General features: G+C 41.4%; 2 protein-coding genes across 4 annotated transcripts; one reads left to right on the top strand and one right to left on the bottom strand.

The window, feature by feature from the left end:
• Nucleotides 1-12,594: 12,594 nt before the first annotated feature.
• CASR (calcium sensing receptor) lies at nucleotides 12,595-101,194 on the bottom strand. Of its 3 annotated transcripts, XM_044942518.2 has the most exons (8): nucleotides 50,504-50,573; nucleotides 44,352-44,775; nucleotides 41,600-41,906; nucleotides 36,546-37,430; nucleotides 23,166-23,396; nucleotides 17,536-17,659; nucleotides 14,193-15,587; nucleotides 12,595-13,632 (listed from the first exon to the last, which is right to left on the bottom strand). In XM_044942518.2, the coding sequence occupies exons 2-8, from the start codon at nucleotides 44,537-44,539 to the stop codon at nucleotides 13,577-13,579; spliced, it is 3,186 nt and encodes a 1,061-aa protein (XP_044798453.1). In that variant the 5' UTR covers nucleotides 44,540-44,775; nucleotides 50,504-50,573; the 3' UTR covers nucleotides 12,595-13,576. The 3 variants fall into 3 exon arrangements, with proteins under 3 accessions (XP_044798453.1, XP_025140837.1, XP_006073496.1); XM_025285052.3 differs by lacking the exon at nucleotides 50,504-50,573 and adding an exon at nucleotides 101,176-101,194 and having other exon boundaries at nucleotides 12,595-15,587; XM_006073434.4 differs by lacking the exon at nucleotides 50,504-50,573 and adding an exon at nucleotides 100,531-100,677 and having other exon boundaries at nucleotides 12,595-15,587.
• Nucleotides 50,564-53,791, top strand: LOC102411022 (interferon-induced, double-stranded RNA-activated protein kinase-like). Its single transcript, XM_044940450.2, has 2 exons — nucleotides 50,564-50,661; nucleotides 53,011-53,791. The coding sequence occupies exons 1-2, from the start codon at nucleotides 50,564-50,566 to the stop codon at nucleotides 53,648-53,650; spliced, it is 738 nt and encodes a 245-aa protein (XP_044796385.1). The 3' UTR covers nucleotides 53,651-53,791.
• Nucleotides 101,195-125,774: the final 24,580 nt, after the last annotated feature.

Below are 125,774 nucleotides of genomic sequence, written 5' to 3'. Positions count from 1 at the left end.
CTTCTTTCCTTCTAATGCCCTTTTAAAGGATATTAAGGATTTTGCTAACCTTTCTAACTGAAGCATCTTGTGACCTGCATGAAATGTCTTTATCAGTTAGTTTCCAAATCCACCCTTTAAGGACTTTAAGACCATTGGAATCTATTGCCACCAAGTGACTAGTAGCACTTTGGTTATGCTTACCCAGCTGAGCTATCAGAGAATTATAGTATAACAGGTTTTCATGGTTGGAGCCAATATTAAATTTCAACCACTTAACATTGAACATTGGCTATAGAGATCATAATGTTGTCTAGTCAACTGTTAGAAATAAAAATAGAGGGTTTTTCCCCCCACCCCCGTCTTGCTTCGTTTCTTAGATAAGCATAGTCCTTAGTGCTTCCTTTGTCACTTTTAAAGCCAGACGTAAAGAAATGCAAAATTAAAAATACAAGTGGGTGCTATTTTCAAGACTTCAATTGTCATTATCATGACCCTGTTATTAGACTATATCACAGTTTTCTAACTCATTATTTTGTTGTCAATTAAGTATCACTCAAAGGTGTTTGTATAGTAAAAGCCCTTGCAGCTTGCTGGTATTCACTGTTTTATTAAAAGAGAAGTTGGTGACTTCTAACTCTGCTTATAAATCATCAGGATAAGAGTCTGCTCATCTTTACAGCTTTTTCTTTCTCTCACATTTGGGTGAATTGTGTGTTCATATTTTGCTTATTTTTATACTGGGTTTTTGGTCTTTGTTTTCCATGATTTCTAAAAATAATTTATATATTAGAGATACTGCCCATTATCTGTGATAAATGTTGCAAATATTTTCCCCTCAGTTAGTGATTTGTCATTTGATTTTACTTTTGGCGTTCTTTTTTGTGATGTGACAGTTCTGTTTTTCCATAGTCAACTTCATTAGTTTTTTACTGAATCTAGATTTCAAATCATATATGGAAAGCCTTTCCCACATTTGGGTTATAAAGGATTTCACCATATATTTCTTCCAGCATTTTTATGATTTTATTTTTTACACTTAGAACTTCTGATCCATTTGGAGATTCTTAGTCTGTATAATCTGAGGTATGATCCAATTTGATCTTTTTAAAAATGGTTACCTAGTTGTCCTCAGATCATATATTTGCCCCAGTCATTTTGAGATGCCACCTTATCACATTCTAAATTTCCATATGTACATAGGCTTAATTCTGGAGTCTATATTCTATTGCACAGTTCTGTCTACTCATGTTCCAGTATGAAACTTTAATTATAGAAGTTTCATATTTTAATATCTGGTACAGTATAAGCTACTTTTACCTTATAGTTTTTCTCTTTCAAGTTTTTTTAAAAAGATATTCTTGCACATTTATTTTTCCACATGAAGTTTAGAGTCTTATTCAATTTATAAATTGAGAAGAGCAGACATCTTTTTAATGAGAGTTGTTATATTTAAGGGCATGAACTATCTTTCCATTTGTTCAAGTCTATTTTGGGGTGTTTCAGTAGTGTTTTCAAGTTTTTCTCATATTAATCTTGCACAGTTTTGTTAAGTTTATTTCTTAGAGTTTATTTTTTGTTGTTGTTGCTATTGGAAATAGGACTTTTTCCTCTATTATATTTTTGAGCTGTATATTGTTAGTGTACCTAATGACTATTGATTTTTATATGTTAGCTTTATATTCTGCTAACTTTAGAATTCTTTTATTGCATGGTTACTTTTGCCATGATTCTCTTAAGATTTTGTGACTATAATATTATGTTATGTGGAAGCTCTTGCTTTAGAACTGAGGTTATGTATTTTATTACATTAAGGAAATATCCATTAATTCCTATATTCTGAGTGCTTTTTTTATGTCAGGAATAGGTGTTGATTTTTGTCAAATATGTTTTTGGCTTTTATGGTGATAATCATAGGATTTTTCTACTTAGATCTATTAATATAGTGAATTATAGTAATGTATTTTCTAATAACAAAACACCCTTGTATTCCTGAGCTAAATTCATTGGGCATGGTGTATTGTTTTCTTAATGTGGTACTGTATCCTGTTCAATAACATTTTAAGATTTTTACTTCAGTGTACATAAGTGATATTGCTCTGTCATTTTTCCGGGGTTGCTTTTGTTGGGCTTAGAAATCAACTTGATGCTTAATTCTTGAAAAGAATTTGAACTTTTTCTTGTTTCTAGAATAATGTATTGGGACTATCTGTATTGGAAGATGTGATGGCATTTCCATTTGAAACTGAACCTGGTGCATTTTTGTGGATCGCTCTTTGATAAATTTCTCTACTTTTTAATATGGACATCAGTCTGTTTAAACTTTTTACCTCAACTACAGTCAATTTTTTTTTTTTTTTTGGTCATAGCACACAGGTTGTACAATCTTAGTTTCTTGGCCCTTCCCAGGGATTGAACCAGGGCCCTTGGTAATGAAAGCACAGAATCCTAACTACTGGACCATGGAACTCTGATGGAATCAATTTTGATAGACTGTATTTCATCAGACTTTTCAAATGTATTTGCATAATGATGTACAAAGAAGTTGCTTAAATTTTTAAAAAATATTTTGTATGTTTCCATGGTTATTTATCTTCTGTCATCTATCATTTTGTTTGAGTTTTATTAGTTTTTCAGAGAATCAGATTTTTTTTTTTTAATGAAGTGAAGTTGCTCAGTCGTGCTGGACTCTTTGCTACCCTGTGGAGTATAGCCCACCAGGCTCCTCTGTCCATGCGGTTTTCCAGGCAAGAATACTGGAATGGATTGCTATTTCCTTCACTAGGGGATCTTCCCAACCCAGGGATCGAACCCAGGTTTCCCGCATTGCAGGCAAGATGCTTTAACCTCTGAGCCACTGGGGAAGGAGCACACCTAGGGCTTTTCCTGTAATTCAGTTATTGTCCACTAGGTGGTAGCAGATGCCTTGGCTCTACAATTCACAAGCTCAAATCAATTTTCTGCTTAAATTCATTGTATTAATAGATTTAAACTATTTTTCAAATAAAAATTAACATTAATTAACCATTTAAATAAAAACTTTATTAAGTATTTCTTTTGGGATTGGAAAGTAAATGGATCTTTTCCAGTGCTGTGGCTACTGCTGAGTTTTCCAAATTTGCTGGCATATTGAGTGAGCACTTTCACAGCACCATTCTTTAGGATTTGAAACAGCTCAACTGGAATTCCATCACCTCCACTAGCTTTGTATCTAGTGATGCTTCCTAAGGCCCACTTGACTTCACATTCCAGCATGTCTGGCTTTAGGTGAGTGGTCACACCATCATAATTATCTGGGTCATGAAGATCTTTTTGTACAGTTCTGTGTATTCTTGCCACCTCTTCTTAATATCTTCTGCTTCTGTTAGTTCCATACCATTTCTGTCCTTTTTGAGCCCATCTTTGCATGAAATGTTCCTTTGGTATCTCTAATTTTCTTGAAGAGATCTCTAGTCTTTCCCATTCTATTATTTTCCTCTATTTCTTTGCGCTCATCACTGAGGAAGGCTTTCTTATCTCTCCTTGCTATTCTTTGGAACTCTGCATTAAAATGGGTATATCTTTCCTTTTCTCCTTTGCTTTTTGCTTCTCTTCTTTTCACAGTTATTTGTAAGGCCTCCTCAGACAACCATTTTGCTTTTTTGCATTTCTTTTTCTTGGGGATAGTCTTGCAATGCCAAAGAATGCTCAAACTACTGCACAATTGCATCATCTCGCACATTAGCCAAGTAATGCTCAAAATTCTCCAAGCCAGGCTTCAGCAGTACGTGAACCGTGAACTTCCAGATGTTTAAGCTGGTTTTAGAAAAGGCAGAGGAACCAGAGGTCAAATTGCCAACATCCACTGGATCATCGAAAAAGCAAGAAAGTTCCAAAAACATCTCTTTCTGCTTTATTGACTATGCCAAAGCCTTTGATTGTGTGGATCACAATAAACTGGAAAATTCTGAAAGAGATGGGAATACCAGACCACCTGATGTGCCTCTTGAGAAACCTATATGCAGGTCAGGAAGCAACAGTTAGAACTGGACATGGAAAAAACAGACTGTTTCCAAAGAGGAAAAGGAGTACGTCAAGGCTGTATATTGTCACTCTGCCTATTTAACTTATATGCAGAGTGCATCATGAGAAATGCTGAGCTGGATGAAGCACAAGCTGGAATCAAGATTGCCGGGAGAAATATCAATAACCTCAGATATGCAGATGACACCACTCTTATGGCAGAAAGCGAAGAAGAACTAAAAAGCCTCTTGATGAAAGTGAAAGAGGAGAGTGAAAAAGTTGGCTTAAAGATCAACACTCAGAAAACGAAGATCATGGCATCTGGTCCCATCGCTTCATGGGAAATAGATGGGGAAACAGTGGAAACAGTGTCAGACTTTATTTTGACAAATAAAAATCCAAATTCACTGCAGATGGTGATTGCAGTCATGAAATTAAAAGACGCTTACTCCTTGGAAGGAAAGTTATGACCAACCCAGACAGCATATTAAAAAGCAGAGACATTACTTTGTCAGCAAAGGTCTGTCTAGTCAAGGCTATGGTTTTTCCAGTGGTCATGTATGGATGTGAGAGTTGGACTATAAAGAAAGCTGAGCACCGAAGAATTGATGTTTTGAACTGTGGTGTTGGAGAAGACTCTTGAGAGTCCCTTGGACTGCAAGCAGATCCAACCAGTCCACCCTAAAGGAGATCAGTCCTGGGTGTTCATTGGAAGGACTGATGTTGAAGCTGAAACTCCAATACTTTGGCCACCTGATGCAAAGAGCTGACTCATTTGAAAAGACCCTGATGCTGGGAAAGATTGAGGGTGGGAGGAGAAGGGGACGGTAGAGGATGAGATGGTTGGATGGCATCACGGAGTCAATGGATATGAGTTTGGGTGAACTCCTGGAGTTGGTGATTGACAGGGAGGCCTGGTGTGCTACAGTCCATGGGGTTGCAAAGAGTCAGACACAACTGAACTGAAATGAACTAAGTATTTCTTTATTAGAAATCATATTGACTGTTCACACACATATATATTTTAAAGTCTAAAAGGCAAGCTATACAAGAGTGTTTTTCATTCTACTGTTAGCTAATTCTATTCTTATCTATGGACAGGCTAGAATGCTATTTTTACATTCCTTCTGGTGTTATTTTGTTTTTCCTCTCTATCCGTAGAAAACTGGGTAACACACGTTTCTTGCAATTTCCTTCTGCTACTGGTTCCAGAGTGGTTCTGGTTCTGGATGTGGGGCCTCCAGGAACAATTTTCGTGCCCACTTTCTTGTCCATAATTTCAATTTCTTATTTTCAGAGTTTCACTTTTATTCCTTCTATTGACAAAATCAAGAAATGAAAATCTCTGACCTGCAGAGACCAAAATCCCCATTCCACCAGGTTACTTTCTTCAATTAGACAGCAGCAGTAACTTTCCACTGATTCATAGGATGACATCAGCTTTTTTTCCCATCAGCTTTCTAACTGGAAACTCATTTAAACTATTTTACATATGATGATACTTATCTTGCCACATTCTAACCACAAATCTGAATTGCTACAATTAATTTTTGAAAGAAAGTTCTGTGCATAGAGAGCATTTTCAGCTAAAATGTAAAGTTTCTGTGCAATAGCTCAACAAACATTTATAAAGTTTTAAAAAATAAATTATTGGGCTTTCCTGGTGGTCCAGTGATAAAGAATCCGCCTGCCAATGCAGGGGACATGGGTTAGATCCCTGGTCTAGGAAGAGGCCACATACTGAGGAACAACTAAGCCTGTGGGTTGCAATTACTAAGCTCACATGCCCAGAGCCTCTGCTCTGCAACAAGAGAAGCCACCACAATGAGAAACCCTGCACTGAAACAATGAGAGTGTAGCCCCCGCTCCCTGAAGCTAGAGAAAGCCTGCGTGTAGCAATGAAAACCCAGTCCAGCCAAAAATAAATAAATTCATTAAAAAAATTCCGTAATTTTATTGGAAAATTTCTACACAGTCAGAAAAATAGCGCAATAAACACCCCACATCACCACTCAGATCAAGCAATTATTATTATTTTGGTGAGCATTTTAGTATATATCTGTATTTTTCAGTTCAGTTCAGTTCAGTCACTCAGTCATGTCTGACTCTTTGTGACCCCATGAATCGCAGCACGCCAGGCCTCCCTGTCCATCACCAGACTCCTAGAGTTCACTCAGACTCACGTCCATCGAGTCAGGGATGCCATCCAGCCATCTCATCCTCTGTCGTCCCCTTCTCCTCCTGCCCCCAATCCCTCCCAGCATCAGGGTCTTTTCCAATGAGTCAACTCTTCGCATGAGGTGGCCAAAGTACTGGAGTTTCAGCTTTAGCATCATTCCTTCCAAAGAACTCCCAGGGCTGATCTCCTTCAGAATGGACTGGTTGGATCTCCTTGCAGTCCAAGGGACTCTCAAGAGTCTTCTCCAACACCACAGTTCAAAAGCATCGATTCTTTGGCGCTCAGCCTTCTTCACAGTCCAACTCTCACATCCATACATGACCACTGGAAAAACCATAGCCTTGACTAGCCGGACCTTTGTTGGCAAAGTAACGTCTCTGCTTTTGAATATGCTATCTAGGTTGGTCATAACTTTCCTTCCAAGGAGTAAGCGTCTTTTAATTTCATGGCTGCAGTCACCATCTGCAGTGATTTTGGAGCCCCAAAAAATAAAGTCTGACACTGTTTCCACTGTTTCCCCATCTATTTCCCATGAAGTGATGGGACCAGATGCCACGATCTTCGTTTGCTGAATGTTGAGCTTTAAGCCAACTTTTTCACTCTCCTCTTTCACTTTCATCAAGAGACTTTTTAGTTCCTCTTCACTTTCTGCCATAAGGGTGGTGTCATCTGCATATCTGAGGTTATTGATATTTCTCCCAGCAATCTTGATTCTAGCTTGTGCTTCTTCCAGCCCAGCGTTTCTCATGATGTAATATCTGTATTTTTAAGAAACATTTAAAATTAGTTGCAAACACTGTGCTTATTTACCCTTAAACAGTTCAGCCAGCATCCCCTAAAAATAAGGACATTTTCCTACCTATATTATCACCCCTAAGAAAATTAACAATACTTCCTTACTTTCATCTAATAACCAGTTCATATTCTCATTTTCAAATTTCATTCAAATTTGAATTTCACACACTTACTTTTGGTTTCTTTTTAGAAATTTATAATCTAGAAAGCCCTTTACAAATGATACTGACTTTTCAAAAGGACAAGAAAATTTGTCTTACTTTTCCTTGTCTTACTTTTCATTTAATTCTAAAAGCAGATTGTCAGTTTTATGATAACAAATTCCTATTACCATGCAAACGTTTTCAGAAGTTGCAGTGGTTTGAAGCCACAAAATCTTTTTAGTCTGCTGATTCTTTCATGGCTCCTGAAGGTTTGCAGCTGTAGAGTGTTGGAGCCAGAAAGCCCACTCGCCACTGACACGGTAGTAAAGGTAAGTGGAACAGTTTCCTTCTGCTGCTGCAGTAAGTTACGCCAAGTGCAGTGGCTTCAAACATCACAAATTTGTTTTCTAATTCTGGATGTCAGGAGTCCAGAAAGGTGTCGACAGGGCTGTATCCCTTTTCTGGAGACCCTAGGGGAAAACCTGTTCCTGCTGCTTCTGGCTTACTAGCAGCCACCTACATTCATTGACTTGTGGTCTCTTCCTCTACCTTCAAAACCAGCAGCAGAACATCTTCAAATCTTTCTTTAAATAAATTATATATAGTTTTAAAAAATTGGAGCATATAGTTGATTTACAATATTATATTAGTTTTAGGTGTACAACATAGTGATTCAATACCTTTAAAGTTTATACTCCATTTAAAGTTATTATAAAATAATGTTTTTATTCCCTGTACTGAACAATGAATCCTTATAGCTTACTTATTTTATATATAGTAGCATTTTCAAGAGCTTCCCAGGTGGTGTTGGTGGTAAAGAACCCGCCTGCCAATTCAGGAGACATAGGAGATGTGGTTCCAACCCTGGGTCAGGAAGATCCCCTGGAGAAGGAAATGGCAACCCACTCCAGTATTCTTCCCTGGATTATCTCATGGACAGAGGAGCCTGACAGGCTATGGTTCATGGGGTCACAAAGAGTTGGATACAACTGAAGCAACTTAAGCACAGCACAGCATTTTCAAATTTCTGCCTCTGACCCTAACTTTCTTGCTTCTCTCTTCCATTTATAAGCACTCTTGTGATTACATTGGGCCCACCTGAATAATCCAGAACTCTCCCTATATCAAGATCAGCTGATTAACAATTTTAATTGCACATGCAACTGAATTCTCCCTTGCCATGTAACATAAACATTCACAGGTTCCGAGGGTTAGGTCCCAGATAAAACTGGGGGCCGTTATTCTGCCTGTGACAAGAAGTGGCTAGACAAAGATTCATCAGTTACTCACATGAGTCCCACTGCAACCTTAAATATCTGTTTGTTCTGCATTGGAAGTTTTGGGGCTTCCCAGGTGGTGCTAAAGAATTCACTTGCCAAGGCAGAAGACATAAGAGATGCGGGTTCAATCCCTGGGTTGGGAAGATCCCCTGGAGGAGGAAATGACAACCCACTCCAGTATTCTTGCTTGGAGAATCCCATGGACAGAGGAGCCTGGCAGGCTACAGTGCGTAGGGTCGTGAAGAGTCGGACACGACTGAAGTGACATTTAAGCACACACTCCATTGTACCTTGGCTTTACTAGTGCTTAAATCATAGCTAAAGTACTTCAGGTAAGGGTGTGTTTGTTCCTGTTTTCTCTCCCTGCCTCTCTCATTTCAATGAAGTTGTGTAACTTTACAAAAGAAACAAGCAAACAATAAATTATTTTCCTTCCCTGTATTCCCTTCTCTCCAGTGAAACTTAATCCATGTTATTCTGTGTGGACATATGATTCCATGTCCTGCTCTCTTCCTTACTGTTATTTCTAAGTTTGATTACTGCTTTGACCTCATGCACATGCTGTCATATCTGATGTGTGTGGGTGGGCTCCTCTGCAATGGGATCATAGTGTAATTTCCTCTGCCATCCCCCAGGTGATGGGTGTCTGGACGCTTTCCTGTCTGCATCTGCAGTGCGTCTGTGCTCCCCTGGTTGCAGGCCTCCCTGCACACGACCAGGGGCATGGAGGTCATGTATCCAGAACACATAGGTACTAATTAATTTTGCTGCCTGTTGGCTTATTTCCCTGGGAGTATATTCATAAAAGAAAATTTACTGGCACAAAAGTTAAGAGAGATCTGTTAAACGAATTGCCTGAGGATAATTCAGAAAACTTGAACAGCCCACAGTTGGTTCAACTAAGGATAAGATCATAATAGATCACATCAAGATCCAGGAAGACTTGTGTTTCATCAAGCTCCAAGAAGGCCTTTTTGATATGCTCCAAAGAGTTGCTTTTTGAAGCTCATTGTAAAGGTCTTACATTAAATTTTTCTTGGTTTGGTTTTCAACTAGAATTTTAGTTGCTTGGCAGACTTTCAGGTTCTTTTTGTGTGTTTGATGTACTAGCTTCTCTTGTGATAAAAAGCAGCCCAAGGATAGAAAAGAATCCACCAGTCAAAAAATGGTGATGAATAGGGCCACTCAAGTTGTTGAAATCTTTAGTGTGATTTTTTTTTGACTGGTGGATTCTTTTTTTATACTTTCGCTGTTTTTTAAATTTAATTTTTTATTATGGAAATTTAGAAACACACAAAAAAATAGGAGTAGAAAACTGAAGCTTCAACAGCCATTGACTTTCTGGTGTTCTTTCTTATCTTTCTCCCTACATACTTGTTTTCTCCCCCATTGTGGTTTTTAAAGCAAACTCCAGGCATCCTATGATCTCACCCATAAATACTTCAGAGTGCATCATGTTTTGTTAAATGACCACAATGCTGACAACAAATGAGGTAAAATGTTAATAATAAATGAATCTAGGTAGAAGGGGTACAGATGTCTTTTGGACTGCTTATTTTTGCAAAATTTATATAAGCTTGAAATGATTTATAAATAAAAAGTAAAAAAAAAGTGCAAACAAAAAATATGACTGTAATATGATCACACTTGATAATCTAAGAAGCAGATTTTTTTCTTTTACTGTAAGTCATGTTCCTAGAAAAAATCCAGAAAAATATTAAGAAGGAAATAAGTCATTCGTAATTCTAACACCCAGACGTAATCACTGTTAAACAATTGTGTATTATGTATCCAGGCTATTAAACGAACCCAGACACACAAACTTTTGCATATCATTTAAAAAGTCCAACAGTGCTAATGAGTTTATAATCAAATTCCCACCCTCCCACCCCTCTGCAGTGCCACCCCGAGTGCTTGCCCCTGCTTGCTCTCTCTTTTATCTGTTAGCAGCCTCTCTTTCATGGCAAAATGCCATCTGCAGTTCTGTCTTCACAGTATCTTTCTGATTTACCACAGCTGTTAAGATGAAAGGGAATCAAATTTTGCTTATTTTTTCTCAGCAGGGTGTGTTTTTCATTTTGTGTTTGATCTTAAAAAATGCTTTGTTTGTGGGCAGTGGATACTGCAGACTGGCTCATGCATCACCCACCTTCCTCTAGCATGCCGTCCTGTACTCCAGAGGCTGGAGAGCAAAGGCCACTTTGCCAAACTTCCTGTGGAAGAGTTCTGCATGTGACTGATGGGAATCTTGGAAAGGTGATATGAATGGGGCCAAGCACAGTGGCAGAGAACTTTGGTTCCTCCAGCTGCAATGAAGGTTCCAGTGTCTGGATCCCTGTGTCGTGAGTGCTGAGTGCACGGCAGGTAGTAAGTTTTTTTTTTGCCAAACAACCCTGTGGAGGAATTAGGAATTTCTTTGGCAGTGGAGGGCAAGGAGAGAAGAGCCTGAGACCTGCCTGGTAATTCCCAGGCCCCAGGGCTTTCTCATGAGAGATCTGGCAGGCCTGGGAGGGGCCTCGTGGTTGGGACAAGGTGATGCAGCCACGAAAATCACTGTGGATTCTATGCCCTGGGGACACAGAAGCCTCAGAGGATGTCAGAATGGATTCATAACAATTACTGAGGGCTAGATAAGAATGTTCTCAGAGGGACTTCCCTGGTGGTCCAGTGGTTAAGACTTCACGTTCCAATGCAACGGGTACAGACGAAGTCCCTGGTCAGAGAGCTAAGATCCCACATGCCTCGAGAACAAAAACTCAGAACATAACACAGAAGCACTGTTGTAACAAATTCAATAAAGACTTTAAAAATGGTCCACATCTAAAAAAGATAAAAGAAAAAAATGTTCTCAGAGATGTCAACAGGAGCTGTGGATGTTTGGGGAACCCTACCTCCTCACACTATAGAAACCTTCCTGGAAGGGGGAAGGGAGAAACCTCTGAACAGACCCCTAAAAATCTAAATTGATTCAGAAAATTCTGAAATTCGAGAGAAAACCCCAGTTTGACTAAAATGAAGTTTCTGTCATTAGGCTGAACGGGAATTTGAGAAGGAACCTGGGATGTGACAGAAACATAATGCAGATTCATAACTGAGACCCTGACTGTGTGTGAGAGTCGTGCCTGCTACGAAGGACAGAGGACAGTGACAGTCAGCCTCCCTTTCTGACAAGAACCTGGAGGGCAAGCACTCGGTGACGTGGAGCTCACGGTGAATGGTGTGTTTTCCCTGGGAAACCTCTTCCTCCAGCTCAGCCGTGAGGGTGAGCCACTTGTCAAAGCAAACTTGGGAAGGATGAGTGTGTGGCATTTTGCATTGCAAAGTAGCTGTTTCCACTTGGCTGCTTTGACCAGCAAAATAAAAATAAGATAAAAGCTTGTATTTAAAACAACCAAATATAAAAATTAAAACCAAGGCCATCAAATGTTCAGCCTTTTTTAAAAAAAAGTCCAAGTAAAATGTTAAATGTAAGTCTTCATTCTGCTCTGGGCCTTGCTCAGAGGTGTGACCAGGGTGGGAGTGGCAGGCTGGGTCTGGTTTGGGGAAGCAGATGCCGCAGGTCCTCCTGTGTGAGACCTTCTCTGTGTCTTCTACATGACGCCCTCTAGTGTCTTTTCATCCAGATTGACAATTGTAATTTCCACAAGTCATTTTTTTTTTTAACTTTCAACTTTAATTTTTTTAATCTTTTGGCCTCGTTGTGTGGCATGTGGGATCTTAGTACCCTGACCAGGGATCGAACCTGTGTCTGTTGCATTGGCAGCATGGAATGTTTACCATTGGCCTACCAGGGAAGTCCCTTCCACAATTCATTTTCATTTTAAAAATCAAGGAAAGCTGGCCCTTTTGGAAGAAAATGGTCAGAAAGTCATCAAGAACTGTAGACTTTGTGGTGTCACACAGGTTTGACTGGCTTAAAAGCAGCATTTAGAGAGATCTGAGAGTCGGCTGCCAGACTGGGATGGTCTTCCCTTGGTGTTGGACATCTTGGTTCTGACACCACAGAGGTAGGGGGAGCATGGGTCCCTTAGGGGACTGATGTTCGGCTTCACCATGAGCTATGGTGTTCAGGACCCCTTGGACTGGGCCGCAGAGTTCTTGGGCTTATTATGGAGAAAGTTAGTGTGATCAGTGGGTTTGTTGTTAAAGTGTGAATGGTTAAATAAATGTGTTGTTTTCTATTTTAAACAAGTGAAAGAAATTACAATATCAGTAATAATATTAACTAATATTTATTGCGTGCTTACTATGGGCTAGGCACCATGCTAAAATACTTTACATACATTTATCTCATTTAACCCACATAAGAGCTCTGCGGGAAAAGGATGATTATTACCTCCATTTTAGACACAAAGAAGCTGGGGCTGAGTGAGGTCAAGGTTCCCTGCCTGTGGTCACCCAACCTGTGAGTGACAAACCCAGCACTTGACCCCAGGCCTCTCTAGCTCCGGAACCTGACTGTTCAGCAGTATGCCGTTCAACATTCAATCTTGTAACTACCCATGGGCAGATCCCACTGCTGGAGGGAACCTAAGTATGGCACTGGGGGGTGCCAAGAGTAATATCCCATGAGAGCTCTCTTGGAACCATGTGTTCTTACCCCAGAAACTGGTAGGAGGTCAGAGACTGGGAGCTTATTCTTCACAGGGGAAGGCATGACTTCAGGAAGCATTTGGGGTGGAGAAAGAGGGAGCTTCTGGATCCCTGGGCCCTGAAAGGGCTCATTTAGGGCTTAGCTCATTGGGGTGTGGGTGGTGGGGCAGGCAAAGAAAATGGGACTCAATAATACTGCCTTATATCAACCAGACTGGGACATTTTTTTCCAGTTTATATTGTCCATAGACTATTAAAACAAACGCATTTTCTTAAGGATAAAGCTACATATGACAATGTTAATTACAGATACAGCTCATTGGATTCATGCAGTCCCTTCCCAGCAGGCTGAGGTGATTCCTGAGATCTTGGAATCTAAACGTGGCATCACCATCCCACTCTGGACAAGATCAGACGTACTGCTGGAGGATGGATGCTAACCTTCTCCACGTCACGTGACAGCAGCAGCAAGTAGGAAACCACATATTTAACAGTTTCATAAATAGGAGGGGACACATTCATCTTACAGCTCTGGACATTTCAAGTTCTTCCCACTGTCAAGGTGTTGGGCAGCACTGGCAATATTCTGTCTTTCACACTCAACTCTAGTGGTGCCCAGAGGAGGTCCTGTCACTCTGCACAGGTTTCTGGACCAGGCTGTCTGCAAAGTTCAGGGCAGACGTTTCAACATTAAAAACAAAAATCAAACAAAAACAACAGCAACAAAAACAACAAATAAGACCCTAGGGGGAATAGGTGGGTATCTTAAAGCCATGGTTTTATCTCTGGACTGTTGGATGGGATAGAACAGGAGAATGGAAGCAGGGAAAGGCGAACCTGACTATAGGGATCTCAGCACTCTGATAAACCTAACCATAGAAGCACACTGCTCCCCTCTTTTTAATTTTAAGGGGGACATTATTTCATTCATTGTCGTTTATAGCAGTGCAACTAAGTTCCAAGCATTTGGTGGGTCTTATCCCTCCTTCCTGGAGGAAGGGGGGTGGGGGTGGGGCAGTTCCTCATCCCTGTGGAGAAGGTCATCCCGGGAAAACTTCCTGGATTCCCCCTGAACTGGCTTTCTCCTTCCCCTTTAAGAACGCAGCATGTTTTCCGTAACAGTGCTGCCTCCGCCACTGATGACAAAGCTCCGGGAATTAGACACTACAAGTGCCGGGGACATCTCTTCGGGGTCCTCCATCTCTAGCTGGTGGTCCTCACCCACAGGGCCCTGCAGGCCTGTCTCCTGGGCGGTCAATTCCGAGTCCGTCTCCCCGCACTGCAGCGGGAGCAACGCCTGGTGTTTGGTCAGGGCGTCATTGTTTTTCTGGGCCTCCAGGGAGGTCTGGTGCGTGGAATTCCTGTGAGCCACGGCGCTCTTCTGAGGCTCGTCAAAGCTCAGCGAGAAGGTGACGGTGCCGCTGCCAAAGATGACCTTCTGCTTGCATCTGGGCGGCTGCTGCGACTGTGGCTGCGGCTGTGGGGTCGAGGGTGGCCGCGGCTGTGGCTGCTGCGCGTTCTGCCGTTTCAGGGCCAGCGGCTGCGGCTGCTTCTGCCTCTCCGGCTGCTGCTGCGGGAACGGGTCCTCGCTGTTGCTCTTGCTGCTGATGGAGGAGGAGGGGGTGGATCCCGTGGAGCCCCCTAGGCTGCTGGACCGCTGGCGGGAGACGTTGCTGCGGCGCAGCGTGGCTCGGGCGGCCACCTTGAAGGCGTGTGCCGCGGTGCTGCAGCGCACCTCCTCGATGGTGTTCCGGGAAGGCTTGAAGAGGATGATGTAGACCTTGTTGAAGAAGATGCAGGCCAGCAAGCCAAAGCTGGCCGCCAGGATGGCGATCACCTCCACGGCAGAGACGAACTTGCCGTAAGTGCTGGCGTAGGCAGGGATGAAAGAGATCCAGACGATGAAGAAGATGAGCATGCTGAAGGTGATGAACTTGGCTTCGTTGAAGTTCTCTGGCAGCTTCCGGGACTTGAAGGCGAAGAAGAAGCAGATGGCGGCCAGTAAGCAGGTGTAGCCGATCAGGAAGCCCAGCGCCATGAGCGAGCCCTCGTGGCAGGTGATGAAGATGATCTCGTCCTCCAGCTCGTGGTTGCGGTAGCTCGAGGGGGGCGCCGTATTGAGCCAAATGGCACAGATGACAATCTGCATGAAGGTGCAGAGGAAGACCAGCAGGAACTGCAGGTTGAGCCCCCACCACTTCCGGTGGAAGCTGGTGGGAATCTTGGCCTCAAACACCAGGAGGACCCGATTGGTTTTCACCAGGATGCACGAGATGCAGAGCACGAAGCTGATGCCAAAGGCCGGCTGGCGCAGGCGGCAGGTCCAGTCCTGGGGCTCCCCGATGAAGAACAGGGAGCTGGAGAAGCAGCAGAGCAGGGAGAAGAGGAGGAGGTAGGAGAGCTCCCGGTTGGTGGCCTTGACGATGGGCGTGTTGCGGAACTTGATGAAGACGCCCAGCACAAAGGCTGTGAGGAAAATGCCCAGCACAGCAAAGAGTGTGAGTGCGATCCCGAAGGGCTCGGTCCAGGACAGAAACTCGATCTCCTTGGCGATGCAGGAAGTGTGGTTCTCGTTGGACCAGAAGTCATCAGGGCACTTATCACAGGCACTTGCATCTGTAAAATGTCGCAATGGAGGGGTTAGTACTGCGTGGCAGAGACTGAAATTTGTGAGTGTGAATGTGGTGATGAGGGAACTTTAAATTTGCTTTATTGATGAAATAATTGTGATTTTTACATTATCAGATAATGTACTGAACCCTGACTTATGCTTAATAATATACTTAATTTCATGTTTCTTTGATGGTTCTATTAGTTTTTTCTTTTGTGCTGTACTCAGTCACGTGTGCCGTGGTCAGTCATATGTGCTGTGTGTTCAGTCATATGTGTGTTCAGTCATATGTACTGTGCTCAGGTCCCTTCAGTTGTGTCCAACTCTTTTCCACCCTATGGACTGTAGCCCACCAGGCTCATCTATCCATGGGATTCTCCAGGCAAGAAAACTGGAGTAGGTTGCCATGCCCTCCTCCAGTTTGTATATATGGGGGATACTTTTTGAAAAATTTTTTAATTTTATGTTGTAATATAGTCGATTAACAAGGTTGTGATAGTTTCAGGTGTATAGCGAAGTGATTCAGTTTATATACATATGTGTATCTATTCTTTTTTCAAATTCTTTTCCCATTTATGTTGTGACATAATATTAAACTGACTTCCCTGTGTTATACAGTAGATTGTTGTTGGTCATCCATTTTATATATAGCCGTGTGTACATGTCAATCCCAAACTCTAGGAGGGCTACTTGCTTCCTTTAACACTACTTGCTGATGTACAAACCATCATTCAGCAAGCACAGAATGATCAGTCTTGCCAGACAGGTGGCTGCCCTGCACACTGGGGGTCTGGCACTGTCCACCAATTTTCACAGTGATTCACACTCAGTCTGACTTATTTTGGACATAAGGATGGGCTTTGTAGACACGCCAGAGCAGCCTCTTAGATCACGGCAAAGTACTCCACGATTCTGACCTGTGCCTTCCTCACTCCACATCAGTGGCTTTCTAGTGAGGGTGGCTGTAGACTCATTTGACCAACAAATGTTTATTAAGCCTGTGCTGTTTCTCAGTCAATGTGCAGTTTTGGGGGGTGAAAGGAGCACGGGCTTTGCAGTCAGAGGTCTGGATGGGAATCCTGGCCCTGCCCTTTATTAGCTGTGTGACTTTGGTCAGGCTCCTTAACCATTCTGAGCCTCAGTTTCCTCATCGGTGAAATGGAAGCAATAATAAATCCATCATGGTAGTGAGGATGAAATGAGTTAATAATAATGAGAAAAAATTATATTTAGTATTTATAGAGTGCTTCCAATATGCCAAACAAATATTTCTCTATAACTTATCATGTGTTTTACCAGTTTTATCTAATTTAATCCCCCAAACTCTGTAAGATAGGTTTATTATTATTCTTACTTTATAGATGAAGAAACTGAGGCATAGGAGAAACATAAATAAGATAGTAAGTCCAGTGCCAGGTACTCTGTAGACAATCTGTCTTGACCTATTAACTCTGGAGCCTGGAACACACATCTCTGGTTCCTAAGAGATCATTCTGTTGTTTAGCTCTATTAGCCCAGCTTTGAATTTGATGTTATATTGTGTTGCCTACAGCATCTTCTTGCTGCTGTCATCCAGTCTCTTACTCATTTTAGATGGTGATTCCCTGATATGCTCTCTAGCACTGCTGCTGCCTTAATCAGGGTACAGACACAACTTGGTCTATTCAGGATCACTGAGCTCTAAGGAAAAAAAAAACAATATTGGAGTGCAGTATCGAAGTAAGAGAAAGATGTGCAGCAGATGTGTTTGTAAACTTTTATGGTATTACAGAGATAGCTAATATTCCGATTCTATCCCCCTCAGTGTGCAGCCCAGTGTGATGCTCAGACGCACCTTGTTAAATGAGAAACAGTACTAAGCACCATCTCAGCCCAGCCCTTCCGGGGACTTTGCTGAGCCCAGGGCCCCACAGTGAAGGGAGCCCTGCATGCCCACCAGGGTTGCTCCTTTACCTGTCTCGTCGCTGTACTCCCCATCAGGACATTCCACACACTCAAAGCAGCAGGTGGGCTCTCCCTCAATGATTCCTTTCCTGGTCCCTGCCAGGCAGTCTCGGCTGCAGTTGGAGAAAGGCACCTGAGGGCGGAGATCACAACAGAGAGGGGCTGCAGCTGTGAGATCAGTCTTCCAGCTCCTCTGACACGTGTCAGAGGGAGGAGCTGGGCACTAGCACCAGTGTGGCAGGCTCAGGCCCAATCCAGGCGGAGGAAGGGCCAGCGGCCTGTGTTCCTATTATCTCTGAAGGGGACAAATGCCTATGGGAAAGTGCATGCACACACACACACACGCAAACACATCTCAGTGGAATTCGAGGAAGATTAATTGTTGTGAGTCTACACAGTAACAAAATCCTCCTTAAATAGCCTTCCCTTCCATCCTTTACAAGTCCCAGAATAATATACTCCTCTTTCCACTTACTTCCTCCCCACCACATAGTCATACCTGAGATGACCATCATCCTTGTTCACCACAAGCAAGTAATACTAAACTTTCAAGGAACAGAGCAATCTTATACAAATTCTAGCAAAGATCAGGAAAATATATATATTCTTAAAGGAGCACCTTCCAACTAATTCTTGTAAGCCCAGTATAATAACCTTGATTCTAAAACAAGACAAGGACAGTATGAAGGCCCATCTCACTTATTAGGTTGTCTTCAGAAGTAGAGCTGAGTTGAGGATTTGTGTCCAAGTGATTTATAAGGAAAGTTCTCCCAAGGGAATCAGGAAGAGCATGGAGGAAGTAGGACATAGGAGGGAGGAGAATAAGCAAGGCTATGATCCTGAGCAAAGTCCCTCCGACTTCTGCCTGATCCCCGGGGGAGCTCTGGATTGTAGGTTAGGCCCCAACGCTGTCCTGACCTGAAGAAAAGGGCTAGACCTTTCACACTTTCACAGCACTCAGAGCAGAAGGGAAATGTAAATTCCTAGGCTCTTCTGAGGTTCTCCTTTGCCTCTCTGAGCCCGTAGGCAAAATGGGTTCCATTAGCCTGCAGGCAGTCTCTGAAAAAGAATATGAAGTTCTGATTATTGGAAGTAAAAATGTATAGAAGTTATTGGAAATAAAAATGTATAGAAATCCTGGAGATACATGCAAAGGGTAAGGACTCTGAAAGGATCTGGAAAGAGTACAACTACTTTCTACTACTTGAAAACAGATGAAAGTACTAAAATAACAAACTCAAAGAGCATGAAAAACAAACAAACAAAAAAAGAGCATGAAAAACAAAATACACCATGATCATGCTGAGTTTCTGCCAGGAATGTAAGCAAGTTTAATATTAGAAATTCTGTATCACTCACTGTAATAATAAATTAACACAGGTAAACATGATCATCAATGGATGAAAAAATATTTGATGAAGTTTAACACAAACTGGAGAAGGCAATGGCAACCCACTCCAGTGTTCTTGCCTGGAGAATCCCAGGGACGGGGGAGCCTGGTGGGCTGCTGTCTATGGGGTCGCACAGAGTCGGACACGACTGAAGCGACTTAGCAGCAGCAGCAGAAGCAGCAGCAACACAAACTAGTGATAAAAAACTTAATGATGTTTGACAGAAAACAAAATTCTGTAAAGCAATGATCCTTCAATTACAAAATAAATAAATTTTTTAAAAATTAGAAAAAAACCTAGAGTAGGAAGAGATATCTTTACCTTGAAAAAACATCCCCCAATTGTTAGCATACACATCAATCCATATGACACAATATTATTTAATTTAAAATAAATAAGGGTGCTTATTTAAAATAAGGGTGTGTATGCCCAGCAGTGGGATTGCTGGGTCATAAGGCAGTTCTATTTCCAGTTTTTTAAGGAATCTCCACACTGTACACCCATGGCAGATTCATGTTGATTTATGGCAAAACCAATACAATATTGTAAAGTAATTAGCCTCCAATTAAAATAAATAAACTTAAAAGTAAAATAAGGGTGCTCAGTATCACCACTATTATTATATATTACACCAGAGTTCCTAGTTAGTGAAACAAGAAAAATATGGGCAAACATATTGGAAAGGGCTAAAAAAAACTGTTATTTTTAATAATAATGCAGATAACATGCTTGTCCACATTAGAAATAATTGGAGAGCAGCCCCAGGCTAAAATGCCACAGACTGCCACTGTTAGCTGAGTTTCATTAGTTTTTCTTAAAAAAAAAACAAAAAAACAAAAAAACTTCACCTTTTGATGTATGCTATTGGTTGATTTCTAGCTTCTTAAATGATTGTTTTTGACGATTTTGCCCAATCTACTATTGTTTCACCATTCAGAAATCCTGCTTCCATCTCAATCTTTGATCATGCCAGGTAGCTGAGTACTTATTAGGTATTTACTACCTAACAGTCTATGTGTATCAGAGACAGTAAATATATCATAAGAACGCAAAAAGCATACCTTTTTTGAATTAGGGAGCAAGTCCTCATTTTTGTAGCCCCAGTTACAAAGCCTTGAATAACCCTTGATACATGGTAGGGTTCATACTATTTTCAAAACATCTCTTTAAGAAGACTATCCCCCTTCCTACTACTTGCTTGAACAGGAGGCATCTTACAAAGTTAAACACATGGAAAGCAGTAAAATAATTATTGTTTCCAGCAAAAAAGAAATAACTGGCTTGACAAGGAATTTTAAAACACTTGAACAGATGAGCAGCAGTATTTTCTAATGAAAGAGGAATAGAAGTGGCAATACCAGATCTGATGATCACTGAGACTCTCAGAGCCCTGGTTTGAAGGAAGGAAAGGATAAGCTACATCTATGAACACTGTGAACTGTGAACTTCCTGATGTTCAAGCTGGTTTTAGAAAAGGCAGAGGAACCAGAGATCAAATTGCCAACATCCGCTGGATCATGGAAAAAGCAAGAGAGTTCCAGAAAAACATCTATTTCTGCTTTATTGACTATGCCAAAGCCTTTGACTGTGTGGATCACAATCAACAGTGGAAAATTCTGAAAGAGATGGGAATACTAGACCACCTGATCTGCCTCTTGAGAAATTTGTATGCAGGTCAGGAAGCAACACTTAGAACTGGACATGGAACAACAGACTGGTTCCAAATAGGAAAAGGAGTACGTCAAGGCTGTATACTGTCACCCTGCTTATTTAACTTCTATGCAGAGTACATCATGAGAAACGCTGGACTGGAAGAAGCACAAGCTGGAATCAAGATTGCCAGGAGAAATATCAATAACCTCAGATATGCAGATGACACCACCCTTATGGCAGAAGGTGAAGAGGAACTCAAAAGCCTCTTGATGAAGGTGAAAGTGGAGAGTGAAAAAGTTGGCTTAAAGCTCAACATTCAGCAAACGAAGATCGTGGCATCTGGTCCCATCACTTCATGGTAAATAGATGGGGAAACAGTGGAAACAGTGTCAGACTTTATTTTTTGGGGCTCCAAAATCACTGCAGATGGTGACTGCAGCCATGAAATTAAAAAGACGCTTACTCCTTGGAAGGAAAGTTATGACCAACCTAGATAGCATATTCAAAAGCAGAGACATTACTTTACCAACAAAGGTTCGTCTAGTCAAGGCTATGGTTTTTCCTGTGGTCATGTATGGATGTGAGAGTTGGACTGTGAAGAAGGCTGAGCGCCAAAGAATTGATACTTTTGAACTGGGGTGTTGGAGAAGACTCTTGAGAGTTCCTTGGACTGCAAGGAGATCCAACCAGTCCATTCTAAAGGAGATCAGCCCTGGGATTTCTTTGGAAGGAATGATACTAAAGCTAAAACTCCAGTACTTTGGCCACCTTATGCGAAGAGTTGACTCATTGGAAAAGACTCTGATGCTGGGAGGGATTGGGGGCAAGAGGAGAAGGGGACGACAGAGAATGAGATGGCTGGATGGCATCACTGACTTGATGGACATAAGTCTGAGTGAACTCCGGGAGTTGGTGATGGACAGGGAAGCCTGGGGTGCTGCAATTCATGGGGTCACAAAGAGTTGGACACGACTGAGTGACTGATCTGATCTGATGAACACTGTAATGTTTGCTATTATTATGTGCTTGTAAATTCACTGCAAATTCTACTGGATCACGATATGTATTTCATACACTGCTGGTCCAACTTTGTTGACATTTTATTTAGGATGTGACCACATCTATGTTTATAGATTGGCCTATAATTGCTTTTTCTTGTACTGTTATTGCCTGTTTTTGATATTAAGATTATATTAGCCTTTTAAAATGAGTTTAGTAGCTTTCCTTCTTGGCTTCTGTTAGGCTGTGAGTGGCAAAAACCTCAAAATAACAATGGTTCAATCTAAACCAATTAGAGACAACTGTGTGCATCAATGGAAGTAAAATATAACCTGGATGAGTCAACAACAGCAGGGAACAGATAATAAATAACACAGCTGATCAATTTAGACTGTAGTCAATTGATACTTGTGATAATTTAGACAACAGTATATTTAGTGGACAGAGGAACATACCCTCTGGAATCCCCAAAGCTCTATTTGAAAAAGGGTCATGACATGTTTATAATTGAGAATTCATTCTCTGAGATAGAAACTATAAAGGCTTGCATACTGTGGATGAGATTTGCTATCTATAGGAGAACTTCTTAAAGGTAACTTATCCTTTAAATTGAGAAACAGTGAAATTGTAGTATCTCATCAGAAACCCATCAACCTATGAAGCATTTGGTAAAAAGATGAAGTTGAATTTTTGGTCATGTCATAAAAAGTGGTTCAAGATACCCAAAGGTGATAATAGAAAGTGTTAGTCCCTCAGTTGTGTCTGAATCTTTGTGACCCCATAGACTGTAGCTCACCAGCCTCCTCTGTCCATGGGATTTTCCAGGCAAGAATACTGGAGTAGGCTGCCATTTCCTACTCCAATAATAGAAAAGCAAATGCAAAGAGAAATGTAGCAGTTCTCATCCAGGCTTTTTGGAAGAGTTAGAGAGGATGCCTGGTCCAGGGTTTGTTCCTACAGAGGATCTGGGTCCTTAGAACACACTATATTCTAGGACACAGCTATCGTAGAATGGTTATTATTTCAGCCTATCATGTATCTTTTCCTTAAGTGCATATTCACTGGGAGTGATGTGCCTCTGGTTATTAATCAGGCTTCTAGATGAACTGATACCTCATGGAAGGAGGCCGTGATCACAGGCACAAGCATCCTCCTATTTGCTACAGGTCTCCCATAGGAAGAGAATAAATTGTCCTTTTGATTTATAGGCCAGTCCTAAGCTATTTTGGATAACAGGGAGCTACCTCTGTATGAATTGCCCATGCCCTGTCTTGAGTGATGCTTGCGTTTGCTTAAATATTTTGCTCTGGTTGGGGAAAGTTTTAGCCAAAGAAACTATTATTAGCCATGGAGTCAGATTTGTAAAGAATAAAATTGTTTCAATACAATAAACATGGGGCTCTGGTTCTGAAAATTCTCTTTAGGACTCTAAACACTCATGGATTTCACAGGGAATCCTGACAAGGCAGTTAGTGAATTGATGGAAGTGGACTCGTGATTCTGCAACTCCAGTGGCAAAGCCCAAGGCCCTCCCAAAGCCCAGCACAGTTTCTTCCCGTGGTGGAAGCATCTAGCATCCTGATGGACAGCACATACCTCCCTTGAGAATCCACTCCACAGAATTTTTTCATCATTGATGAAGAGTCTCTCTCCTTTCTTGGCATAGACATTGTAATATCCAACTTCCTTAAACACTATGGAGCCGTCCTCTGGGGAGAGGTGCCAGTTGATGATGGAATAGTTCCCTGCCAGGTCTCCACATTCATCGAAAGTTACTTGCTCCCCCATATTGCTGGTAAAATTTAGGTGCCGCAGGTGTTTCAGGACCTAAAGAACAGAGATGAATATTCTTAACACAAGCCACAGGGCTGCCACATATGGTAATGGAGGTTGCACAAGGACAGTAAGCTATCTTGTTCAAACAAAGTGCAAGGGACATGACTTGAGGAAGAGGCACCTTTTTGTAGTTTATACTAAGGTACTTAGATGTGTTGGTGGCAGCCTTGGTAAGCCATGAGCTTTATTTGGTATGCGAATTGTGTCAGATGGTCCAAAAAGTCGTTTGGGTTTTTCATAAGATGTGACAGAAAAACCCCAATGAATTTTTTGGTCAACCCAACAACTGGGGTCGGAAACATTTTCTTGAAGTCAGAAAAGGAAAAGGAATACATCTTGCCATGGAACTGGCCAAATCAAGGCTTTTACAGGTGCACCATCATCTGGTGGTGCCCAGGAGGGAAAGGCTTGTAAGCCAGAGCCATCCCGTGTCTTCTGAGATGGGCTTTGGAAAGAGTAAGTACTCTTACACTCTGCACCATCCTTCTCTAAGCTACTGCTTCTGTGGAAGTGTCCTGCTGCCAAAGTTCACAGAGAGAAGGGTGGAAGGCAGAAGGAAAGACGGCTATGAGCGGAGCCCTGGCCATCACTGCTATAATCATGGCCAGTCCTTTACTTTTCACGGGGTGTTATGAGTCACAAAGCCCTTGTACGCAAAATTAATGATAATAATCACCAAACCTTACTGGTCATTTTATTACCTTTGAGGCACAATGCTGAATGCTTTATATTTGTTATCTAATCTTCACAACAAATAGTACTATTAACCCTCATTTTGGGACTTCCCCAGTGGCTCAGCGGTAAAGAATCTGCCTGCAAAGCAGGAGACACTGGTTCTATCCCTGGGTGGGGAATATCCCCTGGAGGAGGAAATGGCAACCCATGCCAGTATTCTTGCCTGGGAAATCCCAGGGACAGAGGAGCCTGGGGGGTCGCGGGGGAGGGCTACAGTCCATAGCGTTGCAATGAGTCAGACATGACTGAGCGTGCATGCACTCCCATTTTACTGATGGAGAAACCGAGGAAACAGGAAGTAGCTAGGCCCGAGTACACAGCTAAGAAGTGCTGCCAAGCCTGCACTTGTTTTGGCTCTGCTCCACTGCAGCATCGTTAGGCTCCTGCCTCTGCTTCTTGTGCACCCCTGACTTGGGTCAAGAGGAAGCAGTGGGCACTCAGCAGCTTATCTTTCATGTGGGAACTGCCCAGGGCCAGGAGGTCACTGAGGCACCGAGAGAGAGTGATACACACACACAGTCCAGACGGTGAGAGTAGGGGTGCTCACTTACCCTGTGCCTCGTGACTACAGGGCTTTCTCACTCTGGCTCTGAGTGCGTTTCCTCACCAGCAGGATGAGAGGGCTGGGCTCTAGAGACTGCAGGAATCTCCAAGTTCTAGTTTGAACTTCTCTCTGTTCTATGCTGTGGTGGCCCTAGGAATACATTTAGAAGTACCTCTCCGATTTAGCATAACTTTTAAGGTACCTGAAAAACCAGCATCTAATCTGACACCAAGAAAATCTGGGCCCTATTATCCACGTGTGTGATGAAGGAAGGGCAGCTTTCATCTTCTACTCCACTCTAGAGATGATACAGCTTTTTTAAAAAAACAATTTATATCTGTATTTGACTGTATTTTAAAGCCAACATCTATTGTAAGGAAAATTAAATAAAGAAAAGGAGCCACCTGAACTTGCTCATAAACAGCCCTGGGGTGAGTGTGGGGACAGAGAACATGGCTGGCCACACGTGCATAGAGACACAGCACCTGGGTGCCTCAGTCACCTGCTGTGCGTGTGGTGACCCCTTTAGTGCTCTCATTGCTGCCCTGGTGGAAGTTGGCTGCTCTGATTTTTGTCCTAGGCTTGTGGGGGATGGGGATCCCTCACTCCTTACTGCCTGGTTCATTGGCTCTGCAACCAGAGCCGCTGAGTTATCCTCAAAAAATAAATAAATAAATAAAAGATGGAGAATGAATCCTACTAAGGGTGTTCTCCCAAACCTTCCTCAATGATCACCAATCTTACATTTTCCCTTCATTTTTACTGAGCCCTTAAAGTAGTCCTCAGAGAGGTGGTGCCACAGACATGCTCCTTTCATATATTAGATATCTCCAACTCTCCTCCCTTGGCCCCCTTGCTCTCAGGATGACTTGTACACAGTGAGGGTACATCCTTTTGTTTCTACCCAGATGTCCTGACACATCTCCTTCTCTCCGAGGAACATGCATTCCTTCTGCTCTATAAGACTGACCCCTCATGCAGCACTCAGAACCTCATGCTTCCTACCTACTCTGGAACTTTTCTGACATGACCAGCCCACCTTTCTCCATTCTATAACCATGCCTCTCCTACTTCCTAGTGGGGATCGTCCATGGTTTAGACAAAGCATGCTTCAAACTTCTCTAGGTACCTTCCAAAGCCTTCCATACTCTGGTCCCATGTATCTACCACTACCTGTCAGTGCAAATGTTTTATCTTTGTCATATCCTTTCCACATGTCATGCTAACGCTGTCTTTGCCCTGATCTGCATAAAAGGTAAGAAGAGTGACGAGAGAGGGGACTACTTCTTATTTACACTTCCTTTCTGCCAGGCATTGTACTAATGCTTTGTACACATCATCTCATCTGACCCTCATAACACATCTATGGATAGGGACTATTAATATCTTCATTTTATTGATGAGGAAACTGAGGCATGGAGAGGTCAAGAAACTCATTGAAGTCATAAGCTAGAAAGTTCTCCAGCTGTGATTTAAACTTGTGCTTTTCTGCTACACCCTCTAGACACCAGTATGAATTGTTGACAGCATGGATGGCAAGTATTTGTCAGAAATATTTCCTCATTAAATATATTTTTTAAAAACATCATTCTTGTTTGAAGAATACTTTAAAAGGCATATGCAACAGTAAAGATAGATTATTTAGCATACATTTTCTTTTGCCTATGCAAGTTTCAATTCCTTGGTTCTTATTTTCCAGACAATTAGCTCCTCCTTTACTTTTCTCAGTCTACAGCTTCTCTGCAAGAAACTCTCTGGGCAACAGTGGGTGAATTGGAAGGGGAACTGGAATAAGATCATTTCACAATTAAATGGTCATCTTCCACGTTAATCAGACTGGACAGAAAAGTGACTCAAAGATCATCACTGTCTATAATTATTCTGTATTGTTGTTGGCATAGGCTAGTGATTTCTAGCATATCCTACCTTAAAAGAAAAGGGAACCAATCAAAATCATTTAAAAAATTTTGATTAAAAAACTCATTGTAGGGGCTTCGCTGGTGGTCCAATGGCTAAGACTCTGTGCTCCCAATATTAAAAACTAAGTTATATGTCAATTAAAAACCCATTGTAAATTCAAGGTTATATTTTTATACTGTTAGAATCAATCAACAAACAAATATTTATAGAATATCTACTGTGTGATTTGAATTGGGCTGTGGTAGTACAGGATGTTGGAGAAGGCAATGGCACCCCACTCCAGTACTCTTGCCTGGAAAATCCCATGGACTGAGGAGACTGGTGGGCTGCAGTCCATGGGGTCGCTAAGAGTCGGACATGACTGAGTGACTTCACTTTCACTTTTCACTTTCATGCACTGGAGAAGGCAATGGCAACCCACTCCAGTGTTCTTGCCTGGAGAATCCCAGGGATGGCGGAGCCTGGTGGGCTGCCCTCTCTGGGGTCGCACAGAGTTGGACACGACTGAAGTGACTTAGCAGCCTCAGCAGCAGCAGTACAGGATGTAGTAATAAAGTCCTCAAGGACTTTACATATGGATTAGAGTGATAAGATATAAGACATATTGGATGATAGAGCCAATAGTGCAAGATAAAATACAGTTAATGCCTAACTTAGGGGAATCAACTCTGAGCACAGAGGAATTCAGGGGAGATGGACATTAAAAGGGGGTTAATGCAGGCTTGAGGCATGGGAGAAATTTGGGGTGGTAAAGGACAAAGGAAAGGAAGGTGTTAAAGACAGTGGGCACAACATGGGCAAACAAAGTATTATGGGGGCAGTGAAGAGACCAACTTCTCAAAATTTGTATAAGTGTTAGAGAACAAGAGGAAATAAAGTTGACAGGCAAAGAGCAGTCAAGGCAAAGAGACTAGATTTCATATCAAGAGGCATAGGATCAGGTAATAACAAGTGTTGATATGAATGAAGAGAAATTAGAATCTTCCATACACTACTGGTGGGGATGTAAAACGAAGTGGCTACTTTTGAAAATAGTCTGGCACTTTCTCAAAAAGTTAAGCATAGAGTTTCCATACAACCCAGCAATTCCACTCTTATGTATATACCCAATAAAAATGAAAACATAAGTCCACACAATAACCATACATGAATGTTCATAACAGCAACATTCATAATAACTAAAAAGTAGAAACAGCCTAATGCCGATCAATTAGATGAATGGATAAATAAAATACAAGCGGATACTATTCAGACATAAAAATAAAGTACTGATAGATGCTACAACATGGATGAATCTCGAAAACATGCTAAGTGAAAGAAGCCAGTTGCAAAAGACCACATATTTTGTGACTTCACTTATATGAATGTCCAGAAGTGTCCAAATATACAGATACAGAAAGTAAATTTGTGGTAATTTAAGAATAGGGGGAATGAGGTGAGAGGGAGTGATAGCTAAAAGGTACGCTGCTGCTGCTGCTGCTGCTGCTAAGTCGCTTCAGTTGTGTCCGACTCTGTGCGACCCCAGAGAGGGCAGCCCACCAGGCTCCCCCATCCCTGGGATTCTCCAGGCAAGAACACTGGAGTGGGTTGCCATTTCCTTCTCCAATGCATGAAAGTGAAAAGTGAAAAGTGAAGTCGCTCAATCGTGTCCGACTCCTAGCGACCCCATGGGCTGCAGTCTACCAGGCTTCTCCGTCCATGGGATTTTCCAGGCAAGAGTATTGGAGTGGGTTGCCATTGCCTTCTCCAAAAGGTGTGAAGTTTATTTTTTTTTAACTTTTTATTTTATATCAGAGTATAGTTCATTAACAGCATTGTGATAGTTTAATGTGTACAGCAAAGTGATTCAGTTATACAAAGGGAATGGAAAATGAGATTTCTTTTTGATACAGTGAAATGTTCTAAAATTGATTGCAGTTATGTCTGCACAACTCAGTGAATATACTAAAAACTGCTGACTTGTACATTTTAATAGGTGACTTGTATGGTGTATGAATTATTTCTCAATAAAAGCTGTTTCAAAAAAGAAAGCAAGGGAAGAGATTTAAAATATACAAATACGACTTCGCTGGTGGAGCTGACATTCAGCAGCAGGTAGAGACCTTCATACCAAGATGACCTCCAGGATACTTGGTGCTGAGAGTTTACTAAGGAGACCTGGTAACTCTAGCCTCAGACAGGACAAGAGATAAAGATGGGCAGAGGTAAGACTTAGTGCAAACATCTTATCCAGAGGAGAAAGCACCCTGGGACCTTTGTGGCTGGAAATTTATTTTGTTGTTGTTGTTGTTTGGTTGCTAAGTTGTGTCCAGCTCTTTGCAACTCCATGGACTATAGCCTGCCAGCTTCCTTTGTCCATGGAATTTTTCAGGCAAGAATACTAGAGTAGGTCACCATTTCCTACTCCAAGGAATCTTCCTGACCCCAGAATAATAGAACAGATATTAAATCAATACTGCTGGGTTTGTCAAATGGTGCCCCAAATGAGGTTTTCACTGACCTGAGGATAGATGAGAAAAATAAGGCCAATGTGATATTAAAGAGTAAATAGGCAGGAGGACCATAAAAATTAGGTTTTTTTTAATAAGACTTTTACGGTTGGAACTTAAACATATATATTAAAAAGAAAAATATTTAAAATTATTCTGGGGGATTAAGGGCCAACACAATTTCTCCTTTTGAGGTATAAATGTAACCTAAGTTCTTGTTTCTGATTTAAAAAGATAAACAAACCTTCTGAAAGTGAAAGTGAAGTTGCTCAGTCGTGTCCAGTTCTTTTCGACCCCATGGACTGTAGCCTACCACACTCCTCTTCTGTGGTCTTTTTAGAAAATTGCAGTTAAATATTATATTTTGCATGTTATGTTCTTGGTTATAGGCAAATTTAATTCTCAGTAACCATTAAAAAATGGAGTAAACTGACTATAAAACCCCTACCACTTTCTTGAGGAAAAAGAAAGTTGGAATCACCATAGTGTGATAATGTTGGGGTGAAAGCTGGGAGTTGCCGGAAGAGAAGGGTAAGTCCCAGACCACAGCTGTTCCATATAAGAATGATGAAGGGATCAATCAGCACCTAAAATGCAGGATGGAAGTCTCTTAATATAGTGAGTGCCAGAATTATTCACTTGGCTGCAATAAAGTAATTCACAGTAATTACATAATGCATGATCCTTTCTTTTTTAATAAAAAGGCCAAATATATTAAAAAGTAGTTCATTATGCATAGGCAGTGTCTTAAGCACTGCATGCACATTGACTAATGTCATCTCATAACAAACTCATAAGTTTCAGATAGAGGCTTCTATTTCTCAGGTGAGGAAAATGAGGCACAGGCACATTAAGTGACTACTCGAGGCCATGAAGCTGTTAGGTAGCAAATGGGATTTAAATCCAGTTAGTCTGGTGCTTGCACAGAATCAGACACGACTGAAGTGACTTAGCATGCATGCCTGCATTGGAGAAAGAAGTGGCAACCCACTCCAGTATTCTTACCTGGAGAATCCCAGGGACAGAGGAGCCTGGTGGGCTGCCGTCTATGGGGTCACACAGAGTCGGACATGACTGAAGTGACTTAGCAGCAGCAGCAGTTTGGTGCTCGAGTCTGAACTCTCCAACATTACAATATATACTCCTATATAAGGGTGCTGTGTGCTGTGCTAAGTTGCTCAGTTGTGTCTGACTCTTTGTGACACCATGGACTGTAGCTCACCAGGCTCCTCTGTCCTTGGAATTCTCCAGGCAAGATTACTGGAGTAGGTTGCCATGCCCTCCTCACCTATAGAGGTATAGGAGTCAGATTAAATCGCCTAGCTATTAGGTTGTCTATCTCTAGCTACAACAGTGTGACTGATGTGAAGTTTAGGTTGAGAAGATGGACATATTTTAAAATGGGATAGTAGAGACATGTATAATGCTGGTGGCGACACAAGAGGCAGTAACTGGGAGTGTTCCAAACTGAACGGCATTCAAATCTCGGTGTATGACCTGCCCTCCCTTGGAGACTTGCTGTTGTTTTCCCCTATTTAATCAGCTTTATTGACGTATAGTTTACGTAGGATAAAATGCACCCATTTTAAGTGTAGAGCCCTGAGTCTTGGTGAATATGTATGCCTGTGTACCTACCGCTACTGTCACCCCAAAAGGCTTTCCTTATGTTCCTTTCAAGTCAACCCTCACCCCATGTGCAGCCCCGGGTCACTGCTGATTTGTTTTTTTTTTCTATCATTAGAGATAGAATATCATATAAATTGCACAATACAGTTTGTACTCTCTTTTTTTCAATATGGACTTTTTTCATGATGTTTTTGTTATTCATCTGTATTGTTATCTTTGCCTTTGCATTTGACATTTCCTTCAAGGAATAGATCCTTTCTATACATCGTACTGTGCTGTGCTTAGTCGCTCAGTCATGTCTGACTCTTTGCGACGCTATGGATGGTAGCCTGCCAGGCTCCGCCGCTGTCCATGCAGATTCTCCAGGCAAGAATACTGGAGTGGGTTGCCATGCCCTCCTCCAGGGGATCTTCCCAATCCAGGGATCAAACCAGGGTCTTCTGCATTGCAGGCGTATTCTTTACCATCTGAGCCACCAGGGAAGCCCTTCATACATCTTATCCATCCTTAAAGGTCCATTCAGATATCATTTACTTTCTCCTCACTTCAGGTATCCTGACCTGCACAGTACTGTAGTGTTTCATCCTCATAGCAGGTATATAAGTAGGATAACACAAGTGTTGCATTTTTGTAGTCAAAACTTGCACCTTGTCCATTAATAATCAATTATCAGTTTACTAAGTCATGTCTTCAAGTCATCTCTTTAGGCATCTTTAATATTTCTTATGGTATATTGACTTGCAAGTTAGGTACTCAAGCACCTGATTTTCTGGATCATATCAATAGCTTTCGCAGCAGCAGAGGCAGAGATGGAAACCATTTCACCCTTAAAAGCAATGATAGGGAACCTTTAAAGTGATAATCACTGACCCACAAAAAGGCAACATAAGTTAAAAAATAATTTAGATATTTCCCCCAGAGAAAACACTCTTCTTCTAGAATTTTATTTTATTTTTTAATTTTTATTATCTTTTTGGCCAAGCCATGCAGCTTGTGGGATTTTAGTTCTCTGACCAAGGATTGAACCCTAGCCCTCAGCAGTGAAAGTGTGGAGTCCTAACCACGGAACTGTTGGGGAATCCCCACACAGACACACTTTTTTTTTTTTTTTGAGAATTTTAAAAGAAGGAACTAATAGTTCCATTAAAAAATGAAATACAAATTTTACTCGAGATTATAATTCTGTGTAATATGCTTCTAAATTATTTTATCTGGGGAGAAATATGAGAAAGAGGGCTTCCCTGATGGCTTAGCAGGTAAAGAATCTGCCTGCAATGCAGGAGACACAGGAGATATAGGTTCAATCCTTGGGTTGGAAGAAAAAGAAAAAAAAAAAACCTGAAGGAAAGACTTAAACATAGAAGATAATATATAGACAGAGACTGACAGAGTCAAAAAGAAAACTAAACGCCAAGAAAGGCATTCTAGAAGAGGGACCATGCATCACTTATTATGTATTATTATGTATCGTCTATTGTGTGTATTATCATGCATTATCTAGTATGTGGTAATATTTCCATCTTGTGGCCTTTTGGGGTATTTCCTCTTAAGGATTTTAAAGTCAAATTATTGTTCATTATAAGCATAAATGGGAATCACCTCTTGGTATGTACTCTAAGGGTCAATTGAATTAAGCCAAAGACTAGAAACTAGAATTTCCAGCATGTACATATGACATAACTTCTTAGCACAGAGGGAAAATGGGATGGACTGCATGAAGCACTCTGTTCACAAAAACGAGGGACAGCTCACATAGAGAAGAAGAGTCTATTGCTTCATGGCCACTTCCTGTGCTGAGTGTAAGGAAATCCAGGACCAATTCCTTTCTCTAACCTCAGTCATGTTTTCTTATTTCCCCTCTACTGCCTCTGGCTCTCACCTCAATTCATCCCCTCCCTCCCAGACCCCAATGTACCAGCAATTCCTAGAAAGATGAATTCCATTTGACTCTTGTTATCACCACCATTCTTTCATCATGCATACCTTTATTGGGGCTGTGTTACTCGGCTTATGGGATCTTATTTCCCCAACCAGGAATTGAACCCGGGCCCCCACAGCGAAAGTATCCACTCCTAACCACTGGACCACCAGGGAATTCCCATGCATGCCTATTTTTGACTAGTAAGTGGCTGGTATAAGGTGGGAGAAAGCAGGAAGCGTGCCTTGTGCACAATCATCCTGAAAGAAGGAAGCAGGTGGTTCCTTACCTATTTATGTACATGATGTTCCATTCAAATTTGATTATTAAATCAAATTTAATATGCTCATTCAATCAGAGTTTAGACTGTCCTGGGCATGTGACCCAAGCTCATCCAATCAGCGTCTAGAATATCCTGGCCAGAGTCATTGATTCAAGGCTGGGTTGTTGGGTTGAATAATTGAATAATTGTCTGCAAAGGACTCTCTCTCTGTTGTGTTGTCAGGTCAAATCAACTAGATTGCTATTCATTCATTCATTCTTTTTTTTCTACACATATTCAGGTGTCAGAGGTTCTAGACCCAGTGCTGAACAATACAGACATGGTTCCTGCTTTTATGAAGCTCAGAGAACAGCAAAGGAGTCAGAGGGAAGAGAAAGCTGAGGAGTGGTGAGAGGAGGCCTTGGGGGTGTCTGTGGAGGTCAGGAGGGAATTGCATGCTGTGTGCTGTTACCTGTTAGTGTTACTTTAAAGGCTTATGACTTGACTGATAAATTTTATGGGGAGAAAAGATCAACAAAAGAAGAAAATTGTGATTGACCTTATTTAAGTAGGGCTCCTCTTCCCTGGTGACTCAGAGGTTAAAGCGTCTGCCTATAATGCGGGAGACCTGGTTTCGATCCCTGGGTCAGGAAGATCCCCTGGAGAAGGAAATGGCAACCCACTCCAGTAGTCTTGCCTGGAGAATCCCATGAACGGAGGAGCCTGGTGGGCAACAGTCCACGAGGTCGCAAAGAGTTGGACATGACTGAGCGACTTCACTTTCACTTATTTAACCAGAAGTTTTGTTGATAAGAACTGAGGAGCTGTAGAAGATTAAATTGGGTCTATATAAATGGCAAAAGTGAAGAAGAAAGAATGGTCAGAAAGTGTGTGTGTGTGTGGTGGTGGTGAGGGGTATAATTAGAATAGACTTCCAGAAGAAAGAGAATTTTGAAAAAAAGTTAAAAGTTCACGGTGGACAATGACAGAGGAGACAAATATTGACAGCTCTTCAGGTACAAGTACTATGCCCAAAACTAGTAAGTGCTTTGTGGGGAGGTATGAGGCAGATTGGCTTAGAAGAGAATTGAGAGAAGGTGGGGGTGGAATTCCAGGATTAGACTGTATAGATTGTACAGGTGATATGTTTCCATGTAGGTGTTAATAATGAGAGTGAATAATTGTTGGTCCATCTCCTGACAGACTGAGACATGGTGAAGATCTTAAATTGCAGAACGCCCACCCAACCGCTGGGTTCCTGAGGCTTAAAGGAGACTTTACAGCAAGCACACAGGACACTTTGCCCAATGCCCACATGTTGCTCCTCCCCAGAGCACTGACCCTATTTTCCTGTCTCCTCTCCTGGATTGTACCAGACCTCATGTGAGCCAGGAGGACATATACTTACCTGTCTTAGGGTCAGCTGAGGTGTCTGTGTAGTGGCTACTCTTTATTTTGGCCACTTAGCTTTTCTTTCCTCCTCCTTTTGCTAATAGCATTCTGATTGCCCTTTGGGGATCCAACTCCCCTCTTATGCTCAGTCTAAGTAGTTTGGGAGAACTCCATTCCTAACTTCATGGATGGACTTGTGATCTCAAGCTGTCTAACCAATGTGGTTTCTGGGACTTTTCCAAGAAATCCTGGGAAGTAAGGGTAACCTAGCAGTAAGGATTTTATGAGCCTGAAGCTGCTGCAGAGGTGGAAAACTGCTAACCCCAAGGGATAAGGAACAAAGAGATGAAGAGCGAGTCTAGTTTTACTTGGAGTCTTTCTGAGATTTTCAGTATTGTGAGATATTAATAATGTTTATGCTTTTGTTTAAGCCAGTTGGTTTGAATTTTCCACTGCATGAAACTGAAAGTCGCACTCTTGACTATAGCTTAATTCTTTTTTTTTTTTCTCATATGTCTGTTTCAGCCTTGAACATCCAGATTTGACTTCCTTGTCTGGGAAAAGCGTCATTTAAGAGCAGACCTGTCGAACTACCCACTGGAAGCCTCTTTCCCCTTCAATCCCACCCTGGGATTTTTCTTTAGGGCTATTTTTTACCCATAGGCTTCTCAGGAAGGAAAGGAAGAAGGAGAGGGAGACATGAAAGGGAAGAGAGAAAGACACTAGTATTTACTAAAAGACGGTCTATTCTTCTTTCTTGAAACTCCACTCCTTAGTATCACGGTTTCTGAAGTCTTTTTGATCTTTGACCTTCATTAGAGCTCCTTTTTCTTTGTCAGGCAGTGTGTGGGGTGCAATGTGAGGAAGGAAACTTTCAGTCCCTTATAACATTTAGCCAACAGTGATGTCTGAGTGAGACTTTTCATACACAAGGAGGGCTGAGAACCTGTAGGTCCTCCTGGCTCATTCTACCAGCCTAGACAGTCACTTCTTATTCTATGAGAATTGCTAAAGTGACGGACATAGGATGTACACCCTTTGTTTCTTGGCAACTTTTCCCACGGGTTTGAGGTGGTTGGGTTCTGTATGTAAAACTATTTTCATTATCAATTTTTACCCAGTTTATTGATTAATTTGAGGCATGTTGGACTCCTACTTAAAACAATCACCACCTGTTCAGAGTTTGAAAATTTACTAATTGCTTTCACATAGATCATCTCATTTCCTTTTCCAAAAAACTTGGGTGGAAAGTAGGCTGGGTATTACGGTCATTTTACAGATGAAGAGACTGACTTAGAGCGGTGTCTTTCCTGAGATGATGCAGACAGTAAAAGGGAGAACCATAGCTGAAGCTAGATGCTGAGTCATTCGACCCATATTCAGGGTTCCACACTCTCCCCTCACTACCCTCTCATCATGAACTCTGATAGTTCAGTCTATCAGAGGAAAATACAAAGAGAGCATAAAACATGGTCCGACTGAAAAATCAAAGTGCATATGCAAGACATGAATGGCTTCATGGGATATGTCAGGTCAGACTCTGATCTTCAGAAGCTCTATGAAATAAAAGAAGATTATGTCTCTCCTGTGTATAATTCAAAAATACAAAACAAGTCTAAAGAGTAGAGGTTCCACTGAAGTTTGGATTATTTTTTATGATAACTACTTCAGGGCTTCTTTTTGAAATATCTAGCATCTTTTTAAGAAGAGTTTTTTTTTTTTTTTTTTCCCTGTGCCCTTGATTTACTTGTGTCCTAAGCTTAGTTGACTTTCTTGGGGTCCAACACATTATATTGTGAGTAATATAAAGGCAAAAGAGGTGGCTAAACATAGTGACACTAATTTTATGGTTTTATGCCCCTTAGCATATGGGATATAATAGGTACTCAAGAAATATTTGTTGCCTACAAGGGAACAATATCTTTAATTTAAGCACTATAAAGACACTCCGCCCAGTACTAAATCTGTCCTGGGATATTTAAAGATATTTAGGGACCATACTCCAGGTATTTTGAACCACTAGCCTAACAAATAGCTGAGCTCAAGGCTTGAAACAGAGAATCAAATTAAATTACTGTCAGTTTTGCAGAAGTCAGTTGCCCAGATGTTTGAAAAGGATATTTGACTCCAAGGCTACATCTAGTGACCTCATTTAGGTATTGACTTTTTGAGGTAACCACTTTAATCTGTCTTGCTTGGATCAGTCCAACTCTGCTTATTACACAGTGAACTGCTATCTAAGAGAAGGAGGTACCTGCCAAGCTTCAACCTTCTTGATATCTGCGCAGGAACCGTTGGTGAAGAGCCCTCTCCCAGGTATGCAGGTATATATATCTTGTAGGGCATGAGCAATGGAGTAGACGGCTAAGTAGACGTTGTAGGATATCCGTAAATGTGTATAATCCATGTAAGGAGTCTCGACACTGCTGATGTTCTCCTCCCCAGTACACAGAGGTCGGAAGGCAGTGGAACTATTGCTTAACCTGGCACCTCCTTCTTCGTGACCTCTCAGGAAGGTGTCCACGGGTAATGGGCCTTTAGCACCCTCTTGCAGGTGGCAGTTAAATGTTTCTTCCCAAAACTCCTTGGCAAAACCGTTGTGGACAGACTTCCTGGGGTGGACTTTCTGCAGGAATTCCCGGAAGCCTGGGATCTGCCCAGCCTTCAAACCAAACCCAATGGTGCCTCCGACCACATGGAAATACTCGGGCATAGCAATCAGGGAAGAGCTGGCCCAGGCCTCGCTGGCCAGCCAGATCCTGCCTGTGATATTGCGCCGGACGATCTCTTTGATGAGGGGTTCCAGGTCTGGGCCGCTGGAGAAGACGACAATGACTTTGGCGGTGGAATTCTGGATCACCTCCACCACCTGCTGGATCTCTTTCTCATCAGAGTATTGGGAGATGAGCTCGCTGAAGTCAATGCAGATGTCCCTCTCCTCAGCTTCCTCTCGAAACTTCTCGATCCCTGGCCGGCCATAGTCATCGTCAGCTGCAATTGTGCCCACCCAGTTCCAGCGGAAGTACTCGATGATGTCAGCCATGGCCGTGGCCTGGTGTTCATCATTGGGTATGGTGCGGAGGAAGGACTTGAATTGATTCTTGTTGCTGAGGAGTCTGCTGGAGGAGGCATAGCTGACCTGGAGAGAATACAGATTGAATGAGTGAGGGAAGTGCCAGGTGGACCTCAAGGCAGTGTGGAGGAGAATCTTTGAGTATTCACTGATCTAATACATCAGACATGCTGGCCATGCTGGCCACTGCAGACAGGATAAAAGCGTGAAGACAACCAGAATCTGTTTCTCTCCAGTGTGCTCACACTGGAGCTCACACTGGAACACTCAAGCACCTGCCAGTCTATCAAGGAGCATTCTAATTCCTAGGAGGTGATCCTTCACATTGCTCCCTTCAAAATGGGTTTGGGACTTCCCAGGTAGTCTAGTGGTTGGGAATCCACCTGCCAATGCAGGGGACACGGGTTTGATCCTCGGCTAGAAAAGATTCCACGTGCCCTGCCTGGGGCAATTAAGCCCCTGAGCCACAGCTACTGAACCCGGGCTCTAGAGTTCTTGAAGATGCAACTCCTGAAGCCTGCATACCCAAGAGCAAGTGTTCTGCAACAAGAGAAGCCACCATAATGAGAAAACCACACACTGCAACTAGAGAAAACCTGTGTGCAGGAACAAAAACCCACCATAGACAAAATAAATTAAAAAAAAAAATGGATCTGGCTATAAAGTCAACTCAACAATCATAGGATCTGCTTATCCTGTATGCACTGTTTCATAATTTTTCCTTTCTCTGTGCTTCTTCACTGGTTACAATAGCTCCATGTACATATCTTCTGCCTGTGGGGTCCACACTCTCATTTGAATATTTTAGCTTCCCCTTTACTATAATGAACACTTTGTCCGTGACTCACTTCTGGAAGGAGTCAGGTTCCCTTTGGATTATGAACCTAAGGCTCTTTAGAGGAGCCCCAGGGGTTTCCCTTTCTTATTCTGCCTGGTTTCTCTCTTCTAGTCCCCAGCTATTCCCTCTCTTTCTTCCCCTATCTTCCCACCTACTCTACCCCCACAGTACTTTAGACAAAAGTACCCACAATTGCAGTCATTTCTAAGAACTGCTTATCATTTAGGCTCAATTAGCCATTTAGGTTTATTAGGCTCAATTCCCCTTTATCACAATACCAATGAGGCGCATGATCAAATATAGTTAGAAAAACATCCTTTCCTGTCCTGGCTTCTCAGTGAGCTCAACCACCACTGAGAGCCCTTTCCTCTGCAGTTTCAGGTGGTGGTCGAGGCCGCTTGACAGACTTTTAAAAAAAATATTTATTTATTTATTTGGCTGTACTGGCACACAGGATCTTCAATCTTTAGTTTTGGCATGTGGGATCTAGTTCCTCGATCAGGGATCAAACCCCAGCCCCCTGCATTGGGAGCTTAGACTCTTAGCCACTGGACCACCAGGGAGGTCCCTTGACAGGCTTTTGATGTGGGTCTTCCAAACTTGGAGAGGCTGAAAAACACCCTGGAGAAGCTGTCTTGATGTATTTCCACTTTCTAGGACATAGCCAGTTCTATATTTGAGCATGGGAGTGGGTCACCAACAACTGAAAGCCAAGATCTTTGGTGGTAAAAGATCTTTGCCTAAAGGGGTATCCAAATACCATGTAAAGCATTCATTAGTGCAGAGCTTCCAATTTCTTTTCACCTTATGGCAAGGTGGGGTAAATGGAGGAGACTGACCAGCTCTGACCACCTTAGACCCCACCCACCATCCCAGACCCAGAGAGGATTAGTGTCTTAGCTCATCTGCAGCACCCTTGGGTATTCTGGCTCACCAGTGAGGAAGTTCCAAGTTACTGGACCATTTCTTCTGAAGGACAAAGCATTTTTACACTAAATGGAACTTCTCAGAAATGAGGGAATGGTAAGAGCTTTGATTTGGGGAATTATAATGTGAGAGTGACACTTTTTTCTTTCATTGAAACAACCTCCTTCCTGTTCTACTATGAGATCTCATCAGGCAGGTAGTTAGATAAATTGTTGAGATGTTATTGTTTTTAGAGAGCTCCATTTGCAGACTCAAGTGACAGAAAAGTCTATTCAGGCCTTTTGTAAATTCATTCATTATTGTTCACTTCTTGATCTTCTTTTGAAAAATGGGCCAAAAGGGTTTCAAAGATTTAAAAATTACAAACAAACTTATCCTTCATGGTTATGTTTCTTTTAAAGAATGCATTTATAATATTTGTCTACTTTTAGAAAGGCAAACTATAAAAGTGGGGATAAATACCACTTCATTACCCACTCCTCCCCCAAAAAAGCCCCTTAAAAATACAGAAAACTTTTTTGTTGTAAGAGGGAAGAGTCTCATGAATGATTCAGAAAACTTCTAACCACAACTTTTTCCAGCCAGCCCACTTGTTCCAGCCACTTGGTGGCGTGAGTGGCATTAGAAATACAACTGGGGCCTCTGTAATGGCACCCCACCCCAGTACTCTTGCCTGGAAAATCCCATGGACAGAGGAGCCTGGTGGGCTGCAGTCCATGGGGTTGCTAAGAGTCAGGCATGACTGAGCGACTTCGCTTTCACTTTTCACTTTCACGCATTGGGGAAGGAAATGGCAACCCACTCCAGTGTTCTTGCCTGGAGAATCCCAGGGACGGGGGAGCCTGGTGGGCTGCCGTCTATGGGGGTGCACAGAGTCAGACGTGACTGAAGCGACTCAGCAGCAGCAGCAGTCCTCACCTTGCAGGGCAGTGGTTCCCTGCTCTGCTGTGCGTTAAACTCCTCTAGAGAGCTTTCAGAACTTCTGATGCCCAGGCCGCATCTCACGTTAATTAAACAAGGATCTCTGGTGGGTGAGTCCTAGTCATCAGTATGTTTAAACCTCTTGAAGTGATTCCAACATGCAGCCATGACAGAGAACTGGGGCCACAGATATACTTACATTGGTTTGACTGATAATCGTTATGGTTTCCTCAACACTTTTAAAATTCAAGTTCAACTTAACTTGATCTTTCATCCAAACCACAGTGAATTAAAACCCTCCCCTTCATGTTCTTTATTTACTTGTTGGCAATTACATCTTACATCTGTTGACCATGACAACTTGCTTTAACTGTGTTTTAAAATACTACGGCACAATATGCCAAATATAAAGATGCATATTTGCATCTTGCCCAACACATTTACTGTTGCGGGCTTTGTTAGATCATTTTGGCACAAAGATTACAGAGCCAGGGCTTCCCCATGGGAAACACCTTTAATTCCCTGAAGTAAGGATTTGGGAAATGATGACAAGACTTTCTCAGTTGCCATGTATATAAAAAGGGATAATGGCTATCACCAAGGAAATAGAAACCTTCCAGCCTAGAAATATGAATTAGCAAAGGTACTCTTGCAAATTTTAAATACTAGATGTTGAAGAAAATAATTTAAAGTGTGATTTATAATTACATTAAAAAATTGATATCAGAGATGCAACCCAGTTGGGCTGATTCTCCCATCCACGGACATTTAGGTTGTTTCCAATTTTTCACTATTATAAAATGATGTCACAGACCTATAAATATTAACACGAAAAAAGGTTTGCTCTATAGACTTAATGGGAAAAAAATCAGGTCACAAAATGGCATTTAGAGTTTGCTGTCTTTTTTTGGTGAAAAAAAAATACATGCAACTTTGAACAAATATTTATTAAAGCACTTATTTCAGTGAATTGTTAGTATCTGAAAATGTAGACATCTATTTCCCTATCTAGGCTGAGCTCTTGCACAGTAGACACTGCTTATTCATATACATTGTACAAGTACTTGTTGAATGAAACAGGATATTTTCCAGTTCTAGAATGTGCAAGATAATGATTAAGTTCCGGTGAGAAAATATGCTCTACTTTCCTCTGAGCTAAACTTTCAGCCAGAGACAGAGACAGAGACTTTTCAGGGAATAGGATTTACGGCGGATATTTTTGGTTTGAAAGGTGGGATTTACAGCATTTGGTCTTACTCCTTTTAGGAAGGGCAGAATAATGGCTATAAACACTAAAGTTAAAAAAAAAAAGTTTTATGTTTGAAATAATTTTGGAAGAATTGTGAAGGTCTAGTAGATGTTGATGACTCTGGGGTCTCAGAAATCCCCAATGGTCATGATACAGATAATTAAAAGATCTTTGGTGCCAAAGTAAAACCAGAGAAAGGAAAATATAACAGCAAACTGTATCGACACTGGGTGTGGCATCCTCCGAGCCTGCTGCTCCTGATCCCTACCCTCATCGCCCCATCTAAGGCAGCATGGGTACCTGGGGGATGTAGAAGAGCCCCAGCAGGTTGGCCACTGCTGTGGAGATGCCCGAGCCAGTAGCTCCCACCACTGCGATGGTAGAGGGGATGTGCTCTGAGCAGTTGCAGAACTCATCAAGGTTCAAAGAGTCAATTTTGTTCTGGGCCACAAAACTCAGGGTGGCCTCCAAGGCTTTAGAGACGGTGTTACAAGTGTCGAATATCCTGTATCCCAGGGTCATGTTGGGAAGAAGGGCTGGACTGCTGTTTATTTCCTCTATGGCAAATATCATAGCTTGTAACCAGCGAAATCCTCGGAAATTATACCTGGAAGAAAGAAGAAATGGAAGAAAGCAAGAGGCTTTCTGGTCAACTTTTTTAGAGTACAGACTGGGCAAATCTGGGTTTGAACCTGGCTCTGTAACTCTAATTTCATGACATTGCCTTTTCTGAGACTCAAAGTCCTCTCTGTAAAACAGGGATAACACCTACCTCAGAGGGAGGCTGTGAATATGAGATAACTACACAAAATTCTCAGTGTGGTGCCTCTCACAAAGTTAGGAATCAATAATAACAAGGATTGTGGTTAGTAATAGAATGAATCATTTTTTCTGTATCATCCAGTAAAGAATTTGAAGTAGCTGATATGAAGTATTTTAATAACAGTAATACAGAGATTAAAAAAAAAAGGATCAGTGAAAATATAAATAGATTAGGATTTTAACACATAGGAACCTAAAACTAGTTTCAGATTTGCAGTCACAAATTTAAACTATGACATTTCTGGAGGTTGAAGGGGAAAGAGAAATGAGTGATCTCATCTTCATAAACAAACAAGCAAACACATATTATGTGTAGGAAGCTGTTCACAAACAGTGGTTACTTCTGGGTGGTAGAATGATGAGTTTTAACATTGTGTGCTTTTTCTGGTCTCTTTTATACTTTGTATTTTTAAAAATGAGCATGCATTGCTTTTCAAAGAACATTATTTTAAATAAAAATCAGGCAAATGAACAAAGAGAAATAGGGTCCATGACATAGCTTTTGCCCTCCCAGGACACAGCACATAGTGAGAACTTGGTAAGTGTTCTAGATCTGTATCAGTGCCCAGAGAAGAAAACCTAACGATTTCGCAGGTTCTCTTTTTGTATTGTGGGTTTCATGACTTGAACTCAGTGGCAGGGGGAAAGAAATATAAGCTGTTATACTTCACTGTATCAGTTAGCTTCCCAAAGTTCCTGGTCTAACTTTTAATGTGACATTTTCTCTTAGTAATATTTCTTCATATTTCCTTCATTTGTTTATTTTTAAACCTGAAAAGTTATGAAGACATATTATACAATTTTTCATTACACAAAACATCTATACTGCTAAACTGATTTTCCTATCTTTGTGTGTGTGTGTGTGTGTGTGTGTGTGTGTGTGCACGTGTGTGCTCTGTTGCTCAGTTATGTGTGATTCTTTGCGACCCCATGGACGATAGCCTGCCAGGCTCCTCTGTCCATGGAATTTTCCAGGCAAGAATACTGGAGTGGGTTGCCATTTCCTTCTCCAATCCTTCTTTAATACAATTAATATATACATATTACTTCAGGGCAAGCTCTTACGTGATCTCAGCTATGTATGTGGTACCTGCACAACTCTGTCCTCTAGGGTACAACAAACAGGATATGTGTCCTCATGGATTGTGTGAAGGTTATAAGCAGCGGCATCAAAACTCTGCACTTAGCTTTTCTGCACTCATAAAAAAATGTGAGAATGTTATCTAATTTGTGAACCCTCATTAGAACATGAGCAGAAAACCAGTTTTGCTGGAACAATTGTAGCTTTCATTTTCATTTTCTAGCTATCAGAAAGACAAAGGAGACGTGCTGGATCCCATCTGGAAGTTTTAAGTTTCAAGAGAAAGTGCTCTTCTCTCTCAGAAGATGGGTCAAGGCTTGAGGTGCAGTAACGGTCTCTGATGTTCAGATTAAGGGTGGTGGTATACAGTCTACTGTCCTCTGCAGAAGTCAGACACTATTTGAAGGAATTGTGCCCAGTGTTAGATGCCATAAGAGGAGTCATGATAAATTAGGGAACATTAGACAGAGGGCATCCAGAGTGGTGTGGGTCTGAAAATCATGCCCTGAAATAATTATTTAGAAAACCGAGACTACTAGGTCTGGAAAAGAAATGATTCAAGAGGGCAAGTTAGCTGTCTTCTAATGGCTGAAGAGAGAGTCCATGAGGGAGTTGGATTCTGTGTTAGCAGGGCGATTTCAGCTTTCTATAAGACTTTCTAATAGGAGTGGTTCCAAATGCTATGGGCTGCATTTTGAAGATGCCTGGGTCATGCCAGTCACCGAAGCTTCTTTCAACTTTAAAATCCTTAAAAAAATCAGAGTGAGGCAGCCAACACTCAATTATGACCATTGGGAGCACTTAAGGTTAATGGGAGGTTTTACTACTCAGGTTTGCAAAAACCTACAATAAATTTCTTTCTAGGTACTTAATCTTCCATTAAGCAACACTGCCTCCAGGTGAACAATCATGACTCAGTTACCCAGTGACCGAGCACAGGCTCCAACAGCCAATGGGTTTTTCTATTTAATATCTTTGACATTTGATTTTTAGAAAAATTTCTTTTAAAAAAATGAGGGGAGGGGATAATAAGCATCAGCATGATGACTAATTACCATTTTTGAAAAGAGAACCAACTTTGAAAAAATTATTTTGGGTTTGGTACGCTTTTTTCTAACCACCCAGAGGAGAAGCAACTTCTGACTTTACCTGATACACTCCACGGACTCCGGCCTCGACTTTAGATCCTGATCTTTCGCTGCAACCCCAAAATGAATAGGAAAGAGCCCCCCGAGGATAATGTCCCCTTTCTTTTGGGCTCGCTGGTCGGGCCCATAGGCGGAAGTGCACCAGGTAGAAAAAGCCAAGAGGATCCAACAGCAGCTATAAAGTGCCATAGTTCTGCTTTCTCTCCAGGAAGAGGGACTCAAGCGCTGGTGGTCTGGGGGCCCCTGAGGACTTTCCCCCTTGGTGCGACTCACTCCCTGCCGTGGGGGCACATGTCTACAGAATTAATAGAATGGAACCGTGGGGTTTGACTTTCCATTTCTGCCTTCTCCATTGCAGACTAGTGAGGTGGGTGGCTCTTGAGTCTTCAGAAGTCACATCATGCAGAGACCGTGTGTAGTACTTTCTAAAAAAAAAGAGAGGCAAAATGAATTCAGCTAAGCCTCAATCCCATGTTAGGATGACCGCAACAGAAGTGGCTCAGTATTTCCATTTAGAGAGGCAGGTGGGGAGGGCATCGCTTAGAGGCTCATGTTTATAGCAATTCATGTAAGATACAGAAAACTTCACTTGCCCATATTCAGAGCAGAACTGTGTTTAAAGAGGCCACTGATAAACTAAAGCTTCACTGATGTTGCCACTGAATTTTAATCCATTCATTCTTCCCTATGAATAACGCTTAGAACTGGCCTAGTGGTAGCTGTTCCTTGTATTATAATATTATTAATGCTCTTTTATTCAGCATACATGTTTTTATGAAAAATATAGAGTGGGTCATATTTAAGTTTGGATCTGACTATAAGTCAAACAAAAATGTCAGAGAAGGCCACTTATTTTTATTTATTATGGTAGCCTCCCATTTTGGGGCCTCTTCATCCCAGATCTATGGTTTCAGTTTGTAAAATGATACTCCATAAACCTTTGAAGAGCAGGTCTTGTAAAGGATGCAGATAAATCAAGGGTCTGATTATGTTCTACCAGGCTCTACAGCTGGATCTAGGGAATGGTCCTTCTGCCTTAGCACCATTATCCTAGCAGGAGCTCTCTGCTTCTCACTTTACACTCTGTCTCACCCTTTCTGTGGGTCAACTTCCAATCACCAATTACATGTTGATTACACAGCCTCTCCTGAGGCTCAGGCCAGGCTCAGGCCCCAGCACTGTAACTGTCAGCTGGGCATCTCCACCCCAATGTCCCACAGGTGCTTCCAACTTGACAGGCTCTAAACTCACCTTCCTCTCAACCTAGTTCCTCCTCCTCTGTTTTCTGGCTCAACAAATGACATGCTATCCACAAAGACACAAAATAAGGACTCCTCACTACCTCCTCCCTCTTCTCATGACTGTCCTTCACATTCAAATAGTTACCATGTTCTATAGACTCTACTTCCTAAATGTCATTGGAATGCACCTGCTGTTTCCCATTCCCAAGGCCATCTTAAGTCCACCAGCATTTCTTATCTGGATTTGTGCAATTATTTCCTAACTGGTCTTCCTGTCTCTGGTTTTGCCCCTTTGCAATCCACCTTTGCAAGTCTTTGGATGCCATGGAACAAGTGGTTTGGAACACAGGCTCTGGAGTTAAACCTGGCTTTGAATCATAGTTCCAACCATTTGACTTTGGAAAAGTTACTTAACCTCTGAACTCAATAAAATAATGCATGGAGAGCCATTAGCACAGTGTAACTAGTCAACTCACAGGAAACGCCAGCTGTAATGAATACCTTTCCAGTCTCACTCTTGCTAGTCTTCCCTTTGAACTCCACACTGCAGCCTCACTGAACTTCCATTATATCCTCAAGTACAGGCCTTTTTAAAAATCCTTAGACCTCACATATGCCATTCCCCTATCATGATCCCTCTGGCCTAAACTTTGCCTGGAAAACATCTCCTTGTCTTTCAGCTTTCAGACATCCATAACTGAACTCCTGTGGGCCAGACACAGCCTTTTACCAAGATGTTTGTCCAGCTTGGGAGTGGAGCACAGGTTGGATTTCTAGCCACACTAACCCCTCAGTTGTGCAGTGAGCAACTTAGAGGACTCTTCAGGGTCTCTCAGATTAGGTAGGTCCACCTGTTACAGTTTTTTATACCTTGTATCTTGGAGTTCCAGTCTTGGAAGACTGATCATACTTTATTATAATTAGATGCATAAATGTCTGATTTCAGACTCCAAGCTCTTAACCATGGTCATATACAGCCCCAGCCCCTTAGGAGCCCACCTCCTTCTCCAGTAGTCACTCGAGCAGAGGGTGCTGAGCCCCCATTGGAAGGAGCACCCCAGCAGATACTCAACATTCACAGAATTGTCTCCAATAACGTCTGAACATCCACGACCATCCTAGTTCTATGTCTCCAGTCCTGCTCTCAGACTTTTGGCTTCATTTCTTGTCCTTGGTCATATATTCATTCATACATTTAATAAGTACATGTGCTAAGGACTGGAAATATAAAGGTGCCGCACACAAGGATGTTCTCTACCCTCAGGAGCTCCTCAACCAGTAGGCAGAGTCCACCTCAACATTCAGAGTTAAACTACACACACACACACACACACACACACACACACACACACACAATAGTAACTTTGTTTCCAGTGATTACATTCAACTTTGCTCACCACCACTTAGCACAACGTCTGAAATAGGAATTGCTGAATAAATGTTTGTTGATTGAATGCATATACAGGAAAGTACTTTGGAAAAAGATAGAAACTAGCATCATGTCAGGTCCTTTAAACATCCAAAGTATTTTGAACCTCACAATGGTAAAGAGGGCAATACCAATTCCACTTTCTAGATGGGGAAATGGATTACTCATGTGAGAAATTCTGGTGCTTGAATTAAGAATGACTCAAGAACTCAGAATTTTAAGAAATCCTGTGTGGTGTACTTTATGAGGAAAGGGGACATTGTAACTTGCTAGGGGAAGTCTCTGAGACCTGTTAGATTTTTCCTGTGAAAGATTAACTACCTGGAGAAGTTTATTAACTTCATTAGTACATTCAACAGAAAATTTACGGCAAGTAATAGATAAAGTAGAGATTTTGGGTCAATTTACAGCAGTTAATTCCACGAGTCTAATGTGGTTTCCAAACTACCCTTTTTAGTCTAATTACCGGGGTCTAATTGTTTCAAAGCTGAGAATCATTTTATACCCTTCTTCCCCCTTACCTCCCACATCCAAATATATTGTTCCATTGACTCTACCATCTCTTTCCACTCCGTTTTTCCTTCTCGATTCTTGTTGCCACTGCTTTAGCTAGACTACCATTGCCCCACCACCCCCAACTTCTTTGTTGCAAAAGTTTTCTTTTATTTCCACCTCATTCCTCCTAACCCCTACATATTGACAATCACAGAAGTATCAAGTGTGATCCTAGCACAGAGGATTAACTAGTGGGTTCATCATTGTGACTTTAGCTTGTAATAATTCGAATGCAAAAGTTCTGAATAATCACTAACATTTCAGTTGTAGGATCTATGGTAGGGACTTTGAATTGTATCCCTCATATTATACTCCTTTTATGGCACAGTAAAATAGTTTTTACTTGGATAAGGTTGTTCAGAATAAAGACTACTTTCTCCATAATTATGTGTGGTCATACAACTACATTATAATTATGTGTGGCCATATGACTACGCTTTAGCCAATGGGACATAAGCTGAAGTACCCTATGGCAGCTAACTATGCTTAAGAAAACTACGAAACTATGCTTAAGAAAGAGTTGGTGTTTGTTCTTTGTTATTTCATCTCCCCCTTCCTCTGTTCTGCTGCATGGAGGTGGATGTGACAGCTGGAGCCTATCTTGAACCATGAACCATATTCCAGGGAATGATGGTGCCATGACCTGAGGATTTCATGGAGCAGAATCTCAGGCTGTTCCTGAACTTTTACATGACAGAGAAAGAAAGCTTCTAGCTGGTTAAGCCACTGTTACATATATATATATATATGTATGTATGCATGTATATATATGTATGCATGTATATATATATAGGCAGCTATGTTAACAGTTGGTTTCCCTTGGTGGTTCAGTAGTAAAAGAATCTGCCTGCCAATGCAAGAGATGCAGGAGAGCCCAGTTTGATCCCTGGGTTGGGAAGATTCCCTGGAGGAGGAAATGGCAACCCACTCCAGTATTCTGGCCTGGAAAATCCCATGGACAAGGAACCTGGTGGGCTACAGCCCACAGAGTTGCAAAGAGTTGGACATGACTGAGTGATTAAGCAGCACATGCACGATATTAACAGTGTCTTATCCAAGAGTCACAAATAAACTCATTTGTTCTCCTCACTATAAGTTCATTTCACTTAAATCATATATAATCATGTTTACCTCCTGCAAAAAGTATCTCAAACACAAGCTGAAGCTAGTATTTCTTCTTTATCTCAATGGCAGACAGAAGAAGAAATGACTCAGACTAGCTGATTTTAATTTAGAAGGTCCTTGAAGTCATCAGTGTTTCAGTACTGACAAGTGATTGATTGATCATTGAGCTCCTCATCCAAGAGACTTGGGATGGGAGGTCAGAGCAGACTGGTCTATGGTTCCACAAGTTCATGAGCTTCTAAATTCATGCAATTACTTATTCACTCAAAAAACATTGATTGAGCTCCTCTATTTGCTAACCAGTCCATCCTAAAGGAGATCAGTCCTGGGTGTTCACTGGAGGGACTGATGCTAAAGCTGAAACTCCAATACTTCGGCCACCTCATGGGAAGAGTTGACTCATTGGAAAAGACCCTGATGCTGGGAGGGATTCAGGGCAGGAGGAGAAGGGGATGACAGAGGATAACATGGCTGGATGGCATCACCGACTCAATGGACATGAGTTTGGGTAAACTCCAGGAGTTGGTGATGGGCAGAGAGGCCTGGTGTGCTGTGATTCATGGGGTTGCAGAGTTGGACACAACTGAGCGACTGAACTGAGGGAGTGCAAGGTATTAAGGAAGGAAAGTTGAGATTGTTGTCGGCAAGGTGCTCAAGGTTTAAAAGGAGACAGGACAGTGTATTATAATTACAGTGATACAAGTGCTAAGAAGAACAACAAATTAAGCATTGAGAAAGTACAAAGGGAGGTGTGACATTCTTTCTGGTGACTGCCTTGAGACAAAATTAATTCACAGTGGGGGCTGGAAGCTTCAAGGAGGTGGGGCCTGTCTCTTTTCCCTATTGTAAACTGGCACCAAGCACAGTGCCTAGAACTTAGTAGATGCTCCACAGATATTTGCTGAATGAATAAATGAAGCATAACCAGTTAAAACTAGGGACTGGTTGGGCAATTCTAGGATGGAACAGATAAGGGGTTAACCCACAAGACTGAAAGTTCCCAAGGGAAGGGGCTTCATGATCACAGTTGCATCCCCAGCATGGAACCAGGAACCTGGTACTGAATGGGTGCCACCAAAATACCTGTTGAACTTGCATTTGTCCAAAAAGTTGGATGGCTCATCCAAATTCCAGAGTCAAGGACAAATTAACACAGGACAGTGAGGTGAGGTTAGGGGGTCAACACAGAAACACTTCAATTTTCATAAAAGAAATCTTGGCTCTTGCCCCGTGGCTTTAACATTTTGAGAAATTCTGTACTCTCGAGAATGGTTTTGCCCACATTTCAGTGAGAGAAAACAGAGGCACAGACCTTCTGAACATAAAATCACTTAGTAAATGAGAAGCACAACAAGCTCAGAAGCTACAATTTCTCAACTCCCAGCCTGCAGAAATAAGAATTCTAGGTTGCCTAGAAAAAAGGTGATTATGGAACCCAAATTGATTTTCAATAGAGATCACTTATCATTTTTCTTCCTAGGGCAAGTACACGGATTTGTCTCTGGTTTATTGTACTGTAATCTTTGCCCTCTTTCATCATTCTGATTTTGAAGAATACTAACAGTAAGCTGTGAAGCCACCACTGCAGAAAGATGAAACATATATATTTTAATGGGGGTGAACAGGAAGGAAAAACCTGAGAAAATTCAACTGATAATCACAAAACCCCGTGGAGCTGGTTTTGGTTACAGGCTTTTTACCTCTTGCTGAGGACACATCCACAATGTGGGTTATTATAAGCACCTGATACACATTTGCCAAAGAATTAGAGACCTCTTATCTGTGATCACCTATGTGACTGACCTCAGTTCTGTGTCAGACTTCACTCTTTCTATATGAGAGCAGGGGACACCTTGTTTTACCATGAGGGCCCTCTTTCAGCACCGCGGGAGCACAGACTGCTGGGTCACACTCGGCTGCCTCTCTCCAGCCCTGCTCGCCACCGCCCACCAGCTGCGCAGGTTCTTACCCTCCATCTCCCTGACGACAGGTGTGACTTTTGAAGAGTCCATGCCTCATTTAGCTCTGGTAATGGCTTAATTGAGTCGGAAAATGCAAGGACAGGAGCGTGATAAAAAACCAGCTGAAGTGGGTTCCTGTTAGTCATTGGAAAAAGCTACCAGGGAAGGGACAAGAAAGGAAGGATGGACTTGAGTGGGGAGGAGCAGCATGGGGTGCAGAACAAAGTGGGGAAGAGAGCTCAAAGCAAATAAAGAAGATGAATAGGAGAGGAAATGGACATTCATTAATGTTGTACTATGAGCTCCTTGACGCAGGGTCTGGGACCTGGAGGGGTTCTGTGAATGACTGACTGACTACGTGTGTGGAGGGCCCAGGGCATGATACACTGTCTTAGAAGTTTACAAAAATATTGCAAAAAGAGACAGAAGAAGAAAAAATAGAATGAGAGTTGAGGGGGGTGAAAATTCCAAGTTAAAAAATGACAAGAAATGCTCATTTCTCTGGTTGAGAATCTCGTGAGTTGAAAATAAGTGGACACTGGCTTTGGGCTTTGATTTTACCTGTTCTGTTCCATGGCAGAACTGAATGAGTTCCTGGGGGTGTGAGACACAAGTTACGAAATTTCTTGTCCTGAAATGTTTCCTTTAAGAAAGCTCTGCTGATAGGATGTGTGGACACCCTCAGACTTAATGAAATGGTTCAGGTGAAAAGTAAAGACATGCAAGTCATGTTTTTATAGAGAAAATACCAGAGTTTCAAGTCCTATGTGAAAAAACTATTTCTGTTAAGTAATGTCTCAGTATTGCCTTTCAAAATCTCAGGGAACCCTGACAACCCAGGGTGGCATTTTTCAGCTTTGTTCCCCAAGATGACCTGCCACCACTAAGTATTCTGCAGGTAAAATAAGGTTGTGTACTTTATGCCACAAGGGCACATTCACCTCCCCAAAGCTCTGACAAGTCTTGCAGTAAAGAAAGCTGCTTCACTTTAACCCACTCATTCCCAGATTTATTTCAGCCTGGGACACTTTTCTCCCTTCAGGACACTTGTTACAATGCTGTGAAGCACAGGCTGGGGAAGTGCTGACATAAGTGAAAGCATAAAACCCTTCACCTGAGCCTTTTCCGTTCTCTCTGGATACATTTTTGAATGGGGAGGTATGTCTGCCTCTCCCTGGACCTAGCATTTTTTGTAACCCCAGCTATGAAATTCCAAAAGGTAATACCAGGGAGAAGGAAGGATTGAGGTGGGAGAGGTGAGCACAGATGCATACTAGAGTCATTTCCCGGTTTTGAGCATATATGCCTTCTCTCTCCTCCTAAGGGAATATTTCTGCTGAACTCAATAAACTTGCACGCCAAGCCCTTCTCTCTCCTACTTGCAGCTCTTCTGGCCTCAAAACTGTGTCCCCCTACAAGGACCATGGGAACATGCAGTGGTGTGCTGGCAAACCAGCTCTTTGAAGGCCAAGTGAAAAACAAAAACAAACCCCCAAATGCCCTGATTTGTAGTGTTTACTGAACATTCCCACCATGGCTGAATTCAAGCTACCAATGGCTTAACAAACAACTTGCATAAATCCTGGATATTTAACCAAGGGCTCTTGTGAAGCACTAGCATCTACTGAAGCATACCACTGGGACACATCTCTAAGTAAATGGAATCCTGGTCTTTGGCAAAACTGCCCAAATTACTTTATAGACATTATGAATCTTTTATCTGCTGTTTTCCTCTATGCTCCAACTGTTAGGAAGCTGCAAGCCAAATCTGTGGCCCCACTCTAGCTAAGATAGAAACTGCTACTAAGCTGCTAAGTCACTTCAGTCGTGTCCGACTCTGTGCGATCCCTTAGAAGGCAGCCCACCAGGCTTCCCCGTCCCTGGGATTCTCCAGGCAAGAACACTGGAGTGGGTTGCCATTTCCTTCTCCAATGCATGAAAGTGAAAAGTGAAAGTGAAGTCGCTCAGTCGTGTCCGACTCCTAGCGACCCCATGGACTGCAGCCTACCAGGCTCCTCAGTCCATGGGATTTTCCAGGCAAGAGTACTGGAGTGGGGTGCCATAAGTTTGCTAGATGATACCAAATTGCTTTCAGAAGTGATTATACTTATCTTTTTTACTTATCTTTTCATGGTCACCATATTATCCAAGTAGATTGTTAGCTATTTAAGACAGAGATAGATCTGATACTATTTTTGCCTAGAAACATTAGGCATTTAATAAATATGCATTAATTAATTGATTCACTGGTATTAAAAAGAAAATTTGAGGGATTCTTTTGGTATTTTCACAATAAGAAGATGATCCATGGGAAAGTCAAATGTAAGAATGTTTCATTCACTACCACAGTTGTTGGGATGGGCTTGATTATGATCCTGAGGAAAGCTTAAATTCTTCAAGATCAAAGACTAGGTGCCTTTTCATCCAAATGGAATATTGTGATAAAGGTACGTTGGAGCAATGGATTGACAAAATAAGAGGCAAGGAACCAGACAAACATTTGGCTTTGGAGTTCTTTCAACAAATAACAACAGGAGTGCATTATATACATTCAGAACAGTTAATTCATAGAGACCTTAAGCCAAGTAACATATTTTTAGTAGCTATGAACCAAATCAAGATTGGAGACTTTGGACTTGGTACATCCCTGAAAAATGATGAAATGCAGACAAGTAAAAAGGAAACTTTAAGATACATGAGCCCAGAACAGCTTTCTTCTGTGAAAGACTATGGAAATGAAGTGGACATCTATGCTTTGGGGCTGATTATTGCAGAACTTCTTCATATATGTCCCACTTATTTAGAAACAGCGAAGTTATTTAACGATCTAAGGAGTGGCAACTTAGATGTATTTGATGACAAAGAAAAAGATCTTCTGGAGAAATTACTCTCAGTGGACCCCAAGAAACAACCTACCACATCTGAGATACTGAAGACTTTGAAGGAGTGGAATAATGGTACAGAAAAAAGGAAACGAAACACATGTTAGATACTTTAAAAAGTATCCTGCTTCTGATAATTCCGTTTTCCTGTCACTGTCTAAAATCTGCTTGGGAATATTGATGGTATTTATCTTCTATTTTCATTTTTTCTCTTAATTTTTTTTTGCCACATTTGAAGAAAGGTTTACATTTTTTCTTACTTCAGATAGAAACTAGAAGCGTGCATTTTTGTGTTCTAATATCACTTATGGTATTACTTTTTCTTATTTCTTACTGCTCTTGTTTCACTCCAATTTCCTCACCATGTTAAATCTTTCATTTTTATAAACGGTGATGGGAATATAAACACACAAACAAATGCATGAATCTGGTGTTTTGTTGCAGTCAATAAGTGTCCCCAGGTGAAACTCCCTGTGTAAGTAGGAAGAATGGGCCTGGGAAAGTCATTATTTCCTCACTGAGTGAGTAGATTTAAACAGACTGGGACACCAGGACATTAGTTTAAAATAAACCACAGAATTTTAGAGGTAGAAGGGACCTGGGAAGTTTATCTAGTTTATACTGAAGCCTTCTGACTCACTGATGTTTGGATTTGGTGGCCAGTTTTATCACCTGTAGGAACTGGAACTCAGAACTCATTGAAAAAATTCACTGTAAGGTTTAGTAATGAAAAGGAAGTAATTTTCTCTTTCTTTCTTTTTTCTGATTTGTCAGTGTACCCTAATATGTCTTAGTATTATTTTAGGTCTTTGAAAGATTAAACTTACTTTCAGTTACAGCCTGAAATCTATTGTGGGAATTCTCATAGTTTTAACTGGACCTCAGGTGCACAAAATTGGATTAATCCATGGTTGGTAACACAGCCTCATCATTGGCCCTTGGTCCTTTTTTATTTCTTTATTATTTTGATTTTTTTTTCTGTTCTTATATCTTTCCCATTTTTTTTTATCAGAGTTTTGGTCCTTTCTTCTCAAATTTTACGAGTTCTTTATATATTACAGATTAGCCCTGTATCTGTGATATATGTTGCAAATGTTTTCTAATTTGGCAGCTCTTTTTTGATTTTACCTTACCATGCAATTTAAAAAAACACTTTCATGTAGCCAAATTTATGAATTATATCTTTTACTGCCATTGGATTTTGAGTCAATGTTAGAAAGCTTTTCCTTACATTGTGTTTATAGAGAAATTCACCATATTTTTTCTAGTTTATTAAATTATTTTCAATCAATTTCTTTTTTACATTTAGTTTCCTGAAGAGTATGGAGTTTATTTTAGTATAAGGTGTAAGGTATGGATCTTTTTTTTTTTTTTTTTCCTGCTGTATCCTTGTCCATCTTTTATTTATTTGTTTATTTTTGGCTGCACTGTGTTGTCATTGCTGCACAGGCTTTTCTCTAGTTGTGTTAAATTGGGGCTACCCTCCAGCTGCAATGCGGGGGCTTCTCGTTGCAGTGGCCTCTCCTGTTGTGGAGCACTGGCTGTAGTGTGCACGGGCTCAGCAGTTGTGGCTCCAGGGCTCTAGAGCACAGGCTCTATAATTGTGGTGCATGGGATTGGTTGCTCTATGGCCTGTAGGATCTTCCTGGACCAGGGATTGAACCAGTGCCTCCTGCACCGGCAGGCAGATTCTTAACCTCTGAGCCATCAGGGAAGCCCTAAAGTTTGGATTTAATTTTATCTTTTTTCCAAGTGGCTGCCTCCATGTGCCAGCAATAGTTATTAGAAAGCCCATCTTCGCTTCCATGGCTTAAGATACCACATTTATTATCTCCATATTTATTCAGATATACTTCAGGTCTTTCTATTCTATTCTACTGGTCTATAGGCCTATTTTGGCAGTTCAGTTCAGTTCAGTTCAGTCGCTCAGTCATGTCCGACTCTTTGTGACCGCATGAATTGCAGCACACCAGGCCTCCCTGCCCATCACCAACTCCAGGAGTTCACTCAGACTCATGTCCATCGAGTCGGTGATGCCACCCAGCCATCTCATGCTCTGTCGTCCCCTTCTCTTCCTGCCCCCAATCCCTCCCAGCATCAGGGTCTTTTCCAATGAGTCAACTCTTCCCATGAGGTGGCCAAAGTACTGGAGTTTCAGCTTTAGCATCATTCCTTCCAAAGAACTCCCAGGGCTGATCTCCTTCAGAATGGACTGGTTGGATCTCCTTGCAGTCCAAGGGACTCTCAAGAGTCTTCTCCAACACCACAGTTCAAAAGCATCAATTCTTCGGGACTCAGCTTTCTTCACAGTCCAACTCTCACATCCATACATGACCACTGGAAAAACCATAGCCTTGACTAGATGGACCTTTGTTGGCAAAGTAATGTCTCTGCTTTTGAATATGCTATCTAGGTTGGTCATAACTTTCCTCCCAAGGAGTAGTACATTATTTTCATTATGGGAACATATAGTATAGTTTCACCTAGTACAGTTTGATACCTGGTAGACTGGTCCACCTTTGTAGCTTGTATTTCTTAGTGTGTCCCAGCTATTACTGCATGTTTGTTTTTCCTTAAGAACTTTAGCATCAACTTGTCAGTTTCACAAATAACAGCTTGTAGCTATTTTTACTGGGATTGTGTCTCACCATTATGATGATGAATTGTCCTATCTAAGAACAGAAATGCCTTACTTTTGTTCAGGTCTAATTTTCGAGTGTTTCATCGTTTAGGTTTTGCACATTTTTGTCAAGTTTATTCCTAGGTATTTAATCCCCTTTGTTATTATAAATGGATCTTCCTTTACAATTATGTCCTTAAGCTGATCATTGTTTGTGTCTGTGAAAGCTATTGTGTTTCATATGTCAATTATATATCAGATACCTTGCTGAGTTCTTTTACCATTTAAATTAGCTTTCCTGTTCACTGATTCTCTAGCATCTTCTAGAGATATTCTTTTTTCTTTCTTTCAACCAATTTTTTTTTTTTTTTTGGCCACGCATGTGGACTCTTAATTCTTATAGCAGGGATTGAACCTGCACCCTCTGCAGTGGAAGCACAGTGTCTTAACGACTGGACTACCAGGGAAGACCCTATTATTTCTTTTTTTATTGAGATATAATTAACACATAACATTATATTAGTTCCAGATGTGTAACATAATGATTCATTTGACATTTGTATATATTGTGGAATGATCACACAATAAGTTTCATTAACATCATCACCATTCATAGTCACAAGCTTTTTTTCCTTGTAAGGTAACTGTTAAGATCTACTTCATTAGCAACTTTCAAATATACAGTACAGTATAATTAACTATAGTCCCCATGTTGTACCTTACTTTCCCATGACTTATTTATAACTGGAAGATTGTACCTTTTGACCAATTTCATTTATTTCTTTATTGACCCACTTTTATTTCTTTACTTCTGAGTTACTTTTAATAATGAATAAAATCTATCATCCAAAACAAAGAACATCAGTAGAAACCTATGTTCCCCTCTTGTATACTGTTCTGCCTCCCTCCCACCAAAGAAACCATCACCCTAAACCATGCATTCATCATTTCTTTGCTTTCCTCCCCACCCTCACCCCCCAGAACACCTGCGCAAAGACTTTTAAAATCATAATAAAGCCTGGGAAGATGCACATCAAAATGGTGAGTAATTAGATCTCAGTGATGAGATTTGTATTTTTCCTTGGTTGTTTTTGTTTTTGAAAAAAAAAGTATTACTTTTAAATCAGAGGAAGGCATTATTGTAAATTTTTACTTAAAAGGATGGCAATACAAAACAAAAACACTTACCAGAAATGAAAAACATTGGAAAAAAGAGATTTTACCAAGATTTTACTATCCAGTACTAGTATATATGGGCTTCCTGGGTAGCTCAGCTGGTAAAGAATCCACCTGCAGGAGACCCTATTTCAACTCCTGGGTTGGGAAGATCCCCTGGAGGAGGGCATGGCAATCCACTCAAGTATTCTTGCCTGGAGAACTCCCATGGACAGAGGAGCCTGGTGCACTACAGTCCATAGGGTCACGCAGAGTCAGACATGATGCAGTTGACTAGGCATGCACACACTTGGTATATATACTCTGAAATATATTTTGAAAATATGCCTATGGATACTTTTACTTCTTCATATCCTCCATACTTTTTTTTTTCTTATTTTTAACTCTCATTTTTACTTCATCTCACTTCTATCTCTATCTCTCTCAAAATAAACTTTTAATTTATATCTAAGACATCAGATATGTACAAATCATAAGAAAACTGGCACAATGTAAACATATCCATGTAGGCAGCATTCAGATCCAGAAAAGAACCAGAATCCCTGAAGTCTCATTCATGATTGCTCCCAGTCATTACCCTTCACCCAAGGTAATCAGCAACCTGATCCCAGAGAAGGGCATAGCTACCTACTCCAGTATTCTTGCCTGGAGAATTCCATGGACAAAGGAGCCTGGTGGGCTACAAGTTCATGGGGTTACAAAGGATTGGACACAACTGAGTGACTAACACTTTCACACTTCACAACCAACAGCCTGACCTCTCAAGATTACAAACCAGTGTTCCATATTTTTGAACTCTGTATAAATGGAATTACATATATACTTTTTTGTGTCTGCCTTTTGTCCAACATTGTTTTTGCAAGATTCATCTGCATTGTTATATGTAACCACAGTTTGTTTTTCTCACTGTTATATAGAATTTTATATGATTATATAATACATTATCCACCTCCCTGTTGATGAACTGTTTGGAGTTTTAATGAATAGTGCTGCTGTGAATATTATTGAATATGCCTTTTGGTGAAATATGTTGAGTATATACCTAGAAGTACAAATGTGGGGTCATAGAGTTTGTGTATGTTTAGCTCCAGTAGGTAATGCAAAAAGTTTTTAAAATGGTTATAACCAGTTTATCTTCCCATCAGCAGCATATGAAAATTTCCACTGATCCATCATACCCTTGCCCACCCTTGGTACTGCCAGTCTTTTATATTGTGGTCATCTCTTGCTTTCCTTTTATATAGTGATATTGTGTCCATCTGTATTACTAAAAAGTATTAAAATTGTTTTTAGTTTTGAACTTTATACAAGTGTATCATGCTGTAATCTTCTGAGACTTACTTTTTTGGCTTAATATTATATCAATAAGATTTGCCTAAATGACTATGTTTTACTACGGTTCATCATTTGACTGCTGTATAATAGTCCACTGTGTGAATATATCACACTTATGCACTTTCCCATTGATGGGCATTTGGACTGTTGCAGTAAATGGCAATCCTTTCCTTCAAGTTTGCTCCAGGACTGTGCAGGAATCATGCAAGAGCTTAAGAAATTCTAAAGAAACTTGAAATGGATAACTGCTATTAGCTTCTTGCACATTTGCAAGGCCCAAAATGACATACCCTCAGTGTTCTATCATCCTGCTTTCAAGAAGATGTTCTCCTCAAAGTTAATGAAAATTACATACATTTAAAAAATTAGGGCTGTTTCCTCTTGCTTATTTTACCACTGCAATGAAAGACCAGAGGTAGAAAACTCTCAATCATTTAAAGGTAGAATAGAGTGGCTTCATTTTTTTCCAGGCTTAGCAACCCAAATTTCTTTCAAATGTTTCTGCTAAGGGTTATCTCAAATATTTTCTAAAGAGATAGTACACTGATATCCCATGGACTTTCTCTAACTCTTTTATGTCATTTTTTAGAGTATGCTAACAAAACTTGGTTCCATGGTTGAGACTGACCTCAGGTTGGGGTGTACCATATCCCAGTCCTCCCATGACAGATCTCAGGATGCGTTTGCTGCCTTTTGCCCATAACTCCACACTCTAGCTGACTCACATCCACATTCTGTCATTTACGTCCTCCTCATTTTTCTAATATACATTTGATTGAACAGTCCTATCCAAACTTACATTTGTATGTTTTAAATTCCCAAATATATCACAGTGCAACCATTCAAACTGAATATTATGTTATTATTGAAGAACTATTGCATCCTGTTAAGTTCATTTTGAATTTTGTTCCTATTTTTTAAGGACCATGTCTCCCTGTCAGGCAATGCCAGGAAAATTTTAAGGACTGAATAACTGGCCTCTCTAACTCTGCAGGAGACTCATGAGCCATTATTTAAAAAAACAAATCCTGCAACATGCCACCTTCCATTGCCCCTGTGAGAAGATGCTCCATTGTTAATGATACCTGCTGCTCTTCTGGAGAAAGCCTGTCTCAAAGTGATAAACCTTCCCCAAATAAATCACGTCTATGTTCCTATAAGCCTGACTTTGAAGCTGGAATATGCGACGCATCCTCACACATGGTGGAAACCCATCAGTTGATTCTCTGTAATGTGGTACCCCTTAGGCAGAACTGTGACTGTATAAAGAGCTTCATATCTATCAGGCTGGGTGCAGGGCAACGTGAGGTCCTTGGATCAGCAGCAGCAGCAGCATCACCTGGGAACTTGTTAGAAATGCAAGTTCCTGGTCCCACCCCAATCTACTGAATTAGAAATTCTGTGTGTGGGACCCAGCAACCTGTGTTTTAACAGGCCCTCTTGGTGAATCTATTGTACACTTAAATTTGAGAAACACTGCATAAGCTCAGGTGAATAGTCTATGCTTTGCCCTGAAAAATGTTTCCTAAAATATGATTTTCAGAATGAAACTTTCCCCCCACAATACTATAATCGCTTCCCCCCACTCCTGTCCATCCTCACCAGCATAACCTAGGAAAACCAAGCTCAGGTGAATAGTCTATGCTTTGCCCTGAAAAATGTTTCCTAAAATATGATTTTCAGAATGAAACTTTTCCCCCACAATACTATAATCGCTTCCCCCCACTCCTGTCCATCCTCATCAGCATAACCTAGGAAAACCAAAATGCACAGGAACAACAATAGTTTCCTGTTAATTCATTCTTCAGTTTCCTTGAAATTTTTCTCATGCAATAATTGCTAACATTTTATGACACTAGTATTCCAGGAAACATAATTCAGAAATCATTGCTCTCTTGCTAGGGTAACTTTCTGAAATGCATGCATAAGCAGGGCACACGTTCTGTGAACTAGAGAAAATGGCCACTTACCACAGAATGGCCACTTCTTGCCCTTTCTCCCAAGAAATGGAGGGGTTTCCATTCTATCTGGTTTCCATTTTCCTCTACCTCTCCCTGCAGAATCTTGGGAGCTCTATTTTTAAACCTAAATCTTTCATTATTAACCATTTTAAGATTTGCAAAATTTGAGGTACATACTCCTCACAGCCAGTACATTAACCCCAGAAGCCCAGGAAGGCGGAGGATCCTGTTCACACTGGGCCATTAGAAGTCACCTTCACAAACAGTCCCTGTTTAGCATCATTGGTCTCTTCTGCTCTCTCTCAGAGTCCTTCCAGGGGCTCAGAAAGGCCTCTCTTCCCCAGGAACTGTAACAGTCCTGAACACTCCGAATCCCTGGCCATCCAGTATCCTCTAGTGCTCTCTGCTGGCCCTTGAGCCAGTGAGGGGCTCCTGAAGAGCTGGTCAGGGCAAGAGGCAGCCACCAGAGGCTTTACAAAGAGCTCCCCCCATCTCAAAAAAGGTCCTCGTTCCTTTTTTGAAATAAAATTCTATTCTCTTATTTTTGCTCTCTTCTCTCTCTCTTTTTCTTTCCTTTGTCTTTTGGAAGTTTTTAACTTTTTAAAAAATCTTTCTGATGAAAAATAAAGCTCTTTTACAAGTTACAGGTAAGGTTATTCCTGCTCTTATTCAACGGTGCTCATGTGTCGATTACAGTAGACCAAGGGTCAGCACACCAAGCCAGTGTTTTTATAGATAGTTTTCTTGAAATACAGGCATGCATATACACTTGCATATTATCTGTGGTTGCTTTGGGGCTAAAAGGGCAGATCTGAGTAGTGATGGTTTGGTCCATCCAGAGACTATTTGGTCCACAAAGCCTGAAATGTTAACTGTTTGGTCCTTTACAGAGAAAGTCTGTTGACCCCTGGATTACATGGAACATGGAGAAAACTCTACTTTTGCCATGACAGTATGCTGACAGTTTTGGAAATAGCTATGTGCCTGGTGTGAGCAATGATTTCTGCAGGTTAAAAGGAGCTGACTCCACTAGCCTTCTCAGAGGAATGAGTCCAACAGTCTGTCCTGTGGCCAGAGAAACAGGTCACTTCTTCCCCCTGGTTGCCATCTGACTCAGGAGGTGTCAGGGGTGGTATTTGTTTACCATCTGTTTGTATGAACAGAGTAGAGTGGGTTGTCCAGTGGGACTCTCCCCACAGTGAAAACACTTTAGCTAAGGATGGGAAGTCCAAGTTGAGAAGCTGAATCACCACCAGCAGCAATTTCTGCCCCCATCAACACTGCCAGATGAGTCAGTTCTCTGGGAGCCAGCTATCTTCCTGTGAAGATGACTCTGAGGGAGGGTATGACTGCTGTGGGTTTGGTTGGGAAACAGAAGTACCACTACCTCCTGTGTAGCCCAAGCTCAATCTGGTGGGGGAGGGGTGGGGGTGCTGCAGGCCTGAAAGAGAAAGCCCAGGGCTTCCAGCGAGGGAAGAAATGTCCACTCTGGAGGCAGCCTTAATTCTGCTCCTTCATCCTTGTTGTTGCTGTTTAGTCACTAAGTCGTGTCCAACTCTTTTGTGACCCCATGGATTGTAGCTTAGCAGGCTCCTCTGTCCATGGAATTCTCCAGGCAAGAATACTAGAGTGGGCTGCCTTCTCCTTCCCTAGGGGATCTTCCCTTCCCTTTCGCTTCCCTTCCCGAACACAGGTCTCCTGCACTGGTAGGTGGATTCTTTACCACTGAACCACCAGGGAAGACCCTCCCTCATTGTTGGATGGGAGCAAATTCCCTGGTGATGTTCTCTTGAATTTTCCTTCCTCAATCTCTTCTCCTCCCCTACTTCAAGGCCCCACTTCTTAATATCCTGAGGCCCAGAGCTGGGTGCCTGGGCTGAGATTACAGGAGAACATCAGAAGTAGAAAAGGCTGATGTAACACCCTTTGGCCAAGGAACACCAGGATGGGGCTGGAACTAGGATGAGGAAGGAGAGGCAGCGAGGGTCCAAAATGTAAAAGGCTCTGCTTGCTATGGTGGCCCACCCTGCTCGAGGAACACCTCTGCAATTGGACAAGGGGGTTCGTTACTCACTGCAGAGATGTAGACTGTTAGCAAGGACTTAACAGGGTTGGGGCTTGTGTGTGGTGATTTGGGAAAGGGTTTAAGGAAGCAGAGCTTGCTTGCTGTCAGGAAGCAGGGGTCCTTCTATGATTGTGTATCTTAGTAAATTTTGTCTAGAAGGGGGAAAGACTAGAGTGAAGCTGAAGCTCACTCTAAAGAGGCAGCAGTCATCTGAGCCAGGATAGAGAGATGTTTGGTCATTTCTGAGGTTTGGACAGTGTTCATTTTTTTTTGTTGTTGTTCCATGTCCAAATGTGACTGTGGAGTGGAAACAATGTTAATTTTTTTTTTTCCATGTTCAGATGTGATCACAGAGTGGCCTTATTTTTGTCCTTATCCATCACAGTCACAGAATGGCCATGTTGGACGGTATTATTCTATGAAGTGGTTTATGTGCAACAGGAGAACACCAGGGCCTCATTGACAGTGCTACCCTGCTCCTGGCTAGCAGCAGCTGTTTCTCTCTTTTTTACAGATCACTTCACTTTTTTTCAATGTCACAAAATCACTGGAGAGTGGAAACAGAGAGAACTTTAGAAACCAACTGGTTCAAAGTTCTCATGTTTAAGTTCAGGAAAGCTCAGAGATGTTACCTGCCTTACTAATGTCACACAGCCAATTAGTGTCAGTTGGCACTGGGATCTATGTTTCTTGACTCTGGAAGCACTGAATACACAGGCCCTACCTCCTTAGCAGCCTCATCCGTAGGTGCAGGGAGAGCCTACCCTGCTTTGCCTCTTTCTGTGCTCCAGCCTGCCCAGCCCTTAAGTTCCTCCAACAGGTTCTTTATTGTCTTAGGCCGTACTCACTAGCTGTTTCCTCTGCTTGGAATGCTCTTCCTCCCCTCTGATTTTTACCTCTTGCTTAATCCATTCCTTCTTGTCCTTAGGGATTGGTTCAAGCACCACTTCTCAAGAAGGCCCCTCCTGATTTCCTGGGCCTTGCTCTCCTGTGCTCCATGCATCATTCTAACACTTCCCTGCCAGAGTCCTTCTGAGTCTCCAAGCAATCAGGGGTCTGGCCTATCAGGTTCCCTGCTCAGGACACAGAAGATGCTCACTAATGAATGGACACTTTACCCCAGGCCTGCTGGAGGCTCTGCTACTAGAATTCTTTTTGTAGTAGAGTTAAAAAAAAGGATTCTGAAATATTTTTCTGGGGCTTCTATATAAACAGTACAGTCTTATTGCAAGTAAAGAATACAACAGGCTAAAGTAAAAATGCTGAGGTGTTGCAAGGAGGTGGAGGGTGAATTTGATGATCTTATTCCAATGTCGTCTTTCCTGCGATTGTTATCTGGACATGCGGGTATTCTTGAAAGGACTCCTTGTGCAGCCAGGAGCCCTTCACACCCCTGAACCAGAGAAAGGTCCTGGAGTCTGCAGCTGTAACTGCATCATTGTCTAAAATGTCAGAAGAGAATATAGAGTTAGACTAGCATGGAAAAGCGTAGAAAGTTAAGATAGTTTAGAGAGCTCTGACACATACATATTATTTTTTGCAGGGGAGAGAGGGTATATGAATCTAACCTAGATTCAGCTGATGAAAACTATGGCTCCTCATCCCAGAAACATGCACATAATTCTGTATGTCTCAGGGGTTTCATGTACCTGAAAAACAAGGTGAGGTGACTTGCCCACAGAGGTAGAGCCCGAATGGAAGGCTTATTTCCTCATTCCTCATGGAGCATCCTTTCCCTTACACCAAAACATTTATTCTATTATGAGCAGCAACAGGGCATAACCTTTGAAGGCACAGGTTCAGGATGAACCTGGGATTCAAATCTCTGCTTCAACAACTACTGTTGGTGACTTGGGGGCAAATTGTTTAATTTCCGTGACTCTTTTTACTCATCTGTATAACAATACTGGAATAACAATAGCAGGGTTGCTGTAATGGTAATATTAAAATAACACGTGAGAATCTGGCAGAGAACCTATCACACAGTAAATGCTCAAGAAACCTTCTTATATGATGAAGATGGTGACTCCCCACTTGAATTGAGCAGAACTGTCAGTTTGTCAGGGCTTCCCTGGTGGCTCAGTGGTAAAGAATCCACCTGCAAACCAGGAGCTTCAGGAGACCTGGGTTCAGTCCCTGGGTAGGGAAGATGCCCTGGAGGAGGGCATGGCAACCCACTCCAGTATTCTTGCTTGGAGACTCCCCATGGATAGAGGAGCCTGGCGGGCTGCAGTCCATGGGGTTGCAAAGGACACGACTGAAGTGACTTAGCCTGCACGCACATCAGTTTGTCATTTCCCTCTGGTCCTAGAAGTCACCTGGCTTAGTTCACCTGCAGCATGGCTACCTTCAAACAGCAAGTGTATGATGATGAGACAGGACTGCTTCAGAAAGCCAGGCAAGCCACCCAACAGCTTGATTAGAGAAATCGAACTGTCCCAGATGCAATTAGCATCTTGTCCACAGGGTGGATGAGATTAGCTGTGTGACACACTCTTAACATGAGACCATGGTCAAAACATTTGCTGACATCTCTGAGGTGACAGAGGGCAGTTGGTGACACTCAGGAGGCTGCAGAAAATCTGAACTGATGGCAAGCAGAACAAGCAAGGAAAGTCTGCTATAGATTTCATAGGGAGGTTCCAAACCCGCAAAGCCATCAATTTGACAGGTGAATGCAACAACTCGGAAGCCTGCTGGTGAAGAAACCAAGATAAAGCCCTTGGGCTAAAGGAATCTGGTGGAGGAGACAGTGGTCTAGAAGGGGTCTGGAGACCCTGGTTCTAGTCTTGGTTTCGTCCCTGCCCCCGGAGACCAGCTGCTGCACGCACCCAGGGCGTTGGTCTGCTCATCTGTATGCTGGCTGAGTTGAGCCGCGGGTACTGAGGATCCGTCTACACAGGAGGAGCCTCAGTAGAGGCTGGGCTTAGAATGGCCATTCTTCCTGTCCCCTCCCCTCGTCTGTGACAGGGTCCCTCTTCTCCTTCCCACCACCTGGGGACTCAGCCACCGTCCTGTGGCCAACGCCGGGCGGTGAGAGAACGCCCCACTGGACGCGGGCTTGCTCGTTTCTCCGCCGTCAGCAGCCAGCCCGCCGCCCGGGCGCCGCCCTCGGCCTTTCAGCCTGCGCGTCGGCGCCCGCATCCGCGGCGGGGCTGGCTGTGCTGGAGCAGAAAGATTGAAGATCGATTTTCAGCCCCATCCCGGCCGTGGCGTCAGCAGGGAAGAGAGGCTGATTTGACTTGTGATGCGGTGGGGCTGGAGGAGAGGCGCTCCGGCCTGGCCCCGCGAAGAGGGGATGCTGTCTTTGAGCCTTCCTGGTCCAGGCTGGCCACTCCTCCAAAGGGCAGCCCCTACGCGCCTCTTGAAGGATCCCGGCCAAGGGTCCTCGCTCCTCCAGGGGTTATTGATAACGTAAGACCAGTGACATACTATAAGCAGAACCAATATGTGATTAGAATCCAGTCATACCTGGGCCAAAAGTCATCTTAGAATACGTTTGTTTGGCTTAAATCTCTCATTTGTAAGTAAGTACAAAACTTTTTTTGTGTGCACTTTTTACAAGAGAAAGTATAACAACAGAAATGAAATAATTCATATTTTAAGTCAAGACAAGAAAAATTTAAACAAAAAAATTTTCTCTGCCCGTTTTGGCCTCCTCCCTGCTCTCTGTTGTGCATTATGCCGTAACCAGACCTCCCCAATGGCAGAAATACCCTCTTAGCAATAAAAATTAAGTTTTCTTCTGATATCAGTCCTGTAGCTCCCCAGACAGTAACATTTTTTTCTCAATCCTGTAAGGATGACCTTACAGGTCACAATGTTCTACCACTTGCCCTGCATGTGCAGACATCTTGATGAACTTTATGTACAAATGCCAATACATTATTTCCCTTAAAGATATCAACTAGTGGAGACTGGTCAGCTGATCTGGGAAGATACTGGGCACCACGTAATGGAAGTTCTTAGCTTAAATACTTACTTATGATTCTATTAATGTTACTAGCTATATTACTTGTATTCTGCCAATTTTATATGGTTATTATTTCTTGCATTACCAAATGTGTGACTGAGCCTCCAATAAGATTAACAATGATTAGGTGACTTGACCAAATATATAGTCCTATAAGATCAATGATTGTAATAGTGTAGCTCTAGATACAGAAAGAAGCAGTAAGAGAGAACCATTTTTCTTGGATCATAAAAGACCAGTAAACTGGTGATTCAGAGGCTTTTGACTACTGTTAAAAAGTAGCCAAGTCCAGTAACTGCACATGGAGTGGCCTATCAATAAAGTCCTCACCTGACCTGGGAATGAACATTCCTAACACCATGGGAGGAACTGGTCACAAAATGCCACCCAAACCTTGGTCGAAATTAAGACTGAAGGGAAAGAAAGGAAGTGCAAGTGTTAGTCGCTTCAGCTGTGTCTGACTGTTTGCAATGCCATGGACTGTAGCCCACCAGGTTCCTCTGTCCATGGAATTCTCCAGGCAAGGATACTGGAGTGGGTAGCCATTCCCTTCTCCAGGGAATCTTCCCAACCCAGGGATCAAACCCACATCTCCTGCATTGCAGGCAGATTCTTTATGGTCTGAGCCACCAGGGAAGCCCATGAAGGGGAAGGGATGGCAACATAAAGAATGTTGCCCACAACCTAGTGCTACATGAATCCAGTCATTTGCCTCTGCAGGGCTGCTGACCTAAATACACCCTGAAAGGAATTCAGGGTGAAGTTCAGGATGAAGCACTCAGTGCTCTGGGAAAACTGACAGAACTGGCCCTCAGATACATATTTTCAGGAGAAATTTTTTATGAACCTGGATTCTGGCATCTTCTCATGCTTAGGAAAGCACTAATACAGTTAACTAAGATGTCTGTTCCTCATGCAGCGACCTTCGACCTAGATGTGTGCTTGACCGCATGTGCCTCTTTCACCAAAATCACATACTTCAAATCACAAAATACCCACTTACTTCTTCAGAACAGTTCTCTGAGCTCTCCGAGAGACTGTCTTCCTGGTTATAATCCTCAGTTTGGCTTGAATAAAATGTTCTATTTCTTTCTTAGATTGACTATTGGTTAATTTATTTTTGTTGACGGAAAGATCCATCCCACTGGAACATTTACATATTATGTCCAAATGATACAGAATTTTACATTTAGAAAGGATATTAGAGGTCTTCCAGCTCACTCCCTCATTTCAGTTATTGTGACTTAGTGGCAGAGAAGAGCATCATCTTAAAAGAAATGCAAATAAACCCACACACTCCAGAAGAAAGTAAAAAATTTTGCTTCTAGTGTATGTCCTGATTTTGGGGGTGAGAGGGAAAAGTGTGTATGTGTGTGTGTGTTAGGCACTCAGTCATGTCCAACTCTTTGCAACTCCATGGATTGTAGCCTACCAGGCTCCTCTGTCTATGGGATTCTCCAGGAAAGAATACTGGAGTGGGTTGCTATTTTCTTCTCCAAGGGATCTTCCTGACCCAGGGACTGAACGTGGGTCTCCCGCATTGCAGGCAGTTTCTTTATCATCTGAGCCACCAGGGAAGTCCCAGGGAAAAGTACAGAGGCTGGCAAAAAGTGTTTAGCAGACTTAAAATGTATTTAAAATTTAAGACTGTTTACAATAAAATATGCATTTAGTATAGAGTATCTTTATAGTGTTGTGGGATCATTAAATTTTAACCTCCAAGTGTTTGTCTATCTTGTAAGGACCTGACTGCACACAGGCAAGGCTGTGTGAATAAATTGTGGTCACCCTAAGAGTCTGAGGATTAGGTCATTCATACCAAAATGCTAATATGTGACTGAGCATCGCAGAGAGGATAAATTAGAAGGTATCCGAGGGATGTATTTGAAAGGAGTGGTGTGTTAGGGGGTGGAAGGTGTGGCCAGGGGCACAGCAGGGGGTGGCACAGTGTGGTTCTGTTCTTAGGGGACAACCCTTACATTACAGAATTGTTGCTCTAGCGTGCCGGACCTCAATAAATAGACACAGCTCTGGCTCTGCTCTAATCAGCCCCTTCCTCCTAAGTCACCAATCTTTCAGTCCCTTGGGTTTTCAGGGTCTTTATTCCCGCAAGAGACAGATACAAAGATGGGTCTATTTATGGAGAGCGCAAGAGGTGTGATCTCAATTTGAGGAGCTCAGATTCCTTCCTTTTCTTTGCATCTGGCAACACTATTTCTAAATAATGGAACTCCATGACTGGCATGCAAAGACAGTATCACAACAGAAGACTATGCAGTCCTAAAAACACACAAGAAAACTACCTAAAGATGTGGAACAACACTCATGATATGTTGTTAAATAAATTTAAAAAACAAATTTACAGAACAGTATATACAGTGAAATTAATTTGTTCTGAAAATATGAATAGACAAAGGAAGGAAATATGGAGACTTACTAACATCCTTGTGAGCTAAATAGGGAAGGGATTATTAGTGACAGTTCCACAATGCTGAAAACAAACAACAGGAAAAACAAAATTACTTGAGATTCATGGGGATTAAGCAATTTACTTGCCCAATATTATATAACTGGCAATCAACAAATCCTTAGCTGGAACCGGATTTCACATTCCTGATTCAATATTCTTCCACTGTACCATTCTAATCCACTCCTTCTCAGATTGTTGGTGTCCCTCTTAAGTATATACATTTCAGGAAGGGCATGTTCCTTTCATGTAGCCATACTGACATGGCCACGGGGTCATTTGGGTGCCATCCTCCTGGCTTTCTGAATCTCTCATAGTCAAGTGGTGTTGGCAAGCTGCCAGGCAGTTTATGCACACACTCTCTGCACCTCGCCTCTCAGAGCTGGTGGGGACCTTGAGAACTACTTAGCAAATGAGAAAACCAAAGGTCAAAATAAAGTGAATAGTGTTTACCCCTAGCTGGGAATGGACACTCCCAAGGGCCTCTTCGAGTTCCCATTACCTCACTTTGTAGAATCTACTCTGAAATAGTGCTGTTGTCTTTTGAGGCTATCCCAGAACAACCCCACCTTAAACTTAGAAGAAAGAGGCCGGGCAATTCTCCTTTTCTGATAGAATTCTCAGTTGATGTGCCTGGGTTAGGACCTCACGTACTTGTAGCCCACTAGACTCCTCTGCCTAGAGGATTATCCTGGCAAGAATACTGGAGTGGGCTGCCATTTTCTCCACCAGGGTATCTTCCTGACCCAGAGACTGAACTCTAGTTGAACCTGCATTGGCAGGCAGATTCTTTACCACTTGAGCAACCCAGGAAGCCCTTTGGGTCAGAAAGAAGGGGTTTAATAGATGTGGATGCAGATGTTTTGAGTGAAGAATGTGCTAGCTTACTGGATCTCAAAATATTTGGGAGCTAAATAGACAAACAAGAGAGAGGTGAGTAAAAGGTATTTGCCAAAGCTGTTCATTAAATCCTCTTAACAATCTCCACAAATGTTTTTCTCACTCATATGATGAATTTTGTGAGACTCAGAGAGGTAAAGCAACTTGACCAAGTCACACTGTAACAAATGATGGAGAAAGAATTTAAACCTAGAGTGAATTGTTCCCAGAAGACTTTACCGGTATACTGGAGATTTTTGCTGTTTTTATTGTTGCTCTGGCCACCTGATGCAAAGAGCCAACTCATTGGAAAAGACCCTGATACTGGGAAAGATTGAGGGCAGGAGGAGAAGAGGGAGACAGAGGATGGGATGATTGGATAGCATCACTGACTCAATGGACACAAATTTGAGCAAAATCCAGGAGACAGTGAAGGACGGGGAGCTTGCTTGCTGCAGTCCATGGGGCCACAAACAGTGGGACATGACTTAACCACTGAACAACAAAAACAATTGTTACACCTTTCTAGCTATAATACATCAGTAAAGATTCTGTATCTTTAACAAAAGACTTGACTTTGGGTGTCTTAATAAAAACTGCAGAATTAGAGTCTCTGCAATACCAATTGGATTCATTCTTCATTTTTGTCAAATGAAAGATTAATAATTCTAAGCTTCCTCCAATCCATGCTACTCTGTGCAGTGGGAGTGACCTTGGAATACAGGAATTTGGTCATTTCATGTTCTTGTTTAAGTCACTTCAATGGCTTCCTTTGCTGTGAAGGTCAAGACCACAGTTGTTGTCATGGTCTACAAGGCCCTGCCTGTTTCAGTCCCTGCCAGCTCCCAACTGCATTTTCTGCTCCACAGCCCATCACTCTCATTCCTCCAGCCATTACTATGTCCTGTTCTTCCAGCCTCTGGGCCTTTGCTTCTGTCATTCCTTCCCCTGGGAATCTGCTTCTCCTTATCCTCTGGTATGTTTGTCCTGCTCGTTATTTGGATCTCAGCACATCTATCATTTACTTAAGGAAAATTTCCCTGAATCCTCCCTACCTGCTCCCCATCCACCCACACCTGATTAGGTCCCCTCAGCTGATCTCATAGAATTATATTTTCCCATCATTGCATTTAAGTTCTAACAGAATATTCAATTCTGTAATTGTTTACTGCTTGTCTCCTTCGCTAGACAGTAGGCTCCATGGGGATGAGGGCTGTTTGGTTCTCTGTTGTATCTCCAGTGAACACACAATGCCTTACATATAGTAAACACTCAATAAATATATGACGAATGAACACCAATAAGGACTTCCCTGGTGATGAAATGGTTAGGAATCTGCCAGCCAATGCAGGGGACATGAGCTCTATATGTGGTCTGAGAAGATTCCACATGCCACAGGGCCGCCCCTAAGCCTGTGCACCAAAGCTACTGAATCTGTGCTCTAGAACCAGGAAGCTGAAGTTACTGAGTCCACATGCTGAAACTGCTGAAGCTCAGGCACTCTAGGGCCTGTGCTCTGCAACGAGAGAAGTCACTGCAATGAGAAGCCCGCACACCGCAACTAGAGAGTAGCCCCTGACCTCCACAACTAGAGGAAGCCTGTGAGCAGCAGTGAAGACCCAGCACAGCCAAAAATAAATACATAAATAAAATAAAAAAGAATTAAAAGTAGAATACAAATAAACAAGCAGACATTCCAAATGGTGAAATTATATCTATAAATTATGTTTGAGTAACTGTAGATCATTACTGCTGAGGTACTCTTTCATGTATCAAAGTCACTGATGACATATACATTGACACCTTTCTTAGAGAGTCAATAGAGTCCAATCATTTCTTAATAATAATACCAAAAGTAATAGCTAGCATTTACTGAGTGCTCCTGATGTGCCAGACTGTACCAATACCTAAAATTTAGCCCAACTCAACCACCTATTAGGATGGTACATTTATTACTCCCATTTTTATAGATGACATAACTGGTAGTTTAAAATCTTCCCTTTTTAAATGCATAATGGGAATTCAGATTCTCTTGTTCTGAGAAAGGTGATTTGATGAGTTTCAAATGTCAAAAGAACTTTCAGGTAAATATTAAATTGACCAGATCCTTTTAAAATTCCGAGATAGACACTCCAGACTGAGATCACTCACACCTTTACCTGCACCGCCTGCCCTCACTGGCTGCTAAAAGCTAGAAATGCCAGGGGTAATGAGTCAAACAGTGTCCCACTGGCCTTCTCTGATTCTCCTTGTCCACGCTCGGGTAGTGGAAAGTCAAGAAAATGAGCATAAGGCCAAGAGCAAAGCAGCCTTGAAGGGATAATAAACTTGCAATCTGAGGAGAGCAGAAGGGAAGAGAATGGACCTACCCACTTTTGCTTTGATGATGTGATCATGGAGTGACAGTGTTTGTAGGAAGTGTGCCTATCAAAAAACAAGATTAATTTGACAAACATACTTAAGTAATAGTGCCTTATATTTGTACAGGGCTTGCCAGTTTGTAAAATAGCTGTCACATCCATGACTTAATTTGATTCTCATAACAGCTCATGAAAAGTGGACATTATGAACATCTCATTAAAGATGAGCAAACAGAGGCTCCATAATGGTAAGGTCCCTGATTGAGGTCACACCCTCAAGTCAGGGCACAAGCCTGGCTCAGTTCCAGAGTTTATGGTTCCCTAGGCTTCTGCCACTCTGTGCACAGGGCCTTCAGAGACAGCTCTCAGAGGGCAGCTCTTGTTGATGCTCAGAACAATTCTGATATGGGTGCCCCTCTTGGAGCCAATTTCTGAGCTGTCCAAGAAAACCAATTACACCTGACTTGGCAATAAAATCTTGTTACTTAGCTTAATAATTACCTTCACCAGACTTAGCTGGTTCTTGGCAACTTGGACCTATTTCTGAAAATAAAATCCTCTTTCAAAGATGGAAATTTTGCCAAAACTCATATTCAACAAATGGCAAATACAGAGAAATGCCTGGAATCATGTTTACCAAATAATTAGTGATAAACTTTTAGGTATTTATAAGCAATCTTTTAATTTTTGTTTCTTTTTCTATATTACTTGAAATCACTGTAATAAACCATGTTTCATTTTAATGAGAAAAATAGAAAGGAATTTCTTAAATGAAGAAAAAATGACAGAAGCAAATATGCCAAAATAATAACAGCAGCTAATTCTGAGTTGTAAATATAGTTGGTTGTCATTTGTGTATGTTTTCCTTAACCCAATTCCTCAACAATCTTTTGAGCAACAGAAGCATCATGGAATAAGTGGAAAGCCTTTCAAAAGCCTTTTCTTAAAAGGAGACCACATTCATATGGCTGTGTACCCAATAGCATGTTGGTAGAAAATCAGTTAAGTTATTTTATACTTCATTTGTAGTCCAACCATCCAGCTGCACCCTTGGGTCCCACCAGGATGCAGAGGGCTATAATCATAACAAGGCCCAGCTCACACATATGTGCAGGCAAGGATCTTTCTCCATTTGTTAGATAGTGCAGCTTCCATGTTTGAGAAAGTAGCAAAGGCAAGGCTAAAACTACTTCCTCCTTTCTTCTACCCTCCCCCTTACAGGTCCAGAAAACTCTGGTTCATGTCCTTTCAGTGATACAGATTAGTCTCTTGGTGATGCATTCCACACTCCAGAGGTTAATAAATGACTCTGAAGAAAAGCAAGTCATTTATCATGGGCTTTTGTGTGACCCTCAGTCCAGTCCATGAAAAAAATACTGTGCTATGGGTGCTTTCAAACAAGGCTTTGGCCTCACTGACCCATTGCCACGTGTCCAGTTAGGGGACACGTTCTTTTTTGGTCATTTTCATTCCAAGGACTCCTTAGCAGCCAAGAGAGATTTTATTTGGCTAAATTTTAGCCGTTAGAGTCTAACCTGTGAAGTGTTTCTATATAGTCCAAGTTCAAAGTGAATGACAACTGAACTTACTTGAATAGTTGGTCGCTGTTCCCTGCTGGTCTAGAGTTGGGACTCAGATGTGGCATTAGATGATCCTGATGTTTCCAGCCCAGCATTCCCACCTCCCACCCAGCCCACTGTCTCCCAGAGGTTTTTAAACATTCTTAACGAAGAGGGAACAATAAGGTTGTGTCTCTATCCTCTTGTCCGTGACACACAAATGAGAAACAGGAGAACTGGGTTCTCTTCTAACTCTGAAACTGCTTGTCCACCACTTCCTCTCCCATTTAAGATGCCATAAAACTACTACGGCGTATTTTAGAGAGGATCTGAAGAAAGCTTTTTTCCCCCTTTTTTAGAAGACAGCACAAAATAAAGATTTTAATGGGTAAAATATATACTCTCCATTAAAGAATCTTCAAACGGATATTGTAGGTAGAAAAAAAGAATACAGTCATAGTAGAGTAGACTCAACAAACCTAAAAGAAAAAATGATGGACTCTGGCGCAGCGATCAGAGGGACAAAGAGATATGGAAACAGTGAATAAAACAACAAAAATGCAGGCCCTTCTAAAAGTCACCTTGGAGTTTTCCAGAAGAGGGGATGACACAGGATCAAGTGTTGAGCTAAATGTGAGCAGACAATGCCCTGATACAGGTCCGGGACAACAGACAGAATCTGGTTGACAGCAGCAACCACATGCGAGAAATGAGAAAGGCATCTTCAAGTGGAGGCTTGTGCCTCTTAGAAACCATAGTGAAATAGTCAGGTGCCACCCTGAGCAAGTCATCCTAGAGTACCCTTGACCTTTTCTTGCTGAGGTCGTCAAAATGGCAGATAGAGAATAAATGATTTCAGTAGTTTAGACAGGTGATTTTTTTCAAGTATTTTTTATTTTTTATTTATTTTTTTATTTTTTTTATTTTTCAAGTATTTTTTAAAAAGTCTTTATTGAATTTGTTACAATATTGCTTCTATTTTCTGTTTTGGTTCTTTGACCTTGAGGCATGTGGGGTCTTGCTCCCTGACTAGGGATTGAACCCTCAACCCCTTTACTGGAAGGTGAAGTCATATCCACTGGACCACCAGGGAAGTCCCAGATAGGTGTTTTGGACACTGGCTTAGTAGCAGCGCATAAATAGAAAAAAAAAAAGAACAGTCTATAATACCTCAAAAAGACAATATGAGCCTCAGGGTCAGGTGATTGCTAAAGCAATGGATCGTTAGCAAGGACCAAGGGAACCAAGAACCTTATCAGCCTCGTCTTGGCCTAGACTTCATACATGGTATGGTGTCCATGTATATGTACTTCACTCTTAGAGAAGAGGACCCAGACAATGAAAGCTTGGAAATGAAACCATGGAGAGGAAACAACTGTGGGACTGCTGAGAGTTTGCCTGGAGAAAACAATTCTCACTTGGACCATGATTGGGATCTTCAGGATGCTAAGAGAAGTCTTAGACTTTTTTTCTAGATGAGTATGGGGAATAGGGCTGGCCAGACAGGCAAAAATTCCAGGGAGACAGATATTGGTGTGATGTAAGGAAGAATATTCTAACCATCAGAATTGTAGAGCAATGCACTCGGTTTCCAACAGAAGTCAAGTCTCTCATTACAACAAGAAGGACTATTCGACAATGGAAATAATACCTCCCAAAGTGAAGGTGAGAAAGTCAGAAAGAGGCTAGATGATCAGGTGAGAGGGAAACAGAGAGGTCACTGGCACAAGGGTGAGTGCAGACATTAGATGCAGGTCCAACTAGAAGAACCTGCAACTCTAAGAATCATCTCAAATTTATACTGAGCATTTTTCTCTCTTGCAACTTGAAGTTCTTTTACCTCTAGTCTCACAAGATTCAGTGAATCACAGACAGTGTTAGGCAACTTGCTTAAAAATTGTTTGCAGCCAATTCGGATCAAAACTCTTCCTAGGGACTTCCTTCTTGGTCCAGTGGTTAAGAATCTGCCTGACAATACATAGGATATGGGTTGGCTCTCTGGTCTGGGAAGATTCCACATGTCTCCGAGCAACTAAGCCCATGTGCCATAACTACTGAGCCCATGAGCTGCAATTACTGAAGGCCACACACCCTAGAGCCTGTGCTCCACAAGAGAAGCCACTGCAATGAGGAGCCCGCCCACTGCAACGAAGAGTAGCCCCGCTCACTGCGACTAGAGAAAGCCCTTGCGAAGCAATGGAGGACCTAGTGCCATCAAACAAAAACAAAATAAAACAAAGAAAACCTTCCCAGGAGCTCCTAGTTTGGGCCTCTCATGAGCCCCAACAGTGATGCTGTCCACAGGGCAGCACAGCCTTTCTGTGCGCTTGTCAATTGGCGGCCAGTGGGCTCTGGGCCTCTGAGAACCATCAGTGGCTTCAAAGGGTTTAACCTATTGCAGGTTAAAGCAATGAGTTATATTGTTGTTAGTGGGGGTGGCAGAAGTCGTCCTTTGCAAAAGTAGACTTAATATTCTTAGTTTAGAAATCATAACATTTACTTTGACAATGCAAATAACATTGAAGGAGAGTGATTTAAAAATTTTTTAAGGTATAGCTTTTGAATGGATTTCTCTGGTGGCTCAGAGGGTAAAGCATCCGCCTACAGTGTGGGAGACCTGGGTTCTATCCCTGGGTCGGGAAGATCCCTTGGAGAAGGAAATGGTATCCCACTCCAGTACTCTTACCTGGAAAATCCCATGGACGGAGGAGCCTAGTAGGCTACAGTCCATGGGGTCGCAGAGTCAGACACGACTGAGCGACTTCACTTTCACTTTTACTTTTGAATAGCTGAAAAACATTTAGTTTAAAAGAGCTTTTTGGATTGCTTTTTTAATGCTTGCATTTTTTCCCCTTAATGCCTTAAAAATATACAACTGTGATATGTTCCCTTTGACACATGGTACTATTTCCGTTTCTCTTGAAACATTGGGCATAATGTCATTTACTCTGCGATCTGGGCTCCAGTGAGCTGGTAGGATCAGATGTATCAGTCTGAGAAGCCAAGCTTTATTATTAAAATGAAGCTTCATCATTAAAATAAGCCAAAGACAAAACAACAACAACAAAAACACCCAAACCCTTCCTAGGAATATAATTCTCTATGGTTTCTATGCACTTATACCTATGAAGCTACTTGAGTTTACCCAGAGACAAGATACTATATAAATCTAAGACAAGTTTTTCAGATTTTATACAGTAAATAAATTGAATCAAGCAGTCCTAATGACAAACTTGTGAAATAAAGTAAATGAATGAATTCCGTTACTCTGGTTGACCTTTGGCAAGTCACTCCTGCTGTCTGGGCCCCACTGGACCAGTGAAGATCACCTCTGCAGATCTTTCCAGCTCTGACATGTTGTACACTACCAAAGCTAGAGGCAGCTTTAAGACGTGACGCCCCAGAGAGCCAGCTAGCCCTTGACCGGGAGGTGGTTGGCAGCAGGTATGAAAGGGCGGGAAAAACTCACACCCTTCTTATTTTTATCAGTTGCTTGTTCACATTGTTGATGAGTAAAAACCCAAATTTGAAAGCGTCATATGATTCCAGTCCTTTGTGTAGAGTAACTCTTTGGCTCTCTTTGGCATTTCTGGTATTGCCTTCCCTCCAGCATGGCAAAGCCCCAACCTCCTCCTCCTCCAGTGACTCTCCCTGTCCCACCCCTGCCACCTTGCAGGCCTGAATCCAAGTCAAAGCCTCTGACTTCTGGAGTTGCAGCTCCTGAAGTGAGGAAGGTGACTTTGAGCCTTGTTTGCTTGTAATACTTCCCCCTTTCCTTTCTACTTTAAATCCAGTTTATCTGCTTCATAGGAAACTTGCATTAAGCCTGTCACTTCTTAGAGCTTGGCTTTCTGGTTTATACAGCACTTACCGTCTTACCTGGCAGAGGCCCATCACTATGTGGAACAGATCTTCACAAGGAACTGTGGTTTAAATGGCCATGCTGCCACTTCTCCTTCCCAAAGCTACATGGGTCTGTTATCCTTCCCCTCAGTGTTCTTTGTGGGATGCAAACTGAATGATCAGCCCCACCTGATGTGTTTGTTTACTCATGGCTCCTGTCATACTTTTCTGTGAATTCCTTACATTGTTCATTGTCTTGAATCTCCTGCATTTCCCTCTTTTTCCATTCTCCCATGTTTGGAGGTAGCTGACTGTCATCCTCCAGGGATGATACTCATTGATTAGCTGCTGTCACTCTTTGGAGTTTTCCTCCTTCCTTCTCAGGCACTTTAATAATTTTGTTGCCTTGTCTCTGTTCTGCCCACAGTTAGGATGTTTTAAAGAGAGTATTAGGACAGTTTTTTCAAAGCATGATTCCAAAACCAGCAGCATCAGCATCACCTGAGAACTTCTTAGAAATATGAATTCTCAGGCTCCAACTCAGACCTTCTGAGTTATAATCTCTGGAGTGGGACCCAACAATGTGTGATGCTGATACCCATCCATTGCATTATGACATGGCTTTGGTTGGGGACTCACAACTACTCAAATCTTTCCCTCAATATTTCAGAGGAAAACACACGTGCAGAGAATATTAGTTGGGCTTTGCAGCTCAATCCCAGTGTCAAACTCTAGTGACTGAAGGGTGGCCCACACAGAGGATCCTCTTTCTCCACTATGTTAGCCTAAGTAATCTAGACTAAGGCAAGCAATCCTGCCTCTTCGTCCGAGGTTAACTTTGAGTTGAGTTCTTTCCAATCAAGTACGAGAAAAGTGGACTCCAAAATACACAGAAACTTGGTGCTAGAGGTGCTGAACACAGCATGTAATGATAAAATGTTAAAAGCCTTCCCTTTAAAATCAGGACCAAGACATTAACATTTAACATTTTCCCAGAAGTTTGACAGTTTAGTAACTTAGTGAAAAGATATGTGTAAGGTTTAGAAAAAAAAATAAAATTATCATTAACTATAGACAACATAATAGTCTTAGAATCTATGTTCAAATAATTGGAATTACTAAGAGAAATTAGCAAAGTTACTAGACATACTATAATACAAAAAAGTCAATTGAATTTCTATTAATCATAAGTAACAGAAATATATACTTTATAAGCAGATATTATTTATAATAGAAAAAAGTAAGTTTCTCAAAAATAGAATGAATTATAGATGTGCAAGAACTTCATGGAAAATTTCAAACATTACTGAAAAACTTTGAAGAAAATTTAAATAAAGGGAGATCTCTTTTGTGTTCATGGGTATGTTGTGATATCAATATTGTTATGATGTCAATTCTTCCCAAATAGATCTATAAATTCACTGCAATTCTAATAAAAATCTCAACAGGCATATGTGTGCATGTGTGTACTTGATAGTAGGTATGTGTGTTGCATGTGCACAACTTGGCAAACTTCTGAAAATTATACGGATGAGCAATGGGCTGAGAGTAGTCAATACTCCTGAAGAAGGATATAGAAGGAAGACTCACCCTACCAGCTGCCAAAACAACATTATGCTGGAATAATTGAGACAATTGATAATGGCAGAGAAGACAAATATTACAGAACAGAGAGCCCAAAAGCAGATTCATGCAAACATGGATGATTCATGAATAACTGGCAGCATTTGTACTAGTAGGAGAAACGGCAAACTATGCAATAAGAGTATTGGGACAACTGGTTAACCATGTGGGAAAAAATCAACTGGATACGTACTCAGATTATACACAAAAATCAATTGCAAATGGCTTGAAGATTTAAATGTGATAGACAAAAAATTTTTTAATTTAGGAGAAAATATAGAATGTCTTTATAACCTTAAATAGAGAAAGATTTCTTAAGTAAAAAAAGCACAAACAACAAAAGAAAAATGATAAATTCAACTATATTAAACTAAGAACTACCATTCGTATAAAGGTCCTATAAAGTGAAAAGGTAAGCTGCAAGTAGGAAGAGGATAGTTGCAGCAATGTAACTGAAAAAAAGTGGTATCCAGAATATACAACATCCCTATTGTAAGAAAAATAGAAACCTCCCAATAGGAAAACAATGGGCAAAAGACATCAACAGACATTTCATAGAGGAAAAAATCAGTTGACAAGGAAAGAAACATATACACATTTATAATCAAATTAAAATCACAATTTGGCGGCAACTTAACTGTTGGCAATGATGTGAATAAATGAGAAGTCTCATACACTAATGGCGGAAGTCTGAATTGGTAAAATCACTTTGCAAATCCATCTCACATTATCTAGTAAACATGAAAATGTGCATACCTTAAGTCCAGCACTTCTACCCGTAGGTAAAATACACTAGAGATTTTTGGACAGTATGTCAAGGAGTCATGTACAAAAATATTATAACAACATTTTTTTTTTAAACAACAGCAAAAAACTACAAATATTAGTTGCTGGTCGACAGGAGGATATATACATTTTAGTACACATGAACAATAAAATTCCATGTAGCTGTGAAAATGAATGAACCATAGCTATTGCCATTAACATGTATTACTCTCACAAATAAAATATTTTTTAAAATGTACATTGAAGAAGAATGCAAAGACCATGACTCCATTTATACAAAGTTCAAAACAATGCAAATTAAACAATTTAGGGATTGTTTAGGGAAACACTGGTATTTCTCATAAAGGGTAAAATATGTATTTTTTAAAACATAAATCTCTCATCCTAAAAAACCAGCATTAATAGTAAACCAGAGATTATGGACTGTTTTCCTATGGAAAAAAAACAGAAAAAGAACTTCTACATCATGCTGTAAATAGAATATTAATAAAACCAATAGAAATCCTAATAAAAACATTAACATAATCACAACACACATTATATTCTTAATAAAAAAAAACTACTGCAAATGTTGGGCTTCCCAGGTGGCACTAGTGGTAAAGAATCCTCCTGCCAATGCAGAAGATATAAGAGATTCAGGCTCGATCCCTGGGAGCATCCCCAGGAGGAGGAAATGGCTACTCACTCCAGTATTCTTGCCTGGAGAATCAAATGGACAGAGGAACCCGGTCGGCTACAGTCCATGGGGTCAAAAACAGTCAGGACATGACTGAAGTGACTTAGCATGCGTGCATGCTCTACAAATATGAGAAAAGAGAAAGACAGCTTTTTACGAGAAGGTTTAAAAAAGGTTGAGAAAGCTGCCTCAGGACAAAATGCCTGAAGATCAGGGCATGTGTAACAAGCACTTTCCATACAGGATAGGACGCCAAAGTTAGCCAAGAGGAGAACTTGGCGTGGATGAGCCTGGTGAGCAGAGATTCAGAGCATGCCGCATCCAGCTGTGTTAATATACTCTGTGGTCAATTGCTGATCCTTGGTGATACAGAACGTTTATGTGTGGGTAAAAATATTGTATAAACAATGTGACATCTGTATATATTGACACAATTTCCTTATTTATTGCAATGTAAATATTTACTGATATTTGTTTATTAAATATTTATTGATTGCATATGAACCCAGTGTTCATTACAATAACACTAAGTTGTAGCATAATGAACAATTGAACACGTGTATCCCATAAAACTATAAGGTAAGGGAACGTGAAATACAAATTTGGGAGTGGAAAAACGAGTAGGACTTGATTAGAGGCACATACGGGCCCCCAAAAACTAATTTTCTTAAGCTGGATTTTAAGTAATCAGGAATCCATTCTATTATTATTTTTTAAACTATCATGTTTTTGCTGACTGTATAGAGCTTCTCCATCTTTGGCTGCAAAGAATACAATCAATCTAATTTCAGTGTTGACCATCTGGTGATGTCCATGTGTAGAGTCTTCTCTTGTGTTGTTGGAAGAGGGTGTTTGCTATGACCAGTGCGTTCTCTAGGCAAAACTCTATTAGCCTTTGACCTGCTTCATTCCTTACTCCAAGGCCAAATTTGCCTGTTACTCCAGGTGTTTCTTGACTTCCTACTTTTGCATTCCAGTCCCCTATAATGAAAAGGACATATTTTTTGGGTGTTAGTTCTAAAAGGTCTTGTAGATCTTCATAGAACTGTTCAACTTCAGCTTCTTCAGTGTTACTGGTTGGGGCATAGGCTTGGATTACTGTGATATTGAATGGTTTGCCTTGGAAACAAACAGAGATCATTCTCTCATTTTTGAGATTGCATCCAAGTACATCTTTTGTTGACCATGATGGCTACTCCATTTCTTCTAAGGGATTCCTGCTCACAGTAGTAGATATAATGGTCATCTGAGTTAAATTCACCCATTCCAGTCCATTTTAGTTTGCTGATTCATAGAATGTCGACGTTCACTCTTGCCATCTCCTGTTTGACCACTTCCAATTTGCCTTGATTCATGGACCTAATATTCCAGGTTCCTACACAATATTGCTCTAAGCATTGGACCTTGCTTCTATCACCAGTCATATCCACAACTGGGTATTGTTTTTGCTTTGGCTCCATCCCTTCATTCTTTCTGGAGTTATTTCTCTACTGATCTCCAATAGCATACTGGGCACTTACTGACCTGGGGAGTTCCTTTTTCAGTATCGTATCATTTTGCCTTTTCATACTGTTCATGGGATTCTCAAGGCAAGAATACTGAAGTGGTTTGCCATTCCCTTCTCCAGTGGACCACATTCTGTCAGACCTCTCCACCATGACCTGTCCATCTTGGGTGGCCCCACACGGCATGGCTTAGTTTCATTGAGTTAGACAAGGCAGTGGTCAATGTGATCAGACTGGCTAGTTTTCTGTGATTATGGTTTCAGTGTGTCTGCCCTCTGATGCCCTCTTGCAACACCTACCGTCTTACTTGGGTTTTTCTTACCTTGGATGTCGAGTATCTCTTCACAGCTGCTCCAGCAAAGTGCAGCCGCTGCTCCTTACCTTGGACAAGGTTGCCCATCCTGACCTTGAACGTGGAATAGTTCCTCTTGGCCACCGCCCCTGACCTCGGACTTGGGGTAGCTCCTCTCGGCCACTGCCCCTGACCTTGGGCATAGGGTAGCTCCTCTCGGCCACTGCCCCTGACCTTGGACATGGGGTAGTTCCTCTGGGCCGCCGCCCCTGACCTTGGGCATAGGGTAGCTCCTCTCGGCTGCGTGGTCTGTCGCAGCCGCCGCAGCAAAAACAAGACCAGGAGCTGACTGTGGCTCAGATTATGGACTCCTTATTGCCAAATTCAGACTTAAATTGAAGAAAGTAGGGAAAACCACTAGACCATTCAGGTATGACCTAAATCAAATCCCTTATGACCATACAGTGGAAGTGAGAAATAGATTTAAGGGACTAGATCTGATAGACAGAGTGCCTGATGAACTATGGATGGAGGTTCGTGACATTGTACAGGAGACAGGGATCAAGACCATCCCCATGGAAAAGAAATGAAAAAAGGCAAAATGGCTGTCTGAGGAGGCCTTACAAATAGCTGTAAAAAGAAGAGAAGTGAAAAGCAAAGGAGAAAAAGGAAAGATATAAGCATCTGAATACAAAGTTCCAAAGAATAGCAAGGAGAGGTAAGAAAGCCTTCCTAGTGATCAATGCAAAGAAATAGAGGAAAACAACAGAATAGGAAAGACTAGAGATCTCTTCAAGAAAATTAGAGATACCAAGGCAACATTTCATGCAAAGATGGGCTCAATAAAGGACAGAAATGATATGGACCTAACAGAAGCAGGAGATATTAAGAAGAGGTGACAAGAATATACAGAAGAACTGTACAAAAAAGAGCTTCATGACCCAGATAATCACGATGGTGTGGTCACTCACCTAGAGCCAGACATCCTGGAATGTGAAGTCAAGTGGGCCTTAGAAAGCATCACTACAAAAAAAGCTAGTGAAGGTGATGGAATTCCAGTTGAGCTATTTCAAATCCTGAAAGATGATGCTGTGAAAGTGCTGCACTCAATATGCCAGCAAATTTGGAAAATTCAATAGTGGCCACAGGACTGGAAAAGGTTAATTTTCATTCCAATCTCAAATAAAGGCAATGCCAAAGAATGCTCAAACTACTGCACAATTGCACTCATCTCACACGCTAGTAAAGTAATGCTCAAAATTCTCCAAGCCAGGCTTCAGCAATACGTGAACAACTTCCAGATGTTCAAGCTGGTTTTAGAAAAGGCAGAGGAACCAGAGATCAAATTGCCAACATCCACTGGATCATCGAAAAAACAAGAGAGTTCCAGAAAAACATCTCTTTCTGCTTTATTGACTACACCAAAGCCTTTGTGTGGATCACAATAAACTGTGGAAAATTCTGAAAGAGATGGGAATACCAGACCACCTGACTCGCCTCTTGAGAAACCTATATGCAGGTCAGGAAGCAACAGTTAGAACTGGACATGGAACAACAGACTGGCTCCAAAGAGGAAAAGGAGTACATCAAGGCTGTATATTGTCACCCTGCTTATTTAACTTATATGCAGGGTACATCATGAGAAATGCTGGGCTGGAAGAAGCACAAGCTGGAATCAAGATTGCTGGGAGAAATATCAATAACCTCAGATATGCAGATGACACCACCATTATGGCAGAAAGTGAAGAGGAACTAAAAAGCCTCTTGATGAAAGTGAAAGAGGAGAGTGAAAAAATTGGCTTAAAGCTCAACATTCAGAAAACTAAGATCATGGCATCTGGTCCCATCATTTCCTGGGAAATAGATGGGGAAACAGTGGAAACAGTGTCAGACTTTATTTTTCTAGGCTCCAAAATCACTGCAGATGGTGACTGCAGCCATGAAATTAACAGATGCTTACTCCTTGGAAGGAAAGTTATGACCAACCTAGATAGCATATTAAAAGGCAGAGACATTACTTTGCCAACAAAGGTCCGTCTGGTCAAGGCTATGGTTTTTCCAGTGGTCATGTATGGATGTGAGAGTTGGACTGTGAAGAAAGCTGAGCGCCGAAGAATTGATGCTTTTGAACTATGATGTTGGAGAAGACTCCTGAGAATCCCTTGGACTGCAAGGAGATCCAACCAGTCCATTCTAAAGGAGATCAGTCCTGGGTGTTCATTGGAAGGACTGATGCTGAGGCTGAAACTCCACTACTTTGGCCACCTCATGCCAAAGAGTTGAGTCATTGTAAAAGACCCTGATGCTAGGAGGGATTGGAGGCAGGAGGAGAAGGGGATGACAGAGGATGAGATGGCTGGATGGCATCACCGACTGGATGGACATGAATTTGGGTAAGGTCCAGGAGTTGGTGATGGACAGGGAGGCCTGGTGTGCTGGGATTCATGGGGTCACAAAGAGTCGGACATGACTGAGCAACTGAACTGAACTGAACTGACTGAAACTATCATGTAAATTATCTCTAGTATGAATGACAAATTTCATAATAAGAAGCCAAGCAAAGGATGTTTGATGCTTTCATAGTAAACATTAGTAAACTAAATAAAATATGAAGTTAGTTATATAATTTACTAAGAAAAAAACTTGACTATTTTTGTTTAAAAACAAAATTTGCTAATTGTAAAATAGGCATGCAATATAAAAAAATATAAAGAAAAAATAGAAAATTAAAATTACCCAAAAAGTCCATCATCAAGAACTTCCCTTTGGTGACTCTATACAGACATGCTGCTGCTGCTGCTGCTAAGTCGCGTCAGTCATGTCCAACTCCTAGCGACCCCATGGATGGCAGCCCACAAGGCTCCTCCACCCATGGGATTTTCCAGGCAAGAGTACTGGAGTGGGGTGCCATTGCCTTCTCCGCTATACAGACATAGATGTATAATTTTACAGAAGTGGGATCGTCATATTTTCCAGTCAGCAACCTCATTTATTTATTGCTGTAAATACAGAATAATCATATTCAATGTCTTTATAGTACTTTATGGAATATATGAATCAAAATGTACATAGCTAATGATGTACTGCTGGGCATTTAAGATATTTCTTATTTTTTACTATTACAAACAACATTTCAATCAACCTAGTTTTAAACACTTCTTTTTAACACACGACAGAGATTTCTTAGGATTCATTCTCAGAGGTGGAAATGATGTATCACAAACTATTTTTTTGGGTAGTCAGGGATAATATATATATATTTTATAGAGGAAATGCTAATTAGTATTTTGTTTAGTATTTTGTTTTTCTGAGGTTAAACTGTTCCATCTACAACTTAGGTCCTAGAGAAAAAGGCAGGTGTCAGAAAACTCCACACCCCTCTCAGAAGAGTGTGTGGTGAAACTCATTTGTTTGTTTTTTTCATAAAAGAACTGAATTCCTTTTGTGGGGGATTGCTTTTAAATTATGTGAAACAATGCTTCCGGAAGGCCCAAAACAGAAGCTGAAATGATCAGACCAAGGATTACCAGCTAAATGGAGAATATAAATAGTTGAGAGACAAGGTGGGCCCTATTGAAACAGAAAAGGGAAATGCAAAGGGGCTGGTGAAGGAAGCAGCAGACAGATGGTGAGAGTGGTGAGAGAAGAAAGAAAAGCTGAGGCAAGAATGAGGGCTCTTTGCAAAGACACCTTGAGGCCTGATGGAAGGGGAGGCAGTGTGATGAGTGCAGGAGATCAGTGTGAGTCAACAGCACAGGCGGTTTGGAAGTGACTTGGTCAGAACATCAAAGCACAATGGGCCAATGAGAAAAAGTGAATGAACACTTGCACTAACCAACCCCCCTCCCACGCACCAAAAACCCCCTAAAACAACAACAACAAAACCAAGAAGACAGAATTCAGTGTCTGGAGAAATGCTTGTTTGTGGGGGAAACTGTAAATATAAAGTGGGAGCACTGGTAAATACGAACAAAGACCACACGTTCAAACAACGAGCAGCCACTTCTTTCCTAATTAAAAAATAAACAAATAAATACAAAATTAAAAAACCTCAATGTCAATTTAAAAAGTAATTATTATACACAAAAAAAAAGATACAAGAAAATAAAAAATCAGTCTTAATTCTATTCGTTTAATCTCACAAACTCTTCATAGTTTTTATATATACTACATATCTGAAATCCTATAGTATGTTATTTATTACATAATGAACACATTTCTATGCCACCAAATGTTCTTTTTTTTTTCAAATAATTTATAATGACTGCTTGGTATTTCACTGTTTGTATGTATCATACTTAATTTAGCCAATTCCTTTCTGTTGGACATGGAGCCTGTTTCAAATTTTTCATATTATGAAAATCGCTGCGCTGAACTTCCTTGGTATCCCAGGTGGCTCAGTGGCCAATGCAGGAGACTCAGGAGAAGCCAGTTTGATCCCTGGGTCAGGAAGATCCCCTGAAAGTAGAAAATGGTAACCCACTCCAGTATTCTTGCCTGGAAAATTCCATGGACAGAGGACCCTGGCAGGCTACAGTCCATGGTGTTGCAAAGAGTCAGACACAACTGAGCACAGCACAGCAGAACTTCCTTAGGGTTAAATCTTTACACTTACTAATGATCATTTCCTTAGCATAACTTTAGGCATGGAAATTGTTAAACTGTAAGAACATTTTAAAACTTTTAATATGCGTTGCCAAATTGCCCTCCAGAAAGGGTGTACCCATTGACACCGTCACAGCCATGAATACGAGAGCTTTGGCAAAGTCATATTTTCTGAAGGATGGAAGAAAGTTCCCAGAAACAAAATTTTGACTATGAGCTTTTGAATCTAGCTTGTTCTACTTGCTGGCCATAGACCTCAGGCAAGTCATTTAACCTCCTAAACCTCAGTTTCCCCACTGTATTGCGATAAAACCTAACTCAAGTTTTTGACAGGCTTAAACAAAACAATATCAGATCAGATCAGATCAGTCAATCAGTCGTGTCCGACTCTTTGCAACCCCATGAATCGCAGCACGCCAGGCCTCCCTGTCCAAATGCTTAGTACCACGACTGATAACATTGTAAATCCTGAGGATACAGTCAAGGGCAGTCCTCAGAATGACTTTTATCCTAGGGTTTCACTCGGAAATCTTCCAAGAATATGGAATGAGGCTCCAAGGTGAAGGAATGGAGGTCCCAGGAGACACTGAAGGAGGGTGTCAGGATCACCCCAGAGTTGGCTCATAACCAGGGTCACAAAAAGCCTTCTGAATGAGAAACCTGACTGAATCTAAAATCATGGACTAATGGAGGTGCAGTTTAGCAGTGCAGCTCTGTGAGGCAGACACAACCAGCACTTTCATACTAATGGACAGGGAGGAAATGAAAGCATCACAGAAATCTCACCCTTCGCTACGAGGCCCAGCTGCTCAGCAGACCCTTTACAAATCTGGGGGAAATTACAAAAGGACCATTACAAGCCCTGAGACGTGTAAGCCATCAGAGTCACTTTATAATGCCACCCATACAATATCAGGAATAATGACCTCAGAAGAAAGAGGGAGGGAGAAAGCCAAGGAAGGAAAGAGGAGGAAGAGAAGGGGGAAGGGAGTGGAGGGCAAAAAAGAACCAAAGTATACAGACCAGATGAATGTGTCCCACTGTATTGGCCCCAGGAGGGTCTTGTTAAGGGGGAAGTGGCCCCAAAGATGTACAAGTTAGAAGTGGGCAGGTGAGACCTCTTGACAGATACTTGAATGAAGACAAGGATGCACAGTGAAACTGGGAAGTAAAACAAAGGACATGAGATTTGAAGAAATATGAAAGGAGAGGAAGATGTCTAGAAACCCTCAAGAAGATCCAAGGGTTAAAGGGCACTGCAGGTACTTGGCTGCCCAGTGCAGAGCCCCATGGAAAAGTGCCTTCTCATGACACTGTGGACATGAGCAAACCACCCACAACTGCACTGCAGGGAAGGGCATTAAGAAGGGTTCAACTTCACCTATTTAACACCTTATCATTGATGTGACTTGATTTTACCAAATTAGGCAGGGACATGGAGAAGGAAATGGCAACCCATTCCAGTATTCTTGCCTGGAGACTCCCAGGGACAGAGGAGCCTGGTGGGCTGCCGCCTATGGGATCGCACAGAGTCGGACATGACTGAAGTGACTTAGCAGCAGCAGCAGCAGCAGCAGCAGGCAGGGACAGGAGTAGACTGGGAGGATAGGAAAGGAGGAGAGCAGGAAGAGGGGTAAGGCAGGCAATCAGTCCCCATCACAGCTGTTCCAAGGGGGACCCAGAGATGTAAGAGACGGGCCCTTCCTTTAAGGAGTTCCAAGTCCAGATAGGAAGACAAAATCCCTTGGTATGAAAATGCAAACATATAGGCTAAATGGCCAGATAAGAATAAAAGATGTAGAGGGGTATGGGCTGTGGCAGGACAAAGCTAGGAAAGCTTCCTGGTGTAGAAGGCCTGGATGGGATCTGGATGGGGGTTGAGAAGAGGGGCATTTTATACTGCGGAACTAAGCAGCTGGGGCAGGACTGAGAAAGCATGTCACGGGAGACTTGGTGACGTGTACCACTGTTCGAAAGAGGTAGGACAGTAAAATGGAAAGTAAATTGTTCCTCTCACTCACTGGGAGTCCTAACACCTCAGTTTTCTCACCTCTGAAGTCAAGATAAGAATGTCCTTTCAGGGTTGTTGCAGGATGAAAAAATAATATGAATAGAGTACTAATACCATTACTGGCACCTGAAAAGTGTTTAGAAAGTGATAGATAAGTTCATTATATTACTACTCCTGGACATAACAACACAGCATAGAAATAAAGGGACAGGAGAATGAAAATCTAAAAAGCAAGCTGAAGATATCCAGAAATGAAAATGTTCACATTAAAAAGATGCAACATAAGGGGTGTTAAGAATTAAGGCATGGATTACAGTGGGACTACTTAATGTGTGGTCCATGGATCAGCATCACCAGCATCAGTTTGGGAGCTGTAAAAGGTGGACATTTGTCTTCTCCCCAGACTTACTAACTCAGAACTTCTAGGGGTGGAGCTCAATAATCTGCATGTTAATAATATTGTTTTTGCTGTTCAGTCACCCAGTGGTGTCCAACTCTTTGCGACCCCATGGACTGAAGCATGCCAGGCCTCCCTGTCCTTCACCATCTCCTGAAGTTTGTCCAAGTTCATGTCCATTGCATCAGTGATGCCATCCAGGCATCTGATCCACTGACGCCCTCTTCTACTTCTGTCCTCAATCTTTCCCAGCATCAGGGACTTTTCCAATGAGTCGGCTGTTTGAATCAGATGACCAAAATACTGGAGCTTCAGCTTCAGCTTCAGCATCAGCCCTTCAAACGGGTATTCAGGGTTGATTTCCCTTAAGATTGACTGGTTTGATCTCCTTTCTGTCAAAGGGACTTTCAGGAGTCTTCTCTAGCACCACAGTTCGAAGGTATCAATTCTTTGTTGCTCTGCCTTCTTTACAGTCCAGCTTTCACAATATAATATATTATTTCCAAAGGAACTTTGGAAAGAAGAGGTTAGCTCAAAGTAGATATGCCTGACTTCAGTTAGTTTTGTCCTCAAAACTAATCTTTTCACTTGTGCATGAGGGTTATTAATTTATAAAAAGAATCTTAGAGATTCTATAAGGAAAGTAACAGTATAGAAAAGAATTAATACTCAGTCTTAATTATAGTAGTAGAAAATAGCCACAGTAAGTAGAATAAAGTTATGGTAGTTTATGTTATTTAATCATGATAATTAAATTCTAAAACACCTTTATGTTTTTAGAGCTTTGAAGATTTGAGAATTGTAAACGTAAAATGATTCATTCAATTCACAAAACAACCCTTTTGTGGTAGGTACTCTTGTCATTGCCAGTGTATAGATGAGCAAAGTGAGACATGGAGAGGTATCTAAGCCTAAAGGGCTAATAACTGGCAGAGTCAGGATCTGAACCTAGGTCGTGAGACTCTAAATCCATGCTTCTAGCTGCTAGTCTGTGCTGCTTCACCCCCACCATAATTTATTTAACCTCTACGTTATTATTGGACACACAAGTTTTTTCTAGTGTTTCACTGTCATTAATAAACACTGTGAAGAACATATCTGGGTATAAGTTTTTAACCATATTTCTGATCATTTCTTTAGGATAGAAATTCAGAAACTGAAATCCTTGGTCAACCGTGATCAACAATTTAAAGGCAGTTATTTTACAGACATTACGTTATAAGAATAGCCATTTCCTCACTGCACCAGCATTATCTTTACAGTCTTAGTATTATTTTTTTTTTTTGGCTGCATCATGCAGTATGTGGGATCTTAGTTCCCTGACAAGGGATGGAACCCGCGCCTCCTGCACTGGAAGCACAGAGTCTTAACCACTGGACCACTAGGGGAGTCCTCAGTCTTGGTATTCTTGATCAACAAATTGGTATATCACTTTAAAAAAATTCTTACTTCTTTTATTAAGTAAAGTTAAAATATTTATATATGTTCACCTACTATGTGCTTTTCCTCATTTGAAAACTCTTACTATCCTTTGCTCACTTTTTTGAATCCATGGTTTTAAATTCTATGAGCTCTTTCAATATTGAAACTTTTAACCATCTGGCATACTTGCTGCAATAGTTTTTAGTTTATTTTCCTTTTAATTATGACTTTCTCTATATAAGTGTTTTAAATGTTTATGTAATAAAATCTAACAAAATTTTCCTTTATGATTTTCTGTTACTTTTTCACTTTGAAAGAACTTCCTAATTCTTGTAAAATATCCTCTGCTTTCCTCCTTCACCTCCCAAAATAGAAACTTTCCAAACCTCAAGTTTTAACTTGAGGTTACTCTTTTGAGTATATTTACAATAAGAAGGGGCGGCAGAGGGTTAGATGGTTAGATAACATCACTATCTCAATGGACATGAATTTGAGCAAACTCTGGGAGATGGTGGAGGACAGAGGAACCTGGAGTGCTGCAGTTCATGGGGGTCGCAAAGGGTTGAACATGACTTAGCAACTGAAACACAGTAACAGTAGTAAGAAGTTCTTTTTTTTTTTTTTTTTTCAGAAAGCTAAACAAGCCATGTGTGTTCATTTTTTTTTTTTTTTTTTTTTTCAGTTGGACCTCCTTTGAGTTCCACTAAACACGCACAGGACTGGGAGACAACCAGAAAATGGGAAGAGGAGAGGGCTAGCAATGGAGTCAGGAGAATTAATCAGCTCTGTCATTTACAGCTGTGCTTCCTCTGGCAAGTCACTCTACCTTGCAGTGTACTAGTTTTCTCATTTGCAAATGCAGATGATGACACCTGTCCTGCCCATCTCCCTCATTTATCTTGTGAGATATTCTGAGGATCAAATGTGTTAATGATGGAAGAGTGCTTTGTCAGTCACTGACTACTACGCCAGCCTATATATTAGACTTGTTCACTCAGTAATCTCCTCCAGTATACCAGGTAATATGCTGGATTCTGGGGTTTCAATGTTAAATAAGACATGCTGTCTGTGCTTGATGACCTTGAACAATGTGTATTAGCTCAGTTAAGTCCTTTAATAATCAATGAGGTAGATAATATTAATAACCCCAGTTTATAGATAAGGAAACTGGGACATAAAGAAGTTGAACAACTTGTCTGAAGTCACACAATCGGTAAGGTGTCGAACGGGGAGATAATCCAGGCAAATCTAACGATAGGCCCAGACTTTTAACCAATGTACTGCACTGCCTCTCCAAAGACAAGGCTGAAAATTGGCTGACAATTGCACAGAGCCAAACTTTAGCTGAAATATTTTCATTTTTAAGCGTGCAGAAAGAGAAGGGCACCTGGCTTCCTCACTACCTTCTCCTCCTGGCCTCTCAGCTGGGAAACGCTAAGGACAGAAGGGTCCCTGTGAGCAGTGGCTGTGGGTGATGAGCAGACTGGGACCCTGAGCCTGAAGGTGCTCATGAGCGGACAGACTTGTGGTCTGAAGCTGCAGTGGAGAGCCTCAGCTTGTGTGTTCCCCTCTCACCAGCTCTCTCAGATCAGCTGGCACTCCCTCCTCTCCCTGGGAACTGTCTTCCACAAAGGCTACCAGACTGGAGATCTGGGTAACACATCTGGCGTCTCTGAGTGAGTGGTGCCAACTCAGTGTCTGACGCACAACTGGAGCTCAACTGAAGCTTGTTGAACTAAACTATGTCAAATTATAGAATATTTAGAAAGACTGAAGAAATGATCATTCTTTTAACCATTAATCTCTATTATGAGCAGAAAAACAAAACTTTTTTCCCCCTCAGTATAAGCAGTTCACCATTATTAGGGGGAACAATTAGAGTCTTTTTGAGCTTGCTTCTTTTTTTCTACATGAAAAACAATTTAAATAAGAAACATGCATGTCAGGAACTCCAGCAACAAAAACATGGATGAAAGAAGTCAAATAACTCCATTTTGCTATTTGATAGTAATTTTGCTTGTGTGTATTGAAAGACTTGTTGAAAGAAGAATATCTAAAATTAGCTTCCTCTCAGCAGGTATCATATTACCTTTGCCCCCATCACTGATAAGCATTCCCTGAAGGTGGAGGAAAACAGGTTTCCAACCAGTTCCCAGGGAGGAGGGATGGTGTGTGTGTGAATCAGTCATAGATAAGAAATACATAAAAGTCAATTAATTCAGGTTACTTAAACTAAGAAATCCTTATTCATCTTACTTTTTCCGTGTAAGCCCCAGAGATGAGCTGCGGAAAAGGATACAGGCCAGGTAAGCAGCTACCAAATGCCAACCACTGTATTAAGCACTTTTCATATTTAGTCCATAAGGAAATATTACCTCAGTTTTACAGATATCAAAGGGATTTGTTGTTGTTATTAATATTTAGTCACTAAGTTGTATCCAACTCTTTTGCAACCCCACGGACTCTAGCCCACCTGGCTCTTTTGTCCATGGAATTTTCCAGGCAAGAATACTGGAATGGGTTGTCATTTTCTATTCCAAGTGATCTCCCCAGCTCAGGGATCAAACCTGCATCTCTTGTGTCTCCTGCATTGGCAGGCAGATTCTTTACCACTATGCCACCTGGGATATCCACCAGTAAAAGCTGAGGCTCACAGAGCTTAGATGCATTGCCCAAGGTCACAGAGATGGGAAGTCCACTTTTAACCAAACTCTAGACCATCCATGGCAGAGGCAGACCTTTTTTCCCCTTCATTTCACATTTTGCCACCTTACTCCTTGAAAGCGAAAGTCATTCAGCCCTGTCCGACTCTTTGTGACCCCATGGAATAGTCCATGGAATTCTCCAGGCCAGAATACCGGAGTGGGTAGCTGTTCCCTCCTCCAGGGGATCTCCCCAACCCAGGGATCAAACTGGGGTCTCCTGCATTGCAGCAGATTCTTTACCAGCTGAGCTACCAGGGAAACACCTTATTCCTTCAGTTCAGTTCAGTCACTCAGTCGTGTCCGACTCTTTGTGACCCCATGAATCACAGCACGCCAGGCCTCCCTGTCCTTCACCAACTCCTGGAGTTCACCCAAACTCATGTGTGCATCGAGTAGGTGATGCCATCCAGCCATCTCATCCTCTGTTGTCCCCTTCTCCTCCTGCCCCCAATCCCTCCCAGCATCAGAGTCTTTTCCAATGAGTCAACTCTTCACATGAGGTGGCCAAAGCATCAGTCCTTCCAATGAACACCCAGGACTGGTCTCCTTTAGAAAGGACTGGTTGGATCTCCTTGCAGTCCAAGGGACTCTCAAGAGTCTTCTCCAACACCACAGTTCAAAAGCATCAATTATTCGGTGCTCAGCTTTCTTCACAGTCCAACTCTCACATCCATACATGACTACTGAAAACACCATAGCCTTGACTAGATGGACCTTTGTTGGCAAAGTAATATCTCTGCTTTTTAATATGCTATCTAAGTTGGTCATAACTTTCCTTCCAAGGAGTAAGCGTCTTTTAATTTCATGCCTGCAATCACCATCTACAGTGATTTTGGAGCCCCCCAAAATAAAGTCTGACTCTGTTTCCACTGTTTCCCCATCTATTTCCCATGAAGTGATGGGACCAGATGCCATGATCTTCGTTTTCTGAATGTTGAGCTTTAGGCCAACTTTTTCACTCTCCTCTTTCACTTTCATCAAGAGGCTTTTTAGTTCCTCTTCACTTTCTAACCTTATTCCTTGGCCCTGCCTAATTTAAAGTCAGTGCATCTCTCTGTCTTCAAGTAATCAGACAGTTGCTCAAGCAGCTGAATCCAAAAGAAAAGAATTCAATCAGCATTCCCCAGGATCCACATTTGGAGGGAACAGGCATAAAGCTCCTAGCAACTTTTCAGTAAACACTATCATACACATCTGGATTATTTTCAGTCTTATGAATGGATGATGTGGCTACCCAAACTACACTGTATTATAAAGTGTGTGTGTGTGTGTGTGTGTGTGTGTGTGTGTGTGTGTTAGTCACTCAGACTCTGCAACCCCATGGGCTGTAGCTCACCGGGCTCCTCTGTCCATGGAACTCTTCAGGCAAGAATACTGGAGTGGGTTGCCATTCCCTTCTCCATGGGATCTTCCCAACTCAGGGATCGAATCTGGGTCTCCTGCATTGCAGGTGGATTCTTTACAGTCTGAGCCAATAGGGAAGCCTGTATTATAAGGTAGGGAGCACTTAAATCCTCTAATTCTCACTGGCTTTAATAAACATGCTTCAGCCAGAGGTTATTGGATTGTGGGAGGACACTTGAGAAAAGAGAAGGAAAAATTCAGTCATGCTAATGTCAGGCAAGAGTTGCACCAAAAGTATCAGACATAAGCAACTTTTTTTTTTTTTTTTTTTTTTTAATTTTATTTTATTTTTAAACTTTACATAACTGTATTAGATTTGCCAAATATCAAAATGAATCCGCCACAGGTTTACATGTGTTCCCCATCCTGAACCCTCCTCCCTCCTCCCTCCCCATTCCATCCCTCTGGGTCGTCCCAGTGCACCAGCCCCAAGCATCCAGTATCGTGCATCGAACCTGGACTGGCAACTCATTTCATACATGATATTTTACATGTTTCAATGCCATTCTCCCAAATCTTCCCACCCTCTCCCTCTCCCACAGAGTCCATAAGACTGTTCTATACATCAGTGTCTCTTTTGCTGTCTCGTACACAGGGTTATTGTTACCATCTTTCTAAATTCCATATATATGCGTTAGTATACTGTATTGGTGTTTTTTTCTTTCTGGCTTACTTCACTCTGTATAATAGGCTCCAGTTTCATCCACCTCATTAGAACTGCTTCAAATGTATTCTTTTTAATGGCTGAATAATACTCCATTGTGTATATGTACCACAGCTTTCTTATCCATTCATCTGCTGATGGACATCTAGGTTGTATGTGCCACTTTATGACAATGGAAAATGAATGAAGTCTAATGTTCATCCACCTGGAACTAAAAGCCTCCCAGAAATGAGAGAAAGAGAGAGAGAAAAGGAAAGAGACAGGGAGAATGAATAAGTGAAATTCATTACAGATGAACTAGACCTTCCTAATCCTATCAAAGTTATGAGATGAAAGGTGTCAAAAGGTCTCTTAAATAAAAAAGACAGCTTTTTGGGGATACCAATCATTAAGTCCTCAGCATATAAACTAAATATCTGATTCCCAGTCCTGCTTGATACCTGGCTTCCTTTTGTTTATCCTAGGAACACCTGGATGACAGTACCAAAGGATGACAGACCAGAATCCCACTGCTCTCAACTAGTAAGTAATTGAGTTCTGTGGCATCTACCTTGCAGTTGTCTCAAGCACTTGTCTCCTTTTCTTCATGGTTCAGGCCATCATCATTATCATCTGAATGGCTATAATCTCTTTAAATGATTGGTTTAGTTGCTAAGCTGTGTCTGACTCTTGCGACCCCATGGACTGTAGCTTGACAGGCTCCTCTGTCCATGGGAATTCTCCAGGAGAGAACACTGGAATGGGTTGCCATTTTCTTCTCCAGCTTTAAATGACTGCCCTGCTCCAAACTTAATCCCCTTTCACCCAGCATCCACATGCAGCCAGAATAACTGTGCTCTAAATAAAACTGCTCCCTAAGTCACTTCTTTATGTAAAACCCTCCAGTGGCTCCCTTAGCCCTAGGATAAAAAATAGCAGCCAGCAACAAGTGGGGGCATAATCTGTGCCAGGTACTCCATGACTTAACCTCAGTTCCTGTAACAACCTTATGAGAGATATACAACCTTCATTACCATTACTTATTACTAAATAAGTAATTATTATTTATTTATTACTAAGTGACTTGATCAAGACCCCACGGCTAGAAAGTGGCAGAACCAGGATGCATACCTGGGACTGTCTGACCTCAGAGCACACACTTTAACCACAATGCTATCAGTGTTCTGTGACCTGGCATGTCTGCCACTCCAGCCTCATCTCTTAATGAGCCCCTCTTTGTTCCTCATGCCTCAGCTCTTTGAGCCAGTTGCACGTCCTGGACCTTGACACTCTGTTTCATGCCTGTTTGTTCTGGCACATGAATTCCTCTTCTAGAATGCCATCTTCCCTTTGTCTATCTTTTGGAATGTCTCATCTTTCAAGATTCAGCTCAAGTATTAACTCCTCCATGAACCTTTTCCGGCAGAAATGACCACTCCTTTCCCTTGTGTATCACTGTTCTCTACTTATGCTTCCATTACAGCAACCACAATACACAGATAAATATGACTCTCTCCTCTTAGACTTCTATGAAGTCTCATCATCTTACTAATCCATCTTACCCACAGTATCTCACAGAATGCTAGGCACATTGAAGGTTCACTGTCAATGTTGAATGAATAAAAATATTTGTTTGCACATGAAATATGATGCCTGGTCAAAGCTCACCATGCCATTACATTGTGAGATTTATATTAATTTTACTTTATTGTATCAATGCAATTAGTAATTTTTTTCTTTACCTAACAACTGTATATGAAACTTGAAGAGATACATGCAGCTTTAGGGCAACTAAAATCAAAGCAGTGGATAGGAGTGGAGAGAAGACACTGTAGCTGACCTGCCGCACCTGTTTTCACCTGGGAAAGTATTCAGTGACAATAATGAGCTATCACCACACAAGCCAAATTTGGTATGGGAGTTATGCACATATCTACCTCAGCAGTGTGATGATTCACATTTGAAGCACAATGCATACATTTTATTGTGCACAATAAAATAAACTGACAGACTAAAATTAATCTAAACCTTAAATTTAAAAGCAAGAACATCAGCAATGGAAAACCACGACCAACTCAGGACAGTACAAACGATGCTGTATATCAAAGCATCTCTCCCAAATTTCAAAAATGTCAGCTCTACATCTGTACATATGCAGTACTGCAAACACTACATCTGCCTTCGTGATTGTTGTTATTGCTGTTCAGTCGACCAGTTGTATCTGACCCTTTGTGACCTCCTGGCTGCCCAGGCCTCCCTGTCCCTCACTATCTCACCAAGTTTGCCCAACTTCATGTCCACTGCATCGGTGATGCCATACAGCCACCTCATCCTCTGATGCCCTTTTCTCCTTCTGCCCCCAATTTTTCCCAGCATCCCAATGAGTTGGCTGTTTGCATTAGAAGACCAAAATAACAAAATGCCTTCTTGATTACTGGCAACCAAATGGAATTCCTAACTGATTCTGATCCTGTCTCAAAGCCACCTACACCCCCAACATTTCCATTTACTCCCGAATCTCAGCTCAAGGGAAACTTCCTTGAGAAAGCCTTCTCTGACCTCTAGGGTAGTCTATATACACCCTCAAAGACTTTTATTTCTTTCCTTGACAAAGCTTATCTTAGTTTGTAATTACATATATTCAATACTCAGTCATCTTACTACTGGTTGCCTCCCTGAAGCATCTATAAACCCCAGGAGATCAGAGACCTTGCCTGGTTTCATTTATCATCTCTCCCTCAGTGACTGGTACCTAGCCAGGCACTCTGCAAACATTTTGAATGCATAAATGAATGATGAATGGATTCCTTCACCTCTTATTTGTTTATTGCCTTGTTCTAAGAACTGTACCTGATTGCTTACCAGTCTCAAGGTGGTACTCAAACCATTCCTCTTCATTATTCCCCCACCTTACCACAAGGCTCAGTCCTTATTTTCTAATCTTCTCTCCCAATTCCCCCTTCAAAAAGGTTCTTAAAAGTGGCAGTTTCTATCCAACCTGAACTTCCTGAACTGTGTGGGGTCAAGGTCATGCAACATGAAAAAATGAACACAGCAAAGGAAAACATCGTGAAGGGAGTAGCTATTAGGTTATTTTAAATAGTCTACACAACTCCTAAAAAACCAAAACCCATTAATTCAGTAAAAATAATTTAAACCTCTTCTATTTTATGACAAAGACAAAAGTGGCTTGATTTGTTGATTTTTTTCCACTTCCAAATATTTTGTCCTTGCATAGAAAAAACCTTGGAAAGTAGTTGCTTGTGCTGGTTGTCGGCAAGCCGACTGTGTGGTTCCCAGCCACATCATCTGGGAGTCCTTCCTAAATGACAGGGTCCTGCCTCCAGATTTCTCCTCTTCAGGGTCTTGATCTGCTCCCCCCTTCTAATCCCCTAATCCCCTCTAATTCCTTCTTCTATCCCTTCCCCTTTCCTCTTGACTACCACAAAGCTATGTCTTGAGCCCCTTCACATATATAAAAATCCACCCTATTAGGTTCCTACTGATGAAAAATCCTATGCCTGTTTCTTTGCTGGTCCTGGGTGGAGGCCATGGAAGTAATGAGAGGTGTGATTGGCAAAGCTCTGCTTTCAGGAACAGGAACTAGTGGAGTGTTAGCTTTTGGAAGTCTAGAGCATTTCAGGAAATTTCCTTCATAAATTTTCATTCTACCAGACTACTTAAATTGCGTTTGGAAAGTCCAGTTTAAGGAAAATAACTGGTAGTATAAAATTCTTCAGGGACCCTTCCCCAAAGCTCCTTTCTTCAAATCTCTGGGAGAGTTAAGGCAAGCCAAAGAAATGTCCTCTTGGCAGTGGACTCACTACCCCAAGGGTTACTCTGGTGAAAGAGACGTTTAAAGAGATCAGGGGTGGGGCCAGCAAGGAACCCTAGAGATTAAGGGATGCGGGCGGCGGCGGTGACGTCATTTTCTTTGGATACTTTTTTAGGCAGGAGGTGGGATAAAGAATCAAAAGGAGGGGACGGAAGAAGTAGGGTGGAAAAAGATATGGGTTAAAAAACAAGGGGGTATAAGTAGACACAAATGCCAGTATAGGAATATCTCTTGAAGTTATATTTTTTTTTATAAACCATGTATTGAAACTACAATTTTAAAAAATAAATAGTAAAAGACTATCAAACTGGTACTTCTTGTTTCTTCCTAAGAAATATGGTGTATGGTGAAAAGGCCTGGGGACTGACACCTTAGTTTGGTGTCAGTGAGGCTAGGTCCCCAAGGCAGATGGAAGCTTGGGCCAAGTATTCTGAGAGGGGACTCATGGCCCATGAGGATGGATTCTGACACAGTAGCCTTCCATATGCATATACTCCAGAAAACTGCCTGTTCCCTGTTGACACACGGACAGGGAATACTTTCTGACCATGGTCACAGGCAGAAACAAGGCGGAGGCAGAAGACCGCACCCCACAGCCGCTTCTTGGTACGCACGCACTCCCGTGTACTAAGAGGGTAACCACTGCCGCTTCTGAGGAGCGGTAAGCCTTGGGTCCTGTAAGCTGGACCCTGACGTCCCCCGTGCCCTGAGCTCAGCGTCCCCAGGGCTGAGCTGGTCCAGTTTGCGCCCTTCGCTTAGCCCCCTGCCCGCGACCCCCAGATCCTCCATTCCGCCTCCCCACCCGAGCCCTTTCTGCCCGCCCTCCTCGCGGCCGGTGGTCCTACCTGGCGTCCCGGCCCGGGCTCCCTCACTCCAGGCAGCGCCGGCCCGTCGGCCGTGGGTCTCCACGAGGCGCGCTCAAGACGGCCCGTGGGGGCCCACTCGCGATGTCAAGGTCACTGGCTCGGAGAGGCGCCAGTCCTCGGGTCCTGCCGAAGCAGCCCCCGCAGACCCTCTGGACCGCCGCCGCGGCCCCTGCCTCGGAGCTCCGCCCCTCTGGCGCCCGCCCCCTCGGGGTCCCCATCTGCAGAGCCCAGCTCCGCTCCACTTCTCTGGCCGGGTGCTCGCTAACCCTCCACCCGGCAGCCCTGGTTCCCTCACCGGCTTCCCAGTCGTGCTGAGCTGAGTCCCCGGGACCCCAGCGCCGAGGACCGCGCGTCGGGTCTGGTTCTCCCGGCCGCGGGCCACGCTCTCGCCTCCTGTGCTGTTCTTTCCGGTGCTACCTTGGGGTTCTTGGACCCCAGATCCAGCTCCCCAGGTCGGAAAGAACCCCTCTTCCCTCCTTCTCCTTGGAGATGCAGAGAAGTTTAAGAGGTTGGGGGCTTACGACTCTGCCAACCTTCTCTGTACTAGAGTGCTAGAGTGGGGAGCTTTTTTTTTTTCCGATGAAAGGCCGGAGAGTCAAGGTAAAATAAATACAAATCGCGTACCAAAATTCTTACTCATTCTGCAGGACTCAGTTCTAAGCTGCAGAAACTCCTCGGTGTTTGCAGGCAGCTCCCTCCTTCCACTCTCTTGCGCAAAAGGGCACTTCGGTCCTCCCTAGGCGGAGGCAGACAGACACCTGTTGGGTGTAATTTCCTCTGCTCGACCTGACTGTGAGCTCCTAGGAGACCTCGACCGGCCGCCCCTGCTCATTCCTGTCTCCATTCCCTGGCATGGCACCTGTCACCTATCAGGGGCGTGAATACTTTATAAGTAAGTGGAAAATTAATTTCTTTTGTAGAAAGCCAGTTATTTCCTTTTATCCTCAGATAACACATACTGTTTTACGTGAGCAATTTGCTAGTCTCTATAAAGAGCCACAAGAGTTGTTATCCTCTTTGATGCAGAGGATGCATTAATTCCATTCTTGGGGAAATTTCCAGAACAAAAGATACTTATGTGTAGATGTTCATAGCAAGATCTGTTTTTACAGAATGTCATAATTTAAAAAAACCACAAAAGCAAAGAAACAAAGCCAACCTTGTCAACAATAGGAAATTGGTAAAATAAAATACTTTCATATTTTTGGGTAACTTAATGAGTTATAATGTAGTCGTTAAAATGATAAACATCAAGGCAGGAGTGCCTCAAAATGTTTTTAGAACAAGGAGGGAGTATTTATTTACTTATAAAGCTAAAAAAAAAAAGTAAAATATGAAGCAATGTGATAAAGTGTTTACAAAATAACATTAAGCCAAAAGAATAAAAAATTGCATAGTTACCATGCTTAAAAATGTCAAGTAAAGAAAAATGCAGACTTTTTTCTCAGTAGACCGGGGTTAACACTTACCTTAAGGGATTCTTGGAGCATTAAATGAGGTATTGGAGAAAATTACCTGATACTCAGCAAAAAGTTTTCTTTTTCCTGCTCAGAAGGAACAGACACTCATGCCTAGAGTCACAAATACATTGTCATCCTAGCTCAGTTCTGCTGGTTTGACCTCCTTCCGTTCAAATGTAGGGTAAGAGAAGGAGTTGAACAAATGTGGAAGCACCAGGTTAAAGTGAAAGGCAGAATCTAGTTAATAAGAATAAATGCCAAGTCCTGCCTCAGGCCCAAATCTCCAGCAGTACAAGTTCACAATGGGGGATTTGGCTCAGCAGCAGTCCACATCAAAATATCTTAGAGATTTTAGTTGACTACCAGCACAGCCTGGTCAGTGCCCAAAGGATGAATTAATTCAGCCCCAAGCTGAATGACACTGCAGTCTTAGCCTGAATTTATACTCTTCAGTCATCAATTTACAACCAGAACAAAACGTTCAAATATCCTTAAGAAAATCACTCTGAAGAGCTAGAGTTACTTCCACTTTAAAGACGAAGTTAAGGAACTGGTTAAGGTGTTTAGAATTGGGCAGCTAGGAAGTGGCAGAACTGTGATCTGAATCTGATCAGGGTGAACACTGTCCAGGTGCTTTGCTAGTGGGTCCCCGTCTGTACACCTCCCATCAGAGGTATAGGCAATGCTTTTGAGTGGTACATAGACAATGATGTTAAATAACAGTGGATCACATGGTGAAAAAAGTTATGCTGTCTTCAATTCTGTTCAACCTATAGATGTTAAGACTTTGCTGACAAAGGTCCATCTTGTCAAAGCTATGGTTTTTCCAGTAGTCATGTATGGACTTGAGAGTTAGACTATAAAGAAAGCTGAGTGCAAAAGAATTGATGCTTTTGAACTGTGGTGTTGGAGAAGACTGTTGAGAGTCTCTTGGACTGCAAGGAGATCCAACCAGTCAATCCTAAAGGAAATCAGTCCTGGATATTCATTGGAAGGACTGATGCTGAAACTGAAACTCCAATACTTTGGTCACCTGATGCAAAGAACTGACTCATTGGAAAAGACCCTGATGCTGGGGAAGATTGAAGGCAGGAGGAGATGAAAGCAGGGGATGACAGAGGATGAGATGGTTGGATGGCATCACCGACTTGATGGACATGAGTTTGAGCAAGCTCTGGGAGTTGGTGATGGACAGGGAAGCCTGGTGTGCTGCAGTCCATGGGGTCACAAAGAGTTGGACATGACTGAGCAACTAAACTGACTGATAGATGTTAAGAAAGAGGTATCATTCTATGATGCTCTTTGGGATTTCTCCTCGAAGGGAGTTAATGTAATTTACTCCAACATCAAGTCTCTTCAGTGACCAGATCCCTGGGAAGCTGATTTTAAAAAATGTCATATTCTCTGGTTGGCAGCTTCTAGCCTATTTGGTGTTTGACTTCCCACAGTATTATTCATAACAAACAGGCATCTAACCTCTGCTTCAACCCGCAGAGTGAGGGGGATGTGGTTAACACCCTTAAGGGAGCCCTTTTGAATCTTCCTAGACAGCTCTTATAGTCAGAAAGTTCTCATTTGTTTTGAACTGAAACTTGCCTCACCACACCTTGCATCCACTGATTATAACAGAGTATAAGGCATTACTTCCCAAATGTCGGGCACTTATGTACCACCTCCATGTTCTGCCCTTTTTACCATATCTATTACTGGTTCATTTAGCTCCTTAATATCGTCCTTTCAAATTACCCAATTTTCTTAGCCAAGTAATTTCACCTTAATTGGAAACTACATCACTCTGTAAGTGAAAAAGACACACCAATTAGAAAGTAGCAGCATCAGAAGGAAGAAAGAGTGATGTTAATTTCTGCTTCAGAACTGATGCCTGGCAAAAGTGTTGATCCTGAGGCAAGCTCTCTCTTTATTAGAACAAATTAGCAAATGTTTGGGAGAGAATGGATACACATATATATAGTATAGCTGAGTCCCTTCACTATTCACCTGAAACTATCACATTCTTTGTTAATCATCTATACCCCAATACAAAATAAAAAAAAATTTTTTTTAATACATGGGAAGTGAAAAAGGTCAATAGCAGTTTAAAAATTACTTTGGTGTAGGAAATTTGCTTTGCAGCCATTTAGCCTAAAATTTATAGTGTACAGACCATGTTCCGCCTGCCTTAGAGTTCTAGAATATTTTGCACATGACCTATATTAGAGGTCACCTGGGTCTATCACCTCAAAGGGCAGAGATCCTCTTAGGAGCTTCTTTGGCAGGTCAGCTGGAGAAAGAAGAACTTTCAGACGTCCCCATCAAGGAATAATGGCTACCACTCGGATAACTGCATTAAAGGAAAGCTCAACCAGTTGTCAGCTGTTTGGCTAGGAAGTTCTTTCCTGAGGCATTAGTGATGCCTTTCTTTCTCTCACGTTCCACGTCCAGTCTGTCTGCAAGTCTGTTGACTCTGATTTCCAAATACATCCAGAGTCATCTTATTTTCTCTACCTCCATCACTACCAGTTCCTCTAAGCCAGCATTATCTTATCCTTAGAAAACCTTCTAACTGGTCCGGCATCCACCCTTGCCGAGATCTCTATTCTTCACATGGTATCTGGACTGATTAATAGATTTAAAACAACTTGGATATGTCATTTCTCTGCTCAAAACTTTGTGTGCAATGGCTTCCTGTCTCATTCAGAGTAAAGCCTAGTAAAATCCATGCCCCATGGAAACCAGCATTATCTGGCTCCTGGCTATTTCTTTGACATCATCCCCTACAGTCTTTCTTGGCTCCACACACACTGGTTCCTTTACTAGTTTTTGAATGTGCCCAGCACATCCTGCCTTGAAGTCTCAGCATTTTTTCAGCCTGAAATACTCTTCTCTCTCACTTCTTTTCTCTCTAAGTGTTACCTTTGCAGAGATGCCTTCCTTTGGGATTCTTATCCTTTAAAAGCAGAGCCTCTCTTCCATCCCTCTTCATCACTATTTTTTATCCTGATTTACTATTTTTAAAAGATGTTATAAACTTTACTCATGGTTTGAGAGCAGTAAATTTGGGGTCATAGAGAGGTTAAAGCAAATCATAGCACAAAAAACAACTTAAAAATGAATATTAAATACTCTATTCTTTAAAAACACTGAAGGAATTCAGCTACTGTGAATTTCTTGTTGGCTGTCTTTCCTCCTCGGTTCCCAGTCTCCTGTTTCACTACTGTTGGGTTTTCTCACAGTGTCACTGGTAGCCCAAATTCTCTTAGTATTCTAATCCCTCTCAGGATGCTCTAAAAACTTGAGTGGGTCCTATCTCTTTTGTTCATTTTTGTTTTAATTAACTAATTTCATTAAAGTGTAACATATGTTTAGAAATATGTACAGTTTGACCAGTGCTCATACACTTTTCCATTCTCTAAACCCCGCAGAGAGTAATCACTAGCCTGACCTTTAACACCATATATTATTTATATTTCTAATGGGATCATCCTGTAAATACTCATTTATGTCTAGCTTCTTTCACTCAACAATTTGTGAGCTTCAACCACACTGTGCTTTTTTATTGCTGTGTACTATTCCATTGTGTGAACATGTCACAATTTATTGATTCATTTTACTATTGATGGGCATTTGGATTGCTCTCAGTTTTGAGCTATTACTAATAATGCTGCCATGAAATTTTTTAAAATATCAATAGAAATTTTTAATGTACAAGTATAAGAAGAGTTTTACAATAAAAAGATTTCCATCCAGTGATAATTTCTCTTTCATTTGACATCTCTAAACCATTGCTATTGCTATGTTTGGAAATATTTATGTAACTGAATTGATATAAATAATCCAAAGGAGTGCTATTTTTGATGTACAAGTGAATTTTCCTCCTAAGTTACCTTGGATAGTATTGGGTGCATTGCTTTTTATTTTTAATTGAGGATAATTACTTTCCAAAGGTATGACAAACCTAGATAGTGTATTAAAAAGCAGAAACATCATTTTGCTAACAAAGGTCTGTATAGTCAAAGCTATGGTTTTTTCCAGTAGTCATATATGGATGTGAGAGTTAGACCGTAAAGAAGTTTGAGAGCCAAAGAATTGATACTTTTGAATTGTGGTGTTGGAGAAGACTCTTGGGAGTCCCTTGAACTGCAATGAGATCAAACCAGTCAACTCTAAAGGAAATCAATCCTGAATATTCGTTGGAAGGATTGATGCTGAAGCTGAAGCTCCGATACTTTGGCCACTTGAATTGAAGAGCTGACTCACTGGAAAAGATCCTGATGTTGGTAAAGATTGAGGGCAGGAGGAAAAGGGGGCAACAGAGGATGAGATGGTCAGATAGCATCACCAACTCAATGGACATGAGTTTGAGCAAACTCTGCTGCTGCTGCTGCTGCTGCTAAGTTGCTTCAGTCATGTCTGACTCTGTGAGACCCCATAGACAACAGCCCACCAGGCTCTGCCGCCCCTGGGATTCTCCAGGCAAGAACACTGGAGTGGGTTGCCATTTCCTAGGAGATAATAAAGTACAGGGAAGCCTAGTGTGCTGCAGTCCATGGGGTCACAAAGAGTCAGACATGACTTAGCAACTGAACAGTAACAGTTGCTTTATAATGTGTTGGTTTCTGCTATAAAACAACATGCTGTTGCTGCTGCTAAGTCGCTTCAGTCGTGTCCGACTCTGTGCAACCCCATAGACGGCAGCCCACCAGGCTCCCCTGTCTCTAGGATTCTCCAGGCAAGAACACTGGAGTGGGTTGCCATTTCCTTCTCCAATGCATGAAAGTGGAAAGGGAAAGTGAAGTCGCTCAGTCGTGTCTGACTCTTCGCAACCCCATGGACTGCAGCCTACCAGGCTCCTCTGTCTATGGGATTTTCCAGGCAAGAGTACTGGAGTGGGGTGCCATTACCTTCTCCTAAAACAACATGAATCAGCTCTAAATATACATATGAAATTCTTGTTTATATCTATTCTGTTGAGCAATATATAGGAATAGAATTACTTGGTTAAAAGATTTGCATATGTTTAGTACTAGAAAATATTGCCAAAGAATTTTCCAGAGTGGTCACACCAATTTATATTTCCACCAGTAGTAAATGAGAATTCTTACTTGTCTCCTTTCTAACACTTGGTATAATCTTTTTGAAAAAAATCACTCTTTTGTATATAAAGTGATGTCTCTTTGTAGTTTTAATTTGCATTTCCCTGATAACCACAGAAGCTGTACATTTCATATGTTTACTGACTATTTAGATATTCTCTTTAGAGAGGTGTCTATATCTCCCTTCCCTCTTTTAAAAATTGGGTTATGTCTTTTTCCTTATGTATATTTGGTTTTTTTTCTGATATTCTAAGCTTATATTCTAGGCTTTTTTGTCAATTATTGATATTAAAAATATCTTTTTCAATTCTGTGGTTTGCCTTTTCACTCTGCATTGTGTCCGACTGGCCTATTTATCTATTCTTTTGCCAAAACACCACACTGTCTTATTTATCATGGCTTTACAGTAAGTCAAATAAGTGCAATCTCATACAGTAAGTTCTCTAACTTTATTTTTCTTTAAGATCATCTTGGCTACCCTTGGGCCTTTGTATTTCCGTATGCATTTTTTAGAATCAGCTTGTCAACACACACACACACACACACACTGATTTTTCATTGGGATTCCATTAAATCTCTATTACAATTTTGGAGAAAACTGACATTGTTAAAATATTTAGATTTCTAATCCACAAATACTTTTTCTTCCATTTTAAGTTTTCTTTAATTTCTCTCATAAATAATTACAGTATTTTGTGTATAAGTCATGCACATATTTTGCTAGATTATGCCTAGGTATTTGATACTTTTTGTTGCAATTGTATTTGGCATCCTTTTAAAAGTGTATTCTTAATTGTTGTTGATACCTTGTTATATTTAACGTCTTAGGATACATCACCTCATCACCTGATATACTGTGTATTTATGTCATTGTTTATCTCTCTAAAAATATAAATTATGTGAGGATAGATAATTTTGACCATTTTGATCACTTCTTTATGCCCAGTACCGTAACAGTGCCTAACACATAATAGACTTCATATGTGTTTATTGATTTGGATCAACTTATATTGAGCTGAAATCTTCTTGCAACTCATACTTCCTTCCTCCAGAACAATACGGAATAACTTTCCTTCCTCTTGTTTATGATGGGTCATCATCTATACCCAGCACTATTCCCTTCCCAAAGCCAAGTGCTTCCGTTCTTTCAGCAGTTTCTCATGACACAGCTTTTAAAGACTCTCTCATTATATTCTCTCTCTCCCCTTAGTGCATGCTCTGGTTTGCCAATATTCGTTTTTAGTCTGGGCTCCCTGAATTGATCTGATCTATATATGTGGTAGAGAAGGCAATGGCACCCCACTCCAGTACTCTTGCCCAGCAAACCCCGTGGACGGAGGAGCCTGGTGGGCTGCAGTCCATGGTGTCTCTAAGAGTCAGACACGACTGAGCAACTTCACTTTCCCTTTTCACTTTCATGCATTGGAGAAGGAAATGGCAACCCACTCCAGTGTTCTTGCCTGGAGAATCCCAGGGATGGGGGAGCCTGGTGGGCTGCCATCTATGGGGTCGCACAGAGTCGGACACGACTGAAGTGACTTAGCAGCATATATGTGGTAAATTTAGACTATTACTTGCCTGAGCTGGATCATTTTTATTTGCTGTCACAATATTGATGCATAGTAAAATTGTGGTCAAACGGTATCCCCCAGCCTGTATTTTTGAAATAAAACTCAATTATTTTAATAAATATGAAGAACTATTGCCAGAAGTGCTTACACACTGAAGCTAAAAAAGTTTAAGCTTTAGGGTCTTCTATTTGTATGACCCCTGTGAATGTAGGGAGAAGTTGGGAGTTGGGTAAAAAGATTTAGCTCTAAGGCTGGGGTGATTTCTTTATCATGCTAGTAAATATTCACTTTTTATTTTATTTCTTTATTTTTCTGCATTCACAATTTTTAAATTAAAGAAGCCCCTCCAAATTCTATAGGCTTCAGGCCCCACAAAACCTGCATCTGCTCCCATTAAACTTTAGCCTAGCATTCCAGTTCATTGAGATCATTTTGAGTCTTGATCCTATCATCAATCATATTACTAAACTCTTACATATCTAGAAAATTTGATAAACAGGTCCTCCTTTATATTATTTTAGTAACTTAAAATCTACAAACCTAGACAGTGTTAAAGACCAGGCCCTGCAGCTCTTTACTTATTTACAGCTTTGGGTGAATACCAATCTCTTTACCAAGCCTCTGTAGATATCTAGTATATACTTGCTCAATCAGCTGCAGAATTTCTGACCCTATTATTATCTAGCTCTTATTTTACCATATAAGTGACATTACTATCATGAGAAACTTGCCAACAAGGAATCTAATACCATCCTTCTTGTTATAATCCTAGTTATTCTGTAAAAACAGAAATAACATTCATTTAGTTCAACTTGGTAAATTCCATGACTCTTTATTCTAAATACTAAAAAGAAAAATTTTAATTTAAAAAAAATTTTTGCTTGAATTCGGCACCCTACCTTGTTTGTCTTTGTGTCCAGAATCCATTTGTTGCCCATTATTTGAAAATAAGGAGATTATTTGCCTTCTTTATCTATCCTTTATGGTTTCTCAGTGTTGCATACAGGGACTTTTGGATTATACCTTTAATTTTTCTACTTCATGAGAATGAGGTTTTCTGGAATTTGAGGAGTCAACCTGTTCATAGGGGTTTGGTGTCTTTATTATCTTTCTATCTACCTCAGACCTTTCTTTCCAATGTTAATTCTTCCCTTTTCTATTGGAAGTCCATTTTGATTAATTGAGAAGATAGAAGCAAACAGATCTAGAATAGTTTTGGCTTTTCTGCACCAGTAAACAACTACTTAGGCATTCTCTTGGAGGAAATTTAGTTTTCCTCTCTTTGCTCCAGTCCCAACAGAGCGTCTTTCTTGAGCCACAATCCTTTAGGAATATTAGAATCGTTAAACTTTTCAAATTTACCAGGTTCTATTGTCCTAACCCAACCTTTTGCCACAGTTTCTCATGACTCAGCACTGACAGCCTTGTTATAAATTATTTTTGAACTAGCTATTCAATTCCTTTTTCATAAAGAGTTTTAATCTCATTGGGAAAAAGAGACCACACTCATGCAAGTATCAGAGAATTAGGAAAAACCCCCACACAATGAAGTCTTTTGTTTAGCGGAACTGGCAAGAGTCCTAGGACAGACAGACTCCTCTCTTCAAAGAAGTATAATTTGCAATTTCAGACAGCTCTGTCTGGACCCAAGCTGTTGACCATCACTCTTCTCTAGCTTCCATACCCGTAAGAACATTCCTTCATGTTCCTAACTCCAGGTACTAGTCTTGATGTCACCTGTAATAATATAGGGATCAGTTGGGCCAGTGGTAGATGTGCTGAAGAGAATATACACTCTTTCCTGACCTCTGCTTCTCTTTCGTCCCTCTGATTCCACCTTTGCTTTTGTCTTTTCTCTCAAGTTTCCTCCTTTTCCAGCTTGGAGGAGAAGGGGGAGGAATTGGAGGAGCTCCCAGGTACTGGAGAGAAATGGAACTGAGCCAAAGAAGCAATTTGCAAGTTTTCTTCATCCAACTTTATGTTGGCATCAAAGGAGAACTAGCAGATAACTTTTAAAAAACCATTAGAGGAAAAATAACCTCAGGTATAAAAATTAAAATCAAAAGAAAGTTTTTTTGTAAGTGAACTTAATTTTTGTTTCAAGTGTTCATGCTTCTAGATAGCAGAAATGTAATCTTATTCAGTTCAGGCTAATGTCAGTGAGTTCAGATTTTCCATATTCCATTTACACTACCTTACAAGTTCTTGGAGTTAAATTTGTGTTTCAGGGGACATACTTAATGCTGGGGTAGTGGGACATCATTTTCTGTCTATTCTAGCATCTGCTGAGATGCTTATTCCTGATTGTTTTCTGATCATTAGTCCATGCAGATTAGCAAGGCAGTATTTTTATCCTCATTTCAAGGCCTTTTCAGATCTGACTCTCTCTTGGTTACTTCCATGTCCCTCTTGGAAAAATTTTGGAAGCTCCTATTGTATGAAACATTTGCCTGGTCAAGTGAATGCAACCGTCTCTACTCCACAGCTTCCATTCCGTATTTCATGCTAGAGAACTTTGAGTTTTTGCCACTTCTTCAAGGTTCACCCAGAAAGCAACATGCAGACCTTTCTGATCTTAGATTCTTCAACTCTGTCTGGAGTTTTTAGTGTGTCCTCTAACCAAAGGAAGTTAGCCCAGAGTAGGGAGCGGTAAGGAAGCTGGTCAATTTCTCAAGGAGACACATCAGTCTCCAACTCCCTTAATTCCTTTCCAGTCTCCTGATCCTAGCCTGAGGAATACTAATCTAGTCTGAGGTAGTAAAAGCTATCTATTGTAACATCAGGAATTCTTGCAAATTTATTTTATGACATTGGGTTGCTAATTCATCACGATTTAGACCTTTGAAACCCAAGCATGTGCAACTCAAAAGTTTTTGACTGATATTGGACTTTCTTTGCTTCTGTTTTTCTGTAGTAGCCTTCCTCACTCAAAGAAATGAATGATTCAAAGTCTAGTTTGAACTACATATAAAGTAGATAGCTAATAATAAGGACCTACTGTAGATAGCACAAGGAACTCGTCTCAATTCTCTGTATGCATAAAACTTTGTAGTCAATAGAGAATATTAATTCCTTTTAATCATTTCTAGAACATATTTTTTAAGTTAACCATGTATTAAATCACAAAAGACTCTGATGCTGGGAGGGATTGAGGGCAGGAGGAAAAGGGGGCAACAGAGGATGAGATGGCTGGATGGCATCACCGACTCGATGGACGTGAGTTTGAGTGAACTCCGGGAGTTGGTGATGGACAGGGAGGCCTGGTGTGCTGCAGTTCATGGGGTTGCAAAGAGTCGGACACGAACTGAGCGACTGAACTGAACTGAACTGAAATCATAAAAAAAACTCAACATTCTCCAAAGTAGACCTCATAAAAACCACATTTCTTAAGTATAATAAAATAATGAAATACACAGACATTTAAATTCTCTATAGTTGGATATTTTTTAATCTTTTTATTGAAGTATAGTTGATTTACAGGGTTGTGTTAGTTTCAGGGTTACAGCAAAGTGATTCAGTTATACACATATAATATATGTATATTTTTTCAGATTCTTTTCCCTTATAGGTTATTTAAAAATTGGGTGTAGTTCTCTGTGCTATATAGTAGGTCTTTGTTGGTTTTATATTTTACATATAGTAGTGTCTCATATCTGGAGGAGGGCATGGCATCCCACTTCAGTATTCTTGCCTGGAGAATCCCTATGGACAGAGGAGCCGGGTGGGCTACAGTCCGTGGGGTTGCAAAGAGTCGGCCATGACTGAGGGACTAAGCATAGCACAGCACAGTGTCTCATACAGTAGCGTCTACAGTTGGACATTAACAACAATTATTCTAAATAAAACTTACGTTAAAGAAGAAGCAAAAATTGACATTATAGATTATTTAGCAATAAGTAGAACATACAAAAACCTGTTGAATTTAGCCAAAGCATTATTCAGACAAAAGTGTATAATCTTAAATTTTCTTCTTGGGAAGAAAATAAAAGCTAAACATAAAGTAGCTAAACATTTAAGTCCATAAAAGGACAGTAAATTCTCTAAAAATGTAGAAGACAGGAATTAACAGATGTTGAAAATGGAAATGAACAAAATACAAGCATACAAAAAGAAATCCAGTGCTTCAGTTAAATCAGATTTTTTTCTGGAGAAAAAATTAAATCAGATATTTTTTCTGGAGAAAACCAATACAATAGATAAATGTGGTCAATCGAAATAAGATAAAAAAAAAATCACAAACTCGTTAGAAACAAAAAAGAACACATAACTACAGTGGTTTAAAGGAAAATCATTATATCAATATATTTGACAATATAGATAAAATGGAAAAATTAGTAGGAAAACATAAATGATCACACGCTCTTGACTTCTAGAATGACAGAGTAAGAGCTCCTGAAAATCTCTTCGATAAAAGCAATTGGAACACTGGCAAAAATGGAGAAGTCCAGGTTTTTCAAAATTCTGGAAATTCACTACTGTCGAATAACAATCAGAAGAGTGCTTATTTAAGAAAACTTTCTGAACCTTAATTGGAATGGCAAATCCTGTGGCATTTTACCTTGCCTTGATCCTGTCTCCCTCTCCTCACCTGTGCCTTACACAGCTTTGCAAGTGAAGAGTCATGCAATTACGGTAGCTGTGAAAATCAGCAACCTAGGAGCTATTGAGTGAACAAAAAGAGTTTGGAACTCCCCAAAGCCCTATTTCTAGAGAATAATCACCATTTTACATGCCTAGTAACTTGTTTAAAGGCTCCATTCTCAGGGATTTCTTTTTTATTTTTTTTAACCTCACTCTGAGCTCATCCCTAGTTCTGGCTTCTGGACATTTGTTGAAAACAGTCAGCAGTAATTAACATTATAGCTGCCTGATGTGGTATTACCAGCCAAGGCTAAGAAGAAGTTGAAAAACTTTTAAAAAGATGAGGAGTAGGATGTCACAGGGAGCTTTAAAAAGTTGCGACATATTTGGAATCTAGAAGGTTGCATCTATGTGCAGAGCTATGCATATGCTCAGGAAAGACCTGTGAAGGCTTTAACTTCTCATTTCTGGGCTTGAGACTGTACAAACAGGAAGCAAAGGCTAAAACAGAGTTGTAAACTGCCCGTGGGAGCATTGAAGGCATGCCCCAACACTCAAAGTCCTTCAGCAAAGGCTGAGAGCCATTTAAGGAAATCCCTGTCCAGTCATAAACTGACACTAAACTAACTGAGCAGAGATTTCAGTGGCTGCACACCACAAAGAATACAGACTTTACAGACCAGGAATGTTAGCAAACAAACAATACTTATCAGCAACAACAAACTTTGCAAGGAGCAGGATTTGATTTCCAGAATTTACACACTATGTCTTCCTAAATGTTCAGTTCTCAATAACAACAAAAAATATATAAGATATACAAAGAAACAGGAAAGTAAGGTCCATACAAACAAACAAAAAAAAGCAGTCAATGGAAATTGTCCCTGAGGAAACCAAGACATTGGACTTCTTAGACAAAGATTTTTAAAAAATTAGCAATTTTATACATGTTAAGAGAACTAAAGGAACACATGTCTGAATAAAATTTGAGTTGTGTCTTCTCAAATAGAGAATATCAATCAGGAAATAAAATTGTGAAAAGAAACAAATAGAAATTCTGTCACTTAAAAGTAAACTAATTGAATTAAATTTGTTAGTGGATAGACGCAACAACATATTTAAACTGGCAGAAGAAAGAATCAGCAAACTCAGAGACAGATTAATTGAAATTATTTATTTTCAGAGAGAAAAAGACTAAAGAAGAAATAAACAGAGCCTCATAGATCTGTGGAATAATATCAGGAATATCAATATACACATAAAGGGAGTGTCAGAAGGAGAGCAGAGACAGAAAGGATATAAAGGATGTTTGAAGAAGTAATAGTGGAAAAAATCTCAAATTTGGTTTAAAAACACATTAATCTGCACATTCAACAAGCTCAATGAATCAAAGTAGAAAAACTCAGATAAACCATTATCTAGCCATAATAGTCGTGGAGCCCTATACTGAGGTCATAGGGCTATAACTCCAGAATTAGCCACGTTCCATGACAACCATTGCCACGAGCCATCCTGTTTGTTGTGAGCCATCCTGTCACTAACCAGCCAGCTCCCATCTCCATATTAGGCAAAGTGGGCGCCAAAAGACTACTGACCAATGACTTAACACCACCCTTCCCCTTAAAAATTTTCTTTGTCTTCCGCGAGGATCCATTGGAGGGCAAGTCTGGTGCCAGCAGCCGCGGTAATTCCAGCTCCAATAGCGTATATTAAAGTTGCTGCAGTTAAAAAGCTCGTAGTTGGATCTTGGGAGCGGGCGGGCGGTCCGCCGCGAGGCGAGCCACCGCCCGTCCCCGCCCCTTGCCTCTCGGCGCCCCCTCGATGCTCTTAGCTGAGTGTCCCGCGGGGCCCGAAGCGTTTACTTTGAAAAAATTAGAGTGTTCAAAGCAGGCCCGAGCTTTCACGCCAGTCAGAATGGCTGCAGTCCAAAAGTCTACAAGCAATAAATTCTGGAGAGGGTGTGGAGAAAAGGGAACCCTCTTATACTGTTGGTGGGAATGCAAAGTAGTACAGTCACTATGGAGAACACTGTGGAGATTCCTTAAAAAACTGGAAATAGAATTGCCATACGCCCAGCAATCCCACTGCTGGGCATACACACCAAGGAAACCAGAATTCAAAGAGACACGTGTACCCCAATGTTCATCGCAGGACTGTTTGTAATAGCCAGGACATGGAAGCAACCTAGATGTCCATCAGCAGATAAATGGATAAGAAAGCTGTGGTACATATACACAATGGAGTATTACTCAACCAATAAAAAGAATACATTTGAATCAGTTCTAATGAGGTGGATGAAACTGGAGCCTATTATACAGAGTGAAGTAAGCCAGAAAGAAAATCACCAATACAGTATACTAACTCATATATATGAATTTAGAAAGATGGTAACGACAACCCTGTATGCGAGACAGCAAAAGAGACACAGATGTATAGAACAATCTTTTGGACTCTGTGGGAAAGGGAAGGGGGGGATGATTTGGGAGAATGGCACTAAAACATGTATAATATCATATAAGAAATGAATCACCAGTCCAGGTTCGATGCAGGATACAGGAAGCTTGGGGCTGGTGCACTGGGATGACCCAGAGGGATGGTATGGGGAGGGAAGTGGGAAGGGGGGTTCAGGATTGGGAACACGTGTACACCCATGGCGGATGCATGTTGATGTATGGCAAAACCAATACAATATTGTAAAGTAAAAAAAAAAAAAAAATTTTTTTTCAGAGACTAAAATTTAAAAAAAAAAAAAGGAAAGAAATTTTCTTTGTCTCGAGACTATAAATATTGGCCATAAGCCAAACTGTTGGCTTTCCCTTGAGCAGCCCACTGTTTTAATAGCATCCTATTGGCTCCTCCTGGTCTGTCAGGAAGCTGGCCCGCTGTCTTTGCAGCAGTTCTCACTATCTAAGCGCTTTCTTCTCAATAAATTCTTTCTCTTCTAAGATATGCTGCTGCTAAGTCACTTCAGTCGTGTCTGACTCTGTGTGACCCCATAGACGGCAACTCACCAAGCTCCCCTGTCCCTGGGATTCTCCAGGCAAGAACACTGGAGTGGGTTGTCATTTCCTTCTCCAATGCGTGAAAGTGGAAAGTGAAAAGTGAAAGTGAAGTCGCTCAGTCGTGTCCAACCCTCAGTGACCCCATGGACTGCAGCCTACCAGGCTCCTCCGTCCATGGGATTTTCCAGGCAGGAGTACTGGAGTGGGGTGCCATTGCCTTCTCTGCTTCTAAGATGTACTGTGTCTCAAAATTCTTTTTCCCACCCATGCTGACTGCCTTGACAACAATCATACTGTCAAAAGGCAAAGAGAAAATAATTAGAGAAAGGCAACTCATCAAATACAAGAGGCCCTCACCAAGGCCACCTGCTGATAGAATTTTCAGAAACTACAGAGGCCTTCAGGCCCCACATGATATAAGGCATAGGTATGGTGTGTTCAAGCACCAAAAGAAAAAAAAAATGTCAAACAAGAATTCTATAGTCAACAAAATTGTACTTCAAGACCAAAGGACAAAAAAGACATTCCCAGATAAAAAGTGAGAAACAAGAAATATTAAGTGTTGTACTTTAGGTTCAAATGAAAAAGCACTAGACATCAACTCAAATCCATATAAAGAAATAAAAGAATACCAGTAAAGATAATTACATATCAACAGATATATATGAGAGGCTATAAACATATTTTTATTTGGAATGCTTTTCTTCTATCTAATTTAAATGATATATATAAAGAAACATTATTCAACCTTTAAAAAGAAGGAAATTCTGCATTCGTGACAACATGTATTCAGTTGCTAAGTCGTGTCCAACTCTTTGTGACCCCATGGACTGCAGCAGGCCAGGTTTCCTTGTCATTCACAATCTCCCAGAGCTTGCTCAAACTCATGTCCATTGAGTTGGTGATGCTATACAACCATCTTGTCCTCTGTCATCCCCTTCTCTTCCTGCCTTTAATATTTCCCAGCATCAGGGTCTTTTTCAACAAGTTGGCTGTTTGCATCAGGTGGCCAAAGTATTGGAGCTTCAGCCTCAGCATCAATCCTTCCAATGAATATTCAGGACTGATTTCTTTTAGGATTGATTGGTTTGATCTCATTGCAGTTCAAGGGACTCTCAAGAGTCTTCTCAAACACCACAGCTCAAAATCATCAATTCTTCAGTGCTCAGCTTTCTTAATGGTCCAACTCGCACATCCATACATGAATGACTACAGGAAAAACCATACCTTTGACTACACGAACCTTTGTCAGCAAAGTAATGTCTCTGCTTTTTAATATGTTGTTTAGGTTTGTTGTAACTTCTTTTCCAAAGAGCAAGCATCTTTTAATTTCACAGCTGCAGCCACCATCTGCAGTGATTTTTGGACCCCAAGAAAATAGTCTGTCACAGTTTCCATTGTTTCCCCATCTATATGCTATGAAGTGATGGGACTGGATGCTATGATCTTCGCTTTTTGAATGTTTTTAGTTTTAAGCCAGCTTTTTCACTCTCCTCTTTCACCTTCATCAAGAGGCACTTTAGTTCCTCTTTGCTTTCTGCCATAAGGGTGGTGAGAAATTTAAGAAAATCTAAATAAATAGACATATCATGTTCATGAATCAGAGGAGCTATATTATTGAGATAATCCCCATATTGGTCTGCAGATTCAGTGTGATTCCTATTAGAATCTCACATGGCTTTTTGGTAGAAATTGATATCTTGATTCTAAAATTCATATGGAATTGCAAGGCACTGAGAATTGTCAAAACAATCTTGCAAAAGAAGAACAAAGCACTCACATTTCTTGATTTCAAAGCAGCTATAAAGCTACAATAATCAAGATTATGTGGTACTGATGTAAGATAGACATTTAGATCAATGGAATAAGTCCAGGAATAAACCTATGAATTTATGGTCAACTATTATTGACTATGCCAAAGCCTTTGACTGTGTGGATCACAATAAACTGTGAAAAATTCTGAAAGAGATAGAATACCAGACCACCTGACCTGCCTCTTGAGAAACCTATATGCAGGTCAGGAAGCAACAATTAGAACTGGACATGGAACAACAGACTGGTTCCAAAGAGGAAAAGGAGTACGTCAAGACTGTATATTGTCACCCTGCTTATTTAACTTATATGCAGATTACATCATGAGAAACACTGGGCTGGAAGAAGCGCAAGCTGGAATCAAGATTGCCGGGAGAAATATCAATAACCTCAGATATGCAGATGACACCACCCTTATGGCAGAAAGTGAAGAGGAACTCAAAAGCCTCTTGATGAAAGTGAAAGAGGAGAGTGAAAAAGTTGGCTTAAAGCTCAACATTCAGAAAATGAAGATCATGGCATCTTGTCCCATCATTTCATGGGAAATAGATGGGGAAACAGTGGAAACAGAGTCAGACTTTATTTTTCTGGGCTCCAAAATCACTGCAGATGGTGACTGCAGGCATGAAATTAAAAGACGCTTACTCCTTGGAAGGAAAGTTATGACCAACCTAGATAGCATATTAAAAGGCAGAGACATTACTTTGCCAACAAAGGTCCATCTAGTCAAGGCTATGGTTTTTCCAGTGGTCATGTATGGATGTGAGAGTTGGACTGTGAAGAAAGCTGAGTGCCGAAGAATTGATGCTTTTGAACTGTGGTGTTGGAGAAGACTCTTGAGAGTCCCTTGGACTGCAAGGAGATCCAACCAATCCATCCTAAAGGAGATCAGTCCTGGGTGTTCATTGGAAGGACTGATGCTGAAGCTGAAACTCCAATACACTGGCCACCTCATGTGAAGAGTTGACTCATTGGAAAAGACCCTGATGCTGGGAGGGATTGGCAGCAGGAGGAGAAGGGGACAACAGAGGATGAGATGGCTGGATGGCATCACTGAGTTGATGGACATGAGTTTGGGTAGACTCCGGGAGTTGGTGATGGACAGGGAGGCCTGGCGTGCTGCGATTCATGGGGTCGCAAAGAGTCAGAGACGACTGAGCAACTGAACTGAACTGAATTTTCAAAAAGGTGCCAAACCATTCCTTGGGAGAAAGAATAGTCTTGTAAACAAGTGATGCTGAGAAAACAAGATGACCACTGGCAAAAGAATGAAGGTAGATCCTTACTTCAAAGATCATATACAAAGATTAACTTAAAATAGATCATCAGTTCAGTTCAGTTCAGTCGTTCAGTCATGTCTGACTCTTTGCGACCCCATGAATCGCTGCACGCCAGGCCTCCCTGTCCATCACCAACTCTTGAAAATAGATCATAGACCTAAATATAAGAGCTAAAACAATAGAGTTCTTAAAACATAGGCATAAATGAACACATGAAAAGATGCTTAATATCATCAGTCATTTGGGAAATGAAAATCCAAACCACAATGAAATACAACTTCATTCTCACTAAGATGGCTATATTAAAAAATGAACAATAATAAATACTGATGAAGAGTTGAAGAAATTAGGATTCCCATAAATGGCTGGTGGGAATGTAAAATGGTATAATCATTTTGGAAAACAGTTTGACAGTTCCTCAAAGTGTTGTAAATAGATTTATCAGATCACCCAGTAATTCCAAATATATATACATATAAGTATACATGCCTATAACTATACCCAAGAGAATTGAAAACATACCTCCACCAAAAACTTGTACACAAATATTCATAGCAGTATTACCATAATAGCCAAAAGTGGAAACAATAATGTAATAATCTGAGAGTATAAAACTAGATTCAAAGGAATTTCCTGGTGGTTCAGTGGTTAGGACTCGGCACTTTCACTGCCAGGGCCCAGAGACCCGGGTTCAGTCCCTGGTCAGGGAAATAAAGTCCTGCAAGCTGCACAGCCAACCACTCCCCTCCCCCCTGCCCCCCACAAAAAAACCCCAAAAAAGTAAATCCAAGAAGTCTATTAATTTATTTTGTGATAAATGGACAACTGCTAATGTTTCTTTGAAAAATAAAATGAAATCACACTTTACAAGTATACAAAACTAAATTTCATATAAATTAGCTAAATAGAAAAAAGAATAGAACTTCTGAGATTTTTGTAATCTTGGATGGGTAAGGCCTTTCTAAGGTAGATTGAAAAAAAACACAGGTGTCAAGAGGGAAATACAGAGGGAACTGACTACATACAAATTAAAATTTTCTGTATAATAAAAAGCATTAAAAAAGGGAAGGAAATAATTACAATACATTTAATAGGCAATCTATTTTTGTAATATTTAGAGGATTTCTACAACCAATAGGTAAACTATGAACAATCTAATAGAATAATGGGCAAGGTATATAAACAGGCAATTCACAGGTGAAAAAAGCAAATGGCTAGTAATATGAAAAGACAGCCTTTCTAGCAGTTGTGAAAATGTAAGTTAAAAAAATAACAAGATATCTTTAACCATCTGATTGACCAAAACAGCTGTAAATTTTGTAATACCCATGTCTACAGAAATGTGGAGGAATGAGTATTTTTCTTAACAGTTAATGGGAGTTTGAGTAGTATAGCTATTTGGAAGGTAATTTGGCATTATCTACCAAAAGTTCAAATATGCATATCTTTTGACTTAACAGTTGTGCTGCTGAGAATACCAGTCTTAAAAACATCTCTCTCCAGAGAATAAGTGGAAGTTAATAGAGAGCTTCTTTTGTGTAGAGAAATTAGGATTCCCCTCAGTATTGATAGAAATAGAAATGACTTTACCAATATTAGCAAAAGTTAAAAAATTTCATATCATCTGAACTGGTAAATTCTATGACAGGCAATTTGTCATGAAGAAATTATTGTAACTATGAGAAAGTTTTTTACTTAAAGATATTCATAGCCTAATCATCCTTAATAGGTAAAAATTTGAATTTATTTAAAAGTCTAAAACAGGAAAATGTGAAGTAATCCATGGAAAATTTGCTCAATAGAATATGACACCACTGAAAATTATATTCATGAAGATAATTTATGATTAACATAGAAAGTGCTTCTGAGATTGTATTTTACAGAAAATTCAAGGCACAAAATTTTCATGAATTTTCATCCCAATAGTGTTAAATAAGTACCTACCTGCCTGTCGCTTGGAAAGCCCCTTTCCATAGAACAGCCTCAGGCCTTCTAGCCTCATCTACCTGTTTTCCCTTCCCTGCCTCCTCAACTGCAGAGTTTCCCTTGTGTCTGCCTCTATCTGAGTTAGTCCATGCTGCAGCCAGCCTCTCTACTGTTTCCTGGCTTTTACCTGTCTTTCAGGTGGCTCAGTGATGAAGAATCCACCTGCAAATACAGGAGACCCAGGACACGTGGGTTGGATATCTAGGTTAGGAAGATACCCTGAGAGGAAATGGCAACCTGTTCCAGTATTCTTGCCTGGAAAATTCCATGGACAGAGGAGCCTGGCAAGCTACTATCCAGGGTGTTGCAAAGAGCTGAATACAACTGAGCACTCACACACCCTGTCTTTCAGCATCTGTTGCTGTGGTCCTAACTCCTGATTCATTCTACCTAGGCACCACCATTCTTTCTGTATTCCCCAAGGCTACGGAATACAAGGTGGTTGTCTATAATAGGCTCTGACTGAGGAGTTAGGGATAACAGAGGGCAATTTGAAAACAGCACTGGAAAGATAATCAACATGAATGTATAATACCATCGCAAGGAATGGGTCGTGCTCTCCCCTCAGTGGAATTCTGGAAAGTGAAAGTAAAATTCGCTCAGTTGTGCCCGACCCTTTGTGACCCCATGGACTGTATAGGACCTTCTCCAGGTCCGAATACTGGAGTGGGTACCCTTTCTCTTCTTCAGGGGATCTTCCCAACACAGGGATCAAAAGCGGGTCTTCTGCATTGCAGGTGGATTCTTTACCAGCTGAGCCACAAGGAAAGCTCAGTGCCAACTATTAAAATAGTAATGTGCTTTCTTTTCTTCTCTTATTGAAAAAACTATGCATCTTTGAATTGAGGAAATATATGGTGGTTTTAATCATACATGCCTCCTGTGGTTGATGGTCTGCCAAGAGCTCTGTATTCTGAGACTGGGGCTAGGTTCAGCGACAAGGATCCTCGCTGCTGTCTCTGGTGGCCCAGGGTCGGCCTCTTAGTTAGTTAGTGTTAATAGTCGTCATTAAATAGGTTTATATGCTGAACCTATTTCCACAGGCAAGAGAGGAAATCAAATTCTCTAACCTCAGAATAGGGACAGCTTGGGCTGTCTCAGAACCACATTAGGCAAAATAAAACAAAACTGTGCTTTCCTGTGAAATGGTGCTGTCCTCATATCCACACACTGGAAGAAAGATGACTCATGTGACTCCGTGCCCTGGTCAGTCATGTCCACAGGCTGCCAGTAGTCAAGGACAGGGCAGGAAACGACCTTGAGTGGCTCCCCACAATTTGCTGCTGGAGAGGTAAGCAGCCGATGTCTTCAGGATATTTAAAGGGTCTGCAATCTTATTAAACTCCTGCTAATAAGCACAACTTCCTTATTTATCAGGATAATACGGTCCAGGATTAGAGAGAGAGAGCCTAGTCTTCAGCTTTCAGGAAATAAACTTTTTTTCCTGTATTACCCCACAGCTGTGAACCCAAAATTAATCATTTTACTTTTTTAGTATCGACCTTAACTGTGATGTACCAAGCTCATATCTGAGTGTTTAATTCTATCTCAATTCTCGATTTTAAAAATTATTGTCAGCTGATTACTAAGAAAACCATGATAATAAATATCAAGCTTCCGTTCTAAATAGTAGTTCAGGCTACTTTGAGAAGAAAAATTCTGGCCTTATTTTTCTTTGTGGTAGAAGAAAATCTTCTTGAATTTCAGATGATCTGTTGATTGGGTCCATCAAAATTTCAATCAGAATATCTAGGATGGTGGCTCAGTGGTAAAGAATCAGTCAATGCAGGAGACATGGGTTCAATACCTGATCTGAGAAGATCCCACATACCACAGAGTAACTAAGCTTATGTGCCACAACTACCGAGGCTGTTCTCTAGAGCCCTGGAGCTGCAACCACTGAAGCCCGTGTGCCCTAAAGCTGGTGCTCTGCAACAAAAGAAGCCACTGCAAAGAGAACACTTCACACTGCCGCTAGGGAGTAGCCCCCACTCACCACAACTTGAGAAAAGCCCACTCAGCAATGACAACCTAGTACAACCAAAAATAAATAAAATTATAAAATAAGTCAATAATCATGTCTCATTAAAACAGAAAGAATATCTAGGATGACTCTTACCCTTTCATGTAGGGAGTTGTGCAGACTGTTTCTCTCTTCCTTGAGAATCCTTTCTTCCTCCATGTTACAGACTGGTTTGGGACCAAGTGCAGTTCAGAGGAAGCCTCCTGGGCTCCCCCCTGAGCAGAGTTCCCTGCAGAGCTGAAGCTTCCATTAAACACTCAGGGAAGCAGTCAGAGGCGGTGGCCTTGCAGGCAGGTCCCCACTCCATCCTCTGACAGTTTGAATTTGGCATGGGGAATCCACTCCAGTACTATTACCTGGAAAATCTCATGGACAGAGGAGCTTGGTAGGCTATAGTCCATGGGGTTGCAAAGAGTCGGACATGACTGAGCAACTTCACTTTCACTTTCATGATAAAGCAGGTGGCAGGATAGAGAAGATAGTTCCTGCTGTTCCACTGGGAAAGTTAAAACATGTGAGTTGATGGAAGACTACCAGGGCATGAAATAGAGCTCTGGTTAGTAAAGAAAGCTCCAGATGTGGGCCCTGAGACAGAGTCAGTGTCCAACTAGCACCATATTACTTTAGGTGTTGAGCAGCTGGTTACAAAGCCTCTGGCCAGCTTGAGCTTTCCTTTTAACTAAGATTGACTAGAGCTTCACTGGTGGCTCAACTGGTAAAGAATCTGCCTGCAATGTGGTAGACCTGGGTTCAATCCCTGGGTAGGGAAGATCCGTGGAGAAGGGAACAGCTACCCATTCCAGTGTTCTGTCCTGGAGAATTCCATGATTGACTAAGAGTGTGCATAAACATTCAGTTCAGTTCAATTCAGTCGCTCAGTCGTGTCTGACTCTTTGTGACCCCATGAATTGCAGCACACCAGGCTTCCCTGTCCATCACCAACTCCCGGAGTCTACCCAAACTCATGTCCATCGAATTGGTGATGCCATCCAGCCATCTCATCCTCTGTCGTCCCCTTCTCCTCCTGCCCCCAATCCCTCCCAGTATCAGGGTCTTCTCCAATGAGTCAACTCTTTGGCATGAGGTGGCCAAAGTATTGGAGTTTCAGCTTCAGCATCAGTCCTTCCAATGAACACCCAGGACTGATCTCCTTTAAAATGGACTGGTTGGATCTCCTTGCAGTCCAAGGGACTCTCAAGAGTCTTCTCCAACACCACAGGTCAAAAGCATCAATTCTTCGGTGTTCAGCTTTCTTCACAGTCCAACTCTCACATTATACACGACCACTGGAAAAACCATAGCCTTGACTAGATGGACCTTTGTTGGCAAAGTAATATCTTTGCTTTTCAATATGCTATCTAGGTTGGTCATATCTTTCCTTCCATAGAGTAAGCATCTTTTAATTTCATGGCTGCAGTCACCATCTGCAGTGATTTTGGAGCCCAAAAAAATAAAGTCTGACACTGTTTCCACTGTTTCCCCATCTATTTCCCATAAACCTAGTGCTTTTAATTTCTTCATTTAAACAAAGAATATACATATTGCTTTCTGCTTTTGTGACAAGGTCTGTTTAGGAAGGTGGAAGATAAGTAAGTCCAGCAAATCTTTTCTTTTCCATTGCTGGGGGCCTTAGCTAGATGTGACTGTCTTCAAATGCTCCTGGGTCACTCTTTGTAGACTTATCACCAAGCCTCCGAAAGCCTCTGTGGAATCATAAGGACCACATAACCATTTATCTCAGAGATACAGCCTTACTATATGAGAGAGGCCTCGGTAATAAAAGCACAGCTAATCAAACAATAAAACATATATTGGGTACCTGAAGGCAATGGCACCCCACTCCAGTACCCTGGCCTGGAAAATCCCATGGATGGAGCAGCCTGGTAGGCTGCAGTCCATGGGGTCGCTAAGAGTCGGACACGATTGAGTGACTTCATTTTCACTTTTCACTTTCATGCATTGGAGAAGGAAATGGCAACCCACTCCAGTGTTCTTGCCTGGAGAATCCCAGGGACGGGGGAGCCTGATGGGCTGCCATCTATGGGGTCACACAGAGTCGGACACAACTGAAGCGACTTAGCAGCAGCAGCAACAACTTATATGCAGAGTACATCATGAGAAACGCTGGGCTGGAAGAAGCACAAGCTGGAATCAAGATTGCTGGGAGAAATATCAATAACCTCAGATATGCAGATGACACCACCCTTATGGCAGAAAGTGAAGAGGAACTCAAAAGCCTCTTGATAAAAGTGAAAGAGGAGAGTGAAAAAGTTGGTTTAAAGCTCAACATTCAGCAAACGAAGATCATGGCATCTGGTCCCATCACTTCATGGGAAATAGATGGGGGAACAGTGGAAACAGTGTCAGACTTTATTTTTCTGGGCTCCAAAATCACTACAGATGGTGACTGCAGCCATG

Source organism: Bubalus bubalis, chromosome 1, assembly GCF_019923935.1.
Source record: "Bubalus bubalis isolate 160015118507 breed Murrah chromosome 1, NDDB_SH_1, whole genome shotgun sequence".
Taxonomy (NCBI): Eukaryota; Metazoa; Chordata; class Mammalia; order Artiodactyla; family Bovidae; genus Bubalus; species Bubalus bubalis.
Note: the sequence above shows the minus strand (reverse complement) of the source record. Positions and strands in the feature narration are given on the sequence as shown.

Excerpts from the sequence above, each read along its gene's own strand:
- CASR (XM_025285052.3), bottom strand. The coding sequence starts at position 44,539 with ATGGCACTTTATAGCTGCTGTTGGATCCTCTTGGCTTTTTCTACCTGG. Across the intron at positions 23,397-36,545 it reads AGAAGGTTGAAGCTTGGCAG|GTCCTGAAACACCTGCGGCA; the intron begins GTACCTCCTTCT and ends TCTGTTCTTTAG. Across the intron at positions 15,588-17,535 it reads GGAGTACAGCGACGAGACAG|ATGCAAGTGCCTGTGATAAG; the intron begins GTAAAGGAGCAA and ends GACATTTTACAG.
- LOC102411022 (XM_044940450.2), top strand. The coding sequence starts at position 50,564 with ATGAGGGCCCTCTTTCAGCACCGCGGGAGCACAGACTGCTGGGTCACA. Across the intron at positions 50,662-53,010 it reads ACCGCCCACCAGCTGCGCAG|TTGTTGGGATGGGCTTGATT; the intron begins GTTCTTACCCTC and ends TCACTACCACAG.